At 35.0% G+C, this 143,870-nt stretch overlaps 15 protein-coding genes, 1 non-coding gene and 1 pseudogene across 20 annotated transcripts in view; 7 read left to right on the plus strand and 10 right to left on the minus strand.

Moving 5' to 3' along the window:
- Positions 1 to 5,069: 5,069 nt before the first annotated feature.
- LOC116126049 (pentatricopeptide repeat-containing protein At1g03540) lies at positions 5,070 to 7,413 on the plus strand. Its single transcript, XM_031411747.1, has one exon. It carries the CDS (start codon positions 5,121 to 5,123, stop codon positions 7,005 to 7,007), a length of 1,887 nt encoding a protein of 628 aa, XP_031267607.1. The 5' UTR covers positions 5,070 to 5,120; the 3' UTR covers positions 7,008 to 7,413.
- A 161-nt stretch (positions 7,414 to 7,574) lies between these two features.
- On the minus strand, positions 7,575 to 10,992 carry LOC116126355 (pentatricopeptide repeat-containing protein At1g73710-like). Its single transcript, XM_031412053.1, has one exon. The coding sequence runs from the start codon at positions 10,906 to 10,908 to the stop codon at positions 7,858 to 7,860; it is 3,051 nt and encodes a 1,016-aa protein (XP_031267913.1). The 5' UTR covers positions 10,909 to 10,992; the 3' UTR covers positions 7,575 to 7,857.
- Positions 10,993 to 19,815: 8,823 nt separating this feature from the next.
- Positions 19,816 to 25,477, minus strand: LOC116125762 (secretory carrier-associated membrane protein 1-like). The gene is made up of 12 exons (XM_031411479.1): positions 25,304 to 25,477; positions 23,309 to 23,407; positions 23,114 to 23,182; positions 22,680 to 22,713; positions 22,446 to 22,568; positions 22,129 to 22,191; positions 21,943 to 22,036; positions 21,136 to 21,181; positions 20,979 to 21,046; positions 20,520 to 20,568; positions 20,191 to 20,256; positions 19,816 to 20,108 (listed from the first exon to the last, which is right to left on the minus strand). The coding sequence occupies exons 1-12, from the start codon at positions 25,349 to 25,351 to the stop codon at positions 20,034 to 20,036; spliced, it is 834 nt and encodes a 277-aa protein (XP_031267339.1). The 5' UTR covers positions 25,352 to 25,477; the 3' UTR covers positions 19,816 to 20,033.
- A 688-nt stretch (positions 25,478 to 26,165) lies between these two features.
- On the minus strand, positions 26,166 to 36,228 carry LOC116125551 (protein STRUBBELIG-RECEPTOR FAMILY 3-like). Of its 3 annotated transcripts, XM_031411268.1 has the most exons (17): positions 36,170 to 36,228; positions 35,577 to 35,756; positions 35,140 to 35,269; positions 34,968 to 35,039; positions 34,367 to 34,432; positions 34,190 to 34,261; positions 34,023 to 34,094; positions 33,862 to 33,933; positions 33,720 to 33,785; positions 33,511 to 33,576; positions 32,150 to 32,556; positions 31,628 to 32,052; positions 30,939 to 31,210; positions 30,211 to 30,349; positions 27,246 to 27,382; positions 26,962 to 27,118; positions 26,166 to 26,639 (listed from the first exon to the last, which is right to left on the minus strand). In XM_031411268.1, the coding sequence occupies exons 2-17, from the start codon at positions 35,695 to 35,697 to the stop codon at positions 26,541 to 26,543; spliced, it is 2,373 nt and encodes a 790-aa protein (XP_031267128.1). In that variant the 5' UTR covers positions 35,698 to 35,756; positions 36,170 to 36,228; the 3' UTR covers positions 26,166 to 26,540. The 3 variants fall into 3 exon arrangements, with proteins under 3 accessions (XP_031267128.1, XP_031267115.1, XP_031267120.1); XM_031411255.1 differs by lacking the exons at positions 26,166 to 26,639; positions 26,962 to 27,118; positions 27,246 to 27,382 and adding an exon at positions 29,481 to 29,597; XM_031411260.1 differs by lacking the exons at positions 26,166 to 26,639; positions 26,962 to 27,118; positions 27,246 to 27,382; positions 36,170 to 36,228 and adding exons at positions 29,481 to 29,597; positions 35,933 to 36,022.
- A 2,539-nt stretch (positions 36,229 to 38,767) lies between these two features.
- Positions 38,768 to 41,795, plus strand: LOC116126210 (lipoyl synthase, mitochondrial). 2 transcript variants are annotated; one of them, XM_031411921.1, is made up of 4 exons: positions 38,768 to 39,278; positions 39,514 to 39,725; positions 39,945 to 40,344; positions 41,384 to 41,795. In XM_031411921.1, coding segments are annotated over exons 1-4 (1,038 nt in total). In that variant the 5' UTR covers positions 38,768 to 38,853; the 3' UTR covers positions 41,385 to 41,795. The 2 variants fall into 2 exon arrangements, with proteins under 2 accessions (XP_031267781.1, XP_031267778.1); XM_031411918.1 differs by having other exon boundaries at positions 39,945 to 40,324.
- Positions 41,796 to 43,074: 1,279 nt separating this feature from the next.
- Positions 43,075 to 44,102, plus strand: LOC116126138. The gene has a single exon (XM_031411843.1). It carries the CDS (start codon positions 43,245 to 43,247, stop codon positions 44,040 to 44,042), a length of 798 nt encoding a protein of 265 aa, XP_031267703.1. The 5' UTR covers positions 43,075 to 43,244; the 3' UTR covers positions 44,043 to 44,102.
- A 1,067-nt stretch (positions 44,103 to 45,169) lies between these two features.
- Positions 45,170 to 48,761, minus strand: LOC116126220. The gene is made up of 2 exons (XM_031411928.1): positions 48,462 to 48,761; positions 45,170 to 45,801 (listed from the first exon to the last, which is right to left on the minus strand). Exons 1-2 carry the CDS (start codon positions 48,738 to 48,740, stop codon positions 45,610 to 45,612), a joined length of 471 nt encoding a protein of 156 aa, XP_031267788.1. The 5' UTR covers positions 48,741 to 48,761; the 3' UTR covers positions 45,170 to 45,609.
- A 1,953-nt stretch (positions 48,762 to 50,714) lies between these two features.
- Positions 50,715 to 51,857, minus strand: LOC116126256 (kelch-like protein 8). Its single transcript, XM_031411958.1, has one exon. It carries the CDS (start codon positions 51,837 to 51,839, stop codon positions 50,739 to 50,741), a length of 1,101 nt encoding a protein of 366 aa, XP_031267818.1. The 5' UTR covers positions 51,840 to 51,857; the 3' UTR covers positions 50,715 to 50,738.
- Positions 51,858 to 64,974: 13,117 nt separating this feature from the next.
- On the minus strand, positions 64,975 to 68,538 carry LOC116125915 (indole-3-acetic acid-amido synthetase GH3.10). The gene is made up of 4 exons (XM_031411633.1): positions 67,922 to 68,538; positions 67,394 to 67,495; positions 66,370 to 67,187; positions 64,975 to 65,699 (listed from the first exon to the last, which is right to left on the minus strand). Exons 1-4 carry the CDS (start codon positions 68,272 to 68,274, stop codon positions 65,158 to 65,160), a joined length of 1,815 nt encoding a protein of 604 aa, XP_031267493.1. The 5' UTR covers positions 68,275 to 68,538; the 3' UTR covers positions 64,975 to 65,157.
- A 20,544-nt stretch (positions 68,539 to 89,082) lies between these two features.
- On the minus strand, positions 89,083 to 96,930 carry LOC116124948 (pentatricopeptide repeat-containing protein At1g03560, mitochondrial). Its single transcript, XM_031410701.1, has 2 exons — positions 95,001 to 96,930; positions 89,083 to 89,313 (listed from the first exon to the last, which is right to left on the minus strand). Exons 1-2 carry the CDS (start codon positions 96,928 to 96,930, stop codon positions 89,246 to 89,248), a joined length of 1,998 nt encoding a protein of 665 aa, XP_031266561.1. The 3' UTR covers positions 89,083 to 89,245.
- A 61-nt stretch (positions 96,931 to 96,991) lies between these two features.
- On the plus strand, positions 96,992 to 97,063 carry TRNAQ-CUG. The gene has a single exon. It is a non-coding gene; the product is annotated as a tRNA-Gln (tRNA).
- Positions 97,064 to 97,236: 173 nt separating this feature from the next.
- LOC116125638 lies at positions 97,237 to 100,628 on the plus strand. Its single transcript, XM_031411356.1, has 7 exons — positions 97,237 to 97,734; positions 98,192 to 98,332; positions 98,442 to 98,555; positions 98,642 to 98,815; positions 99,239 to 99,354; positions 99,850 to 99,931; positions 100,304 to 100,628. The coding sequence occupies exons 1-7, from the start codon at positions 97,312 to 97,314 to the stop codon at positions 100,307 to 100,309; spliced, it is 1,056 nt and encodes a 351-aa protein (XP_031267216.1). The 5' UTR covers positions 97,237 to 97,311; the 3' UTR covers positions 100,310 to 100,628.
- Positions 100,629 to 105,562: 4,934 nt separating this feature from the next.
- LOC116126343 (putative cell wall protein) lies at positions 105,563 to 106,214 on the minus strand. The gene has a single exon (XM_031412031.1). The coding sequence runs from the start codon at positions 106,171 to 106,173 to the stop codon at positions 105,766 to 105,768; it is 408 nt and encodes a 135-aa protein (XP_031267891.1). The 5' UTR covers positions 106,174 to 106,214; the 3' UTR covers positions 105,563 to 105,765.
- A 1,015-nt stretch (positions 106,215 to 107,229) lies between these two features.
- Positions 107,230 to 112,407, minus strand: LOC116125423 (probable protein phosphatase 2C 52). Of its 2 annotated transcripts, XM_031411159.1 has the most exons (6): positions 111,546 to 112,407; positions 110,532 to 111,043; positions 110,063 to 110,410; positions 109,860 to 109,977; positions 109,545 to 109,768; positions 107,457 to 107,927 (listed from the first exon to the last, which is right to left on the minus strand). In XM_031411159.1, exons 2-6 carry the CDS (start codon positions 110,790 to 110,792, stop codon positions 107,457 to 107,459), a joined length of 1,422 nt encoding a protein of 473 aa, XP_031267019.1. In that variant the 5' UTR covers positions 110,793 to 111,043; positions 111,546 to 112,407. The 2 variants fall into 2 exon arrangements, with proteins under 2 accessions (XP_031267020.1, XP_031267019.1); XM_031411160.1 differs by lacking the exon at positions 111,546 to 112,407 and having other exon boundaries at positions 107,230 to 107,927; positions 110,532 to 110,792.
- A 6,120-nt stretch (positions 112,408 to 118,527) lies between these two features.
- On the plus strand, positions 118,528 to 119,321 carry LOC116126088 (photosystem II repair protein PSB27-H1, chloroplastic-like). Its single transcript, XM_031411803.1, has one exon. The coding sequence runs from the start codon at positions 118,623 to 118,625 to the stop codon at positions 119,169 to 119,171; it is 549 nt and encodes a 182-aa protein (XP_031267663.1). The 5' UTR covers positions 118,528 to 118,622; the 3' UTR covers positions 119,172 to 119,321.
- Positions 119,322 to 124,085: 4,764 nt separating this feature from the next.
- Positions 124,086 to 131,967, plus strand: LOC116124954 (annotated as a pseudogene).
- Positions 131,968 to 141,231: 9,264 nt separating this feature from the next.
- The window catches only part of LOC116124962, a 3,723-nt gene continuing 1,084 nt past the window's right edge, over positions 141,232 to 143,870 (minus strand). Inside the window, exon 2 of the mRNA XM_031410712.1 lies at positions 141,232 to 141,537. Coding sequence (XP_031266572.1) covers positions 141,232 to 141,537 — 306 coding nt within the window. The remainder of the gene's footprint in view (positions 141,538 to 143,870) is intronic.

Below are 143,870 nucleotides of genomic sequence, written 5' to 3' on the forward strand. Positions count from 1 at the left end.
CATTATCTTGAAAGCTGGCTGGAATAGGATGTTCACAGCGTTTTCGTTGTACACCAACATTCTGTGGACGTCAAAGCGCCCTATTTGGGGTGTGATAATGAGAGCATCATCATGGGGATGATGCAATCAGACTGAGTCTTTTTCGGAGAAGGTGATTTCCTCTTCCCTACGAACCTTTGGTGGTCGCTGCGTCGTGATGAATCAGACTTAGTCTTTTTCGGAGAAGGTGATTTCCTCCTCCCTACGAACCTTTGGTGGTCGCTGCGTCGTGTTCATCACACTGATGGGGTCGTGATGGGCTGCGCGAGCATATCTTTCTTGGGCACCTCGCGAGTTTCCTCCGAGGTGCGGTCCTCCACAGATTATTCCAACACTACATACACCCTTGCGATCATGACGCTTCTTACTCGGTTCCTCTTGATTTTTCTCCCTTATGGAAGCAGAGTCATTAACATACTCTTTGAAATGCCCATGCTTGATAAGATTTTCGATTGCCTGCTTTAGAGCTCGACACTTATCGGTGTGATGCCCATTGTCCCTATGATAACGACATTATTTTTTACTGTTTCTAGATGAGGAAAGACCTTTCATGGGCTCAGGCTCTCGAAGCAGATCGGCCTCTTCTGATTTGTTAAGAATGGTCGAAACAGATGCATTCAAAGGGGTATACTGAGTCTTGTCGCGATCGCGACGAGGAACTGGAGCATAAGACTTCTTGGGCTCGAACTGAGGTTTCTTTCCTTTTCGTTGATCGTCATTAGTCCATCTGCGATCAAGTCTCCTATTTTCCCCCTGACCTGGTGCATTGCCAGAAGTGCTAGGGTCGTGGCGGTGGAGCGCCGCCACGGAGCTCTCAATACAGAGGTATTTCTCCGTAAGGTTGTAAAAGCAAGTGAGGGAAACATCGTCCTCTGATTACAGCTCCTTCCACAGATCTATCTATGGACGAACTCCCGCTATGATAAGAGTCCGAACGGACTCTTTAGGAGTGTAAGCTACTTTATGAAGCTCTATGTGGAACCTATCGATGTAAGATTGGAGGGATTCATTCATCTCTTGCCTTATGCTGTTGAGGTAGCTCAAAGGCATTGAGAACTTCCTGTTCGCTGGGAAATTCCTCAAGAATGTCGAGCTCATCTGATTCCACGAGCTGATTGATCTCGCCGGGAGCGACCTAAACTACCGCTTGGCATGAGATGTAAGAGTTACTGTCAAGCACTGGCATTTTTGCTATATCAGAAACTTAATGAAGTTCCATCAGGTCGTTGAATTCGTATAAATGATCCTGCGGATCAGAATTTCTATTGAACGCCTGCATATCAGGCATTCTGAATCTGGACGGAAGAGGGGCGGCTAACACAGCCGGAGAAAAGGGAGACGCTTCTGCGACCTGCCCTTGCTCATTTTACTGAGCTTTTAGCTAATCTAGAGCTCGCTATAACTCCTCAATCTGAGGCAGCAGAGCCATCTGGGGATTGCTTTCCCCCATGCAGGTTCGACCCTCTTGATTGCGGTTGAGGAAAGTCCAGAGGTTGGATTCCTCTTCGCCTCTGCCGGCATTTTCGACCAATCTTGACACACGCTGGCTAGAGTCGTGTGATGACGATGAATTGTGCGGGGAACTTTCATGACCTCCGCGGTGGTACGAACCGCCCCGCGGAGTGTGGGAACCTCCCACACAATGACTATCGGAATCGTCATACTGGCGGTAATAAGAATCGCCCCGCCTAGCACTTTTGTGGGAGTGCTTGTGCTATGTGGCATGGGACAGCTCGGGATGTGACCTGTCACCGAGCCTTAAAGCCACAGGTATTCTACCCGGGACGTGGTCGGTGTTTGCCTGCCCTTTGGAGTCTTTAGGCCCGCTGTTTGCCACTTTTTTACCTTTCCTTTGACGCGCTGCAATGAGCGCAGCACGGGCTATCGCCTTTTTTCGTGCCTTTATCCGACCCGTTTTAAGCGGTGGCACCGCCTCATTTGATTCGGGTGGTACAGCCCCGTCCAAACCGTCCAACCTTTGGTTAATCGTTTGGAGAGTATTGTTGAACCTCTCTAGGTATATCATGACGGTTGGGTCAAGCTATGAGCTAGAAGGAATATCTCTCATGAGGTTTTGCGGAACTAGGGGGATTTCGAGAGAAGTGTCCCGAAGTGCCCTCTTGCACCTGGGGGACTTCTTCCTCACCATGATCGGGTCGCTCAGATTCGAATTTGAGAGCCATTTGCTGTTGTAGAACCAGTTAGTTAGAGATTCTCCTGATGAAGGACGAATACAAATCAGACCCTCCTAGCGCCAAACTGTTGATGCGTGATTTTGACACCAACTAAACACACGTGTGAAATACTGAGCTGACTCGGAAGACACACGCGAATGGGGGTACGATAATGGATAAAAGATGGGGAACAATGTTTAAAGTTGTTCGGATGCTTTAACAAGCGACTCTTACGTCCACTGATATTGTATTAATGTAGTGAGGTCAGGTTGCATTCAGCGAGCTGACTTACAAGCGATTACAAAGAGAGAATAAGTGTGCTATTACAGAGAGAAATTGGCTAATCCCACAAACGGGAGAGAAGTCCTCTATTTATAGTGGGATGAAATCACGTAATGATCACTAAATTTGTGAATGGGTCAGATTACTGTGCAAATCCTTCCTTGCGCCCCGCTATTCACCTGCTCAAGTGATTTACTCGACTCGCGCAGAGATTTGGACACGTGGATCATCTTCAGCCTTTCACCAGCCTGACGCGCACCTACTGCACTGGCAGGAGCACGCCTCTTGCGTCAGCGCGCGACATGGCTGCACCTGAACAGCACCTGGACTTACCTAAGCTCTGACCACTTGCGCTGACAAGGTTCTGCGTCAGCCCTACTTTTTCAGGCATAACACCTAATAATCTAACATTCCCTGAATCAAACGCACCCTTTAAGTAATATACAAATTTTGTGTTATACCAATTAACTACAAGACACGGATTGTATACCAAATTCTTTTTTCCGTTTTTATTTATGTTTTGATCTAACCATGCACGTCTTTGCCCCACGCTCGTGTACAAACCAAGATTAAATAGATTCGTCCTAAAGTTGATATAAGAAGGATTTCATTTATAGAATTTGAAACAATCATTCAATATAACGAATATAAAAGATCTTTTTACACTAAGTTAATAAATATATATTATTTACTTTTCTCATTTATAGGATAACATTGATTTGTAGTTCTATATCAAAATTACAATGATTTTTTCATCTCACAATTTTAACCATCTAAAATTTATATCTCAATATTTGGAGTCTAATTGGTATGATATTTGATTTAGAAGTACAATATATAAATCACGTTATTATACATAAATTTAAAATACTTAACATTATGTTAATATTCATTATAATTTTTTACTAAAACATAAACAACAATAAGCACTTATTTATACTTCTAGCACGTTTATGATTAATAAACATGCTAAATTATTATATTAATAATAAGAGTAACAACACTCATTAACACTTCTCATAATTTTCTCTCACTAAGCCATATGTCCGTTCATAATTTGTTAATTCACTGGGTCTTACTGTCCAATAATAGGTTCTACCTAATCAAGCAATCACAAACTCTGGGATTAGTAAGAAGGGTTAATGAGAGAGATTAGTGAGGTTAGTATTATTGATATAATAAATATTAATTATGTCACTTTTGTATCAAAGTAGATAGTGATATATAAAATAATTAATATTTTGTGCAATAATTTTTTTTTACTACAGGATATTCGGGTTAGTTTATATATATCTCAATTAATCCTTTATCTTGAATAAAGTTTTCAAAATAGGGTAAGTCCTATCGTCTGTGGTGAAAAATATTACCAACTATTCTTATTATTCGAACGTAAAACCATTTTATACAATATTTTATCATGAAATGGATGCAAAAGTAGACTTTTGTGGGTTTTTTTTTTTTTTTTTTTCATGATTTTCTGATTGGTTTAATGCATGTACACATACATGTCTTATCTCTCAAATCCCAATTATGATTTTCATTATTAATGACGTTGTTAAAGTTTGTTGAGTAAACGGAAAGTTACTAAATGTATGTTAATCATATATACGTCACATAAAAAGAAATGATAAATGTTCATAGCTGAATATAATTTTATGTATATTTTGAATGAAAAATCGTACGAAACAAGAAGGGTGATTTTACATACTAATTGAAAGTCGATGACCTAACTCACATTTTATGATAAACTTTTTATGTGAATATGAATATACATAATACTAAACATACAATGTTATATATAATATTATGTGATAAAAAATAATCTTTTACCACATAATATTGTATGTATAGTATTATTCAATATACATTACTATTTTACAAACATCTTAGAAAATCATGCAAGAAATGTACATAAATAAATAAAATATTTAATTAAAACGTGTTTATTTCATTTGTTTTTCCTATGTGAGATGGCTTAAAATTAATCTCAATCACTTCCTTAAAAAGGATATTAAAAACCCCATAAAAGAATTATAAATTATACAACATTATAAATTTATAAAATAAATCCTATTTAAAATTATAAATTATATAAAATAAAGAATTTATAAATACAATTAAAAGAGGTGAGAGGTTTTTTGAGGGAAAGAGAGAATGGGGTTGGCGCATATTGATTATTTATGGCTAGTGTTAGCTATAAGCCTATAATCCCAAGTTTTATCTCCCAAATAATAATACAATGTTAATTAATTATTTATCTTTATATTTTTTTCATTCAAAATACACAAATTAATTAATGTTATATCATTTCCTATCTAAAAAAATGAGATATAAAGTTATATTATCGAGTATTATTTCAATAAAAAACATATATTATAACGAAACACGATGAAATCAAATGAAATACAAACCGGGTCAATTGAATGAATAACTGTATGAGTATAAATCTGTAAATTTTGAAAACAAAAATAAAACATGACAGCTACACCCAACACCTTACCGCACAGGATTATTAGACGTCTTACACTTAACCGAACGATACATGTACATGGCGGGCAATTGACCACCAAAACCCTAAGGCCGTTACCATTTTCAAAAATTGGTTGCCTTTTTTTCCCATTTTTCATGAGGCTCTTCTTTAAACGCCATTGCACCTCCCTCATTTCTCCCACTCCTAAAATCTATGAAAATCCATCAACCAAATCAGCCCAAATCCTCCATCACTGCAAATCCGGTGCGCTTTTTGATGCGATTAAACTCCTAAACTCAATCGATTCCAACAAAACTTCTCTCAAGAAACCAATCCTTTACGCTTCTATCTTACAAACTTGCATCAAAGTTCTCTCCTTCAATCATGGCCTACAGATCCATGCTTATGTCGTCAAATCCGGTCTTGCAACCGACCGCTTCGTTGGTAATAGCTTGCTTTCTCTGTATTTTAAGTTGGGACCTGATTTTGATGAGACCCAGAAAGTTTTTGACGGGCTGTTTGTTAAAGATGTTATTTCTTGGACTTCAATGATAACAGGGTATATTAAGATAGGTAAACCGAACAATGCGCTTGAATTGTTTTGGGAAATGTTAGGGTTTAATGTTGAGCCAAATGGGTTCACTTTATCGGCTGTGATAAAGGCTTGTTCAGAACTTGGTTTTCTCAGGCTTGGTAAATGCTTTCATGGAGCGGTTATGGTACGTGGGTTTGATTCGAATCATGTGATTTCTAGTGCTTTGATTGATATGTATGGAAGGAATTATGAATCAATGGACGCATTGCAATTGTTTGATGAATTGCTTGAACCGGATATTATTTGTTGGACATCGGTAATTTCGGCTTTTATAAGGAATGATTTGTATGAAGAGGCATTGGGATTCTTTTATTTGATGCGTAGGAAACACGGTTTTCTGTCTGATGGGTATACATTTGGGACAGTGTTGACTGCTTGTGGCAATTTAGGGAGGTTGAAACAAGGTAAAGAAATGCATTCTAAGATTATTACATCGGGTCTCAGTGGAAACGTCGTTGTTGAGAGTAGTCTTGTGGACATGTATGGAAAATGTGGGTTGGTTGACGAGTCTCGACGTGTTTTTGATAAAATGCTGGTGAAAAATTCTGTATCTTGGTCTGCGTTGCTTGGGGGATTTTGTCAAAATGGAAACTTTGAGTCTGTTATTAGGATTTTTAGGGAAATGGAAGTGACTGATCTCTACAGTTTTGGAACTGTTCTTCGTGCTTGTGCTGGTTTGGCAGCTGTGAGATTAGGGAAGGAGGTACACTGTCAGTATGTGAGAAGGGGTGGTTGGAGAGATGTTATTGTAGAATCAGCTTTAGTTGATCTTTATGCAAAATGCGGTTCTATTGATTTTGCATATCAAATTTTTGCACATATGTCAGTTAGAAATTTGATAACTTGGAACTCAATGATTTGTGGGTTTGCTCAGAACGGAAGAGGTGGAGAAGCTCTAGGAATATTTGATGAGATGATTAAGGAGGGGACTGATCCTGATTATATAAGTTTTATTGGTGTTCTTTTTGCTTGTAGTCATACAGGTTTGGTAAATGAAGGGCGAAAGTATTTTTTCTTAATGACTCTGGAATATCGGATTAAACCTGGAATTGAGCATTACAATTGCATGGTTGATCTCCTTGGCCGTGCTGGGTTATTAGAAGAAGCTGAAACTTTGATAGAGAATGCAAATTGTAGAGATAATTCATCTCTTTGGGCAGTGCTTCTTGGTGCTTGCACAACATGTACAGACGCTGCTGCCGCGGAACGCATTGCAAAGAAGATGATGGAACTGGAACCTGACAATCACTTAAGTTATGTTCTTCTAGCTAATGTGTATAGAACAGTGGGCCGATGGAGCGATGCCTTGGAGATAAGGAGGTTAATGAAAAATAGAGGGGTTAAGAAGATGATTGGCAAGAGCTGGATCGAAACTAGCACTAACTTGAATCTTAATATGAATGAGTTGAGTAGCAATGAAAGTGAAAAATTCCAGGTGCACGGGTGACTTTTTGATGGTGAGGAGATTAAAGATTAGGATTAATAGAGGGTTAGAAGATTCCAGGCAAAAGTTGGATTGATACTAAGAGTATCTCAGGTCTTGAGTTGGATGATATGGGTGGCACGTACCCATGGAGAAAGCAATTATTCAGGTTCTAAGATGTCTGATTGTGAATAGGGATAATTGTTAGAATATTAATTTGCTAAGCGTGATTGTGAATGCGAAAGAATGACCGACTGAGCAGTATTAAAAAAAAAAAAAAAAAAAAAGAAAAAGAAAAAAGAACATCATGCAGCTGATAAAGCTGAGATTGGCGTGCAGCGGAGAATGCCGAACTGACTGCACAGGGGAGATATTGGTTATTCAAAGAATCTAACTGCACATGACATGAGGCGGTCGAACTATTTCTGGGTAGCTTAGCGGTTCATTTGAGACTCTTGACTGTATTACTCAAGAGGTCTCGAGTTCGAATCCCTGCGACTACTAATAAGGAATTATCACTGGAGGTTTACCTGACAGTTAACTTCAGGATCTCGGAGGACTAATTGAGGTACGCGCAAGTTAACCTGGGCACTCAGATAAAAGAGAGAGAGAGAGAGAGAGAGAGAGAGAGAGATGAAGCAATCATACTACACAACTACAAGCACCTCAACAGAAGAAGCAAAACTCAGTATTCAACTATGATACAGTGTACAATTTAACACATTGATGTAGCTAAAATAAAATTTTACAATCTTCCATCTGTCGTCTATTATAGCAGTATCATATACAGAGTTCTGGATGCTTGAAGAATGCTGCAGCTATACAGTTCTTCCGCTAATCAGCTAGTCACCTCAAATAGAACAAGTAGTGAATTCTATAGCATTAGAAAACTTTCATCAGATTCCTCTTGAAATTCAGAATCAGAATGTTGCTCAGGCTCTAACGCAGTTCGCATTTCTTTGCTAGCTAGTGCAGCAAGGTCTTGCCTGTTTGCATGTTTATAGGCATCAATCACAGCCTTGAACAAGGATTCGTTGGGTTCCATCTCTCCATATTTTAACTGGCTATGAATCCTCTTCACACCTTCAACCAAGCCAGCTGTTCCATAACAACCTACTAAATTAATACAGGTAACAAGGTCTGGTTCAAGGCCCTCATCCAGCATTTTCATGTACATGTTCAAAGCCCTGTCATTTTGTCCCGAGGACTTATAAGCATATATTGCAACATTGTAGACGAAAGAATCAAGAACCACTTCAGCTTTAATGAAACTTTCACAGGTTTCAAGTGCTAAAGAATGCAAACCCACTACTGAAAATACGGAGGTGATGACAGCTTCTGTAGCATAGGGTTTCCCTTCCTGGCAAGAAGACTCTAGCTGACTTACAGCTTCGATTGGAAATCCTCCCTTCTTCAGTACAGTAAACAATACTTTGAAGGTCCCATTGTCAGGCAAAAGCTTTTTAGCTACCATCTCATGCAATAATTCTCCACACCCACGTAACTGACCATTAGTAGCAAAGCATGCCATCACCTTATTGTAAGAAATAACATCCGTTAATGAATCTGACAGTTTCATCTCCTCTGCAACTTCAATGGCTTCATCAAGCATCCCCATGCTCTTATACAGATACATCATGGCTGCAAATGAGACTCCATCCGCCTGACCCTTTTCTCTTAAATTATTAAAAATAAATTTGGCTTCACTAACCATACCCAGATCTGCATAAAGAGTGATCATACTATTTGATGCCACAATATCTGGACCACCTTCCATATCCTTCATCTTCTCATAGACTTTTTTTGCTTCTTCCAAGCATCCAATCTTGCTGTAAGCCTTGATCAGGGCTGTCAACACTATCTGATTCGCCAACAGTCCACTTTCTCCCATCATGCGGAAATATTTCAGAGCTTCTTCAACATTTCCAGACTCAGCAAACCCATTGATTAAGGAACCATAAACAACTTCATTAGGTTTTACTCCAGCTCTTGCCATTTCTTCAAAGACGTTAACTGCATTAGATATCTGCCCGAGACGAACATAAGATGCAATGATAGAAGAAAAGGTCAAACATTGAGGTTTGAATGATGCCCCTCGCATTTCATCTAAAAGTTCCACTGCTTGATCTACTAGATCACCTGCAGCACACATCTGAACAAGAGAATTATAGGTGCATTCATCAGGCCAAGTTCCATGATTTCTCATGCTCTTGAAAAGAGAAAAAGCTTTATCATAAAGCTTTGCCTTGCCATAAGCTTTAATCATAACATTATACTCAACAACATCCTTCTTCTGACCAGCTATATGTCTCTTACAATAGAACACTGCCTCAGCATCAGCCCAAAGCCCTTTTTCAGCATATATATCTACAATCGCTGCAAGAGTCTTTGATGATAGCCCACCACCCAACTGGCACTTCTTGAAAAGTGCCTTCCCCTGATCAAGCAATCCTTCATCAACATACACCTTTATAATTCCAGGAAGAGAATGTTCATCAATAGGCAGTCCAGATTTCTCCATCTCTTCAATTATGGCTTCCACATCTTGCAGCATGTTCCTCTGACATAAAACATGAAGAACAGCTCTGTGAGTTACAACATCAGGGAAAAGGCCCAACTCCCTGATCTTCCAATAACATTTTAGGGCAGCATCAATATTCCCCGCATCAGCATACAAAGATAAAAAGATATTATATGTCTTTGTATCAGGTGAAATCTGCCTTTCCTCCATCTTACTAAGCAGAGATTCTGCCTCTGATAAATGCCCATGACTTCCACAGGTATAGATCATGGTATTAAAAGTTATTGTATCCACTGCAACCCCAGATTTTAACATTTCAGCAAATATATTAGCTGCATCATTGAGACGTCCTGCCTTCCCATACAAATCAATCAACGTATTATATGTAGACGTTAGTTTTGGCTTCCTAATAGAATTCTCTATGTCCAATGAACCCATGCTCCTTGGAATGGGATTTCGTCCACCTGTCCTGAAAAGTTCAGTCGACAGAAAATGCTTCAAACTAACTGGTGCAGAGGCAGACCCATTTTCAAAATCAACCATTGAGTCCAATTCAAAATCATCCAACTCAACCCGCCCAACACACCAATCCTTATAAAACCTATCTGCCCTATCAAACTCTCCAACATCCTTCAAAGCCTTAACAACAGTGTTCATTGTAATCTCATCAGGAAAAATCCCTCTCAGTCTCATATGCTTTATCCACAACAGCGATTCTTTAGCAAGACCGGATTTAGCATATACATCAACGAGCATTCCATAAGTATTATTGATGGGCAAAACACCATTTTGTGCCATTTCAATCCAACAGAGCCTTAATTCATCCCATTTTTGAGCTCTACCCAGAGCTCTAAGCACAACGTTATAGTGAATTACATTATGTGCATACTCTTTTTGCAACTTGAAAAACTCAAAAACACGAATAACTCTCTCCCAACTGCGCTGTTCTTTAAGAACCACAGTCTGTTCCTTCGGACTCAAATTTTCACAAAATGTATTAAGGGTATTTTCTAGATCATCATTAGACTCTAAAGCCCGTAAAATCGTAGGCAAAACGCCACCATACTTCTTTCTCCTACCATTAACTGAAGAATTTTTAGTGGGCGGGAGTGAAGATTTTGAGTTAGATTGAAGCTTAAACCCGACAGAAACCCTCGATGCTCTTGGGTTCTGCTTCTGGGCGTGTGAATGTTTGATACTTCTTTCAAAGCTTTGGTCTATATTTACCGTAAAGAGCTGCGGTATGTGTTTTGTTTTAGCATTCTTTTGCTTACGGAGATTCCTAAACCCTAGAAAAACCCCAGCTGTGTAAGGAGAGTGAGGAGAATGGAGCTTACTTGGTGAACAGAAATGGTGCTGGAGACTTTCATGACCCAATTCTCTGGAACCGCAACTCTGAAGCATGATTTGACTGCTACGGATTTATGGGAAAAATAGGTTTTCGGGTTCAATAATTTCGAAGCGTGAAGCGAGAGGTTTAGTTGAAGAAGATATTTTTGCAGTTATTATAGTTTCTAATTTTTAATTTACAAAAGTTTTGGGAGCGCTTGCGTTGGGGAAAAGACTAACACAAAATTCGTATTGTTAAATCCTCAAAAGGATCTGACTGAATTTATACATATTTCTCTAAAAAATAAAATATTATACTTATCATGTTTCACTAAAGCTAGAAAAAATTAGTGTTATTCACGATATTATGTGTAAGACCAATTTAATAATACACTTTAACTTCTATATATATATGTGTCCATATAACCTTTTTCTTTTTTTTATATATATATATATTTTCCATAATGATTTAATTATGTTTTGTCATCAACCTTCTCTAGTTAGCCTCAAAGTAAACGAGCAAAGATGTCAAACATGATTTCTTGAGTTTCGAGTCCCTACAAACCGTAATAGGGATGTCTATTGAGGAAATTTACTTGGTCATCAACTTTAGGGTCTCGGTGGATTAGTTGAGGAGCACACAAACTGGCCTGGACACCTCCCATAAAAAAAAAAAAAAAAAAAACATGTTTTACTTATAAAACAAAAAAGTGAAAGAATGTATAGATGAGTTAACGACATGTTCCCACCCAAAAAATGATACCCTTCCACTACCCAAAGCACAATTTTTCTAGTAATTTTAGGTGTGAGAAAAGGAAAAATGTTCTAAAGTCCATTATTAATGAGGGCAGAATGGTTAACAAACATTTGGTCGTCAGAGAAAAAGAAAAGAAAAGAGATGGCGCATATTAGTGGCGTCACTGCTGACGGTTTTTGCCGTTTTTCGACCGATCTTGGTGTTCAAAATCATTTCCGAGACCACCCACAAAATCGCATCACCTCCTCTACAAAACCTGAGCCTCCATTTGCTGTCATCACTCACCATTTCCCACCACCACCCCTATTCGCACGGCTGACTCTTCAAGCCAGATTTATGGTTGATTTTTTTGCCAAAAATCCCCTAGACACCACCATCACACTCCCCACAACCCACACTACAAAATCCTTACCTCCATCATCGTCCCTTGCTCGTTGATTGTCGGTCGTGCACCGCACGACTTTTCAACTTCCAAGCCAATTTTCGGTCGTTTCCGATGTTGAAAATCGTTGCCACCACCAATAGGCTCCTTGGATCTTCCTCTCCAAAAAACCCTAACAATCCTGATCTCATTTGCTCACCCATAGCTGGCGATTGAAACTTCTCTACCCTAGGGTTTTTCGATTTTTTATAGATTAGTTATGTTTGATTCGTTCAGTTTTTGTCTTTGTTGAATTGAAAGATGATTGAGAGATGTTTATTTGTAGTATTTGTGATTTGTTTGTTGACTTTCTGGTCGTCGGCACTCCTTAACGCTAGCAGCAATTGTTGACAACGAAAGAGGCTAAGAGTCTGTTTGGTCGAGTGTAACGCCCCACTTGAGGTACGTAACTAATTTATGTTGCATTGTTTGAATGTTTATTGTTTTGCTCTCAATTGAGTTAGTATGTTGTTATTTTTGGTTGGTTGGCCCTTGGTGGATTTGATGTGTTGGTTTGGTTGAGTGTTTGCCCTAAAATTGGTTAAGACTTGGTGAATTTTGGAAGTACAGTCTTCGTCGGGGCGAGGAATAGTCTTGCCGCGACGACGTAGCCCCTGTATTTCTTCGTCGGGGTAAAGAAAGAAACTTCGCCGCAGCGAAGCTTCGGCTGAAAAGTTGGGTGAAGTTTCTAGAGAATTTTTCATAAGGGCAAAGTGACCATTCTACCCCTAATTAGCAGGAAAAGTGGGGAGTGAAATGCAAGAAAATTTCATGGAGAATGTGTTAGAGTTGGGGGTGTGAGTGCAAGGAATTAAAGGATAAAGTTGGAATTTCTAAGAAAGAGTAAGGGCAAAATGGGAATGCATGTGTAAATTATGAGCTAAAAAGGGATTAAGCTTGGTAAACCCTTCATTTCATCACTTTCACCGCCATTCCCATTCATCATTTCCTCTCAACTTTTCATTAATTCTTTCAAGGATTTTAAAGGGCTTTTTGAGTAGTTTGGGTAGAGAATTAATCTAAAGCATCCTAAGGTAAGGATTCTTGCTTTAGATGTGAAATTTATCTATAGATGTGTTGAAGTCTTATAGCATGTTGTTAAAGTTGTAGAGAAAATGTCATTTACCAAAGGAAAAGAGAAGTGCTAATGGAATCACTCCACCACAAGGTAAGTAAATCCAACCGAAGTTAAAGTTTAAGAAATCTTTGAGTAGAGATTTTCTTTATGCATGCATGTATTATGCTTGTTGAGAATTGAGATGAGATGAGTAGAGAGAACTGAGAAGTATTTTGATGTGTGAAGAGAGAGTGAAGTTGAGTTGAAGTTGGAGAGGTTTTGTGTAAACCTTTTTGGGAGTGTTTTCCTTGACAGGAATTATGGCTATATAAGGGAGTTTTCTCCCATTTTGGATGGTTAAAGGGAAGAGTAGAGTTATAGATAAAGTAGAGTTTTTGCATGCACATGAGTTGTTTAATGAAATGCCTAAGAGAAGTATGACCATGAGTAGTAAACCTTAATTCTTGCAACATTGCATAATGACATTTTATGAGTGCATTAATGAGCATGAAAATAACATATGCATTATTTGTGCATTTGAGAAGTGGCTTGAGAAAGAGTAGAGAATTTTGAGTATAAGCTACTTTAAGAGTAAAGAGAAAGAGAGAATGAGCACTAGAGCACAAAAAGAGAGTAGTGCTAAAGAAGAGAATAGAGTAGGTTGTGCGATGGGGAACCCGTGAGTGATAAGTAGAGGTCACGAAGAGTGGAACACCAGGTTCCAGTCGTGCCTCCGGTAAGATGGGGTCGTGACAATCACGAAGAGTGGAACACCAGGTTCCAGCCGTGCCTCCCATAAGACAGGGCCGTGACATTCAAGAGAGAGAGAGAATATGTACTCACGTGGCCAAGGGTTCCGAATCCATGCATAACTGAGTCTGATCGGTAGAGAATGAGTAAAAGTCACGAAGAGTGGGATAAGTTCCCGACTGTGCCTCCGGTAAGATAGGGCCGTGACAATCAAGTGAGAAAGAATGAGAAAACATGAGAAAGAACAGAGAGAGAAAAGTAGAAGTCACGAAGAGTGAGATGAGTCCTAGCCATGCCTCTGGTAAGATGAGGCTGTGACATCCGAAGACAGAGTTAGTAGAAAAGAAATGTGAGAAGAGAAACAAGCAGAAAAATGTAAGAGTAATGTAAGGAAAGAATTAAGAGATGAGTTACAGGGATAAAGTAGTAGAAGATTTACTTACTGAGCGTTATTTATGCTCACCCCATTGTTCTTTTATGTTTTTACAGGATTTAGGTAAGGACACGATCGGATGGACGTCGGCAAGCGAGGAGCAATAACTACACTGTCCACCACATTTTTGATGACTTATGTACATGATTCTAAATTTGTGTGAAGAATATGTATTAAAAAAAAAAAAAAAAAATTTGGGCCCAACTACTTTTGCTAATATACATGTATTTTATTATATGTATTTCTATAAGTATTTTAGTATAAAGCAATTGTTACATTTTGGTATCAGAGCAAGATTTTGGGATTTGACAGTGTACTATTCTCATCGCCACGATATCTGATAGCCGACTGTGTGAGTTAATTCTTTCCTTACTTTAAGTGTTTCTCGAACTGATCACATGTGGTTGTTTTGTAGATGAGGCATAGTACCCGAAAGTGTAGTAAGGGTGTGATGAATGAGGGAGAACCTTCTAACCCACCAGAATCTACGTCTCTTCTCTTGGATGAAGCTAGAATTCAGGGAATTGTACAACAAGTTATGACAGAAAGCCAAGGGAGAGTTGAAACCCCTGTTCGAGTACCGACCACAAGGCAAGAAAGAGAAGGGCCGATACCTCAGATAGTACAGAACAGAGTTGAGCCAATTTATGATCTCCCATGTCAACATCAACCGTTAGAGTTTAAGGGAACTACAGACCCAGTAGTAGCAGAAGAATGGTTTAGGTCCGTAGAACGTACACCAGCTTTGTTTCCCATGATGGATCGGGAGAAGATCCGGGTATGCGAGTTTCTTATTCCGGGGTGATGCTCGAATTTGGTGGGAATTGATAGAAGATATTCATGATGTTGCAGTAATGACTTGGGAAGAATTCAGAAGAGTGTTCGAAGCTGAGTATAGAACAGAGGACCGAGTTCATGAGAAAGTCCAATAATTTATCAGCTTGCGGCAGGGAGTGAAAGAGTATTCAGTGAAATTTAACTCCCTTGCTAGGTTTGCACTCGGAATAGTTAGCACTCCGAAATTGAGAAGAGACAAGTTTGTTTATGGGTTGAAGCCGGAGATAGCTCGTGATATAATGACGGGTGCTGATCCCCCGCCAACCTATAGTGAGGCCTTGAGGAGAGCAATGAAGACGGAAATATTTAAGAATAAAATTCCCCCAGTAGGTTCCTTGACAGAAGGATCAAGTGAGCCATTCTCCGCCCCGCAGATAGAAAAATTTGAGAGTGGGAAGAGCAAAGAAATGAAGAGTAATAAGAAGAAGTTTCAACCTAGGTAGAATAGAAGAGACTGGAGGAGTAAGCGGCCCCAGAATAAAGGGTTTCCTCCTTGTTTTAAATGTGGGAGGAACCACCTAGGAGAGTGTTTAAGGGACCAAAGGGTGTGTTATAGGTGCCGACAGCTAGGGCACTTGATGAGGGATTGTAAAGCTCCTCTCCCATCAGTAGCACAGAGTTCTAGAGGTACTAATGCTAGAGTGTTTACGGTAGCTCAAGGGGAGGCCGAGGCCAGTCCATCAGCAGTTACTGGTCAGTTATTATTTCATGCAGTTCCTTTATATGCCTTAATTGATTTAGGAGTCACTCATTCTTTTATATCTTATGGTATGATAGAGAGATTAGGTTTGAAACCTAGTAGAGTGAGCCAACGCATTAAGATAGAGTTACCTGATGGAGTTAGTGTTTTGACTCAAGAGATGTTGTTAGGAGAGTCCGTGGTGATCCATGGTCGAGAGTTAGCAGTTGATTTAATAGTGTTTGATATGTTTGACTTTGATGTGATATTGGGCATGAATTTCCTAGGGAGGTATGAAGTAAATGTAAAACCCCTCCCTAGCCGGGTACTTCCTAAGTATCCCTTGGCCATTGAGAACCTAGAAAACGCACGTCTAGGAAAGAAGTTTATTTTAAAATCCTATTTAAAGAATAAACTTGTAGTTTAAAACATATATATAGATATATGTGTTTAATTTTTTTTTTCTTAACTATAATAAGTTCATTGTATAATCAAAAAAATATAATTTCCTTTCTTGGAGTAAATTATGAAATCCATAGTAATACTTACTAGAACATACACACTTTTATAAAATTTACTAGCAATTTGATTTCCTTTATTAATACAACATATTTACTCCATTATAGAACATGGACATAATTACTACATTATGANTCCGACAATCAATCTCTACTCCATACCTTCCTAGGAAATCCATGCCCAATATCACATCAAAGTCAAGCATATCAAACATTATTAAATCAACTGCTAACTCTCGACCATGGATCACCACAGACTCTCCTGACAACATTTCCTAAGTCAAAACACTAACCCCATCGGGTAACTCTATCTTAATGGGTTGGCTCACTCTACTAGGTTTCAAACCTAATCTCTCTATCATACCATAAGATATAAAAGAATGAGTGACTCCTGAATCAATAAAGGCATATAAAGGAACTGCATGAAATAATAACTGACAAGTAACTGCTGATGGACTGGCCTCGGCTTCCCCTTGAGCTACCATAAACACTCTTGCATTAGTACCTCTAGAACTCTATGCTATTGATGGGAGAGGAGCTTTACAATACCTCATCAAGTGCCCTGGCTATCGGCACCTATAACACACCCTCTGGTCCCTTAAAAACTCTCCTGGGTGGTTCCTCCCACATTTAGAATAAGGGGCTGTCCGGGGCCGCTTACTCCTTCAGTCTCTTCTCTTCTGCCTAGGTTGAAACTTCTTCTTATTACTCTTCATTTCTTTGCTCTTCCCACTCTCAAATTTTTCTCTCTGCGGGGCGGAGAATGGCTCACTTGATCCTCCTGTCGAGGAACCTACTGGGGGAATTTTATTCTCAAATATCTCCGCCTTCATTGCTCGCCTCAAGGCCTCACTATAGGTTGGCGGGGGATCAGCACCCGTCATTATATCACGAGCTATCTCCGGCTTCAACCCATAAACAAACTTGTCTCTTCTCAATTCCGGAGTGCTAACTATTCCGAGTGCAAACCTAGCAAGGGAGTTAAATCTCACTGAGTACTCTTTCACTGTACTAGACCCCTGCCGCAAGCTGATAAATTATTGGACATTCTCATGAACTCGGTCCTCTGTTCTATACTTAGCTTCAAACACTCTTCTGAATTCTTCCCAAGTCATTACTGCAACATCATGAGTATCTTCTATCAATTCCTACCAAATTCGGGCATCACCCCGAAATAAGAAACTCGCATACCAGATCTTCTCCCGATCCATCATGGGAAACAAAGCTGTCATACGTTCTATGGACCTAAACCATTCTTTTGCTACTACCGGGTCCGTAGTTCCTTTAAACTCTGACGGTTGATGTTGACATGGGAGACCATAAATCGACTCAACTATGTTCTGTACTATCTGAGGTACCGACCCTTCTCTTTCTTGCCTTGCGGTCGGTACTCGAATAGGGGTTTCAACTCTCCCTTGGCTTTCTGCCATAACTTGTTGTACAATTCCCCGAATTCTAGCTTCATCCAAGGGAGGGGGCGTAGATTCTGGTGGGTTAGAAGGTTCTCCCTCATTCATCACACCCTTACTACGCTTTCGGGTACTACGCCTCATCTACAAAATAACCACATGCGATCAGTTCGAGAAACACTTAAAGTAAGGAAAGAATTAACTCACACAGTCGGCTATCGGACGTCGTGGCGACGAGAATAGTACACTGTCAAATCTCAAAATCTTGCTCTGATACCAAAATGTAACAACTACTTTATACTAAAATACTTATAGAAATACATATAATAAAATACATGTATATTAGCAAAAGTAGTTGGACCCAAATTGTTTTTTTTTTTTTTTTATACATATTCTTTACACAAATTTAGTATCATGTACATAAGTCATAAAAAATGTGGTGGATAGTGTAGCTATTGCTCCTCGCTTGCCGACGTCCATCCGACCGCATCCTCACCTAGATCTTGCAAAAACATAAAAGAACAACGGGATGAGTACAAATAATGCTCAGTAAGTAAATCCTCTACTACTCTATCCCCGTAACTCATTTCTTAATTCTTTCCTTATATTACTCTCACATTTTTCTGTTTGTTTCTCTTCTCACATTTCTTTTCTACTAACTCTCTCTTCGGATGTCACGACCCTATCTTACCGGAGGCACAGCTGGGACTCATCCCATTCTTCATGACTTCTACTTTTCTCTCTCTATTCTTTCTCATGTTTTCTCATTCTTTCTCACTTGATTGTCACGACCCTATCTTACTGGAGGCACGGTCGGGAACTTATCTCACTTTAAGAATAAAGAGAAAGAGAGAATGAGCACTAGAGCACAAAAAAAGAGTAGTGCTAAAGAAGAGAATAGAGTAGGTTGTGCAATGGAGAACCTGTGAGTGATGAGTAGAGGTCACGAAGAGTGGAACACCAGGTTCCAGCCGTGCCTTCTATAAGATGGGGTCATGACAGATTTTAGTATAAACTAGTTGTTACATCGAGCTTATGAAAATTAGCTTATAAGCAGTTAGTGCTTATAAGGTAATTTGAGCTTATTAGTATTTGGAATTTAAGTGGTTACGTATTTGATTAAAGTATTTATAAGTGATTGATAAGTAGTTGATGTGTTTGGTAAAATATGGCTTATAAATACATTTTATTATTAAAATGACTAAAAAGGGTACTACATTATTTTATCAAATAATAAATTATATTAACTCAATTTTTTACTATAATATTATCAAATTAAATAATATAAAAGTAAGGTTATATAATGAAATTTTAAAATTAAATATCATGATGGAATTTGAATATAAAAATATTATATTAAGGTTAACTCATTTTATTATGATGCATTTTTAATATAAAAATAAAATTACGTGATGGAATTTTAAAATTAATAATTATATTTGGTCAAAGTAACTTATAATGAGTGTTTATAACCCAAAAAAGAGAAAGTAGGTTTCTCTAACTTATTATTATTATTTGTTTATAAGTACAAAAAAATGATAAACAAATATATCAACTTAATTTTAGAGTTTATAATAGGAGACAAACACCCCCTAAGAAAGGAAAGAGAAAAGAAATGTTGTATTTTCCATCCAAATGGTATTTTAAAAGTTAGACGAGTATGAATTTGTCAATTAACCATTTTTTGGGTGGAAACATGTCGTTAACTCTGCATAGATAGACGGGAATATCAATTGTGTAATTCAATTTCATGTCTTTTGCATTATGTAATTTTTATGTGTTGATGCTGAGCAGTGCGCACCACACGACACCGGTGCTGCGTCAAGCTAACGGAAAGTCTACAAATGAATATGGCCACGGTTAAGCATGGCGATCTCCACTTGTTCTCCTCCAAGTCTCTCCGCCACGGGCGCTCTCTTTTGTTTGAAACAGCATCAAATCAACCATTTTGCTCATCGCTGTTGTATTTGATTGAAATAAAAATTTATATATTTTTCCAGAACAAAGAAATATTAGAAATGTTTTTTTTTTTTTTTTTTTTTTTAATCGGAACACTTTTGTTAATATTATGCAACAGTAATTTGTGCAGAAAAAATTCTAAAAAAAACTCTAGTAGCCTATTCCAATAATTCAAGCATTATGGATTTCTTACTACATTCGAGGGCAAGCCAAGTTACAGCAGAGCCTAAATAAGCCAGTGGAAAAGTGGGGCATAGAGCCTGCGTCTCGACAGAGAGTTAAACATGCAAAAAGTTATATAGAAATTAAATTTGAAGTAATAAAATCTCTTGGACTAGTCCAGCTTAGTATTATCCGACGAGTAAGGTCCGTGTCCCATCTCATAGAGCTGCCATCATGGCCTCACGCTTTATCTCCGCAGCTTTGCCGCTGCCTCGGAAGTACATGTAGATTTGCTGCAAAATACGATAAAAGAGAGAGATGAGGCTCAAAAGACTAATTAATGTTTAATAAACAAAGCAAGTTGGATTATCAAACCTGAATAACCCAGATACTGATAAGTGATTCAATGGCGAAGAATGCAAAACCAACGAAGTAGAATACCTGCAGTTATGAGCCAACAGTGTCAAGCCTTCTAAACGAGGCCATCACAAACATAAACATCTAACAGATCATTTCCTGCCATTCTTGCGACTGATTATTGGGCCACTTACGCCCTTTTAAGATGAATTAAGCATCATAATCCAAAGTACTTCTGCCGCAACTATGCAACTAAAGTAAGCTTTTAGCAGATGCAATATTCTTGTTATTACAATAAAATCATTAGAGAACTCTAAAATGTCCAGTATAAAACTCAGATGACTTACCCCAACAAACGCATTTTCGCTCAAAACTTCTATTGCAGGCAAAATACCTCTGTCCACAGGATGAAATAATACAAACGTTAGCTGCAGAACTAAAAAGAACTACCCATGCTTATATAAATATCCCTCCCACATTAATGCTCAGAAGGAAATATGAAAAAAAAAAAAAAAAAGGTTCTAAATGACAAAGAAGAGATGGTAAAATAAGGTCAGTTTGAGTATAGGCAGAAGTGAATTTGTCGTATTTCTCTTCATGTTGAACAAGAGGACAAATACAAAGTCTGCCTCATACTTGGGGAAGAATAATTCAACTTAAACTGATAACCTGAACTTCATGCGAAAGGTGTCATATCTTCCTTCCACTGCTGTAACATTTTCCCAAAATGAGGAAGATAGACTACAAAATTGTTGCTGAGTACCAAACTATTTCTCTTATATGCAAAGAAATCAAAGATAACTTACGTAAGAGATTTTCCCCTGAAAATAATTGGAGGAGCTACTGAAGCAAAGACACAAAATGCTATGTGCAACTGCATGGATAAAAGAGGAAATATGCGTAAGCCACTTGCCAGAAACATATTCTATTTGCACTAAAAAGATCTACTGTTTGTAAACTTACACTGTAAAAGATGAAAAACCACCCGAACTTCAGAGCACTATCAGTCCTGTAAAAGCAGTTCGTATGCAGTTATAAAGTGGACCCCATGTTTTAAGAAAAAAGAAATTGGAGTTTCACTAACAGCACTTGAAATATATTTACTTCCAATAATACGAGGTCAAATAAATAACCAAGAAGTGGTTCCGAATACAAATGTGTATCATAATTGGCTTGGCAAGAACCATATTTTACATTATTCTCATGAATTCTTATAGGTAATCCAGGTTTAAAGAACAAATGAGTTCAATATAAGAAAGAATCAAAGTAATTTACATCCAATCACACATTGCACATCAGAATATTGGGCACAGACAGAGAACATCAACACAGTAGCTACCAACAAGCTACAATTTCAACAGTATATAAAATATCTAACTAATTCATCAAAGATCATTTCCTTGGTATAATCGTTCAACATCCCTCATCATTCCCATAAAATGATTACAGGGCATTCTTACCTTAGTTTGTCAAATTTACACACTTCCACAAGATGAAGTCTGGGATTATGATTCATTATCTTCTATTTAAGTTCAAACAACAATGCCCAAGATAAAGGAAAACAATAAATGTGAGATTCAGACCCGTGCAGAATTCCTAAAACCAGCCTTAAAGTTCTTGAAAGCAATAAGAATTTACAAAACTGAAAACATGGAATCACTTGAACTTTCAGCAGCGGTTGTTTTATGGTATAAGCTTCATATGATATCCAATATTCAACAGCTCAGAAAGAAACTGAGATCAACTTTGAAATGAACAAAAGGTAAATACCTCATAGCACGATAAAGAGGGCGATACCACAACACATATGATCCAGGAATCCCCGCTAAGCCGTAGATGATAGCAAGAAACCAAATTGTTATATCTACAAAGAAGAAAGTTAAAGAGAAAATCAGTAGATGATGTTACAGTAACTACAATCTGTACCCAATAATAAAGTAAAAGTTCAGAACCAACCTCCCCCTTTGATCCAGCCTATGGTAACAGCAATAAAATTCCACACAAGACAACCAGCCAAACCTACGTGATGTTAAATTTAAGAACTCGTGTCAGCTTACAGCACATTAAAAGATTTCTCTACATAAGCAAGAAAAAAACACAGCCCAATTTAACAAGAACTTGTATTACAAACCACTGCGGCTGCAAGATCTATCTTATCAACAGAAATCCTCAAACGAAATGACAAATAAAAAGGTACAGCATGAGGAAGCATTACAACCAACCCACAAAATTTATTGAAACTTTTAAAATATTAGGAGTTGAAGTGAACATACCCAAAAATGTCGTGAATGCAACATACAGTGTCTTTTGTAGATGGATTGGTATTTCATTTGCGATATCATGATGGATAAGAGGGAAAAATGGTGGCCAATTTTTCTCTTCTATTACAACTCCAGCTGCCAAAACAAAAAGGAAGAACAATTATCGTAACCTACAAGGCAAGGCCTAACCTCATCTTCATCAAAATATACACACATGCATATGCAAAAACAATAAATATGGTATACCACGTGATATTGCTTCTTCTCGCCGTTTCAGTTCCTGAATAACATCGAAAAGACTTGAAGTGAGTTTGTGTAATGTGCCAAAACAATATAAAGGCAGAAAAGACAACATTCAGTGTCCCAATACAACTAAAGAGAGTGAAATAAGGTTAAATCAACATATTAGAAAAACATTTTGAAAATTCAGTTTTGATTGTGAAAATTTGTCAGACGAGTAGAAATAAAGTCAATGAGTAGCTTAACATTATTCCTCAGTTACAGACAATTATGATTAGAAACACTCTCCAATAATTCTTCGAGAAAACATATGCTCATATGATCCTGAAGGTTAGCGAACAATAAAGTTGTGCAACTGATATCAATCTCTTGCCAAATGATCTTCTGCAGAAGTATTTGGATTTATAAGATGGCCATATTTGAAACAGTACAAAAAATACCTGTTCCATCTTCTTCAGTTCAGCCTCTTTAGCTTGGAGCTCCTTCTCCTTTGCTTTTAGATCCTGGAACTAAACAGAATTTATTTATTTATTATTATTATTATTTTTTTTTTTTTTGTAAAAAAAAATGCTCTAATATCACATTCTGACAGCAAATTGTTAAAAGCAAATCAATATCTTTAATGTGTTTAATACCTTTCCAGAATCAAGAGGAATATCAATTGTCGCACCACGATCATAGGGTTCAGAAGGCAGGGGTGTAAGCCTTGAGTTTGCAGGGGAGACACCAGTCTCCTGGAAATTCAACAAAAATAGAAGTTAGCAAGGAAAGATACTGTACAAGCACATATCTAACATCAGTATATCAAACAAACATCAGCACACAACTAACGATGCATAAAATATCAGGCTATCTAAACTCTAACAATAGACACATTTACAAACTTTTAATGAACTTGCTTCCACAGAACAGTCCAATAAAGAAAACAAGCTAAACAAGCAAATGACGAGATTTTAATATGCACTTGGCTCAGAGAACTGTTCAATAATTCCATCCGTGACTATAATTAGGCAGCCTACCTTCACATCAATTACAGCCTACCTTACATCTAGGGAAATATGTGAAACAAGGGCCATATCTCCACTCTCAAGAAAGATGTCAGCTTGTCCTTCTATTATACCTCTCCTTGAGCTGGTATAAGTTTCCTATCATGTTCTGCATTTATAATCTACAGCTTCTTGTTTATTCATAATGTAATAAATAGAGAACCCAATTCCAAATCTCACGATTGAGTTGCAACCACTATAACTTAATGATAGTTTTGTAACTGAAAAAAATGTTAAAAAAAAAAAAAAATTATAACTTCATGGGATTTATCCTCAGAGCCAAGGAAAACAATATGGTGATAAGAGGAAGAATTACCAATTCGTCCTGAGATAATTTGGTTACTGCATTCATTTCTTTACTGTCAACACTAGCACCACCTCCACTACCAACTTATCATCACGAAACCTTTGACAACCAACACTTGCCTTACCCCCTGACAATTTATTTCCTCATCCTACCACTGCCACCATTGACAGCCCCAAATAAACATAATCCTATTACCATCGTCAACAAGTCAGAAATAGTAACTATCAGTACCATCACAGAACCAGCATATTCATAAGTTTCCAAAAATCCACATGCTACTAGAACAACTAACGGATGACCACAATGGAAATGAATAGTTCCCTAGACTCGCTGTCAACCAATTGTTTGGCATTTCTCAAATGCAATCCTACAATCAAAAAGTAGGAACAAGCTGATGAATTTAAGAATTACAGTTAGATAAAAAGCGCCACCACCATAATTTGATTGCTCTGATCCTTTCCCAGCAGCTGGTTCCTGGCATTATAAACTATAAACATACAAGCTCTTGCAGCTCTATAAACAAATCCTTCAGGTCATAACAATGGTGTGAATAAACAGAGTTAAAGTAGATTACAATTTAGTCATGAAGCATAATAAGCCTCCCCACCATTCAAAATATCAACCGAACGTCTAAACAATGTCCAATAACTGTATACTTTATATAATATATTACTAATTTGGTTTTATTACTTGTGTGTTTCAAATATAGTACAAGTGATTCTTATCAGAGAGCACACAACTAATTAAGTTTTAGTTAACATTGGTACGAAGAATTTTTTTTTTTTTTTTTTTTTTTGGGGGGGAGGGGGACGACGAAGAAATTTTAAAGACAGTCACAATGAAATAAGTAATCAGATGTCTATATTGAAACGGCGCGTTAAAGAAGAAGACAAATATAACAAAAGCAAAAGTTCTCAAGTTCCTAATCCATTTATTACTTAATGTGTAAATGTTTTCTTCCTTTGTAATCAATCTCAAACGCTTATAAAAGGTAAGAATCAGAAAGAACTGTAGATTTTCAACTTCCACGTTATCTGAATCCTAAAACGAAACTTCAAAAATTTTCTTTTGTTTCCGCACTTTTCTCAGCAACCAAACTGATCACCAACATCAACACATCCAAAACAAACGAACACAACTCTAAAACAATGAAACGTCAAATACACGGAACAGATCTAACAATTCATAAAAATAAACATTCAAAACCAAAAAACGAAATCTCCAGAATACACACAATGAGAAGAAATAATTCGAATTACATAATGCAAAAAAGTTACCGCGAAAGGATTGACTCCAACGTCGTAGGAGGTATCGTAGCGACTCATGAGAGCGAATCAGAAGATCCAAGAGTAGACGAAAGTGATAGAAGATCCAAAGAAGCGTTGTAAATGATACAATGCAGGTGAAAAAACGCTTTGATTTGAGCGGTTCGTGTCACAGAGAAGCTGTTCGTTTCGTATGAAAATGGAAAGGAAAAGAGAGAATAGTGTTCGCGCGTAATGCATGGACTGGGTTTTATACCTGCCTGATTTGGAAAAAAATCCAATTATATTATAATAGAGGGTCTATTTTCAAACAAAATTAGATTAACTTAGCTTTTTATTTTATATTTATATGGCATTAAAATTTTGGAATGCATGATTTAAATCTATTACTACTATTAGTCGGTAGATATAAATAAGTTTAAAGTACTAAACCCTTCCCAGTTCAGTTTTTATAACGTTACGAATAAATATCAAATAGAACCCCTATGATTTAGATTTTTCTAGTCCTTGTGATTTCAAAAATATCATCAACACCCTTATAAGGGTACTTGTTTAGTTGTTTTAACTCAAATATCAGTTTATCCTCTGAAATTTGAGACATGATTATTTTAATTTCACCCCTCAAACGTTAATATTAACGTCTCAATCTCATCAATATAACGTAATGCAACAACTTAAAGAGTTTTACAGTAGTTGAAAGGGACACAAAATAGCGCATAACACATGATTCTTCCAATAATAATAATAATCTTATCAAATGTATAAAGCTTATATTAACAATAAAACAAACTGGAAGAACCAAAGAAAAAGGTATGTAAATTATGATACACCAAAACATGAGCATTACAATGGTTTATGATACACCACAAACAAATTTGAACATCAAGAATTGGTAACAAATGATAGTATGAAACAATAGGATCAGTACATCTCTGATCCAATGAAGACACTATACCATAGTTTAATCAACAACTGAATCATCACAAACTAATTGACCTCAATAATCTCACTGTTGGGGTTCACAGATCTGTAGCTAATTTACCTTGTAAACTCCGCTTAGGAGTAAAGGTCAAATGCGTAGGATGTGAACTGTGGATGTGTCAGTATGGGCATCTGTTGTAGCCTCTTTACAGTGATTTTTTCTTCTTTTTTTTTTTCTGGTCCGGATTGTTAATCTGGCAGATCAAAATCTATCCAACTTCACCATGATTCCCAAGCTGAAACCACAAGTTTTGTTTCCTAATTTAGGTCAGTCTCCGATTGATTCATTGCTGCGCCGCTCTCTCCGAATCATTTCTACTAGATCCTGGACAACTTCAGACATTGGGGGCCTGAATTCTGGTTCAGACTGCAAAATACATTTTGATGTCAGGCACAGAGACAGGAGAAAAAAAACAGCTCTTTAATTTTACAAGCTTTTTTCTTCACAGTTCAATAAGTAGCAGTCCTAGTATTATCCTTTCAAAGTTAGAGTTGGTTAAAAGAACAATTGAAAAAAAAAAAAAGAGGCCCCAAAATTTTCAGGCTTCTTGTGCTCAGAGCATTCTCTTTTGACTCTTAACAGAGCCTAACTAACAAGTACAACATTTTCTGGAACCCAAAAACAGGTTCCAACCAAGATAACAGAAGTACTTATTAGCAACCCATAGTTAAGAATGAAAAATACTCACCTGAACACAACGAGAAATAATGTCAGCAAAGTGTGATAATGATTTAGCAGGGTATTCTCCATTAAGAGAAGGATCAACCATCCTAGATAATGCATCAATGTCATGAAGCTGGGGAATTGCCCATCTCACAAGAAATTGCTCCCCTCGATTTCGTGTCCTACAAAACATAGTTAAGAAGACAATCCAGAAACTGATAAGAAACAGGAATTCAATTTAAGACAGTGAACTAATGTCTGAGAAATAATGGCACAAAATCATAGACACAATATGGTTCAATCTCTTACCTGTCATATGATTTCCGGCCTGTTAAGAGTTCTAACATAACTACCCCAAAGCTATAAACATCACTCTGACAAGTATAAATTCCTGACTCGAATTCCGGAGCTCCATAACCATAAGCTGTTAGCAGCTGTCCTGACAACTGAAGTAAAATAGTGTCAGACATGATAGAGCTTAATAGCCAGAAACAATATGAAGAAAAAGAAATTCATTTTGCTCATGAAAATCAATTTTTGTGGTTTCCATCATGGCAAAAAACTGACAACTAACAAAATATCACAAAAATTTATGCAAATAATGCTTGTAAGGCTGATATATCTTGATAATTCTTCGGAATCTCCACAACAAAAGCAAGAAGCCAATTCCCCTAGTATGGAAGAAGCAAAGTGTTGTATCAAAAATATGAGCCATTTATGGTGATAGATAATAAAACCAACAATTTTTTTTCTAAATCCAATTCAGTTTTCAGGAAGTCCTAATCTGGGGCAGATGGCTCTCAATCAAGAAAAAGACATTTGATAAATGGTTGCTTCCTTCCAAAAGTAGAAGAAACCCAAGAAATCATGCACAAAGGTGTAGACAACATGAATATATAGGTCCTCGACATGAGTGCCACAGTAGAGGAACTTGAAACTTAAAATGGATTGAAACTTAAAATGGATTGAAACTTAAAACTCAACATATCTTTTATCATCGAAAAGTGACAAGGAAAGATCAATAGTCAAAAAAGCAAAGTTGAAAGAACAGAAGAAAAATCATACAAAGAAAAGAACCTGACGGCTAGGACATTCAAACCTGTACATTCTTGTTTTATTGAGATTTAAATCAAATTAGAATCTAATCAGATCCAAGGCTTTATTTTTTTAGCAACCTTACTCTACTATCAGTAACAAGTAAGAAATATTTAAATTCCTTCAACAACATACTTCCTAAATAAGCTACTAAAGCTTAAATATAAATTCTCCATCGTTCTGTCTTACCTGACTGACAGCACCCGATGAAATCAGAGGAGCCAAACCACAATCAGAGACACGCACAGAAAGATCATCATCGAGCAGAACGTTGAGTGACTTGAAATTTCGGTGTACAATAGGCGGCTGACAAATCTCATGCAAATACCTGATCAAATAAAACATTTGAAGGAGATCACCAATTGAAAGGGTGCATACTTCAATAACAACGTAAATATAAAACAAGAATAAAGCCCACCTATCATACAGTAGAAGTAGAAGAATAATAGAAGAAGATAGAAAGGTAGATAGCGCAGATAGATAAAAACAACCGTTTTAATTATTTCAATTCATTTGATATTATCTGCCCAAACACATTTAACTCTATTTATAGAGAGACCTAATCTACTCACATATATACAAGTCTCCGTCAAATAAATAAGATAAATCTTACCAAATAAGATAACTAAAACTAAGTAAAATAATGTTATCAAATAATAAAACAAAATAACAATAATAATAATAATTTCCTAATTAAAATATTTCCTAAAATATTGAAAGAATTAAGACCCTTTGGTTTACAGAATGTCACTTTTCATTCTATCTTTAATAAACTTTTGCTATAGTTTGAAACTGAAATGTTAGTGAAATTCCCGTTTGAACTGACCAAGAAGTTGAAATCTAAGAAATGAACCCATTCAAGCTGTAAAGTTAACAAGTAGGTGCAGAAACTGCCAGCTTAAAGTTTTCTGACTCACTCTAATGCTCTAGCAGCTCCAAGTGCCATCCTAATGCGGGAGTTCCAAGAAATATTTCTTTTTACTTCATCATCTGAGTGTAGCAGATCCTGCAGTGTCCCATTACTGCAATACTCATAGATCAGAAGCCTTTGTCCATGCTCTGCACAGTAACCCTTGAGCTCGACAACATTAGCATGTCGGATTCGGTCAATGTCGTTTACCAATTCAAGAAATTCGTCATCCTTCTGCTGACTTGAGGCCCTCTTGTCCAGTTTCTTTACCGCAAGTAACTGAAGTAGCATCCAAAAAGATCACACATTAGACAAAAGCCATTCTATTTGTATATAACATAGAATAACATGCTCAAAATGATAAAAGAGAAACCATATGAAAGAGAAGCAGGTATATAAGATTGAAAAAAATTCAAGCTGCTACCTACAAACTCAAATCACAACTTTCAGTTGAGGATTTGTTGGTAGTAAAANAAACAATATGAAGAAAAAGAAATTCATTTTGCTCATGAAAATCAATTTTTGTGGTTTCCATCATGGCAAAAAACTGACAACTAACAAAATATCACAAAAATTTATGCAAATAATGCTTGTAAGGCTGATATATCTTGATAATTCTTCGGAATCTCCACAACAAAAGCAAGAAGCCAATTCCCCTAGTATGGAAGAAGCAAAGTGTTGTATCAAAAATATGAGCCATTTATGGTGATAGATAATAAAACCAACAATTTTTTTTCTAAATCCAATTCAGTTTTCAGGAAGTCCTAATCTGGGGCAGATGGCTCTCAATCAAGAAAAAGACATTTGATAAATGGTTGCTTCCTTCCAAAAGTAGAAGAAACCCAAGAAATCATGCACAAAGGTGTAGACAACATGAATATATAGGTCCTCGACATGAGTGCCACAGTAGAGGAACTTGAAACTTAAAATGGATTGAAACTTAAAATGGATTGAAACTTAAAACTCAACATATCTTTTATCATCGAAAAGTGACAAGGAAAGATCAATAGTCAAAAAAGCAAAGTTGAAAGAACAGAAGAAAAATCATACAAAGAAAAGAACCTGACGGCTAGGACATTCAAACCTGTACATTCTTGTTTTATTGAGATTTAAATCAAATTAGAATCTAATCAGATCCAAGGCTTTATTTTTTTAGCAACCTTACTCTACTATCAGTAACAAGTAAGAAATATTTAAATTCCTTCAACAACATACTTCCTAAATAAGCTACTAAAGCTTAAATATAAATTCTCCATCGTTCTGTCTTACCTGACTGACAGCACCCGATGAAATCAGAGGAGCCAAACCACAATCAGAGACACGCACAGAAAGATCATCATCGAGCAGAACGTTGAGTGACTTGAAATTTCGGTGTACAATAGGCGGCTGACAAATCTCATGCAAATACCTGATCAAATAAAACATTTGAAGGAGATCACCAATTGAAAGGGTGCATACTTCAATAACAACGTAAATATAAAACAAGAATAAAGCCCACCTATCATACAGTAGAAGTAGAAGAATAATAGAAGAAGATAGAAAGGTAGATAGCGCAGATAGATAAAAACAACCGTTTTAATTATTTCAATTCATTTGATATTATCTGCCCAAACACATTTAACTCTATTTATAGAGAGACCTAATCTACTCACATATATACAAGTCTCCGTCAAATAAATAAGATAAATCTTACCAAATAAGATAACTAAAACTAAGTAAAATAATGTTATCAAATAATAAAACAAAATAACAATAATAATAATAATTTCCTAATTAAAATATTTCCTAAAATATTGAAAGAATTAAGACCCTTTGGTTTACAGAATGTCACTTTTCATTCTATCTTTAATAAACTTTTGCTATAGTTTGAAACTGAAATGTTAGTGAAATTCCCGTTTGAACTGACCAAGAAGTTGAAATCTAAGAAATGAACCCATTCAAGCTGTAAAGTTAACAAGTAGGTGCAGAAACTGCCAGCTTAAAGTTTTCTGACTCACTCTAATGCTCTAGCAGCTCCAAGTGCCATCCTAATGCGGGAGTTCCAAGAAATATTTCTTTTTACTTCATCATCTGAGTGTAGCAGATCCTGCAGTGTCCCATTACTGCAATACTCATAGATCAGAAGCCTTTGTCCATGCTCTGCACAGTAACCCTTGAGCTCGACAACATTAGCATGTCGGATTCGGTCAATGTCGTTTACCAATTCAAGAAATTCGTCATCCTTCTGCTGACTTGAGGCCCTCTTGTCCAGTTTCTTTACCGCAAGTAACTGAAGTAGCATCCAAAAAGATCACACATTAGACAAAAGCCATTCTATTTGTATATAACATAGAATAACATGCTCAAAATGATAAAAGAGAAACCATATGAAAGAGAAGCAGGTATATAAGATTGAAAAAAATTCAAGCTGCTACCTACAAACTCAAATCACAACTTTCAGTTGAGGATTTGTTGGTAGTAAAATGTGAAAACTGAACACAAAATTTCATATTTTTTGTGATATGAATTAAAAGATCTGCAAAAAGACTAGTGATAGCAATCCAGAGAAAGAATAGAACAAAACTGATGAAGAAAAAGTTGATATCACAAATAGTTTTCAAGGTAATGAGAGCCCAGGGTAGATTAAACAAACAATACACACAAAGAACATTGTAAAAATTAACTAATATTCAATTGAAAATCGTACCTTTCCATCAGGAAGCTGTGCCCTATAAACACTCCCCAGCATGCCAGAACCAATAAGGTTTTCTGGAGAAAAACTGTTAGTACATTGCTGAAGCGATGCGATGGTAAATGATCTAGCAATAGTGGAAAGATTCGCTGTTTTTGTGGAAGCTTTTGTCGTAGTTACTTCAGCAGGAACAATTGGTTTTGCAATGACCTTCTCAACAACAGGTGGTGGAGGAGGAGGTGGAGGGGGAGGTGGTGGAGGAGGAGGAGGAGGAGGAGGAGCCATAAACCTCATGTCTATCTCATAATCATCCTGTTTTGGTATTGATCCCAGCCTTCGGCCATCTCTTTCTTGTTCATTCTGTGACTTTGCAATTGCTCCCATTCTTCCCATCTCTAATCGATGATCGTCCTTCGGCTTCACAACTGCTTCCTTTGGAGCTGTTCACAAAATTTTCCACTCAACAAATTAAAACATGACATTGCAACAAATAATTTATATTAAACTGAATATCAGACTAAAAGCCAATTTATTTGCCTTTCTCCATTTGATTGGTGGGTTGTGCCAGTGGCTGGTTATCCCTTGGCTCTTCTCTATTGCCTCTATATACACCTACTTGTGCTTGATGCCGCTTGAAAATCTCCTCCCTTCTTCTGCTACACTTTGGCATTAAAAGCAAAAATGCTAATGCCAAAATTATAAACAACATCACTCCTGCAATTGATATCCAAACAACCCTTTTAGTCGTTAAAAATTTTTTCCCTCCAGATTTTGATTCTTCTGAAGAAGATGGCCCGTCAGCCTGTTTTCCAGGTGTGTGTTGAGAAGGTGGTGACCCAGAGACTGGTGGTGTCCCCAAAAGTGGTGGTGCTGGTGGTGGTGTTACTGCAGATGTTGGTGGAGGTAGTGGAGCAACAGTAGAATTAAATGAGTTCCCATCTTTTCTGCACAGTGTATCTCAATGTCAGAAAAGAAAGCATAAACCATATAGTAATACTGAAAGTTTTTAAACTACACAAAATTTTGCCACCTATTCCATTAATAATGTATGACATAATTCACCAAATCCATATTATGAAAACATAACATACTACATATCTTTAAAACTTTACACTCAAAAACATTAACGGTGTTAATTGTTATCTACATAATTCATAAACTCAAACAATTGTAACCCAAATATAGAACAACACAAACATCTATGCTATGCTATATTAAGTAATCACTTGACCCAAAGCTTAAACTGACAAGGGCACAGTCGCACAGACAATAGTATTAAGCTCTAAAATGGCTGTTTCAGAAACCAGATTAGGGCACATATCAACATTGCAGCAGTAAGTACCCATAAATTATCCCAACCAGCAAGTTATAATGAAATGAATTCTAATATCAACATCACTATTTACTTGCATGAATGCTGGTCTACCAAGAGTACATCAGTTCACGGTTTATATATCTCATCATTGTCATTTCCACGAGGTCATGAAGTACAAATACCTTTATAGAACTACGTGATTCAATAGACCACCTTCACAACTAAAATTAATTGTTTTTCAGATTACAGGAAGAAATCAAAGTAAAATGGGATAGAAGAACATTCATTTTCTAGATCCATTTTTGCTTACATGTTCTGAATCATGTGGCCAGTTTGAGAAACAGGCGATTGCATTTAGTTATAGTAACTGTGGTGCCTCAAATAAATATATCTACTGTCAACATTTTACCAATAATTACTAATTTGATGACCTTTAAGGGAGCTTTTAATGTTACTTGAAGAAATCAGCAACACACACGTTCCATGAGTTTGGCAACATCATTAAAATTACTTTTTTCTTCATTGGACATCATATTTAACAGCATAAGTCGCATACACAAACCAAAACACTTATGACTCTCACCTGAAATTTGGGATCTGCAACAACTTATCAGGTATGGGCCCAGAGAATAGGTTATTCTCAACATTCCTGTGGAAAAGGGGGGCAAATATAAGTTGGAAAACATCCAAAAAATTCTCAATACCCTAGAATATTGCTCTTGAGATTGTAAACAACTATATAAATTAGCAATTTATCCGAACAATCAGATGAGACAAGGTTGAGAAGAGTACAAATCTCTCAATGGAAGATCTTGTAAGACATCAAGGGTGCCAGACAGCTGATTGTTCTGCAAACGTCTGCCAACTGAGATATTAGCTATGACGATTAAGATATAATAGGTAGAATACAAATAAATTCGTCAAAGAGACTCACAGAGTTGTCAGTTGTGACAAATTTTCCAGAGACTGAGGCAGTTGCCCACTCAAATTGTTACTAGATAAATCTCTGCATAAACATAAGTGGCACCATCAACCACATATAGCATGCAAATTATAAACTGCAAGCAAAAAATTTGTCAATTTCAATGAACCTACAGATTGATCAATCCTGTCAGGGCTTCAAAGGAATCTGGTATTTCTCCACTTAAAAGATTACTGTTCAGAGACCTGAAAGGAATAAGGAGATGAGGATTAGGAAAAAATTAAAAACTGAAAGAATTTCCCACTGAGCATCAAAACAATAATATAGTAGGAAAAATTACATGTCTGTCAGTATAGTCAAAGATGCAAGAGAAGTCGGTATGCTACCAGAGAACTGATTAGCTGAAAGAAAACTGACAAAAAGGTAAAGACTATTATAACTTTTGCATAAGAAGGTGAAAAGAGCAGGTTGAACAGATATGGTAAAACATTCTATTCCAAAGTTGGGAATAACATACAAGTTTTGCATGGTAACAGGCAAATTGGACGGGATACTGCCCCCAATATGGTTGTTGCTTAAATCTCTGAAAAAAAAAAAAAATGAAACAATAATTAGGGACAATATCTTCATATATATCAACAGAAACATTATCATACATTTCAAGTGCAATATATTATTATCCAATACAACCCCAAAACAAAAACACCTACCACCACTGTACCTCACATTGAGTTGGTCAGTCGTGGAAAAATCCAAATCAAACCATCAAAATTTTCAGAAAAGTAAATGAAAGGTATACTTCACCCAGCCAACTAGTTCACCAGAATTCTAACTATCTAATCAAGAAAATAAATTAACTAACTTCAAAGTCTAAAGTCAAGCAAATTCTTGACTTCCCTAAAATGTCCTATATCTAAACCAATATAATTGTACCATTTCACTTGCCTCTTGCCGCAGACAACTGCCAGAATACATGCCAAAGTTATCCTTTTGCCTTAAAAAATTCTCCTTAAAATAAACATCCTAACGGACCCAAAAATGTCACTGAAAGAATGACTGGACTCTTTTACCTTTAGCAGTGGTGGTGGGAACAAAAACACACAAACAATCCCACTTACATTGCTTTGATGGAAGCAAAGGCATTCAAGTTATTGCCCAGTTCTCCTCCTAAATTAGCACCATTAAGAACTCTATAAGATCAAAAAGAGGAAAAAACAAAATGTAAGAGATGAATGTTTACATCGCCAAGAGATATTTAAAATGCAAAGAGTACAGTAGAGGTTGCCATACATCTTCATTATATCTGAAGCATTACAAGTAACACCTTGCCAACTTTCACCGCATGGGTCTCCCCCAGTTGCAACCCACCCGGGAAGTTGAGGGGAACCCAGTGCAACGTATAAGTTATTAATCGCTGCAACTGATTCAATCAAACCAATGCAAACAAATTAGATTCCAAACTCCATTTAGTATACGATAATCCTCAAAACAACTGTAAATAACCAAACACAGATCATTCAAATATACATTTAAGGCTTAAGATTCCAGCACAAGTCAAATGAGAAAGGAAACAGTGAGATATAAACCTGCGCACAATTGAGTTGACGTTTTGAGTTCAAAACAGCATAAAAATTAAAGAGAAAAAACATCAAGACTACAATGTCATGTCATCTTCTTAGCACAAAACAGAGAAAAGAAAAAGCTGAAAAGCCAAAAACCATGCTTACCATCACCGGGATTAGTAAGAGCATCCGAAATTCCAGCTGCCCAGATCAGCATAAACCCCACAAAAGCCTCTACATAGATCTTCGAATTCATACACTCTATTTTAGATCTCTCCATCCCCATTGATCACAAAATTTCCTGTTCTACAACATTAGCTGAATCTACACTCTCCAATCTGAAAACTAAACCCAACAAAAGCTCATAATCAGTGATCTATACTTGTAATGATATTATAAATTCACAACAGTTCAAGCTCAAGCCACTTCCGAGACACAAAAAATAAAAACAAAAGAAAAAGAAAAGTTTTACCAAAACACAAAGATGTTCAAATAGCAAAAAAATAAAAAAATGGACTTACGAAGAAGAAGTAGAAGAAATGCTAAGCGTAATTGAAGTAAATAAACACAAGAAGAAGGAGAAAAGTAAAAGACTTTTAGAGAGTGAGGATTTAAAATGAAAAATAAGAAAAACTTAAGAGGCTAAGATCAATGAATTATGCCAAAGAAGAGATATAGACGTAAGCCAAATATAATTACATCAGAATGCATAAAAAAATATTCATAATATTGAAGAATTAAAAGAAAAGAAAGTAAACCTGCTGCGGAAAGAACTGGAAATAAAATAAAAGAAGAGAAAAAGGCTACGAAAATGTAGAGAGAGGGAGATGAACTAATGGAACTATTTTCTTTCTGCTTTCTATCTTCCTTTCCACTGTTTTTCTCTCTCTCCTCTCTTCTCTTTTAGTTACAATGAAAGAGTGCGTGCAAGTCATACATATCTTCTTCCTATTTATCACATTGTGTCCACGCGCTGTGAGCTTCAGTGAACTCCATCCTTTTCACTTGGTGGTTTGAGTGCGCGTGGGGGTGGATGGTGTTGAAAGGCAGAAAAGAAATAAACGGTGGTAATTGTCAAAGCCGCCAGTTTCCGAACACAGAGAGTTCACGTGCTTTGCCGAATGATTGGCATGGGCTTTCTGTATTAATTTTGCTTCATATGTTATTTCCTTATAATCAAATTTTTAAAATCTCCGTTTAACATTTACTGATTTGGGCCAACAGACAAAAAAGAGGGAGGAGCCCATTGGGCCAAATGACCGTTACAGGGAATTGTCATTATGTAGGTGGTGGATGATAAAATTCCAAGTCAGAAAAGCCACTTTTTTTACTAAAGCAAATTTCTTTTATCCCTTTCAACGGACAAAAAGAAAGTCTTAAAATATCTTATAATAAAATAGTGGGCTTTGAAAGGTAATTGCTCTTTAATCTTTTTTCTATAGCTGTCATTCATCAATCCTTGTCCCACCGACCAAATTACTCTAAACCCCTCTTCTTCTTCTTCTTCTTTTTTTAATTTATTAATAGTAAAGTATAAAGTTATTATGATTCTGATTAAGAATCTTCCGTTTTTTTTTTTTAATATTAGGTTATTGTAAACATAGATGAATTTGCATTATTGTTTTGAAAATTTTGAGATTATAAGTAGTGAAATCAAAGAGAGGTGGAGAAGAGGAAAATAGTGATAATCACTGGTCTGAATGTCACAGAAAATCAAGTTTAGATTGACGTTATGACAACAATTGACATGAAAAAATAAATGTAGGGGAATAGATGATGGTTGGCCACATCTTATATGGGTTTAGCCATTAATAAATAAGATAGATATATGGTTAAGTCACTCTCGACTGTCGTTTAAATATTTGATATTAATATCTCAGTATATAATAATTAGTTATGATTTCGTATTTTTCTCAAGCTGTCACACAATGTTTCTTTCCTTCTTGCTAGGGTCCCATCCTTGTTTTGTTGCTCCAGGAAAAGACAAATGAAACTTCCAATCATAGACTGCCACGTATGCATCACTTACTGTGCTTGTCGAATAAAGGTATTATGTCCTGGAATTTTGATGTGGTAAGTATATAGTCATTGGGTATAATTGTGATTTTGAAGAGTAGAGACGGATGATCATGCCCTCTCATCATTTGAAATTCCCACTGGGGTTGTGACAGTTGAGATAACATTAATCCATTCCTATATATATATATATAAACCCACCCTCTTTAGTCCACGGTGATAAACTTAGTTTGATTGCACATACAATATTTTGATGAGACAAAATACTAAGTCACTCTTCACTAAAATAATTTAATCCATTCCTATACATACAAGAATCAATAAATAAATGCTATAGACGTAGTTAAAGTCACTCTCACTAAAATAATTTAATACGAATATCTTAGAGCATGGCTACTACTTATCCATTCATATTTTTTTATATGACGTGACACAACAAATTGTATCTTTCCTGTTGCTCCTTTTTTGGTTTGGGCTGCTCGAGAAAAGGGATAATGAAGTGTCCAATCATGGAGTGCCACGTGTTTATGTTTATTGAATTGATTTAAATCCTTTTCATTTTACTGTATTCGCTTTCCCTCCAATAAAATATTCAGCTTTCTTACTAATCTTTAATCTCTGTCACTTATAAAGCATATGTGATAGCAACTGACTTTATTCTTTTAATTTTTAACTTAATCTCTACGAATCCATTAAAAATAACCTATTTTTTATGGTTTTAACTATATATTATACAATTGTTTTTATCGCTATCGCATTGCCTCCATTTTGATGACACAAATGGTAATGATATTCTGATTAAAATTTCATCCATGCTGAATGTGAAGTCTAAGTTTTCCTCATGGAAGCATACTATTTTGTGATAACAACTTTAGGGATTTTTTTTTTACGAAAATCTAAATGTTTTCATTCATTTAATTATGAAAAGTTGACTAATTGATCCCTATCACTTGACTTTAAAACAAGGAAAAAGAAAAAGAATGGTTTAAGTGATTGCAACGTGATACAACATTTACATGATCCACCCACCTCATCCTCTTCTTGCTCGCCTTTTTTCTTAATTCTGTAAAATGCTATGAATGTCAAGTCCTCAAGATTGACAAATTAAAAACGATAAACCCAGCAGGCCCCAAAAAGTTGCATAACAAACTTCCCCATGTCATGGCCCATGCCCTTGAATTATCCTGCCAGGCCCAAGAAGCCCCTTCATCATCTTCAAATCCAATGAGGACCCTAAATCGCAGAATCTGACAAACTCACCATCACCAACCGAAACAACCGTAACAACCCCATTTTCATCTTTGGCTTTCTGTTTTTACGCCAGATTTTTTATTTTTTATTTTTTCTCCTGGTTTAGATTACATACTTGAGATTTGGGTTTCTCTCTGTGTTATCCTCCCCTAAGATAACGTTAGAGAGAGAAACCATGAAATCTCGCTTTACCACAACTGTATTTCGCGCCCTCAACACTACAAGGGCATTTTCGTCTTCCACCCCCACTCCAAACCCATCTTCTTCTCAATTCCCTCAAACCCTTGCGGGCCTACGGGCTCGCCTGGCCTCCGAGTCACCGTCCCTCTCCAATTTTGTCGATCTTCAATCTAACAATTCGTACTCCGTGGAAGTTGGAACGAAGAAGAAGCCTTTGCCCAAGCCCAAATGGATGAAAGAATCGATTCCTGGAGGCGATAAGTATGTTCAGATCAAGAAAAAGTTGAGGGACTTGAAGCTTCATACCGTCTGTGAAGAGGCCAAGTGTCCTAATTTGGGTGAATGCTGGTCTGGCGGTGAAACTGGGACAGCAACGGCCACGATTATGATCTTGGGTGATACTTGTACTCGCGGTTGCAGGTGATTATCTTTTCTGTTTTTAACAATGTGAAATGAAATGGACTAGAATCTAGAAATTGGCAGCTTGGTTTGATTTAGTCCATTTGTTTTTGTGGGATATTGTGATTGTTTAATTGAGAAATTTTTATGGCTGTGTGTTTGGTTTGTTGTATGAGTATGTATTGAATGGTGTTTGTGTTTCAGTGTACTGGGGTTTTGTATTAATGTTGATTAATTCGATTGTTTGAAATTTCAGGTTCTGCAATGTGAAGACATCACGAACACCTCCTCCACCTGATCCGAATGAACCAACCAATGTGGCTGAGGCAATTGCATCATGGGGTTTGGATTATGTGGTGATAACCAGTGTTGATCGAGATGATTTGCCTGATCAAGGAAGCGGTCATTTTGCTCAGACGGTGTTGAAATTGAAGGAATTGAAGCCAAATATGCTTATAGAAGCGTTGGGTATGAACTGTTGTATCTTCTACTACATGAGTTTCTCTATCTGTGCTTATGGATTTAACAAGTTCACACATATATCTGGTGGGGTTAAGGAGGGCTGCTTGTGATATGAGTTGATATAGAATAAGGACTCTTTACGGTAATTTGGATGTATAGATTTCTGAGCGTGGCTTAGTTCATTCGTTTTTTATTAATGTTGCCTGTGTTGTATTGATGGTGTAGTTCCTGATTTTCGTGGAAACCGTGGATTTGTGGAGGAAGTTGCAAAGTCAGGGTTGGATGTCTTTGCACACAATATTGAGACGGTTGAAGAGCTTCAAAGTGCTGTGAGGGATCACCGTGCCAATTTTAAGCAATCTTTGGATGTTCTAATGATGGCCAAAGAATGTGCTCCTGCTGGAACACTCACCAAGACCTCAGTAATGCTAGGCTGTGGGGAAACACCTGATCAAGTTGTAAGTACTATGGAAAAGGTGAGAGCAGCAGGTGTTGATGTGATGACATTTGGTCAATATATGAGGCCATCAAAGCGTCATATGCCAGTATCTGAATATATTACTCCTGAGGCCTTTGAGAAGTATCGAGTACTTGGCATGGATATGGTATGTGTTACCTTTCTATAGTAATTAGTTTTGTTCTGGTGGTTGCCTCTTTCTTTTGACCTTGATTTATTAGTTGCTCATTGAATCATAAGCATGATTTGTATCCTTATGCTTCACACGCTAATGAATAATGACTATTTGACTCGCATAGCACGATATGTTCTCCAAGTTTGATTGGTGTGTTACATTTGCTTATATGATACTATCGTTCTTGGTATATGTTATTAATCCTCTTAGATGTAATGATGCCTAGAGACCTAGTCATAATAGATTCGAAATCCGTAAGGTTTTATGAAAGGTTACAGCTAGAAAGAAAGTTAATAAAGCTTTCTATAGAAGATGAAATGAAGACTACACTACAACAAAGGTGAAAAGAAGAAATGAAAGAATCAAACAATAAGTATACCTTGCATAAGAAAACGTGAAATGTTACTTCAGCCAACTTTTACTCTCACGAACTCTTCCTTATCTGATCCAGTGTCTTCTAAAGTCAAAGACCGTATAACTAGAGAATGTGACACCCAGCTCATATGAGGCATGACTAGAGGTTCCGCCTTATGTTTCAGATCTGAAGGATTCATCTCGTTGACTGCACTAGTGTATTCCCATTTTTGACTATTGTATTCAAATGGTCTCTCTCAATCCACTTATGGTAATATCACACCATAGCTGAAGCAGTAGATTTTTCAGTTTCTTTCCCATGCCGATGATACTCTGGAACAGGGTACTCTATGGATCCTGCTGTATGTTTACTCTGTTGCCTGTAATTTTTTTTTTTTTTTAAATAACAAATTCATGAAATGTCTTCACTTTGTATTGATCTTGTGTGTCTTTATTATCTATTGATAAACAGATAACAATTTAAAACTTGTCAAGATCATTATGCCTCTGGTAATGACTATATGTCTAACAGTATTGTACCAACTCCTGTAAATACTTGTATTAATTATTACTTTTTAATCATGTGACATGTGGCAATTAACGCTGCTTTCTACATTTCTTTATGTTTAAGTGTTCAACCTGTATTGGTTGTAACATTTCTTTACTTTTGTGGAACAGGGATTTCGTTATGTGGCATCTGGTCCCATGGTGAGGTCATCGTACAAGGCGGGTGAATTCTACATCAAATCTATGATAGAATCTGATCGCGCTGCATCTTTGTCATAGGTGCCTATGTGATACTTCCATTTTTTTTTTCCCTATACAAAACATGAAACCATCAAACTGTTTATTGTTCGAATGGTAATTCCCCTGGCATAAGACCAGTGAGCTTTAGGACAAGTCTATAGCAACTGGATTATGGATGAAATTGATCGGTTGTGACCCCCCAAAAAAAAATTAAAAAAAAAATCCTGTTTGGCTTGTACATAGGTTGCATGAGCTTGATTGGCCACCAGTCATGTTGTTTAATTTTAATAATGTTCTGGCTCTGAATCCGATTTGTTGTAATTATTGGAATTTCTTTTTGGTTGCCTTTTTCCTGGTTTTTTCTCCTTCGCTTTTAGATAATTGGGTGATCATGTTCAAGGTGTGAGAGTCACTGTCAATATTATACTCACAAACTTTTTTCATTTAACTTTCTCTTACAAAAGCGATGTATCAACTCGTAACTGATTAGTTTATAATAGGTTTCGTCTCACTAAATGCGAGTTAATCAATTGCATGTTATCATAGTCCTGGTCAATTCGCATTTGATCAGACACTCATTGTTTGCTTCTGCGATTTCAGTTTTGTGGTAAGTAATTAGCTGCCTTTTAATAGTTTTAGAATTTTTTCTCAAGGTGTAGCTCAGTATACAAAATCTGGTTCAATTGATGCTCGAGCAATCCTTCTCTCATCCACCCGGAGTCTCTGGTTACGGTTTACGGGAGGCTTCTATTTTGGGTTGCATGCGGCGAGCATTTGAAACCGTAGATGTTAGGTGGTAACACAGACCACTCTGGTTTCCGGTGGTATAAAAATTGGATGAATGCCATACTGGAAACCCGAGAGCAAGGGCAGGATGGTTGATCTTCCCTCTACTCTTTTTGTTTGGCTAAATTAAAATAAGCACAAACTCAGGCTCAAACATGCTGTAGGCAGTAGGTTGCCCATGCTTTTTTAACCCAACTGTAGAGTTTTTACCCCCTCAAGTTTGAGTAGATTCAAAAGTTGAGCAGACAATTTATAGTTGGAAGGTCCAATGCTGCTAACCTATTACTAGCAAAAGCTTGACAATCGGACCCCATGGAATACCGGAAACAAGATACCCTTGACCATGGAGTAATCGTTTTCTAATGTGGAAAAGATGTCTAATGCTTAAATATATGTCTTAAGATGTTGGGTCTGGTAAAGGCCTTTCACCGTTGTTTTATTCTTAAGTTGGGTCTAATTTGAGGGCTTGAGGCTCCCATCCCACTCTGGAAAGTAGAAACCTCACTATGTTGATCATAGCTTCCAATATCTTCCGTACTGTTCATATCCAAATAATCAATCAATACACCTTGTTGTCTTTAAGATCCCCTTTTGATTCCCCTAAACATAATTACATCCAATCTGTCCTAATAGTTGCCCCTCCATCTCTAATTATTTCCCAAAAAGTTCTCAACAACCGACTGCAGTAACTCAATCTCTTCTACAAAGTCCGTATCACAAAGCCGAAAGCCCACACCAAACCATTTTATTGGGATGCTACAAGTATAATGCACACTCCCTCTTCCTCTTAGACAAATAAAAGATCATCAAAATCTCCGCCCATCTCACTCCACTCCTCACTCCTCACTCTCCCACTTCCGCCAAAACCATCCTCAACACTACTTGTCAATTCCTTCCAAACTCCGAACTGTTCACCATCTACATTTTGTAGCCGTTGCAATTAAAAATATTCAAACTCAAACTAATGCCACACTCTCACAGCCATCACTAACATTATTCCTACGAAATGGGTTGCTGTATTAGCTCCAACAAGACAAAAAATTCACCGAATCACCACCATTTTCCATCAAAAACTACTCATTCCGACAAAACCCATGTGAACAACAGACCTCCTCCTCCTTGTCTTGAAGAAGAAACTGTAAAAGAAGTTGTTCTTTCTGAAACTCGCTTGCCCAAACCACAATCTCCATCTCCGAAAGAGACTGAAGCTGACACCCTCCACCACATACACATACCCGTAATTCACGAACACCACACGGAAGCCAAAGATTTGATTTTGATCAACAAACACCACGAAGAAATAGAAATTTCTCAAGCGTCTCAAGTGTCTGAAATATACAGCGTCACCGAGAGCTTCTCAAGTGCTACTACTGCAACAACGACAACTATAACAGAGAAAAGAGAAGATGAAGCAATCAGCAAGCCCACCACTCGCAGATCTCCAGCTAAGGTACCGAGAAGGCGTCCTTACACGGGAGAAATCTCACGTGGAGTGAAACCTCCGGCGGATAGAGCGGGGGTGTCAAAGTCAGCTCAAGGGAGGACAATGCCACGTAATGTGAGGTCTACAGGAGAGAGGGGTTCTTCTGTTAGGAGGTCGAGGTCCCCGGAGACTAGGACGGTGGCGGGAGTCGGAAGGAGTGCGGGGAAGGTGGGTGGCGGAGGCAGTGACAGGTTAAGAGAAGAGAAGGAAGTTAAAAAAGAGGTAAACGACGGCGTTTTGGAGAAGAATAATAACATGGTGGAGTCAAACGAGTCCCTTGACAATCCTCATGTTTCGTTGGAATGCTTTATCTTTCTGTGAATTTTAATTTGTATTGGGAAACAAAAACGTCTTAAAAGTAGTTTTCTTGATTTGGTTGTGAGGAGTGGTATTTGTAAATTACAATGTAAAGTAGTAGTAACTGATTAATCTTATGTCGAGTTTTCAAATATTTCTCTTCTTGTATAATTGGTGATGGGATGTTGAAATGTTATTGAGATTGTAAACTTGTATAGGGATGTGTAAATGAAATGGTGGTCTGGGAATGGAGGAGCATCTTCGCTTTCTCCGTTTCATTGGGATAAGGAGTAAGAGGACAGAGACTTCTTTCTTTTGTCCTCCCTTGATTAATTTAATTGTAATTTTCAAGGGGACATATACTGTTCATAAATCATGCCATTGCTTGCAGTTTATGACATCGACAAGGGACACAATATCTCTCTTTACAAAACTATTTGGAAAATGTCAAGGACTATTTGCAACTAAAATAATGTTTTACATACATTATTAAAGTTTATTAATTTTCAATAAAGTCTTTTTTTTTAAATTTCAAAATTGTAATTATGTAAAAATATGAAATGAAAAACTGATTTTGAAAACTTTTGCACCAATGTATTTAAAAATGGCGTTTGAATTTTGAAAGTACCTTTCCTGGTGCCTCCCCTATTAAATAAAAAGTACTCCCTTTTTTCATCCATATTCGAAGAATCTTACATTTTTTTTTTTGTTTATTGGAGTATCAGAACCGGTTTACGTACACCCTAATTAATCCTTAAGATCCATTGAACACTCTACATGTTTAATATTCCAAGGTAAGTTACAAATATGATAGATGACCCCAAATTCAAACCCAAAAAATCAATGAAAGGAACAAACTTTATTGAGCGTCAAACTGACCCTTAAGGTTATGCTACATGCATTTCGCCCGAGAGTAATTTCACGCCACAAAGGCAAAAACCTCTTGTTATACATAAAAGAAGCTAATTAAATAACACATATTCTGATATTTACTCCTCGTATGCATATTAAATAGGGATATTAAATAATATCTTTCTTATATATATTTATCAAAATGGAAATAACATTCAGATTCTTTTTTTTTTTTTTAAATCAATCACTAAGACTCTAAGAGAGCCTGAGGCTGCTCGTATACACACATGCCAATGCCATAATCATCAAATAGAAATATACATATATATGATGAATTGAACATAAATTCAGGCTCTGTTCTATGATACTCATATGCCTTCTAACCTATTTTTACTAGTGACATTCAGTATACTAAATGAAGTGAATCGGAAAAATACCTTATGAAAAACTTGGGGGGTTGGCTCGCAATCTAGATACAACCTTTTGGTTTTTGAAGTAGGGGTACAAAATAATCTGAAGAAAACACATTTATCTACAGTGTTTTCTCAAACTTTTTTTTTTTGAATCCAATCTCAAAAATCAAAAGTTAGTTTAAAAATCTGAAAACCATAAAAGTAAAGTTTTTTGTTCTCCATGTAAGATTGTATCCGGAATCCAATTTGTATCCCAAATCTTCAAACTGTTACATAATCATTGGAAACTATTTTGGGATTGCTAACCAAACACCCCCATTTTTTTTTTAATTATTTTCAACTAGAGTTGGGTTTAAGGTAGTGATTGAGGTTGAGGCAGAATTGAGGCAGTTGTTATGGTGATTGAGAGGTGGTAAGATGCGCTCCGGAGGACAAGGCGGTGGAGCTGGATGTGCAATGAAGGTAGGAATTTGCTCACCAGGCATCAACACCGATACCCCTTTAGCATACACTGTCATCTGAATAATTAAGCACAAATGCAAAAGATATTATGTTGCAGTTTAAAGAAGACATCTATAGCAACATTTCATATAAAGTAACCCAGAAGTCATGGTGCTCATCACTTAGCTAAACAACACTAGTCAAAGATTGTTACCTGACATTGACATTATTCTGCATTCACATGAAAAATGAAATCAATGGATCTTTTTTCATAATTTTCTAACTAATGAAGTATCCCACAAGTTATTGTGCAACATATTTTATTGTGAGACAAAAGGACAAATTTAAAAACCTTAGAAGGGGGAAACTCTAAACAAAGATAGTTTATGCATGTGATTTCATTATTTTAATTGGCATAGCTTCCACACAGAGAAGACAAAAGGTTAACCTTATGATCATTCTTAAATTACAAGCATGGGACATGAAGGAGTGGAGGTAACCTTACCGACCATTAGAATATTGCAGTACAATAATACCACTGTCTGTAGATCTGGTAACTCTTTCCAGAAATCAAGGGTGTAAATCTTCACGCTTAAGTTATGGAGGGAATTGGTAACATGGAATGGTGAATGAAGCCCACTGAATTTACGTTAGTATACTAAACATATTCCAAACTCTACACCACTCAAAACTAGATATTAATATCAGTTTGATAAAGTTATTTGACCTTACATAGCATTTAGCAACACTTCAATCCTGATTGAGGTTTGTTGGCAAACAATTTAGGCATGAAAACCATTCTCTCAAGACATGCTTGCAGGAATTTAATGGCGTGGGACAAAGTTTGGGATGGCACGAAAAGGAGATCGTCAACGCCACTTATTAATATAAGATGATTTTAACAAAAATCACATGGATGTCTCCATGGTTTTCTCACCATTAATAACAACAATTCCTCTGAAGGATGCTCTGCTCACATTGGTTTCGAGCATTTCATAAAGAATTTCATTTGCAAAGAAAGTTTGACAAAACTTCTACTTTGGCTTCTTATGACATTACAAGAGACAAAACCCACATGCTGGTGACATTTGCAGGTCCCATTAGCCCTAAAACTATGTTTGACAGCAGGCACTTCATCTAACTCATGTCTTCGCTAACGTGTTATAAATATAACCATAAAAAACCAGCACGGGGAAACTACTTCAATACACAATTAATATCTACAAAACTGTTGCTTCTGTGCAGAAACATGTGGAAACAGGAAGAAATTATACTTGAGACTTTCACAAACAAAATTTTCAGTTCAAACAGGACATACAAATTAATGCCATGAATTTAATAAAGACATAAAGTTGTGGGTAAGTAGATTTTACAAGCATTTGGTACAATATGAACAAATCCTTATATTATTAAACAAATGAACAAGACAAGGCATATTAAAATTTTATGAAGATTGTTCTTATAAGTTTCCATTAAGTAAATAAATATGCGTTGGGATGATAAAAGATTGTTCTTCCAAGATCATAATATTCAAACAAGGTTGCGTTAGAGCGCCGTTGTAATATAATATTAAAGGATAATGATTAAAAATTACATAATGCATTCCACTATAGAAACCACAAAAACCATCTAGCAATTTAATCCCTGTTAGTGTTATCTTTCCATGATTAATCCACAATCACAATCCACAGATTATACTGGCCCCTAGTAATCATGCCTCTAAATTTAGACCACTAGCAGAGATATGAATTTGGATATGGTAGGGAGACAAAAACAAAATAAAAATGGAAAAAAAAGTTAATTAAAAACACGAAATATCAATTTGATTAATTAAGTTGAACAGTATAATTCGTGTTAATTTGAGAGGAAAATGAAAGTGATATATGAATGGTTGTAGAAGTCTGATATGAAACAACACTGGAGACAGCCAACATGGGCAGTCCATCAAGCCTATCAATTAGATATTGTGAATACATTTAATATATGGGTCCCTACTATCACTCTTTCTGTCTAATGCTATCTGTTTGCTTTTTTAATCTTTTGGGCAAAAAAAAAAAAAAAAAAAAAAAAAAAAAAAAAAAAAAAAAAGAAAGAAAGAAAGGAAGAAAAAAATGTGAAAAGAGAGGAACAAGTACACAAATCTGTGGCTAGAAAAAACAAAAATGAAAAAGAGGGAATTGAGGCATCAATTATGGAACATAAAATTTGGACCATTAATAACCACTTGGGATTAACTGTGAAATGAAATATAATAATAATGGCTGAGTGTGTATGAATATTTATTGTTAAAATGAAGTAGATGGAATAGCTGAGGATTAGGATTAATTGAAAAGGGATAAAGTGGTGGTGTTGTTTTCAAGCTAAATAATACACAAAGGTATTATGTTATTGTACTATCAGCTGCAAGGCATGGGATATAACATTCATAAGCAGTCCAGTGCTATATTTATATAGTAATGCAATTTGCATAATAAATTAATCAAACTGCATGAATTAGCTATAATTATGCACACAAGGAAAGCATAGTATAGGAACAGTCACAATCACAATCACATTACAGGACTACTCATTGCATCTCCAGGTAATAGACCAATTTCAAAAAGAAAATTCAGTAGAAAGAGAGAGTGAAAAGGAAAGAAAATCGGTGCCTTTTAGTGTTAGTTATAATTAGAATTTATAAGAACAACAAAAAAGTTAATTAAGCTTGCCATTGAGTTATGAGATTTAGAGAGCATACTTTGGGAGAAGGGTAATTAAGCTTGCTATTGAACACCATCTGAGCCTCGAGATCAGTATGAGAGTTGGAACCAGAAGGCAATGATCTCGGCCGAAGAAACCTCTCAAATATAGCCATAACAAGGAACATTGATATGAGAATAGCAGTGGCTACGAACCCAAAAGACACTGCATTCACCGAGTTATCAAAATGCCTCCAATGCTCTTCCCTCTCCATATTCAATGGAGCCACTGTTGGTGGCGGTACCATCACCCAGCTGCTATGATCTTCACCACCCATTAAACCCTTTACTTAAAACAACACAACACAACACAACACAACTCTTTAATTCTCTCATTACCCACTACACAAACTAATACGAAGCAGTAGAAAGATTACAAAACAACACATGCATTGTTGCAGTGAGAGGTTTCCCAAACTATACAAGCTAAATTAGTTGAAATAGAGGCTTTTTAAAAAGGTTTATGTTTATGTTGTTAGTAAAGGTGGTGCTTTCTTTGGTGTTGAGGAAGAGAAAGATGAACGTGCGTGTGTTTCTGAGAGAGAGAGAGAGAGAGAGAGAAATGGTTGGAGGTTGAGGTTGAAAAGGGAGGTTTTAGTATGATAAGTTGTTATATATAATTAGAGACGAGATTGAACAAGTTAGCTAGATATGTGGTTTAACTTTTTTTCTCGTTTTGACCATTCGGAATCCAGTAATTTCTGGAAGTGAATTATTATGCCTTCTTACTCTTCGCTTTGGTCTTTACTCTTAAACTGCCTCCATTACTGTTAACTCTGAAAGACTTGTTTCTTTATGTATGTAGGGACTCTAAATTCAACGTTGAATTTCATATTAACAACAGTTCCGTCTTTAAAGTTTATATTACACAAACAACAAACACAAGTTTAAAAAAATACAATACACCCTCAATACTTATTTAACCTGACCAAAAACAATCTTAATTCATTAATTGCATAATTAAGCTCATTTGGGAGAGACTGGTAGATGGTCCCCTCCACATCATGCTCATGGTATCAACTATCACGTGTGTCCCGTGCGACAGATCCCTATGTTGTGGTCCCCACGGGGACCACTTAGCCACGTTTCAACGTAATGAGGAGCTTTAATTTAATCGACGTACTGCACCGGAACTGGGCTATCAAGTTATAGTGCAACACCGGAGGTTTGAGATCAGGGATGGGGGCCAATCACCACCGTCCTTTGAAAGCATCTGTAAACGTTAAAAGATGATGATTAATAAAAGGGTAAAAACAAAAAAAAAAGGAAGAAAAAAGTATGGTACTGAAATAGAGTGGTGGGACCGGGCCGCAGGGGGCCCGTGCCAGTTTTGGACTCACGTGAAAGACTTTCTCTCTTTGCTATGATATTATGCACTGATGCTATGCACATCTTTCTCTCCTTTTGATGCTATGCTAACACGAGTTGTAGGCTGGGCTCTGCCACAATGGACCCACTTTCTTTTTTTATTTTTGGAAAATTTCTGGAACTGGGCCCTGTTCATGGGTCGGGTTGTAGATAGACAAGGTTAATTTTTTTTTTTTTTTTTTTTTAAGGTAACAAGTATATCCGAATAATTTATCGTATACTTTAACTAATTTTCAGCGTTTATTAGATATTTTATAAATTTAAATGACTAAAAAAATTATAATATTATTATGGTAGATGACCTAAAGTTTAAACTTACAAACCAAAAAAAAAAACAAACCTTTTTGACAATCAAACAAATCCCTTAAGGTTGACAAGTTTAAATTTTAAAATGATTAATTAACTTGAATGTTAGTTTTCACTCTTTTTTGAGAAGATATTTAATTTATTATTGGGTTTCTCATGTGCTCAAATATTACTTATTCTTCAATTAAAGATGTTACTTAAAGAATTGAGGAACAACAATATTCATTAATGTTTCGTATTCAAGTATGACAAAATCAGGGAAGAACAATTAGATAAGCAATATATTTTTTAAATTATATTCCAATTTATTTTGTGTCATAAATTATATATTTATTTGAGATTAAAAAAAAAAAAAAAAAAACAGTAATAATCTTCTTGATTTGATCTTCCTTCAAATTAGAAAGATATTACAAGAAAAAAAATTATGTGATAAAGGGAAATATGATTAAAAGAAAGTTAGGACCATAGGTTGAAGATGAGTTTTACATTGTTAATGATCCTAACTTCACTATTATTCCATACTGTCTCTATATAGTACAACAATTCTATAACAATTAACTAGTATATATGAATATGATAAAGATTTTTCCTTGATGCTGTGTCTACATCTGCGGCTGCCTAAGGGCACAACAGTGACTGCAAAGCTCTTTCTCTCCTTCCTCTTCTATTGGTTCCAAGCTATTCCACCCACCGCCATTTGCTGATGTGTCAAACACATGAACGTCACACTTCGACCTCGATATCTCCCCCGGCATCCTGTAACCTGCCAAGAAATATAACTGTGACCCAATTGGAGCCATCGTCAGGTATTGCCTTTTGATTGGTGGCCAATTTGCAACTGATGTTGATATTGGAGACGACAGTGTTTCTAAATGTGACCCATCTACCTCGTTCCATATATTAAGTTCCCCATCAAATGCTTCGATGTGTCCTTTCCATACCTTTAAACAATCACCTGAGCTGAAAAGTTTATCATCAACGGCCACAATTTGATTCGGTGGGACGTCTAATTGCCACATCCCTCTTATCAAATCCCACTTCGCATTTTCAAAGTCGTACACCTCGGCAGAGCTCCGCTCCATGATTCCCCATGGTACAACTTCACCATCGGAGTCTCTCTTCTCAGCAAACCCACCTACCACGTGGATTTTCCCCTGCCACGTCACTGCCACACATTTGTATCTCAACGTGTTCATGTTCGGCAAAAGTTTCCATTCATCAAGGGCTGGGTCGTAAACCTCAGCAGACGAAGTTCCACGTGCGCTTGACAGCTTTGACTGTCCTCCTGCCACGTAGATTTTGTTATCACACACGGTGCAAGCAAAGTCAAACCTGGGGACACGTAGCGGAGCACATTTGGACCAAACATCCATAACTAAGTCGTAACGTAGAACCCGTTGTAGCACTTCAACATTAACCTCAAAGATTTCATCAGGTTCATGGCCTGGAAATTTCTGACAGAGCCTGCCCCCGATAATGTAAATGAAATGACCAATGGAGACCATGGAAAAACTCTTTAAAACCTGGTTCTCAATAAGGCCAGGGATGGTGGTGACACGATGCCATGCATTGTTTGATGGGTCGTAACATTCAATCCAGTTGGAGATTTTTGCTGTGCAAAAGGAGGCGTAAATTCGATAAAAAGTTTCGGAAGAAGGTAGAGGGGAGGAAGGAGAAGGGAGCTGGGGTGAAAGGGATCCCATGGAGCTTTAGTGTGGTTTGTGTGTGAAGGTGAGGGAATTGTTTAGTGTGAAGGGGAGATGGAGATATAGGAGAAGGTGGGTGGAGATCACTAGAGAAATCTAATTTGTCATGGACGAGAAGGTAGGTGAGAAGAGGGTGGTAAATTTCTGGGTTTCGGGCGGAGCTGATGATATCTAAGATTTTCTTGTTGAAATGTTTGGTTTATATGATCGATGCTTACATTGTCCATTCTTTGGTTAGGACTCAGGGTTGGGGAATACAAGGGACATAAATATCAATAGAATCAAACTTGGAACTTCAAATCAAAATATATTATAATATTAAAAATACTACGGACACGGGCATTTTTGCACCGAAATGTTATACCGGCCTATGTGTCCCTCAATTCACACCAACAAACCAGACATGTTTTACGTTATTTTTATTTTTTTTCTAGTGAACGGTCGTTTACTTACATGGACTCCCGTCCATATTATATGGACGGGGGTCCATTTACTACAGACGGGCGTCCCTATTTAAAGGACGTCCATCCATGAATAAAAAATGCTTATAAAAATTACGGACAGTCGTTCATAGGTTATGGACGGCTGTCCCTAAATATTGGACGAGCGTTCATATTTTAATGGACGCCCGTCCATTAACAATTCTTTTTGAAACATTAAAAAAATTTAGGGACAATCGTTCATTAATTAGGGACAACCGTTCATCAATTATGGACGGCCGTCCCTTAATTTTGGACGGGCGCCTACAAATAAGGGATGTCTGTCCATTATGTTTGGACGGGCGTCTGTAAGGAATGGACGCCTGTCCTTATCCTGGTTTGAAAAACAAAATAAAAAATTTGGACGCCCGTCTTTGGATGGGCGTCCCTAAGGAATGGACGCCTGTCCCTTATTGTGTGTTTTAAAAAACAAAGTAAAAAATTTGGACGGCCGTCCATAAATTGTGGAAGGCCGTCCATTAAGTGTGGACGGGCGTCCGTAAGTAATGGACGCCGGTCCATTATTGTGGTTTTAAAAAAACAAAATAAAAAACTTGGACGGCCGTCCCTTAAGTGTGGACCGGCATCTGTAAGTAATGCACGCCCGTCCATTATGTATGGAGCCGTCTGTAAGTTACAGACGGTCGTCCATAATATAATGAAATTTTTTTTAATAAGATTTGTTTTTTTATTTGCGAATAACATTAGCTTCTCCGATATGCTTCTCAAAAAACCAGCGGCAAAATTCTTCGACCGAAAGAAAACTTCATTTTATACCTATTGCCGCCTTCTGTTTCATCGTTGCCGTCTGTTCTTTGCGTCTGCATTCCTCAGCCATTTCTTCCTCAACAGCCGTATTTTCCTCATTTTCCAGCTACCGTGACAAGAACGAAAGCTATAAACTTTTCATCAAACAATTTTTTACAGTGGAAAGGGAGATAAGAAGATCAAAATTTGTCCAAATTAGAAGGATTTGTTGAGGTTGTTAACCGATTTTTATTTAACTTATGTATTTATTTAGTTTTGTATTATATTTTGGATTGAATATTTGTTACAATAGAAAAAAATTGATAGAGAAAATTTGTTGGTGATTGTTATGAATCAGATTTGTGAACGCGAATACTAGTATTGGTTTTGCATTAAATTACAGAATATGGAAGAGTCCAATTTGCCTCATTTCAATGATGTTGAGGTAAATTGTGCTCGAAACCTTAATTTTTTCGTTAACATGATTTTAAATTTATTGTATCGTTTTGTTTCTTTTGATGTGTTGTATTAGTACATTCTAATTTTGTCTATTATAAAACAATTAAATGATCAAGAAAATGAACGTGATGAATTAGAAGATATGGGATGTGCAGAGGAAGAAGTAGAGCCTCATATTGGAATGGTGTTTGATTCAGTTGATAGTCTGGTAAAGTATTACAAACGGTATGGTAACAAAATGGGATTTGAAGCAATGATACGTACGTCAAAGAAAGGCGAAGATTGAGAGATGAGATATGTGACATTGGCATGTTTTTGTTTTGGGAAGGAGAGATGTAAGTCCAGAAATACCTTGAAAAAACAACATGTTGCCAAAACAGATTGTAAGAGTCGGATTAGTGCAGCTTTGAATGGTGAATGCAAATGGAAAATTAAATCAGTTGTACTTGAACATAACCATGATCTTACAAGTCCGACAAAAAGAAGATATTTCAAGGTTAATCGAACGATACAACCTTATGTGAAAAGGCGACTTGAAGTTAATGATATAGTTGGGATTAGACCGTGTAAAAATTTTCAGTCATGTTTAGTTGAGGCAAGAGGTGTAGAGAATTTGACGTTTCTACAAAAAGATTGTAGGAACTACATTGAAAAAGTGAGAAAGCTATGACTTGGAGTTGGAGATGCTTCGGCAGTACTTGAGTATTTTAGGAAAATACAAAAGGAGAATTCAAATTTCTGGTACATGATTGATGTAGATGAAGAGAGTCGATTACAAAATGCGTTATGAGTTGATGCTAGATGTAGGGCTACATATAAAGGATTCGGTGATGTTATCACCTTCGACACAACGTATCTAACGAACAAGTATGATATGTCATTTGTTGCTTTTGTGGGGGTTGATCATCATGGACATTCGATGTTGTTAGGTTGTGGGTTAATTTCTCATGAGGACACTGAGACATTTGTATGGCTATTTCGTTCTTGGCTTGAATGCATGGATGTTGCTCCCAATGGAATTATCACTGATCAAGATAAGGCCTTGCAAAATGCAATTGAGATTGTTTTCCCTGGTACAAGACATAGGTGGTGTTTATGGCATATAATGAAGAAACTGCATGAAAAGTTAAGAGGGTATAAGGAATATGAAACTATAAAGTTTAAGTTGCAAAATGTTGTGTATGATTCCTTTACGCGTGAAGAGTTTGAAGAGCAGTGGAACTAATTTGTTGATGTGCACAACCTTCACTAGAATGCATGGTTATGTGGATTGTACAAAGAAAGAGTACGATGAGTGCCTGCATTTCTTAAAGATACTTTCTGGGTAGGTATGTCTACTACCTAACGTAGTGAAAGTATGCATGCATTTTTTGATGGGTATGTAAACGAGGAGTATCAAGTTTTGGAAGATGTTTGGTTTGGAGATAGTAGTAGTCGTGTTTCGTATGCGGTATACTTTGAAGAAAGTTCATGTGATATTCGTTGTACTTGTCATTTGTTTGAGTTCAGGGGGATTTTATGCAAACATGCCATCATGGTGTTGATTCATAAAAGGGTTTCACACGTTTCGGAAAAGTATATTTTACGGCGTTGGAGGAAAAATGTGAACAGATGTTATACAAAAATTAAGGCCAGTTATAATGGGTGGAGCACCAACATTGCAGGACAACGTTTTGATAAGTTGTCTAATTTAATGCTAACAGTAGCTGATATGACATCAAACAATGAGGAAAATTATAATATGATGACGGAGTTTATGATTGAGATGAGGAAAAAGTTGGAGCAAAAGGAAAGTGAGGGAGGGCTTGGTACAAAAGTGAACATCTCTTCCACAACCGGTGTGACTAGTCAAGATGGGGACAGTCCTCCGAAAGAGGGGACTAGTCTAATTATTAGTCCATAGGCAGCTCGTAGCAAAGGTCGTCCTCCATGTAGAAGAAAGCAATCGAAGGTTGAAGAAATTGTACGTAGGGTTAAAAAGAAAAAAAATACAAAACAAAGAATTGGTATGAGTTATACATTATTTGAGTATTTTTTTTTAAACATTATTTACTTATTTGAAGTTTAGAATAATATCGACTTGATTATTAATGTGTTATGATACTTTTTAGGAAAAGGATCATCGGTACAGTGACAAAAGGAACAGTTTCTTTCATGTACTTCTGTGGTCGATGTGGAAACTCAGGTGTTGTCGAACGGTGTTGTTACTACCCAGGTATGTGTTTGTATCTTGTATAATTGTAATTGCCTTAAGTTTTCTATAACGTGTGCTAAATTGTGGTTGTTGAACAATGACAGATGTCCACTGGTCCGGTTCCAAATCTCGCAGGACAAAGTAATTTCTATACTGGACAGGAGTTTGTAAATGATGAACATGTCTCGTTGGGAGATGTTTGATATTTTTCCAGGTTGAAGCATATAGAATTGTATTTGGTAGAAATTTTTCATGCTTTGGTTAATTTCTGCCGAATGCAATTGAGTTGTATGCTTATTCAGTTGTTTTATTTTTAGTATTTTCATCATTGGTTGTGTAGGGTAGTTAATTCAATATAATGACGTTAATGTAACTTATTATGAATGTTTTCAGTATATATTATCGTCACATTGCAGACTCCGATTGTACATGAAATTTGGATATGCATTTCATTTGAGATTTGAATTTTGATGTCTTTCAGTATGTCTAGTATTACATATACATATGCATTCAAAAGAGTTGTTCACATATATATAAACAAAAGACAAATCTATTTATAAACAAAAGACAATATTTATTAAGAACATCTGCTGAAATCAATCTATTTATAAACAAAAGGCAAAAATAATCTTCATACATAAAGCTAAGTATTTGAAGTACACATAATCATAATTAACATTCATAGTGCGTTCCCCAAGAATGTTGACAAGGAGGCTGTTGAAAAAATCTTTATCATGGTGCAGGGGGTGGAGGTTGACTAGAGGAGGAGGAGGCTGTTGAGAAGTTCTTCATCATGCTGAAAATCTCTGTCATGTGTTCCCCAATGATGTCAATTATTTCTTCTATTCTTGATGCAAAAGTGTTGAAATCACTTTGCAATTGATCATGTTGTTCTTGCATTTGCCTCTCAATACGTGAAAAACACTCCTCTTGAAACTTTTCCATCCGCTCAAATCCGTTTTCTATTTCCTGTAAAGTATGAGAAGGCATATCTTCTACATTCTCAGATGATCCAGGTTCAGTACTCGTTCTTCTTCTTTTGCGCACATAGACTTGTCCTTCATTTACCCCTTCTGGAACACTGACACCTTCCTGAACCGTTGCATCTCCCTCTATTTCATCCCTAATCACAAACCATTGTCCTGCCATATTCTTTTTAATCAAACCCATTTTATTCAATGTCACATCCCCCAACACATTATTTGTAGAAAACTTAATTTTATTTGTTGCATCATCAGGGGTGATCTCAATATTCAACTTCTCACATATTAACGTAACAAGCACCCCCAATATATTTCTCATTTTTCTGCTTGAATCTCTCCCAACTTCTTAATCAATAACTTCGCTGAATTAATTTGCCTCCTTGCCACTGCTGCTTCCATGAACATTAAATCCTTAACTGTCACATTTCCATTTGTCTCTTTCCTACTATTAAATGTGAAAGTCGGGTATCTGTGAAATACTCTCATAGCAGGATTCTTTAGCTTTGTAGATTGACACCTATGTGGATGGTAAGTCCCTATCCCGAAAACATCAATATAAGCTTGCTTGGAATCCCAGGTTCTAGATACGTTTTCTAAACCTTCAAAATCAAATCCTATCCAGGTTGCTAAATCTTGTGGTGTTACTACAAAGTTCTGATTCTTTAATCTAAAAAACATTGTATACACCGAAAACTCATCACTATCTATCTCCAAAACTTCCAAACTTTCAAAAAACTCATATATCAAATGCTTATATCCATCATATCTCATACTGATCAAACGGTCCTATTTCAAATTATTAATCCAACCATTGATTTCATCACCTAAACCTAAACTTGTTAGAAGTATTAAATCCAAACTTCTTCCAAGGAAAACATCTCTTTTCGACAAGTCCTCGTATTGTTTTTTATGTCACAAGTCTTGAAATTGAATTGCAGATGACGATGTGCTTTCATGAGGAATAGTTGTATTTTTTGCTCTCACTATTTTCTGCTTTCTTCTAAAACCTGTATACATAAAAAAGTCGTCATCATAATCTGCCAAAGACAAAGAGCACCCCTTTTATTCAGTGATGTTTCTATGGTAGCATATGTTTTTCGTAAGTTCACAGAGTCAATCACTCTTAACATATACACTTTGAGATAAGAACTCAATTTATACAGCATAGAAATGACTGTGTGAGGTCTGTGCATAGTTGACACTAGAAGTAGTTTTGACAGTCAAAATGACCTACATTTTTCAGTGAACAAACTGTTTTGAGCTTAACTCTTGCCTCATGTGATCATCAGAGTCAAGGCATCAATAGTTACAAAGGATGTCACAACAATGAAGATGGATCTCTCAATGCAGTAAACTGTGGACATATGAAATTATTATAGTTGTAATGTTGGCAAACTGTACCAGTTGATCTTATGACATTCTGAAAATGAAAACATGAAATACTCATGCATTGTGGACAAGCCTAAATATCGTTTCCAAGCAAAAAACCAAAAAACCAAAAAACCAAAAAGAAAAAAGAAAAGAAAATATTAACATACAAGTTACAGTTTGTTCCCTATCAACCAAAAAAAAAAAAAAAAATGCGACAACTAAATAAAATTGTGAATGGTTTCCAGGATTTACTACCCTTAAACATTGAGTCCAAAACCATAAGCTTATGTCATCGTATCCCTTTGTGAAACAGATGCCACATGATTTATTGCAAAAACTTTGGGATTCTTGGATTACCTTATTGGCTCTCCTTCCCTTTGGAAAGGGTTTACTCTGTGTGAGTGTTTTCATTTTTAAAAATTGACATCATGTGCTCAACCAGATAAATCAAATGAATACTTCTATTTATCAATCACACAAACCAGTCAAGGGATTCTAAATGTCTGCTCAACCAGATAAATCAAATGAATAAATGAAATCTATATAAACTACATTAAGTGATATTGTCTAAAATAATAAAATGGCCATAGTAAATGAATCTCAGTCTCTACTCCGATAGTATGTAAAAAGTAATAAATCTCTCCAATTAGATAATTAATCATTTAAACCTAATACTGAATACATAAGAGTTAATGCAAATTGAGCTTGTCCAAAGTAATACGATTTTATATATCATATTCACATACTAAATGCCATTGGAAAAGTATTACAATTGTTTTGTGCATATCTATTGCATTATAATTTTTTTTTTTTTCATTGTAAGGAAAGGTCCATATATTGCCTTGAACATTGGACGACCAATTCAAATGATGCCAAGACAATACAAGCACACTCTCTTGTCCCAAATCTATTACTTCCAACGGAGGTTTCAAAATAACTCCTTTTGATAGCAGTGAATGCACATAAAATACAATGTGAAATCTAATAAACTATTGATTCATTGTGTAATGAATTAATCTAAAACTAACGAGCCAAACCAGATAAAAAAACTTATTAACCTAAACACTAAAACTAATTACTTTATTTTGACTAATACTATCTATAGCACAATAAACTTAAAACTATTTTTTCTTTCCCTCTTCGTCTCTATAACAATGTGCATTTAAAATAAACTAGATTTGAAGTATTAACAATGGCAGAACACTTCTATTTATCAATCACACAAACCAGTCCCACCAAATTGACTGGATTTCTCTTTATCATCTCAACTCTATTCAACACAAATGTAGAATCCAACACATTCATCCAACAAAAAAAAAAAAAAAAAAATTGAAAAACAAAAGTGTCTACTTACCAATGGCAGATGAGGAAGATGAAGAACAAGCGCAGAAGAGGAAGACGAAGAACAACAGCGCGAAGACGAAGAACAACAGCGCGAAGACGAAGAACAAGCAATAACGCAGATGAAAGACGAAGAAGATGCTAATGGCTATGTGTTTTAATTTAGAAACTTCCCCAAAATGTTTTAACCTAATACATGTACACTTTTTTTTTAAATTTTAATTAAAGTACGGATGGGCGTCTGTAAGTAATGGACATCCGTCCTTTACATAAAGGGCGGCCGTCCAATCCTTATGGACGGCTGTCCATACATAATGGACGAGCGTCCATTCCTTACGGACGCCCGTCCACACTTAAAGGATGGCCGTCCACAATTTATGGACGGTCGTCCAAAGTTTTTCTTTAGTTTTGTAAAACCAAAATAATGGACGGGTGTCAAATGGACACCCGTCAAAAGTAAGGGACGGCTATCCACAATTTGTGGACGGGTGTCCCTAAAGTTTTTTTTTTTAATTTTCATATTTTGGTTAAGGACGACCGTCCCTAAATGTTTTTTAATTTTTTAAAAAGAATTGTTAACGCCCGTCCAATATTTAGGGACGTCCCTAATTTTGATAAAAAAAATTTATTCCATTTTACTTATAGACGGGCGTCCTTTAAATAGGGACGTCCGTCCGTAGTAACTAGACCCCCGTCCATAAAATATGGATGGGAGTTCATGTAAGTGAACGGCAGTCCATATTTGATGGACGGTCATTCACTAGAAAAATATTTAATAACGCATCTGGATTACTGGTGTGAGTCAGGGGACACGTAGGCCGGTACACGTTTTCGGTGCAAAAATGCTGGTGTCCGTAGCGTTGTTGTTATAATATATGCATGAGCAAACGACATATTCCTTCCCAATGTTTAAAATTTTAAGTTGATACTCTTTGTTGCATTTATTTCAATTATCACCCTTAAAGTAATGTTTTTATTTTATTTTTTTATTTTAACAGATTTCCAACTTTTCACTGTAACACAGCGCACGTTAACATTCACTCGCGCTTTCTTTGGTAAAAGATAAACTCATTTTAGCAAAAAAGCGGCTTATGTTAGTAGCGTCTAAGCCGATAGTTTTTACTTTTTTTGACCGATTCCAAAGTCCAAAATTATTTTCGAGACCATCGTTGTACCCCCTATAATCTCTTCTACAAAACTCATACCTTCACTTGTCAACCCCACTCACCATTTTTTACTATCTCCAACAGTTACTAACGATGTTAGTTTAAGGTTATAAATTTGGAATAAATACAATTAAAGGTATCAACTTGAGATTTTGCTAAATCTCAGATGAAAATATGTCATTTACTTTATATGCATAATGGTAATGTTTCTATACGTACATATACTAATAATTACCTTAGAACATCTCCAAATGACTATTTATATGATTCAAACTCTTTATTATAAAAATTATATCCATAAAAACAAGAGTTCAACATACTCTTTATCTTTAAAATATAAATTAGAGAGTGAGAGTTTGACTCTCCACATTTAGAGAGTCAAATTTCATTCTCTATCTTAATTTTAATTAATAAACTACAAATTCTTATGTATTTTATTTATTAATTCTCTCTCTCATTAAGTCTCTTTCTTAAAAATAAAGAATATATTCATTAAATTTAAAGAATCTATTAGATTTGAATAAAAAATATGTTAATGAAGATATTTTTTATTTATATAAAATTATTTTTAAAATAAAAAGTATCATTGAAAATGCTTTTAGGGTTAGCGATATGAAAAATTAATTATGATAGACCCACTTATTAGACTAACCTACCGGCTGAATGTGCCACGTGTGGATCCTATCAAATCAGAAAATGAAAGACACTGTAATTGATTGAATGAAGCAGGGCCCATGGGCCACTGTCTACCCAGGAAACCAACTACAAAGAAAAGAGGGAATAGTTTGTTAAAAACTGTAGCCCGTTGGGTTTTACAGTGAAGAAAATGCATTCTCAGGAACACTTTCTCCATCAAAATTTATTGTACTGCAAGCAATTATTGGTGCTGTAAATGCTCACATTGACAGAAGGTGGTAAGAAAGAATTGACAGTAGCACTACAGTAGACAATAATGAAGTAAATGATATCCGAGATGACCATGAGCTAGACTAAGTTTGTACAATGTACAGGCAGCACAAAATTTTAAAGGTAAGGTAGGTGTTATTTTTGTTAATTTTTAAATTTTATGTTTAATTTAATTTTTTTTTAATATTATTTTAAAAATTATCAGAATAATGAATCAAACGGATCCATTATATTTATAATTTTTTTATACAACTTTTTCATACAACTTTAATGTGGTAGTTTATGATTGGTCAACTTGTAATAAATCCCATTTACCTAAATACAAGCTGACCAACCATGAACTACCACATTAGAGTTGTATAAAAAAATTATATTAAAAAATTGTAAAGGTAGCTTTATTGAATTTTAATGGGTCAATCACCATTGGGTGGTATGATAAAAAAGTAAAAAAAGATTTTATAAGTTTTTGAGTGTAAGTCCTTTTAAATATTAATAGGGGTGATCATTGAAACTTTTATCCAATATATAATTTTAAGACCCTGACGAATTAGTTAAGATACAGATAAACTGGAGACCCCCAATGACTTAGAAATCTAATTTAAAATTTGGCATCACGCCAATCTTAACTATCAACTTTACACAAAATCCTGAAACACGTATAACTTTAGACATGAGATCGATGACTGACAGAGAATAAGGGTATGCTGATTATGTTGAAAATAAGCTTTAGACAGAAATAAATCACAGGATTCGGAAATGTAGGGGGGCAGTAGTGCTAAAAAGCTTAATAATTTAGAGAATGACATAATAAAATATTCGACATTACAATAGAAAGAATGAGTATTTTGAAATATAAAAGGGCAGAGTCCAAGAGTTCTTTACGAACTTCGAACTTTGCTTGTAACTCTTTAAAGAAACTAATTTTCACTCATATTCAGTTACATATAAAAATCAATGGTTGTTGCAAGTGTCTCATCTCACTTCTCCAAAAGCTATAGAACAAAAGGGCTTCCATTATTGGTTTCTGATTCGGTTTTTATTTCATCAGAGATTGCTTCCACCGTTTTGGAAGGGGACAAATTATATTTCAAATCTTTTGTATCATTAATTTTGTTTGAACACATTCAATTGATTATTTGTCTAAGGCAAGCCAGATTGTAGAGTCGGTGAACTTTCAAATCATAGAAGAATTGAAAGAAAACAAAAGAAGAAGAATATCGGGCGCAGCTGTTTCACAAATGCCTTTTCAGCCATTTCCCAAGAGTCATGGACAGCGAGATAAACAGGGCAGAAAAGAAAAGATGATATATTTTTGTTGGTCTCATGGGCCCTCTTCATCAATATTACAATTTTCTAATCATTTTACGTCAAATATTACTACATTAACATTTCACTTCACATCAGGATATTTAACATTTTCACTCTAAATCACTAAACTTGGTGTCTTCCCCGTGAGTGTACTATTACAAGTACTTACTAGTTAAATGCATTTTCTTTTGTTCTTCTTTGTCTTGGCTTGCTGCCAGCTAATTAATACAAGATCGTCGGCTTTATCGAAATCCTCCAATTGCATAGTGTTGAATGGTGACTATTTTCTGCAAACTTTACCAGTGTCAAGATATTTAGACCATACTTCACTTTTCAAGTATTTGAGACAACAATGTTCAATTGTATTGTATTTGTCCGGCAGTCGCTCTGTGGACCCTGATGTCAGCTGCTTCTCCAACTAATTTTTCTTCAAACAAATTATTGTAGTTGTTCTCTACTACTCTCACAGTATGGTGTAAATTCAAATAGTGATATTTATAGTTCGAGAACTATACATCTTTTATGGTAACATTTCTCATTCTAATTATATTTGTAAAACTAATGTTGGGAAAATCAGTGGAAGGGAGCCATATTCTACAGCACAAAGGTACTTTAAAATGTATATGTACTATGAGCAATGCTAGTTTTACAAAAATACATACAAATGTGGCATATAAAGATAAATACATTCTTGATTTTTATAATTTCTCTTTCTCTCTCTTTTTTCATTTTTTCTTTGTTTTTTTCTTCTGAATAATGTCACTTTATAATCCTTTTTGTATGGGTCTTTGTAAGGATAATATTTTTCATTACACTATATATGGTTGGTGATAGAATTGATGTACGTGACATGTCTTCTATCCGTTCCGTTCAATATATTTTGACTCCCTGGCAGACTATTTGTTTGCCCTTGAATAGACCAAAATCACAGCCATGTCATGACTTTAATTACTCCATTTGCAGAATGTAAAATAAAGTTTGAATGTTCTAATTTCTTAGTAAAAACTGGAAATGAATGGCTGAAATGTAGGTTAGAAAGTCATTAATTCCCTGGCAAAGGCACCTTGGGAATAAATGATCCTAGCTGTTTGACACTCAATTCACAATTTGATATTCACGTGGTTGAAATGTAGTAAATTACTCGGTTTTGGTGAAAAGATAAGCTGTTAGCCTAATTAATGTGGGCAGTGTTCGTATCTGAGATGATGATGCAGAACATGGCGACTTTGTTGTCTTTTCTAATAATTTTGGTCGTTCTTGAGAAACTGAGTACGGTGGAACCTGTCAATCACATGAGCCTGCAACCTGTATAGTACGTTCAGAAGCATCTTTTGGGGAAAAAAAAAAAGAAATGTGTAGGCAGAGATGGCGATGCACAGTCAAAATTTTCATTCAAGTTTCTGGCCATACGCCTACAAAATCTGATATGCCCATGACTCTTGAATAATAAACATTTAACTCTGGATTCCAATAATCAATTCGTGCCCATATCTTAGCAATACATTTAGCTCCAGGATGAATTGTCCATTTCAATCGAAATTGATAGCTTGACAGCTTGACCTCATGCCCCTTAATTTCCATGCATTAACTAAACTGTCCAATGATAATGCAGGAAGCAAGGATCAGAACAGAAGGTGTAACATATACCAAAGCAAGCACGTGTAATTAATAATACCACTAAGCCAGCACGATACTCATTAAAAGATCAAATTTTAAATCAAGAAAAACCCCATCCCAATATCAGATTCTAAAGGTAAAAGTCCAAGAGTTAAAAAACCATCATTTTCACGGCACCTTATTATGATCTTTTCAAACCTTGTTTCCATCACAAAGCCCAACGACCGATCAATGTGTATTTTTTTTGTTTCCTTTTCTTGTGATACCTCTCTCCATCTTATCTTTATTAGTATAGATGTCCAACTCCAATCCAGGACGTTGGTCCTTCAATATGGAGTGAACTTATAAAAAGAGAGATTTTTGATACCTCTCGCAATCATGTTGTCTGAAGGATACATATATTATTATATAGTAATAAAGAGATGTTGCCACTTGCCAATGCCAGAGCCTGCCTTCACTGGATGGCTTCTGTCTTTAAAAATGTGTATATGAATATGACACCATGCATGTTCTTTAAGCCAGTGACACTGACATCAGTAATTTTAACGTTACAATGCAATATTCTGACTCCTGTGCCAGAATCGGAAAAAAGATTTTATTTTTATTTTTGAAGGTATACACAAACACTTTTGTTATACTGCTTGTTTCCATCTGGAAACTGTTCATAAAACTTCTGATTGATTACACTGTCACTGAAGTTTCTCAGAAGTAACCTATAACAAGCATATCAATCAACTGTTGTATTCATTTTCGACTATATGCTGTGCTATGAAACCTCTTAATTGCCCAATCATTGAGAATTCTCAAAAGGGCTTGGTTGCGGGTGCACCTTGGGGTCTTGAATTGGCTGAGTGCAGCTCCATTTCCTATGAAATGATCCAAAATCTTCTTGAAAGTTCCCCTCTTCACAATACAAAGCTCTAAAGGTCCAATTGAATTGGTTCTTCTGGAGACAACATAACCATGATCAACAAAGGAAGCATCCATGTGGCAGCAACATTCTTGAAGAACCCTCTCCTCCACTTCTCCCTTAATTTCCCAGTAAATTATGTAGTGTCCTGGTTGACTTACCACATTGGCATGGCTCGTAAAATCCACTAGCTCAGCTCCAGTCTTGCTCAGTAGCTGTGACCCTTTTTCTACCACTAATTGAAGATCCTTTTCAGTGTTCTTGTCAATATTTATAGACAATATTAGCTTTCTCCTGCATATGAAGTTCAATTTTGGGGTCCCTTTATGAAAACCAGCCACTTCTACCACATCTCCTAGCCTGTACCTGTAAAGCCCTGAAGAAATAACCCCTCAAAAGTGAGTGTGTTTATTCTAGAGAATTCATATTCCACTAATTAAGAATCCCCAAAAAAATAAAAAATAAATATCTGACTTGTAATTCTTGTGACCACACAAATCTTGTTATAATGAGCAGTAAGCAAGGACTAAGATATGTTGGATTGTTTTTTACGCAGAGTCTTGATCTGGCTCTCTAGCTCTAGCTAACTATCCAAAATTGTACGAGTGGATGCTCAATCATGAAATCGGGTTAGATTGATTCAGGATATATATATATATATATATCTAGGTATGCCAATCCTTGACAATCAACATATACATATGTCAAATCGTTGCTTGGCATATCGCTGCGAATATATGGAAATGAGGCACATGACATGCATGTATGTATACTCCACTGCTTTTTAAAGAAGATAGTTTTATGTCTGTACATATATAATCAGCCATGGCTAGAAACAACTATTCTATCTGATCTTACAGTTTGATATCTAAGAATATGACAAACATGTAAAGTTTAATATATGAGATATTGAGAGGATTAGTCTCTAATTGAATTTCCTTTCTCATAACAACTAGCTATCAGCGGCTTGGCTTATAGTTGAAATTCAAACAATGGATAAAAGATGTAGAACCGTGAATTTTACTTTGAATAGAAACAAAACATACCTGTAAATGTAGTGAGAACAATCTCGTACTCCTGTCCAACCTTGACTTGAGAGAGTGGCACTGGTTCATCTTCTATGAAGTCATCGGTAGTTGGACAGCAATCTTTCCGTCGATAAATTGGTATAAACTCGAAGTAAGAAAAAGTGGGTATTACTGCAAAAGTAACATTCTCGGGATCCAAAAAAGGATCCACATTCACCCCTATCCAACTCTCAGTTGATCCATAATCAGCACTCACTAGGGGCAAATCCGCGGCGTAGTGCCTTAACTTTTTCAAATAGAGTTGCATTGAACCTGTCATTATAGAGTAGACATACTTAGCATTTGGCCACAGCTTAGGAATTAGACCAAACCAGTCTAGGCTTTGTAACTTGTTGCAGTTCCTTTCAATTTGGGAAGCCAAGTATGGTTTTGGAGAAATGATTTCTAAAACAGCTTTTCGCATTTTTGATAGAGTGATTCTTGAGTTAAGTTTTCCTTCTCTAATGTCATCGCAAATGTCTTTCCAGAAGTCTTCAAATGCTGTAAAAGCTTGAACTACGCTATAAGCAAAAGTGGAGGCTATGAACTCAACTTCATCACTGAAGAAGAGACCAAGGAGGAGATGACAATAAGTGGATTGCTTGTAGTCTCCACCAGAAATGACTTCTTCTGGACTGCATGTGAAGGACTTTGTCTTCTCTTGTTTGATTTTGAACTCTTCACTTGCATAGTAGTGTGTTGTGGCGGTTCCTGCTGTTAACCCTCCTTTAGTCTTGAACTGTTTGCTACTGTAAATTAACTCTAGGATCCTCCCTCCTTCCCTAATTGGATAAACCCTATAAGGCCACCATGCAAAAGAAAGAAAAAGAAACCCATCAAATAACTACTAAAACAAATTCCAAGAAAAGATAAAAAGAGAAGCAACTTTGTTAGACCAATCTGATAAAGGTCTATGGAAAAGACAAAGATATCATATATAGAAGAACATTACTTAATACTCCAAGTAAGTTTAAGATAATTGAGAAAAGAGAAGAGATCAAACCTTGATCTATAAGCTGCTGCCAACCTGAAAATCTCAAGAGTGGTCTGGGAGCTATGGCAAGTAAAAGGAACGTACTTCTGTCTTCCTTCTGTGGTTCCGGAGCTATACAAAGGAAAAGAAAAGAAGAAGTTCATCAAGAAGAACATAAAATCATCCAGAAAAAGGGGAAAGTAAATCTGAAAAACGTGCTTTACATTGGGAATCAAAAGCCAGTTGGGTTTCTTTGAAATTAACATAAAAAAGCTGCTACAAGTAGTGCTATAACAAGCTTTTATCACTTGGGTTACCACAAAGGTTCTCTTGCTCCAAATGTAATCCAGTCTTCTAGCAAGAGGAACTTTGAGGTAGCCCATGAGATCTGAAAGAAGAAAGCTGGTAGATGAAAAACAACCATCCGTAACTATGAAGCCCATAGCTGATATTCTCCATTCTGATTCTTTAACTCACATGATAATTCTAAAAGATGACTTTTATCATAAATATCAAAGCAAGCAAAATAATAATAAAATAAAGCAGTGCCCCACCCACCTTAACGAGAGAGTCGCTATAGGTTGTTTGGTGAGTAGAGGAGCTGTGTCCCCATCTGCAATTCTCTGGATATAAGGATCCAAATCTGCATGGGAGGCAAGAGGTACCAAAGAGGTGTAAAGAGATTCCAATGCACATGCATCCATCTCCTGAATTTTGATGTCTCCGAACCATTTCTTGAGATATTCAACATCATAGTTCTGATGAAGAATCCGGCGAAGTGTCTCTCTCTGAACAAATCCGGCGTTCTCTGATACGTTGTCGAACCAAGCGATAATGTCAAACTCATACTCACGATGATGCTTTCCAATTCCATTTCCATTGCTCTTATTACTAACCGCTCCAGGTTCCATTAAGATGGTGATGGCGGGGGTGGTGATGCTGTAGTATCAATTAAAACGATAAATGGATAACATTAATAACTGGGGGTTTCTTTATAGTGTGTTGTTGTTAGTTAGTAACTGGGTTGTCTCTCCTCTACTCTCTACTTTGCAGAGCTATGAGGAACAAAAAAACTGGGAAGAGAAGTAAGGAGCCCACATATTAAAATATCCTTCATTTGGTCATGGTTATTTATCTTGGGGTCTTATCCCTTATTGAAATTAAAGCTCTAACAAACCTTCTAATATTACTGAAGCTCCATCGATCGCAGAATTGTCTGATGGTTTATAGACCACAAGACACTATGTTTCTTTTGTAGTGAGAGAGAGAGATTCTTCTTGAAAAGATATGGAGAAGAATTTGCCAGAACTCCCGAAACCCCACCATCTTGGACAGCTTGGCACAATGCTATTTTTCCCTCCAATTTATGAGCCACCATTTGAAAGTAATTAATAAATATTTAGGACTTTTTTCTCTCAATTCTATTTGGTTGCTGTTCTTTTGCTGCAACTTGTAAACTGTAATCAAGTATTTGACACATACTATGCCCTCAAGTCATTTTCTTGTTAATTTCATGATCATATTGATTTCTACGGCAGCAAATTATTTGGTTTTTGAAACAAAGTCGCTCAAATTTATTGTACCCTCTAGAGGAGCTATATATGACTGATATTGTCATATTTTTTCTTCTTGATTAAATGTAATTAATTTACTATCTAATATTTATAAACAATCTTCTATTGATCCAACATGTTAATAGTCTCACTTTCTGTACTTATTAACAGTTTTCATTCATTGTTACTAGTGTATTTTCTTTCTATCATTCATATCTAATTGATATTGCAAAGAAATCCTAAATTTTAATTATACCAGTATATATGTTCATAAATTAATATTGTTTCCATTGTTATATGTTTCTTTCGTGACCATAAGAAGTGGCTGGTTCAATAATCTACTTCCATTTCTGACAAAATAAAACTATGAGTTAAAAATGTTTAACTTCCTCCTTCAAACTGTCTAGTATTCTTTGCCCTATATAAATAATTTAAGTGGTAGGACAGATGTATATCTAAAACTGCTTTCTTGAACTCATCGTTTAGATTCTTTCGATTCCAAGTTAATGTAATCAATAAGTTTCATTTACTCCGTACAAGTGTGGTGGTCGTATTCCTCTCCCAATCTATTCTACTTTCCTTGTCTTATTTTTTGTTTTGATAAAATATAATAAGCACTCCTGCTACAATTAACAGATTTCAAGATAAATGGGTGTACAAGGGGTGGGCGGGTCTAGGTATCCGCCCAAATCCTATGAAACCGGAACTAAAACCAAAACCGGCCAGTTTTGGTTCTTAATGCCTAGAACTGGAACCTCAAACTAAAACACATGCTCTGGTTTCGGTTTCGGTTTCGAGTACTTAGAAAAATTCAATACATCCCTACTATTCAAAAAAATTGACAAATATACCCTGTGAAAGTTACAAAGAAACCCAAACTATTTACAGAAATTACAAATACACCCTATCGTATGTTTACAAAAATTACAATTTTTATCTACTCCCCCTGTTCTTCTTCAAACCCTAACACTAAATTGTTTATCTACTCCTCCTTTTCTTCTTCAAAGCCTAACACTAATTTTTTTTTTTTTTTTTTTAAATTTCAAAATGGCTCCGAGAGGGAGCAGATAAGAGAAGGTAAAGAGAAATTTTCAACAATTTGATTCAAATTATGACGGTGGCCTTAACAGAGAAGAAATGGCTAATCTAGTATTGGTTGTAAAAAGGGATGGGTGTTTGCCCTGGCCCCATGGGGATCCGGCTCGACCCGGCCTGAATGGGGCGGGGAATCCTAGAAAATGTCAGGGATGGGATTGGGGATGGTCCCCTAAAAAATCCCCGACCCTAGGGATAGGCTGGGGGAGGGGATTGTGCAATCCCTGCCTTAGCCCGACCTATCAATCCCACCCCTGTGGAGACCCACCCTGCCCTGCATATTGTTCTTTTATTGAGAATTTTATGTTTTTTTTTTTTTCCTTTACGGGATTTTATATAAAGTTAGAGTTTAAATCATGGTTTTAATCAAGTAATATATCTAAATTTATGATATTTAATTTTATAATACTTTCTAATAGTTGTATTAAATTTATAGAAAAAATAATTTATTAATAATACATGCCCCAAAAATAAATTTGATTAAATTATTATAATTTACAAAACTAATATAAGAATATACACGATTGCTTAACACTTACAAATGACACAAATACAACTATCCTTTTAATTAATTAATTGATCAATTAATTATGATGTTAAACTTAATCAATGTTGGGAACTTGAGATAATAGGATTTGTCATCTCACTAATGGACTAATTTTATTACTTGTAGTGGAGATAGTGCTTTATAATTAATTAATCAATTTATCTAGTAAATTATGTTAAGATTGAATATAGTTATATTAATTCTATGAAAAATTAATTAATTAACTAAGCCTAAACATGCATACAATTGAATAATTAATCAATTTAATTACCTTGTAAATTATGTTAATATTGAACATAATTATATTAATTTTATGAAAAATTAATTAATTAACAGGGCTAACTAAGCCTAAGCCTCTATACAATTGAATAATTAATCAATTTACTTAGTAAATTATGTTAAGATTAGATATAATTATATTAATTCTATGAAAAATTAATTAATTAAACCTAAATTTGCATACAATTGATTTATAGTAAGAAATTTGGTAGAATATACCAAACGAGTTAGGAAGTTATAATAATAATTTTGTAGAATATGGTAGAGCTATACAAATATTTGATTTCACTCCCAATCTCAGCATTTGAAAAATTAAATACCCTGAATTTGGCACATTGTGTCTAAGATTGTATTCAAATTCTAGAGCTATATAATTTGTGTGACATTTAAATTTTAACATTGTGTATTTATTAAATTAAATTTTCACAATTAAAATAATTTAAGATTATTGTCCTAGGAACATGGCAAAAATCGGGGATAAAATCCCCGATGGGAGGGGGGGGGGGAGGGGGGATAGGATTTCCCCGCGAAGCCCAGTTCATCGGGGCGGGCACAGGACAAGGATGGGAGTGACTCCATCCCCACGAGCTGGGGACGATCATGAGAGTTGTTCTCAACCTCAAGAACGGGCTGGGGACGGTCATGGGAGCAGAGATCGGGGACGGGGACGGGGCCGAGGGAGGGGATTGTGCAATCCCTGCTGTTAGCATGTGATCGGGTTTGCGCAAAGGAAAAACACAATTTCAAAACAAATAAAAACCGATCAATGCTTAATCCCAAATCTGGGTACAGATTATAGTGTTTATAAATTTTGCATTACAACAATATAATTGTAGACGTAAAAATCTACCTGTACGGAAGGGGGGTCTGATCCCGTGAAGTCAAGGCCACTAGCGATCTGCTGCACCTGCACACGTAGAGAAACACACGTGAAGCGAACGGAAAACACCGGGGTGGTGTTTGCCGTAGGCACTCCGACGCTCAAGTCAGTAAGGCTGAAAGGGGCTAATATAGTGAGGGCTAAGGAATAAGAGATTACCGGAAGTCTAGTCGGGGACTGTGACTACGGCGAATCAGTGAAACTCTCGAGTGAAGAGTCTCGGGTGTGAAGGTGTAATGTTGATGTCCTGTGTGAGAGGGCTGGCCTCGGTTTATATAGTGATCGTATGGTCTCCCAATCTTGGTAGAAGTAGGAGTCCTAGTACGACTCTGATGCAAACCCTAGAAGAATTAGGGTTGCAGTAAGCTGTCTTACCAGTTTCCGTATAGGAAGGTGATTCTGATTAGGAGAGTAACTCCGAATATGAAAGTGATCAGGAATAGGAAGGTATTCTGAGGGGGTTGTGGGCTTTGGATTTGTCCATGGACCTAGGACATGGGCCAGGTTTGAGAGGCTTGTGCCCGCTCAGTTTGGGCCGGTTTGTTCCTCATGTAAAGAGGAGTACGGCTTGGGCCTTTACAGGATTGGGCTTGGTCCTCCTTCGCTAATGGTCCTTTTTCCCTATTTGGGCCAAGGACGATTTTTGGCCCTAACAATAATAAATCTATACAAGGATTCAAAATGCTTACACACGTTTTGAGGCTCCTTCGAATATCTCTGATTACGTTCACGAATACTGTTCACTGGGTACTATTCACTGAAACTGTTCACCGGATACTGTTCACCGACAATGTTCACATGATTCTTCGCTAATCGATCTAAATAAGGATCGCACTCATGGAAATCTACATGAAGACAATCCGTAGAACCCTTGATTATTTTGCTAGAATAATCAAGGGCTTCAAGAATCAATGTTTTTGAGTCAAGAAGAGAAAGAATTTTTTTCTCTTCAATCAATGAGTGGGCGTGAGAGAGAAAGAGTGAAAGGGTGGCTAGGGTTTTTAATTATTGAAATGAATGAATGAATGATCAATCTATTATTTTAATTTAAGTTGCATTTATATAGTGCAACCATAAAAACCCTATTCCAGTAAGGAATAGTCATGGGCACTAACCCTAATTCACCCTTGCAACCAAACACACCCTTTTATGGTATTTTAATTAATTAATTAATTATTATTATAATTAAAATCAATTAATATATAATAATATATTAACATTTAATTAATAATAATAATTCATTTAAATATATGCATAGATATATTTAAATATAATCTCACTAATTTAATTTTAATATTAAAATTAAATACATGCAATAACCTCAATAAATTTAATTGCACTGTGAGATTACCAAAATACCATTTCGTCCTCAAAGACGAAAATACCCTTCTCACAAATTGATTCTTAAATTATCTTCTAAGTGTGTGACCCGTAGGCTCCTCATCATATCGGCAGTGTGTAGTATCGCGATTAACATCAATCAATCGTCTCACTACACATAGACCAAGTTTGGCCCCTAACAAGGCATCATGGCCACCCGATAGATTTGGATTCAGCGAAACTACAACCTGTCAACGGTATGGTTACCGTGTAATCAAATTCTTTCATCATCTGTTATCTCATTGAGACTAAGGTACATAAATAGTGTCAACCTCAGATATCCTCGACATGTTTGTATTCAGTTAATGGACCAATGACCAGAATAATAAATTGGATTGAGCATCAACTCAATCCCACTATAGCCACAAATTTAGTGTCATTGCCATTTACTGAATTACCTAGTGAGATAACTTCTCCCATACCCAGGAGTGATGAATCCTTTGTCAATCCACCATAGTCTCGATACACTTCTCAATGTAGTCAATCACTACCGTATTGATAGCTTTGAATAGAACTATGTTAGACTAGTGTCAAACTGCACCAATTGGTGCACAAGGCGCTCCGGTGATCTCAAGTCTAAGGTTCACATGCACCACCATCCGTTAGATGATTTATTTCATAGACACTAGGGTTACCATCCATATAGAATCCTCTGGTGGGTCTGTCTAGTGAACTTGCCTCTAGCAAGAACCCATGCGTTGCACCAAGTTGTCGGCTTGTCGGCAAACAACCTTGACAAGTGAGATCAGTCATTGTCTTTCGACAGGGTCGTTGAACGCTATGATAGCCTTACCGTATTATCTGTGTCCTTGGTCAGAATAATACTAGGGCTACGGACGTTTCTAGAATGACCACCATATGTGATCATAGGGTTCTCACTATCAAGATTTGAAACACTTGATACCCTCGTCACGGTTCTACCATCCTAAAGACATATATCATTACATATAACTATGATTTACACAATATAGAAGAATATGTCTTTTATTGATAAATAAAAATTTATTATAGAGTCAATTTTACAATAATAGATTAGCTCTAGGGCACCTACTCTAACACCTACCCTAGCCCGACCTGTCAATCCCACCCCCGTGGAGATCCACCCTGCCCCGCATGCATATTGTTCTTTTATTGAGAATTTTATGTTTTTTTTCCTTTACAAGATTTTATATAAAGTTAGAGTTTAAATCATGATTTTAATTAAGTAATGTATCTAAATTTATGATATTTACTTTTATAATACTTTCTAATATTTGTATTAAATTTATAGAAAAAATAATTTATTAATAATACATGCCTCAAAAATAAATTTGATTAAATTATTACAATTTACAAAACTAATATAAGAATATACACAATTGCTTAACACTTACAAATGACACAAATACAATTATCCTTTTAATTAATTAATTGATCAATTAATTATAATGTTAAACTTAATCAATGTTGGGAACTTGGGATAATAGGATTTGTCCCTTTCACTAATAGACTAATTTTATTACTTGTAGTGGAGATAGTGATTTATAATTAATTAATCAATTTATCTAGTAAATTATGTTAAGATTGAATATAGTTATATTAATTCTATGAAAAATTAATTAATTAACTAAGCCTAAACATGCATACAATTGAATAATTAATCAATTTACCTTGTAAATTATGTTAATATTGAACATAATTATATTAATTTTATGAAAAATTAATTAATTAACAGGGCAAACTAAGTCTAAGCCTCTATACAATTGAATAATTAATCAATTTACTTAGTAAATTATGTTAAGATTAGATATAATTTTATTAATTCTATGAAAAATTAATTAATTAAACCTAAATTGGCATAAAATTGATTTATAGTAAGAAATTCCGTAGAATATACCAAAAGAGTTAGGAAGTTACAATAATAATTTTCTAGAATATGGTAGAGCTATACAAATATTTGATTTCACTCCCAATCTTAGCATTTGAAAAATTAAATACCCTGATTTTGGCACATTATGTCAAAGATTGTATTCAAATTCTAGAGCTATATAATTTGTGTGACATTTAAATTTTAACATTGTGTATTGTGTTTGTGTATTTATTAAATTAAATTTTCACAATTAAAATAATTACAATAATTTAAGATTACTGTCTAGGAACATGTGGAAAATTTTGATCCCTACGGGACAAAAATTTGGGGATAAAATCCCGTCATTTGTGTAATTGCAGTGTTTTGTTTCAAGTGGTGTCATTTTGGTCACTGTTTATCTTTACTAAAGTTCAGTTTAGCTCAGCTCTCTAACTTTACTCTTTAACATTACTAAAAGTTCAGAGCAGCTCTCTTTCTCTTAATATAAAAGAGAAGCTAAACACCTGTACGCGAATTAATTTTCAATTTACCAGATTTGGAGTTTTCTTCAAAGTTTTCTTTACTCTTTCTTTCTTCTTTCTTGAAACTTTTATAAAGGAAGGGGGGGAGGTTCCCCCACGAAGCCTCGTTCATTGGGACGGGCACGGGACGAGGATGGGAGTGACTCCATCCTCACGAGCTAGGGACGATCATGAGAGTTGTTCTCGACCTCAGGAATAGGCTGGGGATGATCATGAGAGTTGTTCTTGACCTCAGGAACGGGCCGGGGACAGTCATCGGAGTAGAGATCGGGGACAGGGAATGGGGTCCCTGGCATCGACCCATCTCGTGCCCATCCTTAGCTGTAAACCCTAAAGTCAAATTCAATGATGAACAAATCAACGCCATCCTAGACGAAGTGTTTTGTACTTATGGAAAGTTCATTGACAGTGAAAAAGGCTTAACCTTTGATGGTCTATTACGCACCTACAATGATGGTGTTAGTGATGTGGACCAAGACTTTGATGCGTCGAGTTTATTTGATTTGCTTTTTGCTAGTCAATTCAAGATGGAATCGCTCTTGAGAAGTCCACATAAAGGCAGGGAGGCTAATCCACAAGCAATGAAGTTTGCTAGAATCCTTGCGTGTAAGAAGAGAGAACACACAATTGAGAGAAAGAAAAATTCTCTCTTAAAAGCTAATAGGCGGGTAGGGTAATTGCTTGGGAGAAAATAATGAACTTATTATCATTTAATTCTCCCATTCCTTTTCTTATAACGTGGGGAATAAAATATTCTCATTAAGAACATGAATATTTCTATTTCTTATTTTGGAATGAGATATTTCTCAATTAAATATACCTTCCTATTTTGCAATAGGATATTTCCCAATTAAATATTTATTTATCCATATATTTAATTAATGGGATATTTAAATATTAGATATATTTATTCCATATATTTAATCCATATAAATATTAATGTTTTATATTAATATTAATATTAATATAATCACAACTTTGCTAAATGGACTTCAATATAAATATTGAATGTTTGTAACGACCTTCAGCGAATTTAATCGCATAGTAAAATCACCAAAATACCTTTTTCGTTCAAAAGACGAAATCACCCTTCATTTTCATTCTCAATAAAATTGCCTTTAATATGTGTGACTCATAGGCTCTTTATTATATTGGCAATAACTGGTTTTATAATTAAGCATCAACTAATTAGTATTCTGTATACCAATCAAGATTGACCTTTAGCAAAGGCATCATGGTTACCTAAAAATAAAGATTCAACAAAGTAGTTACCTTTCAACAGTATGGTTACCGTGCAATTTCAATCCTTTTATCATCATTTATCTCATCAAGGTTTGAAGTACATAAGTAGTATCAACTTCAATGAATGTACCTTGATATGTTTATATTCGGTTGTCGAATCAATGACCATATAAATTGGATTTGAGTATCGATTCAATTCCACTATGGCCACAGATTTTGCGGTCGTAGTTCCTAACCAAATATCTCAACGAGATAATTTCTCCTGTAACCAGAAGTGGTGAATCCTTTGTTGATCCACCATAGTCATAGTGTACTTCTCGATGTAATCAACAACTACTGTATTGATAACCCTAAATAGGATTACGTTAGACTAGTGTCAAATTACACCAATAATTACACATGACACTCTGATGATCTCAAGTTGAGGGATCACATGCACCACCATCCGTTGAAGGATATATTCCACAGACATTGGCGTTACTATCTTGTGTGTAATCCTCTGATGGGTCAGTCTAGTGAACTTGTCATTAACAAACACTCATGCGTCATACCAGATTGTCACCTAACAACCTTGACATGTGAGAACTGTCATTACCTTTTGGTAAGGTTGTTCAATGCTATGATAGTCTTACCATATAATATGTGTCTTTGGTCAGATTAATACTGGGGCCACAGACAGTTTTAGAATGACTACTATATGTGATCATATGGTCCTCACAATTAAGATTTAAAATACTTAATTCCCTCAATTCGCAAATCCTAATATATACGAATATATAAATGAATGCTATGATATAGAAGTTATGCCTTTATTGATATTCAATGATATTATTACAAATGTCCTAATATTATTGGCTCTGGTTCACCTTTCCTAACAGAAGTGAAGAATGAAGCAAGCAAATTCCATTTTTCCCCCCAATTCGCAAATCCTAATTTCTTATTCAATAACCATAATTACTTAATAGCCCCATTGTTTTCTGAAATATCATTTAACTCCTAATTCTTAAAGTGGTTCCCACCCGATACTCGGATCCCGATTTTGATTTCAGTTCCCAGGTTGGTTTCGGTTCCTACCACTGGTGGAATCGACACCAGAATCACACAATCCTAGTTCTATCTAATAGGAACCAAAACCGACCTTGTGTGGGTTGGTTCCAGATAGGAACCGGAATCGGCACCTGGGGTACCCATCGGTTTCGATTTTACCCTAAATTTCTGCACAACCCTTGGTGATATGTGTAGATCAATTAAATTTATATTTTCTTTTAATTTATGTTTATTTTTTAGTTTTTGAATTGGGAAAATTAATAGACTCACATGAGTTATTTTGTTATCTATACTAAGACAATAGAAACATTAAGTTATGTCCTACCCATATTGTGCATATATCATGCTACTTTTGTGGTGCTATAAAAACCTATAATATTTGATATATATCACATTCAATTGTATAATTTTATATCACATCAATCCACTACCTACGCCTTTACTATTGCCTAACTATAAAAAAAAAAAAAAATAATGATAATATTTAAGATAATTATTGTGAAAAAGTAACATCATTCAATCTTAATAGTATGTATAAACAAAATGCATCCTAAGCTAATTTTTTTTTTTTCATTTAATAATATATATTCAGGTAGAGTAACAAATAAATAATTAAAAAGATGTAAACAAGAAAAATTAAATTAAGTGTGATCAAATTTACAACCATAACAGAATAACAATATAAAATTTCTAAAAAAATTAAAAAAACTCAAACCTGAAATTCTTATTCTTGCAGCTCTTATCTTCTTGAGAAATCAACTAAAACCACAATAACAGTTTTATAATTTAGAGATCAATTTTGAATGTGTACAGGATACTAGAAACATGAAACATAAAAGTGGATTTAATGTAGTATTTGTAACTTGTAAGTGAAATATTGAGAAAGTTTGGAGGTTTGTAGGTTTTAGATAAAGGAAAGAGACAAAAAGGAAATAAATTGAATTAAGGTTTACGATGGAGGAGGAAAATTGATCAGTAATAATAACACAAAGGTTTATGCTTAATACATATTATATATGTATACAGCACAAATATGATGTTAAATTAGGTTGATGGATAAGTGCATATAAAAGACTTAATAAGATTTTGTATATTTTGTTTGTATAATATATAATATATAATATGAATATAATTAATTTTACAAATTTTTATGTACAAAGTGATATGGTATACCTTTTTTTATTGTTACATCATTTATGTATATTTAATGAATAAAACTTTTATATATATTCATTTACTTTTCGACATATCAGTTTGTATAGAACGTTGTATATATAGTATTATTAATGTAATATTATTTCGTTTCTTTTGGAATAGACAAATTGATGTCCACACATAATTGATGTTGTGTAGCTATATTTTATCATTTTGGTGTCCAAAATTATTTGGACCTTTGCTAGCATGAAAATAAAAATAAATACAAAAAAGCAAGGGCTTACCAAAATCGACATCTCTGTTTAGTTGTTTTCCCCCCTCTCAAGTCCCCAAATAGTTTGACCCTTCCCCTGCCACATAAAAGCTGGTTATGGAACTGTGTCGTTCATGCTTGGAGCGGCATGTCTGGGGAAAGGAACGAGTGTTTCATATAATGGAATGGGTGTTCCGTGTTTGAGAATATGGGGTGCAAATGTCAGTTTCTACAATATTAAACCAGGGTCCTAATTGAAAGGATTCAAAACTTTTGGACTGTATGAAGTGACAACAAATTTGAGGGACATCTTGTAAATGAAATGTTGAGGTGTTAGGGGGTACTATGAGATTATGTAAAAATTTAGGGGGCATATTGAAAATTTTCAAGTCAACCCTGTCAAGTGAAACCGATGGGAAGAAGAAAAGAAAGGAGAGAAAGAAGAAAGAAGAAAGAAGAAAGAAGAAAGAAGAAGAGGAAATAAGGGAGAGAGAGAGAGAGAATCTAGAGGGATTAGCATTTTGGGTTTAGCTTAATTCAACTCTTAATCTTTTTGCTTTAGGGTTCTAAGTTATTTCCCTAATTTTGGCTCAATAGGAGGAGAAGAAGGAAATTCTTAGAGGGATTCTACATAATTGTGATTTGAGCTTCAAAGTTGCGAGTGGGAAAAACCTAAACACTAACTTTATCATAGCAAGAGTTATCTTATTGTTGCTTTCAATTTCTTTACAATTATGTTTAAAATATAAAGTATGTTATTGATTAACTATTTTGTTAAAAGCTTGAAATTTGTTGATTTGCATAAATGGATTGAGTTTGATGCTTTTAGCAAAATGTTTGATAGAGGATGAAAATGGGTTGAGATTGTTAGTTTTGAGCATATGCTTATAAAACTTGCATTTTTACCCATATACTTCATGAGATATTATGATGCTATCATAATTTTCGAAATGGAGAAAGGCATGGATTTTATGCAAAAAGTATATGTTTTATGAGAAAGATGTTATAAAGTTAGAAGTGATTTTTAAACCACCTTGTGAAGTACCCATCCCCCACAGATACAGTTTACAGATTCAGGTTATGGCTGTGCACATGCGTATGACAGATTTCAATACTTTGCCTGAGCGATGAGCTTCCCCGCCAGTTGCAGATTCAATGGATCTGCCTACGCGATGGTAGATCTTACCAAGTATGACAAATTTTCTCTTGCTCTATCCGTGTGTGGGACACCCATCAGGTATGGTAATTTTCCCCTAGGTACTAGTAGAGGTGAGAGTTTTCGATACCAATACTTAGTTGTAATATCATACCAGCTTTCAGATTGAGAATATCAGAATTAGTTTTCAGTTCCTGAGTGGTAAAATAGTAAATAATTATTTATATAAGTTTATAAGAGATAAACTTAGATTTTAGCAACATGATACACGGAAACTTGTTTTAGAAAGACAAGAATATTTGATAGCATACTTCAAGATTTTCATAAAGGTGTTTTCACAAAATCAATAGGTAGATCGTGCTAAACAGTGATCCCACTCAAGGATGAGCCCACATGTCATCATCTCATCATATGTGCAACATAAAATATTTTGTTTCCGCTGCAAGACTTGTGTTTTACTTATAGAACCCTCTCATGTTTTGTTGTAAGATATGGAAACCTGATACCATATGTTTTCTTCGGATTTGTAAAAGACATGCTTATGTATATTTTTACGATGGAAAGGATTTTGATGTTCTATTTAGATAATGGCCTTCTCAGTTTTTCTCAGATATTCACATGACATGTCTCGGTCACTCGACTCTTATGAGTGTGTCCAAAGTTTATAGGATAAGGAAGATTGGAACCGGTTATGTCATTATCTTTCTCTTCCAATCAAGTCTATGGCGGGGCATAGAGGACCACAGTATTTCTGGTTGTCATTCCATGGTATTAGCTTCACCTGTATATAATAATTCATGAGCTTTAATTAATGGATAATATATGCATTTAGCCTCACAATTAATATCTTATTTATATATGGAATAGGATAAACTTCATAAGATTAATAAAATTATTGGAGATTTATATATTTATGAACAGGGAAGAATTTAGATGTAATTATTATTATCCCAAATTGTGAATTACCAATCTATGTCTGCGCTTCTACTTGCATGAAAGATTTCGATTTTGAAGTTTTCACAAGGAAGAAGACGATCAATATAAAAGATACGATATAAATTATAAGAGATAGAAACATATTATTATGACCATTAAACAGGACATATCAGCATCAATCTCGTCAATTTGACATGTAATTTACCAACTAGTATATCATATCATGTTTGGCTTAAAAAGTGATTTTTCAAATCTATTCTATTATTGATTGCTCGACTTACTTACCAGCAGATTCATAAACATAGCACACCAAAAAAAAACCCTTTTTCTTTTTTTGTTTTGGGCGGGCGGCCGGCCCCCGAGGGGGAACTTGGAGGGGTGGGACCTGCCTGCTTCCTTTTGTCCTATTTTCAGGGTCAGGTCTATATGACGGCTGGGCTACGGAGTTTAACGGCAGAAAAAGAATCAAAGCACGAGCATAATTTCCATTCCATGTACGTAGTTCCTGCCACTTGCCCTAATCTTCAACTATCTACCTGTATAACATTATATAGATAACGAGTAGTATTCTGTACTTGGTTATCTCATCCCAAATTTGTGAATGAAAATTGTTACGCCTGAAAGGTCATGTTTATGTCAGCCTAATAAATATCTTTTTATACTAGCGTCAAATCCATATCTCTCAAAATATTCTTATCAACCTTATCTCTTTCAAGAAATGAATGGATGGGGGCAATTTGTAAAACACTCATTATTTGAGTGCAAAGGTATAAAATTGGCACTCTTCTTCCGAGAGGAGGGTGGATATATGAGAGCTAACATAGTTTGAGCTCAATTCTTTCTCTCTATAAACACTGTATTTCTTCATCTTTATATGCCTTATGGGCAATCTCATAAAAATAGTCAGAGATCAATAAATAACAATAGATGTAGGAGTCGCTTGTTGAGCATCCGAACCACTATAAAAACCTCTCTTATCAGCCTATTATTTAGTTTTCTGCAACATAAATAATCTCAGCTCATATTCAAATCTCATGGATCCATCACGTGTGATTCCTAAGTCCACTTAGCGCTTCTCATGTGCGAGTCGTTGGCGTCCAAAATCAAGCGTCAACAGTTTGGTGGCCCATGCAGGTCCAATTTTCAAACCTGTGTCCAAGTTCCTTGATGGTGTGCTCATATCTCAAACCTGCGTTAGAATTCTCACTTGCGTGGCCAGATCGCAGATCACACGCGTTAGAATTCTCCAATCACATGGCCATATCGCAGATCGCAAGCGTCAGGATTCTCCAATCGCGTGGCCAGATCGCATATCGATGCGTCAGAGTTCTCTGATCGCGTGGCAGATCGCAGATCGCACGCCCAGGTCGTCTGATCCCGGCTTTATATGTTCATCTTTAGCTTCAAATCGCGTGTTCAGATCGGATCACATGCTGAGACGTGATCTCTTGTGCTCTTAGATCGAGCTCGTTATGACCTTTGAGGTCGAGCTCGTTATGCTTTGAGGTCGAGGTCGTTTTGCTCCGATTGAGCTCGTTTTGCTCAAGTTGAGCTCGTTTTGCTCAGATTGAGTTCGTTATGATCATATTGAGTTCGTTTAGCTCAAATTGAGCTCGTTTTGCTCTCAAGTGAGCTCGTTGCTCTCCAGTTGAGCTCGTTTTGCTCAGATTGAGCCGTTTACTCTCAAGTTGAGCTTGTTTTGCTCAGATTGAGTTCGTTATGATCTCAGATTGAGTTCGTTTAGCTCAAATTGAGCTCGTTTGCTCTCAAATTGAGCTCGTTTTGCTCTCAAATTGAGCTCGTTTTGGTCTCAAATTTCAGGTGAAGCTCCTAACAGATCGCGATCGCTCCTAACTTAGCACTCAATCGCGCCAAGAGTTCGAGCTCTTCAGTTCGAGACTGCAGCCATTCGATCAAAGACCTTAGTTTCTGAAGCGCGATTACGCACTCCAAAAACTAGGAGTTCTGTTATACTCAAAAGTCCGCGTTATATCAGCCCAATAAATGTCTTTTTGTAGTAGCTGCCAAGCCCATATCTTCTCAAATATATTCTTACCAACCCTATCTCCTTTCAAGAAATGAATAGAGAGAGCCTTCCATGTGTCAAAGTAACTTGCAAAACATCATTACATTGAGTGTAAAGGTGTATAAATTGGCATTCTCTTCCCGAAGAGGGGGGTTGAGCATATGAGAGCTAACCATAGATAAGAGCTCAATATCTCTCTGTAAACACTGTATTTCTTCATCTGTATGCCTTATGGGCAATATCATATAAATAGTCAGAGATCATAAAATAACAGTGGATGTAGGAGTCGCTTGTGAGCATCCGAAACCACTATAAAAACCTCTCTTACAGCCTATTATTTATGTTTTCTGCAACATATATAATCTCAGCTCATATTCAAATCTCATGGATCCATCACGTGTGATTCCTACGTCCGCTTAAGCCTTCTCACATGCGAGTCGTTGGCATCCAAACTCAAGCGTCAACAAAATATTACAGTGAAAATTACCAGTAGCAATCTCAATATGAGATCAAATGGATTATGTTTTGATAATTCTTTGGAATATAATAGAGTATGGACAATTTCCACGGCGGTAATTTTGTTTAAAAAAAAGATGTTATACTTTTTTTTTTATTATATATTATTTTTTGTCTAATTTCGCCGAGCTAAATTATGAAGAAATGTTGTGTATTGGAGATAGATGTTGTGCTCATGTATAATCTTGATACTGTCACTTTCCTGCATCTGCATAAATCTCTGTGGTCTTATTTATACATTCATACACTTGAGTACATGCAGATAATGAAATAAATAATGTTATTCATCAACGTTCAAATTTATTCATGTTTTCTGAATTCCTATAATAAGATTTATTGTTTGATCTTTAAGGATCATGCATAAGATCTCTCTGCGTTACGAGCAAACAAATCAGCAACTGCCGTATCCCAAAAGATTATGTTGGGTCTTCCATTTTGCAAATTGTTAGACTTGAGAGTGTGATCAATCTAATCGATGTCTACTTTTTTATATTTCTTGTCACAAGTATGTCATTAATTTTATATCCGTGGAACATAACAATTGCAATATTTAAAACAGTATAAATGAAAATAACTTTACCGTTTTCAACTAATTGAGATATGTACAAATAAAATAAAAAAAATAAAGTGATTTACATGTTGGTATCAGACAATCTTGTAGAGTTTGGATTTCCAACTTTCCAGATTCTTTAGGTCTAAAAGCAACACGGGGTTTGGTTTGGTGATAGCCATTCAAATGATTGTAATATCTTAGAAATTGCGAAGAAACGTCTATGCAGCATCTAAAATAGCTAATAATATTCTGCAACATGAAACTCATTTATAATCAAAGCGAGCTGGTTCTGATTATATTCTAAGGAACTGCAAGCTCAGCCAAAAATGGCAACTCCTATAATGGACAAGATTTGTGGGCATATGCTGGCATTTCATCGTGTTACTTAATGGTTTATTTGTCGGAAGAAAGAATGGCTTCAAATAGCTAGTAAAAGGTATTCTTCTCCGGGAATTAAATGATCCATTTTGGAAGCTGCAAATAATTTTTGCTTTTTTGTTAAGAAACATAAATGCCTGAACCAATTGTGGAAAGTTGGTGAGAAATAGGAATGGTTCCTAGTTTAATGGACAATTATCTGTGAACAAGTTAATGTCAAATGTACAAGTTTTACTGCTGATCTCGACAAATGAGCAGTTTCTAGTTTGATGGTCACTAACAGCTCATGTTATCATGTGCATAAAAAAACTCGACTTCCTATGCTTCATCGAAGCATTGCTTATGTTATACCGTGTAATTTTGTATAAAAAGTCTATACTGTATATTTGGATTAGTCAATTATTCCCAGGCTTTCTTGTTTTTGGAACGATCAGTCGTCTATCAGTTGTTTAGGGGCTGGCCGGCCCCCTAAACAATTTCATGAACATGGTTTTTTTGAAGGCCCGTCTATTCGCTTGAAATCGCTCCAAAACTGCTGAATTCAGTCACCATGAATAAACTATTGAGCGAAGATAAAGGCGCAGCCCACATCTTAAATCTTCCTGGACCGGAAAATGAACCACTGAAAAAGAAAGCAGCAGTGCAATTGGCACTGGGATTGCCACATAACCGACAAATTTGGCCCAATGTGAACTACTCAACCGAATAGCAGGTCGTTATTGCAGTAGGACCAATTAATGACTACCAGTTATATTAAGCAGATTAATTACCACTGCAAATAGCTGCAAAATACAAATTTATCACTTATCAGCAAATTATGCAATGTGCAGCTAGGTTGGAGCTGAATTGATCCCTTAATGCTACAGTGACTTACAAGGAGCCACTAGAACTTATGGCCGTTAACTTCAGGTCCGAGAGACTAGTGAGTATTCGCAAGCTAAGCAGAACACCACGGTACCACAAAAAAAAAAAAGACATTGCAGCGGACTTGTGTGTGTGTATGAGTATGTAGGTACCTTTCTTCGGTAAAACAAACGATGTGGCTTTGAATGCCTGCAAATAATATATTCATTACCAAAATCAGCAAGATAAGGAGAGAGTTCTATGGTATGATTGCTGACAAGTTAACATACCAACAACCAATGGAAGGTAACTTGAATAATAATCTGCAGTCACAAATGAAAAAAGAAAGACCAAGTCAATACTGAAAATAGCACTGCAATGTAATAACATCTGCTACTCAAAACTAAGAGAGCTCCTACGGCAAATTTTCAATGAGGTTGCTGACAAAAGACATTTTAACAAATGCAGGATTTGTCAATAAGCAGTTTGCTGCTTCAACACTCCTTTGATCATACATTGGAAGGGGCTGATTGACAATGTAATTGACAAGCTACAAGACAAACATCTAGTGGTACATGCCTGATGACGAAATAGGGACATTTCCAGTCTTCTTATCAGGGAAGGTATATATCACATACCTCATTAAAATTCTAGAGGATAACTAGTTATATCTTGGCTTCAAAAGATAAACCCTGTGAGCAACAAAACAACAGCACTAATGTGGGTCAAGAACAAATCAGCCCCACCTGGGCTGTGGAGCAAAAAATCCTGAAAACTAAGGTTATCATTCATCTTTGCTTTAGAAAACAAATCCCTCTAGCGGGGGACATTTCTCATCATAGAAGTCTTGGATTTACAAAAACACTAACCGCCATCTCGCCGTGCAAGTTTAAGATAACCTTGAAAAGGCAATTTTCTATTCCGTCGATGACGAATACATAAGGGGATTAGTGACATAGTCTGAGATTGGGCCATTACCTGTATGGGCCATCACTCTCTAAGAACCAACGGGTTTCATTTATTTTTCTGTTTGTGCAGCTTCAGTATCAACCCCTCTACTATACGGTCTTACACTTGTGCCCTGCCGTCCTAACTAGTCTAAAAACACAGAATTTCTTTCGCTTCTTGTTCATTTTAACAATTAAAAACATTAAATTTTTATCCACCTTATTAACCTTGCACAACATTATGAGCAGCATCCTGCTTCTGATCCTTGTGTTCTATCAAATTATCTATCGTCCATGTTATGCTACTGCATACTGTTTATTTGAGACGTCTCTTATCCACTATACACAACTGAAATCCATAATTAAGAAGCTTTCCCTAGATACAGAATTTTTGTTGTGTTGGTACAAACAGTACACTGCAATATAATCATTCCAGATTAATCTTAAATATAACTGAAGTGCATCCACTACTAGGTATTTTAATACTTCAATCGGGCATAATTCAAGTGAAGAGGAAAGGAAAAGAATGTATTGAATAACAAAACTACACATTTAGATAAAGCATTATAGAGCAAATGTTGCATATAAGACTACCCAAAAACATGCAGTATGCATATTAAAGTAACAACCAAAACTGTATAAGAATGCTGCAAGTGTTCAAAATTACTAGGGGTGAGCGGTTCCGAGTACCCTGCATTTTTTGGGGAATCGGAAATGGAACCGCATGGTACATGTTCCCAAAAAAAGGAACGGAACGGAACCGCATAGTGCAGTTCTTAAATTCAAGGAACCGGAACCTAAAATGAGGTTGTCCTTTCCGGGTACCCTATAAAAACTAATCACCCCCCTATTAGTTTAAAAAATAACAAAAACCTTAAAAGTTTACACAATACACCCCTAACAAATTTGATTACTCATTATTTGTGTCAATGTGACAATAAATCCTTAATCTCTAGGCAACACTGAATTAATCAATTCATCACAATTCACGTAAAATTCCTTAATCAAAACCAAAACACAAACAATTAATTAAATTAATTGGACAATCATTCTAAAATCTATAATTTAATATTATAATTAATTAAATTTCTACATTTATAAGTATTGTACTAATGTTTATAATGGAATATTATTTAAATTAATTAAGTAATCATACTATAAATCTATAATGTAATGTTATAATTAATTAAATTTTTAATCATTTAATTAAGTAATGTACTAATGTAGTAAATTACTAATATTTATAATGTAATGTTATAAATTTATAATTAATTAAGTAATCATTTAACTATGTAATGTTATAATTAATTAAGTGATTATAATATAATGTAATATTATTATCAATTAAGTAATTATTTAATTATAATGTAATGTTTTAATTAATTAAATTTCTAATAATTGAATTAAGTATTGTGTTAATGTAATATATTACTAATGTTATAATATAATGTCATAATTAATTAAGTAATCATTTCATTATGTAATGTTATAATTAATTATGTGATCATATATACTAGAATGTAATATTATAATGAATTAAATAATCATGCTACAGATCTTTAATATAATATTATAATTAATTAAATTTTTAATTATTTAATTAAGTGTTGTATTAATGTTTATAATGGAATGTTATATTAATTAAGTAATCATTTAACTAGTAATGTATTATATTTATCAATTTATTTTATATAATTAATTAATTACTAATTTATTAAGATATACTTAAAATAAATATTATATTATTATTCAATCAAATATACTATTTTATTCAAAAATAATTCTTTTAATGATATTAAAATACATTTAATTGTTCTTAATTCCAACTATACACTTAACTAATCAAAACTTTAATATTAATGTATTATAATATATCAAAATTTTTTATATGGTGTAGTTTATATGTAATAAGTATAATTATATATTTATTTAATTAGGTTATTGTAAAAATTTAACTTCTTCCATTTTAATTTTTCTTTATGTAAAATTACAATAGACTCCCTAATCTTCACAAATATTTCATTTCAGTCCAGGTTCCAAAACATGGTACTCGCTGCAGGTTCTTTTTTCCAGGTTCCGATTCCGATTCCGATTCCTCCAATGTAGGAACCAGAATTGGAACTGCACAGTGTCGGTTCTAAAAAAAAGGAACTGGAACCTACCCACACAGTGTCGGTTCCGGGTAGGTTCCAGTTCCGATTCCGATTCTACCCGCAAGTTCCAATTCTACCTGCTACCCGTGCTCAGCCCTAAAAATTACAGTTCAAGAGTACCTTGTGAAATATTTCCCACCGCTAATAGTTTCACATACATACTCAAAGTTTGTGTAAGACTTATGGAAACACACTTACTTGTCTGTATTAAATACCACATTTGCAATTCACCAGGATGTGTGCTGTTGAAATGGTCGTACAGAATCATATAATTTACTCATTATTCAAAGAAGACGAACCATGCCTGGTGCACTGGCTCAAAGATCAACATGGACCACATAGCCCCAAGTTCCCAAGAAGCAGAGAGAGAACTTAATCAGACATTTTTGAAGTCAAATGAAAACTGACTGAGCTTACTAAGATTTCAGGCCAATCATATCAAAGCTTCTCCAAGTACTAAGGTGAACTGGAGAGTCACATAATCTCTGAAAGTTTACATTATGTGCAACCATCTTTAATATATAGCTTGTGGCTATTGCCCACAGTTACGCAGCCCTAAATCTAGCTTAACAATCAACTTTCAACAAGAACGCGGAATTTCACTCGTTTTTTAATGCTTCCCATCCTATCATATCCAATACCAACCCAGATACAGAATATTTTGTTGACTGGTCACAAACAGTACCACTGCAAATATTAATCATTCCAGATTAATCTATAAATATAACTGAAGTATGATCATACTAGGTATTTTAATACTTCAATGCGCATAAATTCAAGTGAAGAGGAAAGGAAAAGAATGTATTGAATTAACAAAACTACAACATTTAGATAAAGCATTATAGAGCAATGTTGCATATAAGACTACCCAAAAACATGCAGTATGCAATATTAAAGTAACAACCAAAACTGTATAAGAATGCTGCAAGTGTTCAAAATTACTAGGGGTGAGCGGTTTCGGTACCCTGCTTTTTGGGGGAATCGAACTGGAACCGCATGGTACATGTTCCCAAAAAAGGAACGGAACGGAACCGCATAGTGCAGTTCTTAAATTCAAGGAAACGGAACCTAAAATGAGGTTCTGGTTCCTTTCCCGGGTACCCTATAAAAACTAATTACCCCCTATTAGTTTAAAAAATAACAAAAAACCTTAAAAGTTTACAAATACACCCCTAAAAAAATTTGATACTCATTCATTTGTGTCCAAGTGGACATAAATCCTTAATCTCTAAGCAACACTTGAATTAATCAATTCATCACAATTCACAGTAAAATTCTTAATCAAAACCAAAACACAAACATTAATTAAATTAATTGGACAATCATTCTATAAACTATAATTTAAATTATAATTAATAAATTCTAATCATTAATTAGTATTGTATAATGTTTATAATGGAATTATAATTAATGAAGATCTTAGAAATTGCGAAGAACCGTCTATGCAGCATCTAAAATAGCTAATAATATTCTGCAACATGAAACTCATTTTATATCTCAAAGCGAGCTGGTTCTGATTATATTCTAAGGAACTTGCAAGCTCAGCCAAAAATGGCACCATTCCTATAATGGACAAGATTTGTGAGCATATAGCTGTCATTTCATCGTGTTACTTAATGGTTTATTTGTCGGTTTGAAGAGACCTTGAAGAAAGAATGGCTTCAAATAGCTAGTAAAAGGTATTCCTTCTCCGGGAATTAAATGATCCATTTTGGAAGCTGCAAATAATTTTTGCTTTTTTTGCTTAAGAAACATAAATGCCTGAACCAATTGTGGAAAGTTGGTGAGAAATAGGAATGCTTCCTCAGTTTAATGGACAATTTTATCTGTGAACAAGTTAATGTCAAATGTACAAGTTTTACTGCTGATCTCGACAAATGAGCAGTTTCTAGTTTGAATGGTCACTATACAGCTCATGTTTATCATGTGCCGAAATTAAAAAACTCGACTTCCTATGCTTCATCGAAGCATTGCTTTATGTTATACCGTGTAATTTTGTATAAAAAGTCTATACTGTATATTTGCGATTAGTCAATTATTCCCAGGCTTTCTTGTTTTTGGAACGATCAGTCGTTCTATCAGTTGTTTAGTGGCTGGCCCTGGCCCCATAAACAATTTCATGAACATGGTTTTGTTGAAGGCCCGTCTATTCGCTTGAAATCGCTGCCAAAACTGCTGAATTCAGTCATCCATGAATAATGACTATTGAGCGAAGATAAAGGCGCAGCCCCACATCTTAAATCTTCCTTGGACCGGAAAATGAACCACTGAAAAAGAAAGCAGCAGTGCAATTGGCACTGGAATTGCCCACTATAACCCGACAAATTTTGGCCCAATGTGAACTACTCAACCGAATAGCAGCGTCTTTATTGCAGTAGGACCACTTTAATGACTACCAGTTATATTAAGCAGATTAATTACCACTGCAAATTAGCTGCAAAATACATTAATTTATCACTTATCAGCAAATTATGCAATGTGCAGCTAGGTTGGAGCTGAATTGATCCCTTAATGCTACAGTGACATTACAATGGAGCCACTAGAAACTTACCTGGCCGTTAACTTCAGGTCCCGAGAGACTAGTTGAGATATTCGCAAGCTAAGCGAAACACCACCGGATACCCAAAAAAAAAAAAAAAAAATACATTGCAGCGGACTTGTTTGTTGTGTATGACTTGTATGTAGGTACCTTTCTTCCTGGTAAAACAAACGATGTGGCTTTGACTGCCTGCAAATAATATATTCATTACCAAAATTACAGCAAGATAAGGAGAGAGTTCTATGGTATGATTGATCATGACAAGTTAACACTACCAACAAGCCAATGGAAGGTAACTTGAATAAATATATCTGCAGTCACAAATGAAAAAAGAAAGACCAAGTCAATACTGAAAATAGCATCTGCAATGTAATAACATCTGCTATCTCAACTAAGAGCTACGAAACTAAGAGAGCTCCTACGGCAAATTTTCAATGAGGTTGCTGACAAACGACATATTTAACAAATGCAGGATTTGTCAATAAGACAGTTTGCTCGCTTCAACACTCCTTTGATCATACATTGGAAGGGGCTGATTGACAAGTGTAATTGACAAGCTACAAGACAAACATCTAGTGGTACATGCCTGATGACGAAATAGGGACATTTCCAGGTCTTCTTATCAGGGAAGTTATATATCACATACCTCATTAAAATTCTAGAGGATAACTAGTTATATCTTGGCTTCAAAAGATAAACCCTGTGAGCAACAAAACAACAGCACTAATTGTGGTCAAGAACAAATCAGCCCCACCTGGGCTGTGGAGCAAAACATCCTGAAAACTAAGGTTATCATTCACTCTTTTGCTTTAGAAAAACAAATCCCTCATAGCGGGGGACTATTTCTCCATCATAGAAGTCTTGGATTTACAAAAACACTAACCGCCATCTCGCTGTGCAAGTTTAAGATAACCTTGAAAAGGCAATTTTCTATTCCGTCGACTGACGAATACATAAGGGGATGTAGTGACATAGTCTGAGATTGGGCCATTACCTGTATGGGCCATCACTCTCTAAGAACCCAACGGGTTTTCATTTATTTTTCTGTTTTGTGCAGCTTCAGTATCAAAACCGCTCTACTACGGTCTTTACACATGTGCGGTGCCATGCCGTCCTAACTAGTCTAAAACAACAGAAATTTCTTTCTTGCTTCTTGTTCATTTTATAACAATTAAAAACATTTAAATTTTATATCCACCTTATTAACCTTGCACAACATTATGAGCAGCATATTCCTGCGTTTCTGATCCTTGTGTTCTATCAAATTATCTATCGTCCATCATGTTATGCTACTGCATACTGTTTATTTGAGACGTCTCTTATCCACTATACACAACTGAAATCCATAATTTAAGAAGCTTTCCCTAGATACAGAATATTTTTGTTGACTTGGTCACAAACAGTATCCACTGCAAATATCTAATCATTCCAGATTAATCTATAAATATAACTGAAGTATGCATCCACTACTAGGTATTTTAATACTTCAATGGCGCATAAATTCAAGTGAAGAGGAAAGGAAAAGAATGTATTGAATTAACAAAACTACAACATTTAGATAAAGCATTATAGAGCAAATGTTGCATATAAGACTACCCAAAAACATGCAGTATGCAATATTAAAGTAACAACCAAAACTGTATAAGAATGCTGCAAGTGTTCAAAATTACTAGGGGTGAGCGGTTCTGAGTACCCTGCATTTTTCGAGGGAATCGGAATTGGAACTGCATGGTACATGTTCCCAAAAAAAGGAACCGGAACCGGAACTGCATAGTGCAAGTTCTTAAATTCAAGGAACCGGAACCTAAAATGTAGGTTCTGATTCCTTTCCCGGGTACCCTATAAAAAACTAATCACCCCCCTATTAGTTTAAAAAATAACAAAAAAACCTTAAAAGTTTACAAATACACCCCTAACAAATTTTGATTACTCATTCATTTGTGTCCAATGTGACACATAAATCCTCTAATCTCTAGGCAACACTTGAATTTAATCAATTCATCACAATTCACGTAAAATTCCTTAATCAAAACCAAAACACAAACAATTAATTAAATTAATTGGACAATCATTCTATAAATCTATAATTTAATATTATAATTAATTAAAGTTCTAATCATTTAATTAAGTATTGTATTAATGTTTATAATGGAATATTATAATTAATAAATCTATAATGTAATGTTATAATTAATTAAATTTTTAATCATTTAATTAAGTAATGTACTAATGTAGTAAATTATAATATTTATAATATAATGTTATAAATTTATAATTAATTAAGTAATCATTTAACTATGTAATGTTATAATTAATTAAGTGATTATAATATAATGTAATATTATTATCAATTAAGTAATTATTTAATTATAATGTAATGTTTTAATTAATTAAATTTCTAATAATTTAATTAAGTATTGTGTTAATGTAATATATTACTAATGTTTATAATATAATGTCATAATTAATTAAGTAATCATTTCATTATGTAATATTATAATTAATTATGTGATCATATTAGAATGTAATATTATAATGAATTAAATAATCATGCTACAGATCTTTAATATAATATTATAATTAATTAAATTTTTAACTGTTTAATTAAGTGTTGTATTAATGTTTATAATGGAATGTTATATTAATTAAGTAATCATTTAACTAGTAATGTATTATATTTTTCAATTTATTTTATATAATTAATTAATTACTAATTTATTAAGATATACTTAAAATAAATATTATATTATTATTCAATTAAATATACTATTTTATTCAAAAATAATTCTTGTAATGATATTAAAATACATTTAATTGGTCTTAATTCCAATTATATACTTAATTAATCAAAACTTTAATATTAATATATTATAATATATTAAAGCTTTTTATATGGTGTAGTTTATATGTAATAATTATAATTATATATTTATTTAATTAGGTTATTGTAAAAATTTAACTTCTTTCATTTTAATTTTCTTTATGTAAAATTACAATAAACTCCCTAATCTTCACAGATATTTATATCAACCCAGGTTCCAAAACATGGTACCCGCTGCAAGTTCTTTTTTCCAGGCTCTGGTTTCAATTCCTCCAAATGTAGAAACCAGAATTGGAATTGCACAGTGTCGGTTCCAAAAAAAAGGAACTGGAACCTACCCACACAGTGTCGGTTCCAGGTAGGTTCTAGTTCCGATTCCGATTCTACCCGCAAGTTTCGATTCTACCCACTACCCCCGTGCTCAGCCCTAAAAATTACAGCTCAAGAGTACCTTGTGAAATATTTCCCACCGCTAATAGTTTCACATACATACTCAAAGTTTCTGTAAGACTTATGGAAACACACTTGTCTGTATTAAATACCACATTTGCAATTCACTAGGATGTGTGCTGTTGAAATGGTCGTACAGAATCATATAATTTACTCATTATTCAAAGAAGACGAACCATGGCTGGTGCACTGGCTCAAAGATCAACATGGACCACATAGCCCCAAGTTCCCAAGAAGCAGAGAGAGAACTTAATCAGACATTTCTGAAGTCAAATGACAACTGACTGAGCTTACTAAGATTTCAGGCCAATCATATCAAAGCTTCTCCAAGTACTAAGGTGAACTGGAGAGTCACATAATCTCTGAAAGTTTACATTATGTGCAACCATCTTTAATATATAGCTTGTGGCTATTGCCCACAGTTACGCAGCCCTAAATCTAGCTTAACAATCAACTTTCAACAAGAACGCGGAATTTCACTCGTTTTTTAATGCTTCCCATCCTATCATATCCAATACCAATCTTACTATGCATCAACTTCATTGCCAAATCTGCATTGCCTGATTTTCTTAAAGCATTTATTAGAAGTGTACGAATTCTTCCTGGTATTTCTCTACCCCGGTCAACAATCCCATCAGCCAACTTACAAGCCTCCTTGATACGACCTGCTTTGCACAAAGCATTGATCATATCTTCAAAAGCTGTTTCAGGAATGACACCCATTGGAGCCAGATCATCCAAAATCCTACAAGCCCTGGATACCTTGCCTGACAGACAAAGCCCGATAGAGAGAGCCCTAAAAGAAGCTGCAGTTGGTGTGATACCCTTATCGATCATAATATCCCACAGCTTTATTGCCTCCTCATTTCTATGCTCCCTGAACAACCCACTGATGATTATTGTATATGTATAAACTGTCTGATCACATCCTTCATCTTCCATTCTCTTGAAAACTGCTAAAGCCTCATCAATCTTTCCACACTTGGCAAGGGCATCAATAAGAGCATTGTAGCAATATGAATCCCGTGTGCATCCCTTCTCAACCATCTCTTCGAAGAATTCCTCAGCTTTATCCACTCTCCCGGCCTTCCCCAGACCATCAATGAGATTAGAATAAAACATGGCATTAACCGCTATACCATTAACTCTACAGAACTCAAAATACTCCATGGCCTCCTCCAATCGCCCACTCTTACACAAACCACTAACAATAACTCCATAGGTAACCTGATCTGGCTCAAGCCCCTTGTTTTTCATCCTCTCAAAGAGATTTATTGCCTCATTCATACTACTATGTTTCGCATATGAATCTATCAAAGCTGTATAAATTGCCACATTTGGCTCACAACCCTTTTTAATCATACTCTCCAAAACAGTATATCCTTCCATACATTTCCCTTCTTTACAAAGCCCTCCAATCACTAAACTATATGCGTGAGGGGGAATTTCAATTGCCTTTTCTTCCATTTCATGATATAAACACAAACAAGAATCAAAATCTCCCTCCGAATAACACAATTGCATTAAAGTCATATAAGTAATCTTATCTGGCTCCACATTTCTTACCTCCATGTCCCTAAACATCTCCATTGCTTTCCGAGTTTTTCCCACCTTACAATACCCTTTAATCATTGTATTACAAGTCACAATATCAGGTCTAATTTTCCCATTCTCCATAACCTCAAAAACCCGCTCAGCAGATTCAATAAACATCGAATTCACTAACCCATTCACCAAAAAATTATACGTATACAAACTTGGCTCAATACCATTCTCTTTCATTCTTCTCCACACCCACAATAGTTCCTCAACCATCCCCAGCCCCCCAAAGCTCTTAATCAAAGAATTTGCACCCGAAACAGTCATTAAAAATCCCTTTTGCCTCAAGTCATTAAACACTAATCTAACTCTGTCCAAGTCGCTGGATAAAGATAAACAATCAATCAAAGAAACGTAAGTTTCAAGCCTATGAGCATACTTCTTCTGCTTACTAGCCCAAGCAAAGAACCTAAAAGCAACATCAGGTTTTTTCCTAAGATCATTAATTCTTAAAACAAATGACACGAAGTTTGGTGACAACTTAATCAAGAACTTCTGACAAAAAGAATCCAAATTTGCTTCCATATCCATAGAACCATCTAAAAGATTGAGGATTTGGCTTACCCAAGGAGATGGGTTTAAGTTTCCAGGACTTGAGAGTAAGTCAGAAACATCATTGAATGGCTCTATCCATTCTGGAGGAGGAAGAGAGTTGGTGAAGACCCGTCTGGGATTTGAGGTGAAACTTGGTATGGGACAAATTTTGGGGAGTTTTTGTAGTAATCCACCATTGTTGTGTGGACTGAAAGGAAGTAACTTGCGTTGAGATTGGAGAAGGGTTGCAGAGAAATGTCTCGGCAGCGCTCTCTTCATCAGGGTTTTTGGGCACTGTGAACTGGGCAGTGTCATTTTGTAGATGAAGAAATAAAATTTTGTTAAATATTATTAATTTGAGAAATCGAAACAATAAGGTCCCATGGTCTAGTGGTCAGGACATTGGACTCTGAATCCAGTAACCCGAGTTCAAATCTCGGTGGGACCTTTTTTAGCTAATTTATTTTTATTTATTATCTATTATGTAATTAAATAGTTTATCTAACGCCCACGATAGTATTTTCAACTGCAAAGTAACGTGGCTGATTTTGAACTACATAGCTTAAGTGAGAACTGAAAGCACTCATTATCGCATCAACTGTCTGTTCAAAAATCAAAACCAATAAGGTATCTTTCTTACATAATTACATTACATAAACACGCAACACTCTTCTTCTAGAGCTTTAAACAAAAGACATGGCAACTCTTAATAGCATCGCCACCCATAAACTCTCTCCATTCACCATCCGAAAACCCACAGAAAACAACTTTTATCCGATTCTATTCTCTATCAATACCTGCACACTCCCACAAAAACTTAACGCATCAAAGAATTCAACCCTCTTATTTTCAAAGGCAAGAAGAAGATGGGTGATTTGCTCAGTCACAGAGGACAAGGAAGTGGTTCCAGTCAGGAATAAGCAATTCAGCGACAAAGATAACAGATTGGTTAATGGGTCTGAAAATTTTGAGCCTGTTTCTTCCGGGGAGAAAGAAGAAGAAGAAGAAGTTGATGTTAATGATAGGTTGATTGGTAAAGCAGTTAATGCTACTATTGTTCTTGGTGCTGGTACTTATGCAGTCACTAAGTTGTTGACAATTGATCACGATTACTGGCATGTGAGTCATCTTATTTCTTTGCTTTTGTTTAGTGGATTGGTGTTTGATAATTTGAGGATTTTTTTTCGTTGCTTGCAATTGACTAATATTCTTGTTGTGACTTTTGAGATGGGTATTTGTTTTTGCAAAATTCGAGGTTTTACAGCTTTATTTTTGCTGTTCTATCTCATAGGGTCAGATAATCTTTGAGGTTTTTTGAATTTGATTTTTCGAGAATTCAAGCTGATTGATTAATTACTAGCCAAACAGGAAGACTTACTCCAAAAAGAAGGCTCTAATTTGATAATTTTCTTTTAACTGTTAAGATATTTACGGGACTGTATTAGATTAGAAGAATGGAACACAGATTAATAATTGGATCAAAATTGATTTGCATTAACAGAACAGAACTTGTTACTTTAGTTATTTTATGTTGGTCTTCAGGATTCAGCATTTTCCTATCTTTGAAATTTCCCAGGGATGGACGCTTTATGAAGTTTTAAGGTATGCACCTGAACACAATTGGGTTGCATATGAAGAAGCTCTCAAAGCAAACCCTGTTTTAGCAAAAATGGCAATAAGTGGAATTGTCTACTCCATTGGAGATTGGATTGCACAAGTGAGTCTTTCATGTAATAGTTTTTTTTCCCTTTTTACATATTGGTTTTTGTTGGCAATGAATTTTTTATTTTTTTTGTTGATTTTTTATTTTTTCCTACTAAATGCAGTGTTATGAAGGGAAACCGCTTTTTGACTTTGACCTGAAACGCATGTTCAGATCAGGCCTTGTCGGGTTTACTCTTCATGGATCCCTATCTCATTATTATTACCAATTTTGTGAGGTGATAATTTTCGGTTCATGTTTTCAGGATTTTGTTTAGTATATTGATTTATATGGATGGCTGAAATTGTTTACTTCGTTATGCAGGCTCTTATTCCATTTGAAGATTGGTGGGTCGTGCCTGCCAAAGTTGCCTTTGACCAAACAGTATGGGCGGCAGTCTGGAATAGTATCTATTTTGTGTTTTTAGGTTTCTTGCGTTTGGAATCCCCAACCAATATTCTTAGTGAACTGAAGGCAACATTTTGGCCCTTGCTGACTGTAAGTTCTTATAGTTTTTTCTATATGTGTTTTGCATGTTAGAAATTGCTTCCTACCAACATGTTCACATGTTTTTAGTGTAGTTAGTAAAACTAGAGATGGTGATGTTTGAAAAGGAACTAGTGGATCTGCTGGATTAATATTTTATTATTTTATAAGCATGTTCACAAGCTTATAGATATAGCATTATCAGTATTTCAAATTGAAATTTTCAAATATGATTGACCATGTGTTCTAGTAATACGTGGTTGCCTTGGCTTGGGGGAGTTTGCAGGTTTGAGTTTTCTATTATAACAGGACCTTAAATGATGTGTTCTAGGAATTGTTGGTTATATTTTTGAGCTCTTTTAGTATAGCCTTGATTATTGTGATGATCTGAATAGTGGTTGAAGCTGTGATTATTCAATTTTCTGTGCTCAACAGGCAGGATGGAAACTTTGGCCATTTGCCCACGTAATTACCTACAGTGTAATCCCTGTGGAGCAAAGGCTTCTTTGGGTTGACTGTGTGGAGCTCATCTGGGTAACCATACTCTCAACGTAAGTAGCTAACATTTCGTTTGTCTAGAAATTTAAACTGAGAGCATCTGGATAAATGCTTAATTCTTTGATTAGTAGATGTACAGTCTTATGAGCATTCATCTAGGTTTTAAGTTCTGATTGTATGTTCAATCATTTATTTTCTATCTTCATCTGACTTGTTTACATTTTTTAGCAGCCAAATACATTGACACTAAAGATAAAATTGCTGAAAAATAAGAAGAATCCTGTTTGGTCTTCTCATGTTCATCTGTTTTTTGCTTTATTTTATGTAGGGATAGCTATCTGTGTTTACTTTTTCTTTATACTGCCACGTAATATGGATTTCTCCCATCTGAAATTTGTGCTTGCTAGTTATCTGGTACAATCATTTTCATGCTTAGTTGCTGCATTGATTGTCATATGATACTGGATATCATCTGTGTCATTTATGTAATAAATATGTTGCTTTTCTTTCTTCTTCTCTAACAATGAGAAATTGTTTTACTTTTGAAGTTACTCAAATGAGAAATCAGAAGCCCGAATATCAGAGTCAGCATCAGAAGTAGACTCCAATTCTTCATCAGGCAGTCTTGAGGTATAACACAACTATCCTCTCACTCTATGCCTGTTTGGGAATTGTATTGTGGATATTCAATGTCTTTTGAAAATCCAATTATATCTGTGAACATAACACAACATACTGGTAGTGCCTTCGCCATAGTTTGTGTCTCATAAAGGACCCTTATAGGGGCCTTTTAAACAATGCAGAAGTTAATATCTGCAGCCGAGCTCATATTTGGTGCTACTTATATGGGCCTTCTAAATGATGAAAACGTTAATATTTGCAACCGAGCTCATATTTGGCGCCAGAGTTTGAATACCCCAGCAGACCCCTTTGTCCCAAAGACCATGTAATGAACTACATAACATGCTAATGTTCTTCTAATTTTGTGGTGTGTTTTCTCAGGAATAAATTATATGGGTTCATGTCTCGTTGAGAAGGATGTTCGAATAGCCGTAAAACGTAAAGAATCTCGTTGGGAAGATCTACATGTACAGAGTGTATTCATCCCTTTCTGTAATATCAAAGCGTGTCACTGGAGGTATTCACATGGACGGAATCTTAAAATTATTGTTCAGAGTTCAGACTGCGCTTGAATTTACACAGTTGTATTATTTTTGTATCAAATCATGCAAATAAATATTGTACAAATTAACAAAATTTTCTGCACCCCCGAATGGTTAACTAAGTGCATCAAATCTAATCGGAAGATGGAAAATATTTTTTTTAACCATAACCTTCAAATTTATACTTAAAAGTGATATTCAATTAAATAATATCTCGTAATCTTTTTTTATTTTTTTATCATCGAGGGTGTTTGTGTGTATCTCAACTGATTTATTGGGTCTTAGAATTATCGGTTAGATAAAAGTTTTAATAATCATTCTTCTTGGAGGGGGGGTGCGGGTTTCGAAATCAAGAGTTTATGGAATCTATTTTTGTTTTTTTACCATAGATCACTTAACTTTGGTTTATAAAGTGACTCTCATAATCTCAATAGATAGTATCGGTGGATACTGATGTAATGCAAAGTGATAGATGATTGGTTACAAAAAAATAAATTTTAATAAACACTAAATAAATATAGATTAATAATGTATCAATAAAAGAATAATTATTTCAGATCCTTTTTAATATTAAAAAATATGATGGATTTAAGTAGACAGTATTGGCCAAATTTTAATGTCAAATAAAGATTAGTAAAAAACAAAAAATGTTTCCGGTGTTTATATTGTTACCGTTTGGAAGGGGGCGTCGCGTGACCTAATCACAATTTCTACAAAACGCGCGCGGGACAGAAACGAACAGAAAGAGTTGTTAACGGTAAGCAGTCACAGATCAGATCCCCAAATCCCCCTAGATCCATAAAATGGTTACACTTCAACCACTTGATGAACCTAAAGACAACAAATCTAAGACCAACTACGTAAAGAGGAATCATGGCTCCACCAAATTCTTCGTTTTCGTCGATTATCTTTTTCTTTGCATTTTTCTTGGATTCCTTTGTTTCATCCTTCTCAAGTTTCTCGGTTTCTATTGATTATTTGCTATGCAAGCTCCTTTAAACCAGGTAATTTTTTATGGCCACCTCTTTTTTTAATGATTGAATGTTTGGTTATGTATTTACTATTCCTTTATCTGATTTGGGTAGTTTTGAACTTTTGATACGATTGATTCATGGGTTTAGTTGTTTGTTTGTTTCGTGTTTCTGGCTCGATCATTTTTCTTGTTTTGGTTTGTGATATATATATATATATATATATATATATATAGAGAGAGAGAGAGAGAGAGAGAGAGAGAGAGAAACCAATGTTTAATTTTTACGTTGGATCACAAATTGCTTTTTTGTTTTAGCCCAGCATTTTATTTTTTTTATTTTTTTGAAATTCCACCGCTTTTCTTGTTCAACAATCCTATGGCATCTTCCTTTAATGTGTTGTTTTAAAACGGTTGAGAGTCGCGGACATCAAGTTGTTCAAAAGATGAATGCTATCAAGTTGGACTATTTAGTGTACTGTGTGTTATTTGACAAGGAGGTGGACAGACAGAGGATTAAGAGTTCTGAATAAAATACAGTTTTGGTCTTCCGGGTTCATTTAGATCTCAATTCGTGACTTCAGATTTCAATTCATTCAGTTTGATTCTTCTAATGTTATAATGGGTTCAATTTAATCTAATTGGAATTATTGTTTTGTGTCTGATGAGATGTGATTGTTGATATAAAGATAAATTTTCTGTTGAGAGCAATGTTTCTGCTATTGCGGTAATTTTTTGTACATAGCATTTTGTGACCACACTTCCTTCACAGTCCTTTGGTTAGTCTCTGCTCCTTGGGGTGCTTTCTACAACCAAAAGGATGCCAAGATTTACAAGTAATTTGTGATTATGCCACCTCTGGTTTGGCAATTTTGCGCCCCTCTTTGGAGCTAAACATTGTGTTGGAAGTCCAAATAGGATGTGGGAGATGAATGAAATGTAGGATTGCTTTCTTCTTCGTGTAACTTTGATCGTAATTACTGTTGCAGAAGTGTGGTCATCAATTGAAGTGTTGGGACACAGAGATATAGGATGTGGAGTGATTTGATTGATGTAGCCATTCATCATGCATGCCTAGATGATGACCACATCTTGTAAAAATTGCCATCTTAGAAAAAAATAATGCAGCATTAGCCACATAAGTTGTTGATCACCAATCTAGTTTTTAATAAATTAAATTAATCACAAATCTTAAATGACCAACATGGACCAGACGAAACGTTGAGGATCAAACTAAGACACGGGAAACCTGAAGAACCCAAACTATGTTTATGCAAGAGGAAAATCCTTTTGCGCTATTAATATAACTGGTTCTTGGGTGTTAATAACTTTGATGATTTGTGGCTTAATCTTGTTCTGGTGATTTGATTGTGGTCAAGGATGGTTGGGATACAATTGTCAGCAATCAGTTCAAGTTATTGTGGTGATGGGATAGCCATCAACATAAAATTAAGTTACTATCTGTACTCTTTTCAGATGGAAAATAATGTTTATCAACATCAAAAATATAGGATTTCAATCATTTTACAACTTATATGCTCCTTAATTGCATGGAAAAATGGAAAAAGAAAGTGACCTAATTTATTGTTTCTTAAAGAAGGAGTAATGATTTTAGAATCTTGGTTGGCTGGACTAATTGTTAAGTTAGGAGTTAGAATGTGATAGATCTGTGGTTGGTGGGTTTTTTTATGAGGCTCATTATGGTATACATTCATTTTTTATAAAGCCACCTGTGCATCATGTCAAGGTCGTAATTTTAATCACTTGTTACATATGTTGATAGGTTTCATTCCTTTTTAATAAAGTTGCCTGTTAATATACCTGTATTATTATTTTCCCACTTTTTGCCAAAAATTAGATTATTTTTTGTGGTTCCTTCACTTGTAAATGAGTGCCACGATTGAGTGCGTAAACCTCCAATGATCTGATCTATTTGTTGTGGGACAATGAATTAATTGCGAACTTTCCTTGATACATGAAGAATTTTTGGTGCGTTTTTTAAACATAAATAAATATTTCTTTCAAGTAATCAGAATTGGGAGCATTGTCCTCAAAAATATATGATGCTAACTTCTTATGAACTCTGTTTTTTTTTTTTTTTCCTTGGGTCCTGACTGAGATAAAGGTTTCTGTATATTTTGACAATCCTACATGCATACTAAGAATTAGTGGGTTGATGGTATTATGCAAGAATTATGATAACAGATGTCAATCAATTTATGTGCTAAATTTATATTCATTAACTTGTTTTCCTTTTATTTCTCTTTTGTTTCTATGTCACTTTTTGTTACTTTGCTTAATTGGAACCATTTTACCTAATCGAAGCCATTTCTCTTTTCTGCAGGATACAATATAATTAAATGTCTAGGCATGTATATCAGGAGTTAAAGTTCTAAGGCATCTCAGGTTTTGGCATCATCAGATTCAGATTGTGTAACTTAAATTTAGAATATTTATCTTGACATTACAGAAACCATGTGAACAAAATTTGTGATATAAATATTTTTTTTCTGATCTTTTTTCTTTCTTTCTTCACTATGTTACAACCCATATGCATTAGCTTGGAATTTTGAAGCTTATCTCTGTAACATTCTGTCGTTGTCAACATGAAATATTTTCTTTATTTCAGTATCATTTTTTCTGGCCTTGATCAGTTGAAGAGTAAAATATCATTCAGAGAAATGAAATACGTGTGAAATTTAATACTGCCTGCTAAGATTGGCCCTAAGAAATAAGTGAAAAATAGCATTTCAATATCTCGGAGGAGACTTCATTGAAATTAGTTGATTAGGATTAGAGTTGTCTTATGGTATCAGTTGTTTCATACTGCTATTTTGTTTTTGGTGATTTTGAGATCTTGTTTTTATTTTGTTTATTGAGGATTTTTCTGCTGTCAGTATTAGTAAGAGGACCTGTAATAAAGTTGAGGAAAAACGCTGTATTTATTATTTGGATAAAGGCCATTTTCTTGTTTTCTCAGTTCATACTCCCTTTTTATCATAAAAGGAAAAGAGCAAAGAAAATTGGAGATGGTTTTATTGTCATTCAGTCAATGGTTACGAAAATGAAGAAATAGTTGCAAGTGGTGGAAGACATTGATGCCCTGAATAGCATATTTTTAACTATAAAATTGAATATACGCCTTTATGGTTGTTGGGATATAAATATTATAGTCACTTGCAAGTCTTAAACTCTCATTAAATTATGAATTATATTATACAACAAAGATGATTGCTTTTAAATCAGATCCAACGTACGTTTCGACAAATCCATATTAATTGTAAGTTGTCTATTTCAAATGCCTGGTTAGGTAGGGTATGTCAAATCTTATTATCATGTCTTAATATTAGGGAGCATAATGGCAATATTTATCAAAAATATGTTGGACACTATCTTATGTTAAAGTTTCAATTGACATTTGTGTACTAATCCCATAACAGTAAATGTTGATAACATTGAATTTTCTGTTATTTTTTAAGTGAAATTTTCGGCAACAAAAGTGTATTTTCAATCAGCAATTCAGATTATTTTGTAGGGTATGAGACAGTTGGAGTGCATCCAAGGAATTGAATGGTTTAAATTACTTAAGATTATAGGACTGTACAATTCTCATTTAGTCAAGATTTTCTCTTGCATGGTGCTCGGTTCGGTTCAAGTTGAATCGCCTTTTTTTTCATATAAAGCGTGCTTTGAGTAGAAAGTATAATACTGGCTTTAATAAATGAGGACTTCGGCAGTTGGCTTCATGAATGATTTATCTTGGTTAGTGCCCTCACTAAACTTCCAAATTTTAGTTGTGATCAAAACCGCTTTAGATTACTTTTGAAACCCCATTTTCATGGAATGAGGATCCAAAGGCTTATTTCTTCGCAATCTGAGGTTGAAACTGTTGAAATGTGCTTTAAAGTGGATTGGTTGCATGTGTTTCCATCCTTTAAAAGAAAGCAATGTCTACATAATGGTAAGAGTAAAGATGATAGAGCCGGGAACCGTACGTCGAACTCACTGCAGTGCTATGAATAAACTATTTTGTGTTAAACGCAAGTTCAAAATGAACCATAGTTTCCTTTTTATGAGAGCACTCTGCAACAAAAGCCAACCTGCAGTAAAGACATTCTTACTGTAGACTATAAAAAACATGCTCTCATTAATTGCAGAACAGTCATGGAGTTCATTACAATGGCTAGGTTCAACTCCCAAATCCAGTCGCTTATTCTACTCGTAACAAAACAACAACACATTACATCAACTAGCATGCACACAGCTTATTTAAATTCACAGGCTCCAAACAGAGCCATTAATTGAAAGAACAACTTGCTAGATTAACAAACTCAAGGACGAGCAGCTGTTGGAACACCACCGCCGTTACCAGTTCCAGGAGTTGGGACCTCATAACCAGGATTCGGAACAAAAGTGTCATCACCACCTGGAATATGACTCCCAGTGCCAGTCCCGGTGCCGGTGCCGGTTCCGGTTCCAGTTCCAGTTCCAGTCCCAATCCCAGTTCCACTTCCACTGGAACCTGTTACTCCACCTACAGTGTGGCCAGTAAATGCTGGTGGCACCAGAATCCTACCTATCCCTGGAATGACCACACTGTTGTCAGACTTAAGGAACCACTCAGGTTGTTTCATCTCACCATTATTATTCTTGCTTGTTTTTGGGTTGCCCCTACTAGCTAGTACTTGTCCAGCTACTGCAAGCAGTATGGTGAGGATGATAAAGTTTTTGTAAGACATTGTTCGTTGGAGAAGAATAAGTAGCCTGCTAGGTTTGGAGTTTGAGTTGAGATGGAGAGTGTGCAAGGGTAAGAGGTGTTCTTATAGTCGAGAATATTGTGAGTTAGGTGAAGATTTGGCGGTGAGTAAAGAGACATTTTCTCTTGCTTAACCTGCCTTCACCAACATTGGCAACCGCTAATAATGTGATTTATGAGCCTCCATATTTCTGTCTGCCATTGTCATGTGTAACTTGTAGAAAATTTTCCTTTCGCGAACTTGGCTCTCCCATTTTCTGCTTGTTTTTGTACATACTACACTGCTACCTACATCAACTATATATTCCTATCCTATGGCCCCAGTGACCCATCATTCTATTATCTTTTTCATTGTAATTTAAATAAATAATGTTTTAAAAAACACTTTAGATAGTTGAAATATATTCTATTTATATTTTAATTGTTTATTTAAATAAGAAACTAACTTTTTTTTTTTAAGTTAGAAAAACGTATCTGGTGATTTTTAGAGAAACACCTCAGAATTTTTTTATTAAGAGTCTCAGACTCACTTTAGCAGCCATGTCAAAAATACTGGATCTTACTTATCCGAACTCTAATATATGTATAAATTATTCTCAGGATTCTCTTCACTTGGGTCAACCCATTTAAAAATTTGCTCGTGCTTAAGCCAGATAATGTCAACTAATTAATCAGCTAATGCTGATCTGCGGTTTCTATCAGAAGGAGGTTGAGTGGTTGACCCTTTGAGCCCGCAGATTGAAAATTAAGCAAACGAATTATCAAAATGTACATAACTTTGACTTGATGAGATGTGATGTTTGCCGGTAACAGGATAAGTATGCCAGTGACGTAGTTAGTTTGAAAATCACCTACATTGTCAAATCAGGTTCTTGTGGATAAAAGAATGTCTTTTAATTATTCAGACAAAGAATGATTTACTGTGCGTCAAGTATCAACCCATCCATCCAGTTTTACATTAATGATTGAAATTTCAACTTCCCTCTTTAATGAGGCTTATTGTGATTATATCTTAAAGCAACCAGACAGGAAATCTTGATAGAGACTGGAACAATATTAATACAATTATACCGATCAGTACAATTCCTGCACAAAACCATCCCACTAATTCTGTGCAATATAACAATAACAAAATGCCCAGAGGAAACTGCACAAACCCTTTTCGGCAGAGTGCCAATCCAAAGTATTTCTCGAATTAACGAGGCTCAAAAGCAAGATATTACAAGGAAAGCAGGGTTCCATTCATTTCTACAATGATCTCAAAATTTAAGGGTTCGGCCTTTCCTCCAAAAATCTTGGAAGTTGTACTAGAGAGTTCACCCGTGTAACACCTTCCAAACCTGACCAATTCTGATCTTCAGCAGCTACTGTTTCTCCATTCCCTTCATCCTCGACTGATACTTTTCCATAAGTATCACTTTCATCTGATGATCGAACGGTGAAATTTCTTTGCAAAGATGGCTCAGACTTCTGGCCATCATCTGATTCAATTGCATTACCAGAGTGATTGCTTTGAAGGGTTGCAGATGAAAAGCCTTGTTCATCATAATCAGATTCAGAGTCCATTTTCCCATCTAAATATAAACAAACCACCGCACAGTCATCCATCTTTGAAGTTGGATATTTGAGTTTCCATTCACGCGCAGCTGCATCCACTAGGATCCTAGCTCCAGACGCCCGGGTTGGTGCAGAGGATACAATCTCAACAACCTCCTCGTTGCTCAAGACATCCCAAACCTGTAACAACAACACAGTTAAATTATGAGGAAAAACTGAATTATCTTATGGTAAATCTATGTTGTAAGGGAAATTCCTCTTGTAAGGAAATGCTTAGCTTTCAAGACAAGAAACAATAATCATCAACAAGGTTATCAAAGTCTCCCAATCACATAGTTAAATTTTCTGTAATTTCGAATGACTTTTATTGAAGTTCCTGACTTGTCCATTATATGAAATTGGCACTCTCTGATAAAATCTAAAATGTGAAATATGATGACTTTATATTAAACCTTATTACCTCTTCCATGTGCAGTCATAAAACTGTATTTGCAAGTGATGGAATTTATTAAGTTTATGTGCCAGCTCGAGTTGATCATTAAACTTTTTTAAATGAAGAATCCAAACAAATATTAACTAAAAAGATAAAGAAGAAAAAGCTGATCTGTAAGACAATATACAATTATCTGTAAAATTTACTAGAAACTGGGTTTATTATCAATTAATGACTCTTGCTGTTAACAGTAGTCGTATAAATGAACACTCAATGAAGAGTTACCTATTTCTCATGTACTAACTGTAATTTGAATTCTTACCGGTAAACCCACAAGGAAGAGTCTTACAAGTTACAACCCATATAGTCAATCTTGTCAATGAAAATGTAAGCTCAAGCCCACTCAATATAAAATACCCAAATTAAAGCGTCTCTCCCTACCAGTAAGTTGTATAGCACTGCGTGCACACCTTCCTATATTCCAACCCATTTAGGTCAATACTAAGACAAATAAACATACTTATTATGCCTAAGAAAGAGAAATATGGGAGCCTCTGCTTTTTCCATGTCTTCTACTTTTGAGGCCTAGCAGAAAGCCTGAATATTGAGGGAACCCACAAATTCGTTCATCGAAATATGTTACAGAAACATACTTTAAATCTGCAAGAACTGAGATAAATATCTCAACCAGAATATTTCTTATTGGTCTACTCAGATAATCACAGGAAAATGAACTGGTCTATTGTGTTTCCAAATAAAAATTCATAGATAACATGTGGAAAATTACCAGTACTGCAGCTAAAAACCCAAAAAAGGGCATATCAATATACTTCTAAAATTGACTGTCTTCAATTAGTTAAGGAGATGGCTCCAAACTTTTTCAAGATTATTGACATGTGACAAAGGTAAAAAATGCAAGAATACTACAGAATCTCCAGCTTGCACTTTAAAGAACAATAGCTTAGAAACGCACAAGTAACATCAGATTTGCAATTTGAATTTAGAATTACTCAAGTATGAAGAAATTTGTAAATAAAATTTTGTTTTCGAACCATTGATACAATCCCTCTACCATATCTATCCCTTCTGTTATTTCAGCTTCACACTTTAACTTAACACCATTGTTTTTGCCCATAAGTCAGACTGTTGGGTCTATAAACACAACATAGAGGGCCATCCACCAAATTATAAAGTTCTGAATAGACAATCTAGTCACTTATTTGATTGCCTTCTAGCAACAGTCAGCTTTAAACATGCCCACCAAAAAGTTAATACAACCAATTATTAATTCCAGAAAGTAGAAAGAAATTTGCAATTAAAATTCAACAATCAAGAAGTTAATAAATCAGAGGTGAAAAACTTACCCCATCTGAAGCAAGCACAATAAACTGATCTCTATCTGTAAGTGTCCGGTGAGAAAATTCAGGTATTGAAATCACCCCATACTCCTTCAAACAAAAATCACCAAATGCTCGAGCCATTGCTAGACCAGGAGCATCATCAAAGGGCAACCAAACTCTGGATACTTCAGGCTCATCTTGCAATGCAAACACTCTACCTTTACATCGTTTAATCCTCTCAGCTTCCCCTATGACAATTTACATTTATAGCAGTAAGATACCAAGATTCATGCAAACAAGCAGATGGCCAAAGAAATTTTCTAAAGGTGCAAGACATACTTGGCAAATCAGGTTTTAGATCAACAGTCAACTGAATCGCTACCATAGAATCATTGTTGTCCTTAGATCCCATAATCGCCCGTGAATCCCCAATATATCCCATGAAAAGATTGGCCCCCTTGAAATCACAAAATAAAAATAAACAATAAGAAGAAATCTAAACAAACTGAATATGAAGAGTAAATGGGCACTTCATGCCATACCTGTTTCACTATTGTAATAGCAGTGCTACCACTACAAAAGCAATCCAAATTAGGATGGGACTTCAGTTCTTTATCCATGGACTTGTATGACTTCAGAAATGCTTCTTTCCATAACGAGTTCAATTTATCCTCAGGTGAGCCATCCTTCTCAGTATCTCCAGTATCTGCTTTCTTTATATTCGCTTTGAAACATGCTTTACCTGAAGCATTCTGCCTTGACTGAGAAGATAGCAAGAATGATAGTAATTTTATTGGCAAAGCATCCCTCACTTTGCGAGCAACAAGATGCCCATGAGGACCATGGCCATCAAAGACACCACAGAAAGTCACATCTTCCAACATGAAATCCTACAGCAATTCAAAGTGTGACTAGAAATTAGTCTCCGAAAACACACACACACACACACACACACACAAAAAAAAAAAAAAAAAGAGCTACATCTAATGAAGAAAGAAGAATAGCGCTTACTTCCCACACAATCATGGCATCCTGGTTGACTCCCTTGCGACCCTGCTGTGTAAATATGCAAGAGGTTCGGCTTTTTCCATTCATAAAAACCCTGTTGGGTATTGAAGATAAATTATGCATAGTAACAAGATGCTCTGAGAATGTTCTCTTAGTTCTCTTTTGGCCACAAAATCCCATTCCCAAACATGCAGGGGAAACTGTCTCTCCATTGCTTCTGCTACTACAATTACTCTGGCTACTAGTCGAAACACAACCCCCCATTTTCTTAGCTCCAGAAAAAAGACATCAATTGCAATTAAGGGACAGGGTTCTTCTTTATGCCAGAACAGATCTCACATGAAATTCTGTAATTGCTGGAATGGTCAACCAAGCAAATGACTGTCCGCTCTAAAAAGATTCCCAGACATCAGACCACAAGGAACTTTACACCCTCAATATAGAAAATTGGAGATCTTTTTAATCTTGGTCAAACATAATCCATTGGAGTTTACGTGGATCGATAACAAAACCAGCTGAACAAAACAAGAAGAAGCTAGTTGATTGAATTGTTTATAATATAATGTCTTAGAACACAGAAATGACTGCATATAAAGAAAACTCAACAGGTGGAACACAATGTATTTAAAAATATTCCATGTGACCTTGGAATAGAATATGCTTAAAAGGCTGTCCTGATTGTTTGTCTTTGAACAGATTCACATTGATCCAAATCAAATGGCGAGATTACAAGTAATTTAATCGAAAAACTATAATTAAATAACAGAATAATCAGGAGCATGTAAATCAAGGACAAACCAGAACACAAGAAATTTGTCCTATTAAAATATAAATGCAAGGATAACCATGAAATTTCCATGTCTTTAAAATTCAAACAAAACCCATCTACATGTTCAACATAGAAAGCAAACCAATGCCTACCACACACACACACACACACAAATGAAAAAATGACAAACACAACGTGGAGAAAAGAAAATGAGAATCAGAATATCGAGAGAAATATAGCATTTTTACCTTCTCGGATTACGGTCACAAGAAAGACAAATCCACAAGGAGATTAAACCAAAGTGTCAAAGACAAGTACTTTTTAGCACAGTATACAAAGGCATAACCTCACATAACCCTAATCTAACACCACAATTCTATGTTCAGTCTCAGAGGCTCAAAAAAATACTAACAAAATTTTAAAGAGAGAGTGAGAGAGAGAAAAGTAAAAGTAAACCCAGTTATACTAAGAATGTGAGTACTAAAAGAAAGATGATCAGGGGCCAAACAAGAGGAAAGAAACCGTGTTGAGAGTTTGATTTCCCACTTGAGAGAATAGGTAAAAGCAAAAACGGAAAGCAGAAAAAGACGAAAGAAAGGTATGATTTTGTCAAAGCAAAATCAAATAAAACACCAAAGTAAAGATAACAACAAGAGATCAAGTAAACATTACGTAATAATCCATCAAACTTCAAATTTTAAAACATAATAATAATAATTTTATCTCACTGAGCTGAGTTTACTGAAACCTGTTGTTACAACAATTCCGCTTAAAAGTAAAAACTTTAAGAAATCAAATTAAAAAAATAATAATAAAAAATAAAAAATAAAAACAGGGGTGTCTGTGTCTTTTGTTTTGTTGCTTTATGTTGTACTTAGGAAATTCAGAGGAAGCACTCACATAGAAGACAAAGCTAAGCAGCTAAAAAATGAAGAAAGAAGAAAATAGCAGTAATGGGAGTACCTTGGAGGTGGGTAAATAAGATAAAGTTGTGCTGGGACTCTGATGAGACTGAGAAGAAAAGAAAAAAATGAAAGATAAAAAGGAGAAGAGATATTATTAGCGAAAGATGGAGATGGGATGGGTTCATGGCATTAATTGCAAAAGCAGAAGTGCAAGCAAAATGGAGCAAATGAGAGAAAGAGAGAGAGTCAGCAAAGTTAAAAAAAAAGTTAAAATTAAACTAAAATAGAGATAAAGATAGAGCATTGGCCGGCAGTTACTGTGAAGCCCCCGCCCCGCCCCGCCCCGCCCCGCCCATAATCATTATACAAACCAATTCACTTCTCTTTACTTACACCTCTACGCTCTCCATCTTGGCGCGTCGTCAAATTTTGTTTTCATTTTACTATTTAAGTAAAATAAATCAAAATTTAAAAAGTCCAGGGGTCTTTTTGAAGTTTTTCATTGTAGCGGTTTGGATGGTAATAGACTATCGTAACGATTTTTAAAACACCTAATTTATATTTGGGAGTTTATTTTTCAACAGTTCTAATAATTTTTTGAAATGATAAATTTATATATATATTCATAAAAATATCTCAACTCTAGTCAGTACTTTAAGATAAGAGTTCTTTATTTATTTTCTACTTATTAGTATTTTATAACTTCAAATGTGATAAAGTCTTCTTATACTTCTTCGTCATTCATTACAGCATCAGGAATGATTAAAAAATTGAAACTCCACTTCTCTAAGAAAACATCTAGAAATGAGATTTTAATAATTTTTTTTTTATGATTGCTTAAAATTATTTTATATTTAATATGTTTGAAGGCGTGCATAATATGGTTAAATTTTTTTTATATATATAATTGAGATAGCTTTATAGTGGATAGGGTATTTGTGGAATAAAATTTTAAAACCAACTAAAACACTTCGATTTGAGGTGTTTTATAAACCCTTCAAAAATATATTATATTGGTTCTAGGGTTTTTTAAGCCAATCAAAACTAGTACATAAAAAATCTGATAAGTAATAGTTTTAAAACATCTTAAAATCAGTTTAATTAAAAATCCCTCAAAATTATTGGAAAAAAAAAATCTCAAAGCAGACCCTAAGATAATTGATATTATCTTATTATCTTGTGATTTCAAAATAAATTAAATTTTGAAGAAATGAGTGTTGGTTTAGGGGCGTTGTTTGATTAGATACTAGAGTAAAACATTTACTCACCCAAGATTTGGCGAATCAGTTTCACCGCAGTTTCATTCCCACCCACTTTAAAACTCTGATAAACTAAATTCTGCTTTGATCATGTTTGACTAGTCAAATACCCTTTTTTTTAATCGCTTAGGGGCATTTGGTTAGAGGGTATCTGACATTAATGGGACAAGTAATCTTATATTGTCTAGTTGTCAAATAATATAAGATATCGATAATCTTTAAATACTAATAGTAGTTATTATTAATAATATTGAAGGTAATTTGATTACCTTTATTATCTTAGGTATTCTAATATTACTATAGTTATTTTTTTTTGTTACAATTTTATCCCTTATTAATAAAAATTTTGGACAATAATACCCCTATTTTAAAAGAAATTTACATTAATATCTTATTTCAATTTTACCCTTATTTAATTAAAATTTTAGACAATAATGCCCTTATATTTAAAACAATTTACAGACCACCACTGCCACCCAACCACCACCGTCGACAGTGGGCCAACCACCACGGACCGCCACAGGAAAGTTGCCGGAGTCCCTAAAAAAGAACGAGATTCTGTGGGAGGCTTCGGTGTGGCCGTTTCCGGCCATATTAATGGCCGAAGACGGCCATACTAGGCCAGATCTATTCTGGCCATTTCCGACCAAATCGATGGGCCAGATTTGGGCGAGATCTGGCCGCTAACGGCCAAATCTCATCCAGATCTGGCCGATAATGGCCGTTTTCGGTGATCAATATGGCCAGAAATGACCATATTAAAGCCTCTTGGTCACGGTGAGCTACTTTCAGAGACTTCTGGCGGTGGTTTGCTGTGGCAGCAAGAGGTGGGGGTGATTTCATCATAAATTAAAGTTTTATATAAGCGGGGTGTTTTAGCTAAATCTGAAATATTGGGGGTTAAAAGAAATTATTCAAAAATTAATAATAAAAATAATATTATATTAATATTTAAAAAAGGGACAATTTACTAATTTAAAGAACATACCCACCAATTTATTCCCCATAACCAAACATATGAATATAACATACCCACCAACTAACTAAACACATTTTCCTAAATATTCCTAGTAATCTATATTTCCAGTAATCCAATATTTTTAATAATCTAACATTTCTGAACCAAACGCCCCCTTAGAGCATTTCCAAAGGTGTATTAATAGGAGTCAACCTCTTTCTTACGAAGAGTTTATTCATAGAAATATATTTTTTATTCTTTAAATATAAATTAAAGAGTGAGTTTGACTCTCCATATTTAGAAAGTAAAATTTCACTCTCTATCATAATTTTAAATAATAAATTACAAGTTTTTATATATTTTATTTATGATTTATCTCTCTTATTAAGTTTTATTCTTGAAAAAATATATTCTCTCTCGTAAAATTTAAAGAGTCTATTAGATTTGAATAAAAATTTTGGTTTTTATATTTAAAAATCAATGAAGATGCTCTTTATTTATATGAAATATGCTCTTTAAAATAAAGAGCATCATTGGAGATGCTCTTACTATAACAATGAGTAAATTAATAAATTACTTTCTAACTCTTAAATTAATAGAATTAGCAAAGTAACCGTCTTTATTTCAAATTTATTTCAATAACACCTTCTTCTTTAACCTTTCTCTTCTCTGTAACAACCAAATCTAGTCATCGTGATATTCTCTGCCTCTTTCTCTCTCTCTTCTTCTCCACCTTTATTTATTTATTTATTTATTTATTTTATAACCAAGGTGTTCGGGTCAGTTTAAGTGTACCTCGACTAATCCTTAGAGGAGACTAGCTCAACAACCTATCACCACGCTATAGACCCCCTTTAAATCTTAGGAGCCAGGAGGATTCGAACCTAAGACTATGCACCTTAACCATAGATCCCAACGTTTGTCCTGAGCTACCCAAGGATGGGTTCTCTCCACCTCTTTCTCTCTTTCTCCTTATCTCATCTCTACCTTTTTCTCTCTTCTCTTTCTTCTTTCCTCTTCTCTGTGGCGATGTTAGTGGTGGTGGTTATGGTGGCAATGGTGGAGAGGAAGGGTTGGGTTGTGAGAAAATTTTGAGATTTTTCTAATTTTGGGGAGCAAGAGAAATTAGGGTTTACTATTTCTTGGATAAAAAGGCCTAAATACCCTTTTAACTGTTAAATTTAAAATTAGGTGGGAAATTACAATTTATGAAGCCGAGGGTGGGAACATCAAACCTTGGGTGGGTAATACTAAATGTCTTTTACTCTATTAGAAGTGGCGGAACAAAAAAACAGATCGAAAAAAAAAAAAAGGGAAGATGGGCCACGTGACGTCCTCATATTTATTAAATTGTTTCACTTTCACATTCACCCGTCTCTTCTATTGGTGTGGTCACAGTCAACAGTTTGGTCCAAGTCCTCCCCTTACTTTATTATTATAAGTTGGAGGGAAAGGTGCCGGGCCTTCCCTATGTCCCCACGACTCCCATCTATTTAATTCGAATCAACAACCCTCACGTATTATCAATTCAAACTCAGTTTTGATGGGTGGTTAATTGTTTTAACAAGGTGCCAATGATTATAAAGTGATTTAGATTATTATAGCCATGCATGTGGAGTTAGTCTTAATTAAGATAAAGTTAAACAACCATTACCTCAAATAGTTGTACTCAATTATTAAGATGAGCTAGCAATAAACATTCTGGTTGAACGTTGCCATCAAATTCAAAACTCTCATCTCGATATCATTCTAAACCAACTACGTTTGAGTTGAAATGTTAACTAAATGCAACTACCAACCCTAACTAGCAGACTCAGTAAACATGCAGCGTAGAGAAAGTGGTAGAAGAAATTATTAATTTCATGCCCATGCCAGTGTTGAACTTAATTTATTTCATCACAAGCCATCCGTTTCTCTGAAGCTATATTTGTACGACTGTAGTTGAAACTTTCATTTTTAAGCCAAAACTTTTGTGATATTGAAGATGGTTGAAGCAGTTTCTGGGAAATTTCATATCAACTTGAAGTTTTTAAATTTAATATCACAGCTCAAAAGTTACTGCAAATTTAATCTTGAAGATTTTAATTTGGATTTTATCAAAATTTGAAAGATTTAGCTCCTCATTCTTTCCAAATGAGTAAACAGTAGACAATGAAGATATCCATTGATAGACAACACAACCAACTTTTTTTTTTTTTTTTTATCTCCCTTCTTCTTCAATGGTGATTGGTACAACTTTTTCCATGCCTTTACTATAATGCTCTCTATCTTTACAACAAATAGTCTAAAATGTAGGCCCTTTTTTTTTTTATGCTGCTTTTTATATTAATGGAGCACATCACATACTTTCTTCTTCAACATCCTCCTCATTTTCCCTTTTTCTATTATGAGAATGATTATGGAGACAATTGCGTTTCATAATTGCATACTATTAAATTTTACATTTACTCTACATAAATTCTCATTATTTATAAAATGAAGTAAACTTTTATATATATAATCATTTAATAGATATAATATTTGAAGCTTGTGAATAGCGATGATTTTGAAATGATATTTAGCTTAGTGAAAGCATATTCTTTAGATTTAGGTAAGGGTAAAAAGAGAAAAAAGGAATAAAATTGACATATTATAGTCAAAAATAGAATAATAGAAATCGCATTTTATGATGAAAGAGTACGAAACATCATGATTAGAGACACGATAAACTTTAAACCTATCTTCTTTATGAAGAAAGTATTAATTTGTCATCCAATATTTTAAGGATTGATAGCATATGTTATGTTATTATTGGTAGGGTCATGCAGGTAAGATCGATTATAGATTCTTAAAGGTTTCATTGGGCCCAATTTCCATATCTTGTCCAACTACTTTTAAAGTGAAACTTGCTTCTACCCATAATTTATATAAGCAACATAAGATGTGTTTTCTATACATAATGATTCTTGAAAGCATGAGATTGGTAGGGCTAATACTTAATTATAGGGTATCGCATTTTGAAAAGTATTTATAAATTCTTCTAACTACTTTATATGAAAAGGTTTTTCTCATTTGTCTACAAAAATATTTTATTTATCCATGTGATATTAATAATATGTTAGGAATATAATGGCAAATTTGCAATGAGCATGTCAAAATCTTTCAAGTAAGCCCAACTCATTCTTCATAAATATTCCAGAGTTTATTCTTACATCTTTTAAGCCCACCCTTTATCTTCAGGCCCAAAAAGAGTATCTTCTCAAAGTAGTACATTTCCAAATCCAAATTTTATAATTTCATCACTGCCATACTTTTAACATAAATCCTAGTTCCTAACAAAATCCCACCACATCCAGGTTTAGGTCGATAACTCGGTTTCCAAGTTGGGCTTTCCTAAGTTTACTCAAATGACTAGTTGTTGTGCGGTTAATTCATCTTACATGGATTCATGTTATGTGTCTCAATAATACACCGACAGTAGGTCGTTTGTCACTTTATTAGATCAAAAATTATTTCATTTATAAGTATCAACTTGTGTTATCAATACTGTATGTCACTTCATATTAGGATTATTTCATGTGCAAGTCCACTAAGACAACGTGAACAATATATAAACGAGTCTCTCACCCTAATGAAGGGATTTTTGAACAATCTATTTTCTTGCTATATAAAATGCCTTATCTGTACTTAGAATTGAACTGTCTGCTACTTGAAAAATTACATAATAAAAGTAATAAAATAATAATAGACGTAAGATTTGTACCTTAAATTCGAATTATTTTAAAAATTCTTTGTCCTTTGTGTTTATTTATCATTTTAGCATCAATCCATGATTAAAGCACTAATTTTAGATTTTATTCTGAGATTTATGTGTTTCTCGATTAGTGTGAAAAATGGCATCAACACTAGTGAAAACAATTTTAATTAGGAATAATATTAATAATGACATATTATAGCAATTAATTACATTAACATAAATTACCAATATTCAGAATTTATCATAAACTCTTTACAGGCCTAACAACATAAGTTCGAGGGAGGGACACATGCAGATCTATATCTAACATATAATTGGATCTTCTCTCATCCATAAAACAAAAATAAGATAAGGTGATAAGCCCACGCCCACGTGTCACAAAACCCAGTCCTCTTCTCCTTTCTCTCTACTCAAAACAGACCACTTGCCATCCTCAACTCTCTCTTTCCAACATAACCAAATTAACCATGGCTTCACCAACAATCCTAACACCCTCCTCCAAGCCCCAAACTCTCCCCTCAATCAAGCCCAGATCCTCCACCACCGCCATTGCCACTCCCACTCCCACTCCCACTCCATCGCCACAACCACCTCATTTAAAACAACAACCACCACTAAGACGACACTTCTTGACCCTATCTGCCAGCGGCATACTCTCTCCTTTGTTTCTATCTCCTCTTACCCCAGCCTTTGCTTCTTCTGATGAAGAGTATGTGAAAGACACAGAAGATGTTATAACCAAAGTTAGAACTACAATCACCATGGATAAGAACGACCCAAATGTGGCAACTGCAGTTGCTGACTTAAGAGATGCTTCAAATTTTTGGGTGGCGAAGTATAGAAGAGAGAAAGCTTTACTTGGAAGAGCTTCGTTTCGTGATATTTACTCTGCATTGAATGCTGTTTCAGGGCATTACATTAGTTTCGGACCCGCTGCTCCAATTCCTGCTAAGAGAAAGGCCAGGATTCTTGAAGAGATGGACACTGCAGAGAAGGCCCTATTAAGGGGTAGATAGAGAGACACGGATTCAGAAAGCTTCTTATCAAGGGAATTTTTCTTTCATCTTTTTTAAATTTTAACTATTTTGACAGTATTATGTCAAATTGAGGTTCAGTTTGTAAATGATGAGAAATCTGCAATTTAAATGGTGGATATTCTTATGTTAATCGTCGTGATAAAATCTCTATATATTTTAATGTGATTTTTCTTCTGGAAAAACTGTAGTATGGTGAGTTATTCAATATATGAATTGATCGCCAATGTTGACTAGTTAAATTCAGACTTTGTAAGTTGTAACTGTTTGCTCCACTGTTTTATCGATCCAATGCTCCTTGAAATTTCAAGAAAATAATCACTTCTTCTCCTAAGGTTGGATGGCAAACTCTTTTAACTATTAAGGTTAATTATAGTTTATACTTAGAGAGTCTTATGTTCTATTCACATAAGAGATACTTACTATATTTTGGAATACAATAAGCAAGATTTTTAATTTTTGTTTTTTTTATTCATATAGAATAAGCAAGATTTAATGAGAAGATTAAGTTTTATTAAGAATTGAGAAAACAAAGATAGAGTACATCACCAATAATTCTAATTAGGAAATAATCAAACAATTAATTGTACTTTGTACTTGGAGTTATAGAAACAAAATAAACAGTGACCTAGATCAATAAAGCCGATCACTCATCGAATTTTAAAATTAAACAAGGATAATATATAATATACTTGATCAAACTAGCTTATAGCAGAGTGCTTATAAGCAAAAAAAAAAAAAAAAAGTACCTCCCCCAACTTATTTTTTTGGCTTATAAGCTAAAAAAATTATAAACAAACAGGTCAGCTTAATTTTAGAGCTTATAAACTTTTGACCACTTATAAGCTTAACAACATCCCCTAGATTCTAGAGGATTAAAACATTACTCACCCCAAGATTTGGCGAATCAGTTTCACCGCAGTTTTCATTCCCACCCACTTAAAAAACTCTGATAACTAAATTTTGCTTTGATCATGTTTGACTAGGCATACCTTTTTTCTTAACATTTCCAAGGTATATTAATACAGTCAACCTCTTTCTTAGTTAGAGTTTATTCATAGAAATAGAAATAGGCTCTTTTTTCTTTACGAATAAATTAAAGAGTGAGTTTAACTTTCATATTTAAAAGTAAAATTTCACTCTCTATCATAATTTTAAATAATATTATAAGTTTTTATATATTTTATTTATGATTTATCTCTCTTATAAGTTTATTTTTGAAAAAACATATTCCTCTCCTAAAATTTAAAGAATCTATTAGATTTGAATAAAAATTTTTTTTTTATATTTAAAAGTTAATAAGATGCTCTTTATTGATATAAAATAGTTCTTTAAAATAAAGAGCATCATTGAGATGCCCTTACTATAACAACATAATAAATAATAAATTACTTTCTAACTCTTAAATTAATAGAATTAGCAAAGTACCGTCTTTATTTCAAATTTATTTCATAACACCTTCTTCTTTAACCTTTCTCTTCTCTGTCAGCAACCAAATCTAGTCATCGTGATATTCTCCGCCTCTTTCTCTCTCTCTCCTTCTCCACCTTTAGTTATTTATTTCTTTTTATAATTCAAGATGTCCGAGTCATTTTAAGTGTACCTCGACTACCTTAGAGGAGACCAGCGCAACAACCTATCACCACCGCCACAGACCCCATTTAAATCTTAGGAGCCAGGGAGATTCAAACCTAAGACCGTGCACCTTAACCATAGATCCCAACGTTTGTCCTTCACTTGACTACCCAAGGATGGGTTCTCTCCACCTCTTTCTCTTCTCTCCTTATCTCTCTCTACCTTTTTCTCTCTTCTCTTTCTCCTTTCCTCTTTCCATGGCGATGTTTGTGGTGGTGGTTATGGTGGCGATGGTGGAGAGGAGGGTTGGGTTGTGAGAATTTTGAGATTTTTCTAATTTGGGGGAGTGAGAGAAATTAGGGTTTACTATTTTTTTGGATAAAAGACCTAAATACCCTTTTAACTGTTAAATTTAAAATTAGGTGGGAAATTGCAATTTATGAAGCCGAGGTGGGAAACGTTGATTCATCAACACTTGGTGGGTAAATGTCTTTTACTCTATTAGAAGTGGCGGAACAAAACAACAGATCGAAGAAAAAAAAAGGCCGAACGACTTGTGCATACCCAAAGTTTGTCATAACGACAAGTTGATACCCAAAAGTTTTTGAAACGACAATAGGTACCTTCCGTCATGTTCGGTTAATGATTTCTGTTTATAATAGTGAAAAGACTAAAATGCCCCTAGAATTTTGAATTTTAGTTTTTTATAAATTTAAAAATTTCTAAAAAACCCCCTAGGTTTACAAATTTAACTAAATACCCCCAATATAAAAATTTTTGTAAAATAACAAAAACACCCCCCCACCTGCAGTGTCAGATTCCGGCCACCACCCGCCGGAATCTGGCCGGAAAGTTGCGTTACGACACAGACCCGTCGATCTGTGTCGTAACGTGCCGATATTTTCTTTTCCGGCCAGATCTGCCACATATCTGCCGGAAAAGGCCAGATCTGGCCGTTGAAGCAGCAACCAGATCTGGCATTTTCTGGCCAGATCCGTGGCTGATCTGGCCGGAAAAGGCCAGATCTACGGCCAGATCTAGCCGTCGACGCCGCAAATTCAGTTTTGCGGCGTCGACGGCCAGATCTAGCCGTAGATCTGGCCTTTTCCGGCCACACAGCCACGAATCTGGCCGGAAAAAGCCAGATCGCCGCGTTACGACACAGATCCGAATGGTCTATGTCGTGATGCAGCTTTCCGTCCAGATTCCGGCGTCGTGGCCGGAACTGGCACTGCAGGTGGCGGGGTGTTTTTGTTATTTTATAAAAATTTAATATTTGGGTTATTTAGTTAAATTTGTAACCTAGGGTTTTTTTAGAAATTTTTAAATTTATAAAAACTAAAATTTAAACTTTTAAGGGCATTTTAGTCTTTTCACTATATAAACAGAAATCATTAACGGAATATGACGGAAGGTATCTATTTGTCGTTTTAAAACATTTTAGATACCATTGTCGTTACGATAAACTTTGGGTATGTTAAGTCGTTCTCCAAAAAAAAAAAAAAAAAAAGGGAAAGATGGGCCACGTGACGTCCTCATATTTATTAAATTGTTTCACTTTCACATTAACCCTGTCTCTTCTATTGTGTGGTCACACGTCAACAGTTTGGTCCAAGTCCTCCCCTTACTTTATATTATATTGAGTTGGAGGGAAAGGTGCTGGGCCTTCCCCAGTCCAACTCCCGCTACCCTCTATTAATTCGAATCAACAACCCTCACGTATTATCAATTCAAACTCAGTTTTGACGGACGAGATGGTTGTAACAAGGTGCCAATGATTATAAAGTATTTAGATTATTTAGCCATGCATGTGAGTTCGTCTTAATTAAGATAAAGTTAAACACCATTACCTAAATAGTTGTACTCAATTATTAAGATGAGCTAGCATAACATTCTGGTTGAACGTTGCCATCAAATTCAAAACTCTCTCTCGACATCATTCTAAACCAACTACTTTTGAGTTGAAATGTTAACTAAATGCAACTACCAACCCTAACCAGCAGACTCGTAACATGCAGCGTAGAGAAAGTGGTAGAAAAATTATTAATTTCATGCCCATGCCAGTGTTGAACTTAATTTATTTCATCACAAGCCATCCGTTTCTCTGAAGCTATATTTGTACGACTGTATTTGAAACTTTCATTTTTAAGCCAAAACTTTGTGATATTGAAGATGGTGGAGCAGTTTCTGGGAAATTTCATAACAACTTGAAGTTTTTAAATTTAATATCACAGCTCAAAAGTTACTGCAAATTTATCTTGAAGATTTAATTTGTTTTATCAAAATTTGAAAGATTAAGCTCCTCATTCTTTCCAAATGAGTAAACAAGACAATGAAGATATCCATTGATAGACAACACAACCAACTTTTTTTTTTTTTTTTTTTATCTCCCTTCTTCTTCAATGGTGATTGGTACAACTTTTTCCATGCCTTTACTATAATGCTCTCTATCTTTACAACAAATAGTCTAAAATGTAGCCCCCTTTTTTTTTTTTTTTATGCTGCTTTTATATTAATGGAGCACATCACATACTTTCTCTTTCAACATCCTCCTCATTTTCCCTTTTTCTATTATGAGAATGATTATGGAGACAATTGCGTTTCATAATTGCATAATTTAAATTTTACATTTACCTACTCATAATCTCATTATTTATAAATGAAGTAAACTTTATATATATAATCATTTAATAGATATTATTTGAAGCTTGTGAATAGCGATGATTTTGAAATGATATTTAGCTTAGTGAAAGCATATTCTTTAATTTAGTGTAAGGGTAAAAAAGAAAAAAGGAATAAAATTGACATATTATAGTCAAAAATAGAATAATAGAAATCGCATTTTATGATGAAAGAGTACGAAACATCATGATTAGAGACACGATAAACTTTAAACCTATCTTCTTTATGAAGAAAGTATTAATTTGTCATCCAATATTTTAAGGATTGATAGCATGTTATGTTATTATTGTAGGGTCATGCAGAAGATCGATTATATAGGTTTATTGGGCCCAATTTCCATATCTTGTCCAACTACTTTTAAAGTGAAACTTGCTTCTACCCATATTTATAATCAACATAAATGTGTGGTGTCTGTGTCTTTTGTTTTGTTGCTTTATGTTGTACTTAGGAAATTCAGAGGAAGCACTCACATAGAAGACAAAGCTAAGCAGCTAAAAAATGAAGAAAGAAGAAAATAGCAGTAATGGGAGTACCTTGGAGGTGGGTAAATAAGATAAAGTTGTGCTGGGACTGTGATGAGACTGAGAAGAGAAGAAAAAAATGAAAGATAAAAAGGAGAAGAGATATTATTAGCGAAAGATGGAGATGGGATGGGCTCATGGCATTAATTGCAAAAGCAGAAGTGCAAGCAAAATGGAGAAAATGAGAGAAAGAGAAAGTGAGTCAGCAAAGTTAAAATTAAACTAAAATAGAGATAAAGGTAGAGCATTGGCCGGCAGTTACTGTGAAGCCCCCGCCCCGCCCCGCCCCGCCCATAATCATTATACAAACCAATTCACTTCTCTTAACTTACACCTCTACGCTCTCCATCTTGGCGCGTTGTCAAATTTTGTTTTCATTTTACTTTTTAACTAAAATAATTCAAAATTTAAAAACTCCAGGGTCTTTTTGGAGTTTTTCATTGTAGCGGTTTTGAGGTAACAAACGATCGTAGCTGTTTTTAAAACGCTCGATTTATATTTGAGAGTTTATTGTTCGGTAGTCCTGATAATTTTTTAAAATAATAAATTTATATATATGTTCATAAAAATATCTCAACTCTAACTAGTACTTTAAAGTAAAAGTTTTTTATTTATTTTCTACTTATTAGTATTTTATAACTTCAAATGTGATAAAGTCCGTTTATACTTCTTCGTCATTCATTACAGCATCAGGAATGATTGAAAAATTATAACTCTACTTCTCCAAGAAAACCTCTAGAAATGAGATTTTAATAATTTTTTTTTATGATTGCTTAAAATTATTTTATATTTAATATGGTTGAAGGCGTGCATAATATGGTTAAATTTTTATTTTATATATAATTGGGATAGTTTTATAGTGGATAGGGTATTTATGGAATAAAATTTTAAAACCAACTGAAACACTTCAATTTGGGGTGTTTTATAAACCCCTCAAAAATATACTATATTGGTTCTAGGGTTTTTTAAGCCAATCAAAATCAGTGCATAAAAAATCTGACAAATAATAGTTTTAAAACACCTTAAAATCAGCCTAATTAAAAACCTCTTAAAATCGTTAAAAAAAACAAATCTCAAAGCAGACCCTAAGATAATTGATATTATCTTATTATCTTGTGATTTCAAAATAAATTAAATTTTGAAGAAATGAGTGTTGGTTTAGGGGCGTTGTTTGATTAAGGGGGTGTTTCTCTGAACTTATGAAAATTAGCTTATAAGCAACAAGTACTTATAAGCTAATTTTAGCTTATAAGCATTTGAAATTTTGAAATTTTAAGCAATTACGTGTTTGGTTAAAGTACTTATAAGAGGGGGTGTTTGTCTAAGCTTATAAGCTGGTCAAACTTGCTTATGAGCTGGTCAAACTTGCTTATAAGCTCTAAAATTAAACTGACCTGTTTGTTTATAATTTTTTTGAGCTTATAAGTTAAGCTTATAAGCTAAAAAAAATAGGTTGGGGGAGAGGTACCTTCTTTTTTTTGGCTTATAAACACTTTGCTTATAAGCTAGTTTGACCAAGTATATTACCACATTATCCTTGTTTAATTTTAAAATTTCATAGTATGCCTTTATTTAATGTAGTACATTTTTTAGTAATTTTATAATAAAATGTATAGTACACATTTTACCAAACACGTCAATTACTTATCAGTCATTTATAAGTACTTTAACCAAACACGTAATTGCTTAAAATTTTAAATGCTTATAAGTTAATTTTAGCTTATAAGCAATTGTTGCTTATAAGCTAATTTTCATAAGCTCAGACAAACACCCCCTTATAAGTGACTGATAAGTAGTTGACGTGTTTGGTAAAATGTGACTTATAAGTACGTTTTATTATAAAATGACTAAAAAAGGTACTACATTTAAACAAAGGTATACTATAGAATTTTAAAATTAAACAAGGATAAATGTATATACTTGATCAAACTAGCTTATAAGCAGGTGCGTATAAGACAAAAAAAAAAAAAAAAAAAATTACCTTCCCCCAACTATTTTTTTTGGCTTATAAGCTAAAAAAATTATAAACAACCAGGATCAGCTTGATATTTTAGAGCTTATACAACAAGTTTGACCAACTTTAAGCTTAGACAACCTCCCCTCAGATTATAGAGGGTTAAAAATTTACTCACCCAAGATTTGGCGATCATTTTCACCGCAAGTTTATTCCCACCTCACTTAAACTCTGCATAAACCATTTTGCTGTTTTGATACATTTGACTCAGCAGATACCTTTTTCTTAACATTCCAAAGGTATATTAATTACAAGTCAAACTCGTTCTTTATTAGGTTATTCATAGAACTAGACAATAGCGCTCTTATTATCTTTAAGAATAAATTAAAAAAGAGTGAGTTTAACTTTCATATTTAAAATAAAATTTTCACTCCGTCTCTAATCATAATTTAAAATCTAAATTATATAAGCTTTTATATATTTTATTTAGATTTAATCCTCTCTTCTTCAAGTTTTATTTTGAAAAACCATATTCTCTCTCCTAATTTAAATGAATCTATTAGATTTGCATAACAAATTTATTTTTTTCTATTTAAAAGAATTATAAAGTATGCTCTTTATTGATATAAAATATGTTCTTTAAAATAAAGAGCATCATGTGGAGAGCCCGCCAGTACTATACACCCAAGAGGTAATTAATAACTACTTTCTAACTCTAAATTAATAGAATTAGCAAGTAACGGCTTTATTCAAGTTATTTCAATAACACCTTCTTCTTTAACCTTCTCTTCTGCAGCAACCAAATCTAGTCATAGTGATATTGTCCGCCCCTCTTTCTCTCTCTCATTCGCCACTTTAGTTATTTATTTTTTTTATATCAAGATGTCAGAGTCAGTTTAAGTGTACTCGATAATCCTTAGAGGCGACAGCGCAAAAACTTTTCACCACGCCACAGACCCCATTTAAATCTTAGGAGCCAGGCGGATTCAAACCTAAGACATGCACCTTAACCATAGATCCAAACGTTTGTCCTTCCAATTGAGCTACCCAAAGGATGGGTTTCTCCCACCAGTCTTCTCTCTCTCATTTCGCATCTCTACCTTTTTCTTCTTCGCTTTCTCCTTTCACTTTCTTCTCCATGAGCGATGTTGGTGGGTGGTGGGTATGGTGGCGAGGTGAGAGGAAGGGTTGGGTGTGAGAGAAATTTGAGATTTTTTCTAATTTGGGGGAGTGAGAGAATAGGGTTACTATTTTTGGATAAAAGCCCTAAATTACCCTTTTACCTGTTAAATTTCAAAATAGGTGGGAACTTGCAATTTATGAAGCCGAGGGGGGGAAACGTTGATCCTCAAACTTGGGTGGTAAATGTCTTTTACTCTATTAGAAGTGCGGAACAAAAAAACAGACGAAGAAAAAAAAAAGGACGAACGACTGTGCATACCAACGTTGCAGAAATGTGACTAATGTTGTTTGGTTATACCAAAAGGTTTTGATATAACGACAAATAGGTACTTCAGTCATTTTCGGTTAATGATTTCTGTTTATTAATAGTGAAAAGAATAAATGCCCGGAGTTGAATTTGAGTTTTTTTATAAATTTAAAAATTTCTAAAAAACCCTAGTTACAAATTTAACATAAATACCCAACATATATAAAATTTGTGTAAATAACAAACACACCCCGCCACAATGCAGTGTCAGATTCCGGCCACCACCGACGGGAATTGGCTGGGAAAAGAAGTTGCGTTAAGACACAGACCCGTGGATCGTGTCGTAAGGCGATATTTTCTTTCCGGCCAGATCTGCCACATATTCTGGCCGGAACAAGCCAGATCTGTGGACCGTTGACTTTCCTCCAGCAGCAACAAGATCTGATTTTCTGGCCAGATCGTGGTGATCGGGCCAGGAAAAGGCCAGATATACGGCCAGATCTAGCCGCGCGAAGCCCCGCAAATTCAGTTTTGCGGCGTCGACGGCCGATCTGTCTAGACGGGATCGGGCCTTTGCCGGGCAGATCAGCCGGATTGGCCGGGGAGAAAAAGCCAGAATTCGCGCGTTACGGACACAGATCCGAATGGTCTATGTCGTGATGCCGCTTTCCGGCAGATTACGGCGTCGTGCGAAGGCAATGCAGGTGGCGGGGGTGTGTGTTTTGTTATTTTATTAAAAATTTATATATTGGTTATTTAGTTAAGTTGTAAACATAGGGGTTTTAGAATTTTTAAATTTAATAAAAAACTAAAATAACTTTTAAGGGATTTTAGTCTTTCACTGATTAATAAACAGAAATATTAACGGAATTAGGACGGAGGTATCTATGCGTTTTTACAAATTTTAGATACAATTTGTCGTTACGTAAACTTGGCGGTATGTGTAAGTCGTTCTCCAAAAAAAAAAAAAAAAAAAAAAAAAGGGAAAGATGGGCACGGGACGTCTCTATTTATTAAAGTTCACTTTCACATTAACCTTCTCTTCTATTGGGGTGTGGTCACAGTCAAAAGTTTGGTCAAGGGCCTCCCCTTACTTTACTTATGATATAGGTTGGAGGTTGGAGGAAAGGTGCTGGGCCTTACCCAGTCACAAAATCCGCTATCCATCATTTAATTAGAATCAACACCCTCACGCTATTACAATTCAAACTCGTTTTGACGGACGAGATGGGTGGACAAGGTGCCAATGATTATAAAGTGATTAGATATTATAGCCATGATGTGAGCTTAGTCTAATTAGATAAAGTTACAAACCATACCTTAAATAGTTGGTATCTCAATTATTAAGATGAGCTAGCAATAACAGTTCTGTTTCGTGGACGTGCCATCAACTTCAAAAAATCTCATCTCGGACATCATTCTAAAACCAACTACGTTTGAGTTGAAATGTTAAAATGCACACTACCAACCCTTAACCAGAGACTCAGTAAACATGCAGCCGTAGAGAAAGTGGTAGAAGAAAAGTATTAATTTGCATGCCATGCCAGCGAGTTTGACTAATTATTTCATCCCACAAGCCATCCGTTTCTCGCGCTCTATTGTAAGACTGTAGTTGAAACTTTCATTTTTAAGCCAAAAACTGTGTGATATTGAAGGATGGTGAGCAGTTTCGGGAAATTTCATAACAATGAAGTTTTAAATTAATATCACCAAAAAGCTCAAAAGTTACTGCAAATTTACTCTGAAGATTCTAATTGGGATTTTATCAAAATTGAAAGCATTAGCTCCTCATTCTTTCCAAATGAGTAAAACAAGTCGACAATGAAGATATCCAGGGATAGACAACACAACACTTTTTTTTTTTTTTTTATCTCCCTTTCCTGCAATGGTGATTGGTACAAACTTTTTCCATGCCTTTAATATAATGCTCTCTATCTTTACAACAAAATAGTCTAAAATGTAGGCCCCTTTTTTTTTTTTTTATGCTGCTTTTTATATTAATGGAGCACATAACATACTTTCTCTCAACACCTCCTCATTGGTCCCTTTTCTATTATGAGAGATTATGGAGACAAGCGCGTTCATAATTGCATTACTATGTAAATTGTACATTTACTCTAATAAATTATCATTATTATTAAAAAGAATGTAAAATTTTATGATATAACATTTATAGCTATACTATTTGAGCTTGTGACTTAGCGAGGATTTTGGAAATTTATGTAGCTTAGTGGAAGCTATCTTTATATTTAGGTAGGGTAAAAAAATGAAAAAGAAAAAGGAATTAAAATTGCACATATTCTAGTCAAATAGAATAATAGAAATCGCATTTTATGATGGAAAGAGTACGAAACATCATGATAGAGAACCACGATAAACTTAAACCTATCTTCTTTTTTGGGAAGAAGTATATTAATTTGTCCATCCAATATTTAAGGATTGATGCATATGTTATGTTATTATTGGTAGGTCTGAGGTAAGTAGATTATAGTTCTTAAAGGTTTCATGGGCCCAATTCATATCTTGTCCAACTACTTTTAAAGTGAAACTGCTTCTTACCCATATTTATATAAGGCAACAGATGTGTTTCTTACTAATGATTCTTGAGTGAGATTGGTAGGGCTAATACCTTAATTATAGGGTATCGCATTTGAAAAGTATTTATAAATCTTCTAACTATTTATTATGAAAAGGTTTTGCGTCACTTGTCTACAAAAATATTTTATTTACAGTGATATTAATAATATGTTCGAATATAATGCAAATTTGCAATGAGAATTCAAATTTTCAAGGAAGACCAAAATCATTCTTCATAAATTTCAGAGTTTATGACATCTTTTAAGCCACACTGTATCTTCAGGCCAAAAGAGTCTCTTCTAAAGTAGTACATTTCCAAATCGCCAAAGTTTATAATTTCATAACGGCCATACTTTTAATAAATCCTAGTTCCTAACAAATACCACCAATCCAGGCTAGGTCGATAACTCGGTTTCCAGTTGGGCTGTCCTAAGTTTACTCACATGACTAGTGTTTGTGCGGTTAATTCATCTTACAGGGATTCATGTTAGTGTCTCACTGGATCACCAAACACTAGATCGTTGTGAAATTTATTAGATCAGAGTATTTCATTTGTAAGTTATCAATTTTGTGTTATCAAATACTGCATGTCATTTCCTAGTAGAGTATCATGTGCAAGTCCACAAGACAACGTGACAATATAATAACGAGTCTCTTCACCCTATGAAGGATTTTTGAACATCTATTTTCTTGCTATATAAATTGCCTTACTGTACTTAGAATTGAACTGTCGTACTTGAAAAAATTACATAAATAAAAGTATAAAAACTAATAGACGTATAGATTTGTACCTTAAATTCGAATTATTTACAAAATCTTGTCCTTTGTGTTTATTGATCATTTAGCATCAAATCATGATTTTAAAGCACTAATTTTAAGATTTTATTCTGAGTCTTATGTGTTTCGATTAGTGTTGACAAAGGCATCAACACGAGTGAAAACAATTTAATTAGGAATTAATAGTAAGAAGGAATATTATAGCAATAATTAACATTAACATAAATACCAATATTCAGAAGTATTCATAAAAACTCTTACAGACCTTAACAACATTAAAGTTCGAGGGAGGGGACACATGCAGATCTATATATAACATATAATTGGATTCTTCTCTATCCATGAAAACAAAAAAAGATAAGAGGATAAGCCACGCCCATAGTGTCACAAAACCCAGTTATCTTTCCTTCTCTTCCTCCAAACACAGACACTTGCCATCCTAACTTCTCGTTCCAAAATAACCAAATTAACCATGGATTCAAACAACATCATAACCCCTCCCAAGCCCCAACTCTCCCCTCAATCAAGCCCAGATCCTCCACCACCGCCATTGGCCACTGCCAATCCCCACTCCATCGCCACAACGACCTCATTTAAAACACACCAAACTAAGACGACACTTCTTGCACCCTATTTGCAGCGCCATACGCCTCCTTTGTTTCTATCTCTCCTACCCCAGCCTTTGCTTCTCTGATGAAGAGTATGTGAAAGACACAAAGGATGTTATAAACCAAGTTAGAACTACAATCACCATGGATAAGAACGACCCAAATGTGGCAACTGCAGTTGCTGACTTAAGAGATGCTTCAAATTTTGGGGGCTAAGTATAGAAGAGAGAAGCTTACTTGGAAGAGCTTCGTTTCGTGATATTTACTCTGCATTGAATGCTGTTTCAGGGCATTACATTAGTTTCGGACCCGCTGCTCCAATTCCTGCTAAGAGAAAGGCCAGGATTCTTGAAGAGATGGACACTGCAGAGAAGGCCCTATTAAGGGGTAGATAGAGAGACACGGATTCAGAAAGCTTCTTATCAAGGGAATTTTTCTTTCATCTTTTTTAAATTTTAACTATTTTGACAGTATTATGTCAAATTGAGGTTCAGTTTGTAAATGATGAGAAATCTGCAATTTAAATGGTGGATATTCTTATGTTAATCGTCATGATAAAATCTCTATATATTTTAATGTGATTTTTCTTCTGGAAAAACTGTAGTATGGTGAGTTATTCAATATATGAATTGATCGCCAATGTTGACTAGTTAAATTCAGACTTTGTAATTTGTAACTGTTTGCTCCACTGTTTTATCGATCCAATGCTCCTTGAAATTTCAAGAAAATAATCACTTCTTCTCCTAAGGTTGGATGGCAAACTCTTTTAACTATTAAGGTTAATTATAGTTTATACTTAGAGAGTCTTATGTTCTATTAACATAAGAGATACTTATCATATTTTGGAATACAATAAGCAAGATTTTTAATTTTTGTTCTTTTCATTCATATAGAATAAGCAAGATTTAATGAGAAGATTAAGTTTTATTAAGAATTGAGAAAACAAAGATAGAGTACATCACCAATAATTCTAATTAGGAAATAATCAAACAATTAATTGTACTTGGAGTTATAGAAACAAAATAAACAGTGACCTAGATCAATAAAGCCGATCACTACTTCAATTTAACACCTAATTGGAAAGAAACAAATGCATCGATTGCTGCATATTCAATTTGTTCTTCACTCAGTTTCACCCTGTCCCATTTACTTAAAAAAAGTGTTTGGTTAGAGAATGTTGTATTATTGGGAATGTTATATTAATAGAAAGATAAATTATTTTGAAGATTACTGAAAATGTCTAGGGAAATGTGGTTGGTTGGTTGGAATAAATTGATAAGTATGTTATATTAATATGTTTGGTTGAAAGAAATAAATTGGTGAGTATGTTATATAATTTACTAAATTGTTCTCTTTTTTAAATATTAATATAATATTATTTTTATTATTATTTTCTGAATAATTTCTTTTAACCTCCTACATTTCATATTTAACAAAAACACCTTAACAACAAAAAAGTTTAAAACTTAACAAAAACACCCCCACCCACCCCAAGCCATTACGAATGGTGACGAAGGTGGAGATCTAGCCATGAAACTACGACTATTTCACGACCAGATCTATGGCCATAGATCTGGCTGTGAAAGGCCAGATCTGGCTGTTTCCGGTCATGAATCATAGATCCATGGGCAGAAATAGTCTTATCGGCGCATGGCCAACTAGATATGGCCAATCGTGCGTCATTCCGTTGCTGATAACGGCCACCGGTGATGGTTTTCAATGACTAGCGGTGGTGGCCAAATCTAGTCACCACCTTTGGGTAATTTTTTTAAATTTCATGGGTATTTATGTCCTAAAAACTTTGTATATAAGGATAAAATAGTTAATTGGTATTTTTGTAAATAGTTTTTAAAACAAGGGCATTATTATCCTGAAATTTTATTAATAAGGTATAAAATTGTAAAAAAAATAAGGTTACCAAATAATCTTAAAATACTTAATAAAATGGAGGTAATCTATATTAACAACAGTAACTATTATTAGTATTGAAAGATTTTTGAAATCTTATATTACTTGACAACCCAACATAGTAATCTAGGGGCATTTGGTTGGGGGGTATTGGAGATTACTGAGGTTAAGTCATGTTAGTGTATATTAGTGTATGCCCTAGAAACCATTCGTGTTATCGGTTTCAAAGCATTTTGTCTTGTATCTGTATATATCATAAATAATGGAAGAAAGAGTTCTTCAATTCATATATATAAATTGCTTCCTTTATTCAGTCATGCATTTAAAATAAAGTATATATATAAATTGTCCAGATGATTCATTTAATCGGTAAATGAATTATCGAAAAGGGTTCCCTACAGAAGCAATATAATTTGGGCAACTATATTGCACAGTAGGCATATCGTATGTTTTTGAAAGATATCATGAGTTGATATAAGTACGGTTGACGATTATAGTCATGTCACTGGGGCATTGGTATGGATTAACGGTTGGTGAACTGTTTTTCGAACGTGACCGAATAACGACAAATCACTTGGAAAAGCATGTAGTCAATGATTTATNAAAGTAACCGTCTTTATTTCAAATTTATTTCAATAACACCTTCTTCTTTAACCTTTCTCTTCTCTGCAGCAACCAAATCTAGTCATCGTGATATTCTCCGCCTCTTTCTCTCTCTCTCCTTCTCCACCTTTAGTTATTTATTTCTTTTATAATCAAGATGTCCGAGTCAGTTTAAGTGTACCTCGACTAATCCTTAGAGGAGACCAGCGCAACAACCTATCACCACGCCACAGACCCCATTTAAATCTTAGGAGCCAGGGAGATTCAAACCTAAGACCGTGCACCTTAACCATAGATCCCAACGTTTGTCCTTCCACTTGAGCTACCCAAGGATGGGTTCTCTCCACCTCTTTCTCTCTCTCCTTATCTCATCTCTACCTTTTTCTCTCTTCTCTTTCTCCTTTCCTCTTCTCCATGGCGATGTTGGTGGTGGTGGTTATGGTGGCGATGGTGGAGAGGAAGGGTTGGGTTGTGAGAAAATTTTGAGATTTTTCTAATTTGGGGGAGTGAGAGAAATTAGGGTTTACTATTTTTTGGATAAAAGACCTAAATACCCTTTTAACTGTTAAATTTAAAATTAGGTGGGAAATTGCAATTTATGAAGCCGAGGGTGGGAAACGTTGATTCATCAAACCTTGGGTGGGTAAATGTCTTTTACTCTATTAGAAGTGGCGGAACAAAACAACAGATCGAAGAAAAAAAAAAGGCCGAACGACTTGTGCATACCCAAAGTTTGTCATAACGACAAGTTGATACCCAAAAGGTTTTGAAACGACAAATAGGTACCTTCCGTCATGTTCTGTTAATGATTTCTGTTTATTAATAGTGAAAAGACTAAAATGCCCCTAGAAGTTTGAATTTTAGTTTTTTATAAATTTAAAAATTTCTAAAAAACCCCCTAGGTTTACAAATTTAACTAAATACCCCAATATATAAAATTTTTGTAAAATAACAAAAACACCCCCGCCACCNAATCTCTGGCCAGAGTCTATTATTAGTCATACAAAAGTAAGTTTGTGATGACAAGTTCCGGACATATTGATCGACAATTCGGTAGAAGATCGAGTTTAGGATTTTGACGTTCCATGAATCCATACTCGATTAGGATATCTCAATGGAGGGACTTTACCTGCATGGTACGTATGATCTGAAATGGGTTCGATGAAGTATTTCTTCATCGTGGTTTAGGGACTATGGCACATTGCTAGATGTTTACCATAGTCGTTGGGCCTCCGGACAGGTTTCCGGATTCATCCAGAACCGGCTCACGGCTAATCCACGGTGGACCTACATGGTCACACCAATAGCCTTGGGAAGTTAGAGAATGATGAGAGAGAGAAATGATTATCCGAAGAGGGCTAGCACCTTCCGAGGGTAATAACGGGATTTCTATGGTAATAGTTACATAGAAAATAATTTGTGACATTTTAAGGGTTAAAATGGTCAAGCAATAATTAATTATATTTAATTATTATATCTTAAAGTGTTAAGATTAATGAGATGAACAAAAATAACATTTTAATAGTTAAAGGGCAAAAGGGTAAATTTATGGGTTGTTAATGTAAACTAGTTTAGTTTACATGGGCCCTTGAATAATATTGATTATTCAAAGGGTAGCATAATAAATTCGTGGGGTCACTTTATAAAATAAGATTTTATTGGGTTTGGAAGTGAAAAATAAATAATTGCAAAATTGTCCAAGTATATATAAATGCAAAAGGTTGCATTTTTGTTCATAACACACATTGTTCACTCAAAGCAAAACTAAAACTCTCTCTAAAAGCCACGACCACTCTCTAAACCTCTCAAGGTGGTGTTAAAGTGTGGAGGTCTTATCTTTTTGGGGCTAATCTTCATCAATCCAAAGCAAAGGAGAATGTATAATCTCATTTCCATGCTTTGTCTAAAAACCGGTTTTTGAATCCATGCTTTCATGCTTTCATTCTCCATCTCCACCACTCTTCATGCATGCTGAGTCTTACAAGTCATCTTATATTACTTGATTACCATGTTTGGTTGTCAAGTAATATAAGATACCGGTAATCTTCAAATACCAATAGTGGTTACTATTGGTAATATTGGAGGTAATTTGATTACCTCCATTTTTTTAGGTATTCTAAGATTATTAAAGTTATCTTTTTTTGTTACAATTCTATCCCTTATTAATAAAATTTTAGGACAATAATGCCTTTATTTTTAAATTTATTTACATGAATATGGCTTTTACTATTTCACCAAAATTAATTAACTTTTTGGACAAATTTACCCTTGAATTCAAAACAAATTGCAGCCCACCCAAGCCACCACCCCTACCCACTTACCGCCAACAACCACCACCGCAGTCAGCCGCAGCCGCAGCCGCCGCCGGAACGGTGCACAGAAGGCCGAAAATGGCCGTCGTGTGCCAATATAGCCAAATCTAGTCGTTGACGGCCAGATCTAATCTGGCCGTCAAAGGCCAGATCTGTCAAGTTTGGCCATTTCTGGCCAGATCTTTGGCCGGAAATGGCCATATGACGCACGGAGGCCATTTCCTGTCTTCCATGAGCCGTTAGGTTGCCGAATGCCGGGGGCCTGCGATGGTTGCCGGCAGTCGGCAGTGGCTGGGTTGGTGGGGGTGCTCTGTTGATTTTTCAAACTTTTATTATGAGGTCGTTTTTGCTAAGTTTTTAAATGTAGGGGGGTTATATAATCCAAATAATAATCAATATTAGAAAATAATATAATAATAATATTTAATTAGAGGACAATTCAGTAATTTAAATAACATACCCGCCAATTTATTTCTCCCAACCAAACATATTAATATAACATATCCACCAATTAACCAAACACATTTTTCTAAAGATTCCCAGTAATCTTCAAGGTAATCTATCTTTCCAGTAATCCAACATTCCTAGTAATCCAATATTTCTTAAACTAAACGCCCCCTCTAAGTAATGTAAGATAACATTACCTCAATAATCTTATATATCCTCAAACCAAACACACCCAAAGTGATAGATTTACACTTGTCCAATTCAACATTAAGGTATTTTAAGGCTGAAGTCCTTAACCTTAATCTTCTCAACTCTTCATTGGTTCATCCTGGTACTTTGTTGCAACCAAGCCATCTCTGAAAGATCTCCAACTTTTGCCACATTCAATTCACAATCCTCAAAAAGCTTTTTGGCATCAGTTCCAACCACTTTTCCCACAAAAGTAAACTTATTGTTCCCCAGAAAATTTACAAGAGATCGAGGCATCGCATCTCTATGACAGAGCTGAAAGATTAGGCATCTCTGACCTACACAAAGTTGTAGGATTGCCACTTTTTGATGCTTATCAGTCTTGGTGGTTAGACTTAGACACCATTCCGTGTCGAGACCAACCATAAGTTTCTGAAGTTTGAAACGATAAATGCGTATCCAATGATCAACATCTACGGCACTATAAGTTACAATGGTGTGGATGATATGATCATAAAATCTAATCTTCCAAATACGAGGAATTGGACTAAAGTTTTCTAACGACGTAGTGTTTGCCAACAAGAGAAGAAAAGATGATGTGAGAAAATAATCGGCCCCTTCAAATTTTTTATACTATATTTATAAGTGCTTAAAACTATAATTTTTTATTTCCTTTTTAATAAGAAAATCGAGAATTACGCTCCAAGTTAGTTTAGGTTTTATAAATAATGTCACATTTAAAGAGTTTTTTATATAATATTGCTCGCTTTTTGCTTAAGATAAATCATAAAAAAATCGTGGGCTTAACCAATTTATTTCCTTTACAACTAGGCCGAATAAGTCCAACTCATAAGAAGCCATATTTGGTTCGCTCGACCCATGAGTGATATAAAAACAATAGGCCGAGTCCCTTGTACATAAAAATCATCACTTGTTGGACCAGATCAAACTAATGCGAATGTCCAGGCCTGACTGTACATAGTCACCATTGCTATTATTAACATCCAAACTTATAAAACGCGAGAAAAAATAATATTTGCTCTAAGAGGAAACTGTGGTTTGATAATACAAGTTGAAGCATTCAAGGGTATTCGGAGTGTGAACATGCCTCTTTGAATAAGCCAAACCAAAATTGTCAACAAAACTTGTGTCATTCTGATATATGATGTGTTGTAGACTATTTCCTAAATAAAAAAGTTGGCCAATAAGACACAGATCCTCATTTGCAAATACCCAAAAAGTCTCTCCTTATCGAAAACAAGTCCAGATTATAAATTTGAGCTTGTGGGTATTCCATCTTCTCCCTGAAATTATGCCAGGAATTATTCAAAGAAAAGTTACTAACTCTACCTTGTTTGCCCATTCTCAAAACAGATAACGCCTAATGACTTGACCGGACTCGGATATACTTGATTGACTTTAATACATAATTAACTTTGCGTTATTTTCTTGAGTCCTGGACGGCTATTATAAGTACATATATTGGTAGTATACAAATTGAATATAACAATTAAGAGGATGAAAATGAAATGGTGATTGCTTTTGAAATTAAACGAGGATTGGTACATAAAACGCTGACCAAATGTGTATTATCATCTGAGTAATTAGGAATCATTTCATTCAGTTGCTCTCAAGTTAAGTAAAAGAAGAGATGTCGTAGGACCCAATTTTTAACTTTGATTTTGACCTATCGAATTACTATTTTGTGGATTTTAACTATTAAATTCTGAATGAGTTTTCAAAGGTATTGAAATCCTGGTGCCTACTGCCTAGCTTGCTGACCAAGAACCCTAATTGTCTCACGATTGATTTTAGTATTAAATAAACAAAAATAACATCTTTCAATAAACATTTTAATAACTTGAGTTTCATTTAACCTCCATCTTAAAATTTCACCTTTTTTCATATAATACTTTTTAATATCGTAGAATTTTCTCATATAAAACTTTGTCATATAGTTGTCTTTCACATGTCTTTGATAATTAAATTGTAAAGATTTTTGTATTCTTAATTATGAGTAGATTAGAGTATATACTAACACGGTTGAATAATAAACAACCACAAAAAAATTTTAATGATTTAGAAAATTGATTTCCTCTTAAATTGCTTACAATTTTAAGTTAAATCGCGTTATTTCTTAATGTTAAAGTGAAGATAAATCCCTTTGATGTAGTTAGCGGAATATGTTGACTACAAAAGGTGTAGTTGATAAAGCTAAGATTGATTTTTAACCACTCAGCCTTCAAATGTATTTTCACGTTAACCCTTTTTTCAAGCATAATTAAATATTTTATATTATATTAATGAGATAAATTTATTTAGTTAAAACTTGCATAGTAATTGAGGCAACCCTATACTACGAAGTGTAACCATTAAAAATGTTGACTTTGTCATGAAAGTCAACCGTATGGATCACTAATCAATGAGTCCATTGGCATTAGTAAAATAAGAAATTTAGTATACTTAAAAAATGTGTTTGATTAGAGAATGTTGTATTATTGGCAATGTTATATTAATAGAAATATAAATTATTTTGAAGATTACTAGAAATATCTAGGGAAATGTGTTTGGTTGGTTAGAATAAATTGATAAGTATATTATATTAATATGTTTGGTTAAAAGAAATAAATTGGTGAGTATGTTATATAATTTACTAAATTGTTCTCTTTTTTAAATATTAATATAATATTATTTTTATTATTATTTTCTGAATAATTTTTTTTAACCTCCTACATTTCATATTTAATAAAAACATCTTAGCAACAAAAAAGTTTAAAACTTAACAAAAACACTCTCACCCACCCCAAGCCATTACAAATGGTGACGAAGGTGGAGATCTAGCCATGAAACGACGGCTGTTTCACGACCAGATCTATGACCATAGATCAAGCTGTGAAAGGCCAAATCTGGCTGTTTCCGGTCATGGATCATAGATCCATGGCCAGAAATAGTCTTATCGGCGCATGGATAACTAGATATGGCCAATCGTGCGTCATTCCGTTGCCGACAGCGGCCACCGGTGATGGTTTTCAACGACTAGTGGTGGTGGCCAGATCTAGTCACCACCCTTGGGTAATTTTTTTAAATTTCATGGGTATTTATGTCCTAAAAACTTTGTATATAAGGATAAAATAGTTAATTGGTATTTTTGTAAATTGTTTTTAAAACGAGGGCATTATTATCCTAAAATTTTATTAATAAGGGATAAAATTATAACAAAAATAAAGTTACCAAATAATCTTAAAATACTTAATAAAATGGATGTAATCTATATTAACAACAGTAACTATTATTAGTATTGAAAGATTTTCAAAATCTTATATTATTTGACAACCCAACATAGTAATCTGGGGGCATTTGGTTAGAGGGTATCTGACATTAATGGGGGTAAGTGATCTTATATTACTTGATTACTATGTTTGGTTGTCAAGTAATATAAGATACCGGTAATCTTCAAATACCAATAGTGGTTACTATTGGTAATATTGGAGGTAATCTGATTACCTCCATTTTTTTAGGTATTCTAAGATTATTAGGGTTATATTTTTTTGTTACAATTCTGTCCCTTATTAATAAAATTTTAGGACAATAATGCCCTTATTTTTAAATTTATTTACATGAATATGACTTTTACTATTTCACCAAAATTAATTAACTTTTTGGACAAAATTATCTTTGAATTCAAAACAAATTGTAGCCCACCCAAGCCACCACCCCCACCCATTTGCCGTCGCCTGCCACCAACAACCACCACCGCAGTCAGCCGCGGCCGCCGCCAGAATGGCTCACGGAAGGCCGAAAATGGCCGTCGTGCACCAATATAGCCAGATCTAGCCGTTGACGGCCAGATCTGTCAAGTTTGGCCATTTCTGGCCAGATCTTTGGCCGGAAATGGCCATATGACGCACGGAGGCCATTTCCTGCCTTCCATGCGCCGTTAGGTTGCCGAATGCTAGGGGCCTACGATGGTTGCTGGCGGCCGGCAGTGGCTGGGTTGGTGGGGGTGCTTTGTTGATTTTTCAAACTTTTATTATGGGGTTATTTTTGCTAAGTTTTTAAATGTAAGGGGGTTATATAATCTAAATAATAATCAATATTAGAAAATAATATAATAATAATATTTAATTAGAGGACAATTCAGTAATTTAAATAATATACCTGTCAATTTATTTCTCCCAACCAAATATATTAATATAACATACCCACCAATTAACCAAACACATTTTCCTAAAGATTCCCAGTAATCTTCAAGGTAATCTATCTTTCCAGTAATCCAACATTCCTAGTAATCCAATATTTCTTGAACCAAACGCCCCCTCTAAGTAATGTAAGATGACATTACCTCAATAATCTTATATAACCTCAAACCAAACACACCCAAAGTGATAGATTTACACTTGTCCAATTCAACATTAAGGTATTTTAAGGCTGAAGTCCTTAACCTTAATCTTCTCAACTCTTCATTGGTTCATCCTGGTACTTTGTTGCAACCAAGCCATCTCTGAAAGATCTCCAACTTTTGCCACATTCAATTCACAATCCTCAAAAAGCTTTTTGGCATCAGTTCCAACCACTTTTCCCACAGAAGTAAACTTATTGTTCCCCAGAAAATTTACAAGAGATCGAGGCATCGCATCTCTATGACAGAGCTGAAAGATTAGGCATCTCTGACCTACACAAAGTTGTAGGATTGCCACTTTTTGATGCTTATCAGTCTTGGTGGTTAGACTTAGACACCATTCCGTGTCGAGACCAACCATAAGTTTCTGAAGTTTGAAACGATAAATGCGTATCCAATGATCAACATCTACGGCACTATAAGTTACAATGGTGTGGATGATATGATCATAAAATCTAATCTTCCAAATACGAGGAATTGGACTAAAGTTTTCTAACGACGTAGTGTTTGCCAACAAGAGAAGAAAAGATGATGTGAGAAAATAATCGGCCCCTTCAAATTTTTTATACTATATTTATAAGTGCTTAAAACTATAATTTTTTATTTCCTTTTTAATAAGAAAATCGAGAATTACGCTCCAAGTTAGTTTAGGTTTTATAAATAATGTCACATTTAAAGAGTTTTTTATATAATATTGCTCGCTTTTTGCTTAAGATAAATCATAAAAAAATCGTGGGCTTAACCAATTTATTTCCTTTACAACTAGGCCGAATAAGTCCAACTCATAAGAAGCCATATTTGGTTCGCTCGACCCATGAGTGATATAAAAACAATAGGCCGAGTCCCTTGTACATAAAAATCATCACTTGTTGGACCAGATCAAACTAATGCGAATGTCCAGGCCTGACTGTACATAGTCACCATTGCTATTATTAACATCCAAACTTATAAAACGCGAGAAAAAATAATATTTGCTCTAAGAGGAAACTGTGGTTTGATAATACAAGTTGAAGCATTCAAGGGTATTCGGAGTGTGAACATGCCTCTTTGAATAAGCCAAACCAAAATTGTCAACAAAACTTGTGTCATTCTGATATATGATGTGTTGTAGACTATTTCCTAAATAAAAAAGTTGGCCAATAAGACACAGATCCTCATTTGCAAATACCCAAAAAGTCTCTCCTTATCGAAAACAAGTCCAGATTATAAATTTGAGCTTGTGGGTATTCCATCTTCTCCCTGAAATTATGCCAGGAATTATTCAAAGAAAAGTTACTAACTCTACCTTGTTTGCCCATTCTCAAAACAGATAACGCCTAATGACTTGACCGGACTCGGATATACTTGATTGACTTTAATACATAATTAACTTTGCGTTATTTTCTTGAGTCCTGGACGGCTATTATAAGTACATATATTGGTAGTATACAAATTGAATATAACAATTAAGAGGATGAAAATGAAATGGTGATTGCTTTTGAAATTAAACGAGGATTGGTACATAAAACGCTGACCAAATGTGTATTATCATCTGAGTAATTAGGAATCATTTCATTCAGTTGCTCTCAAGTTAAGTAAAAGAAGAGATGTCGTAGGACCCAATTTTTAACTTTGATTTTGACCTATCGAATTACTATTTTGTGGATTTTAACTATTAAATTCTGAATGAGTTTTCAAAGGTATTGAAATCCTGGTGCCTACTGCCTAGCTTGCTGACCAAGAACCCTAATTGTCTCACGATTGATTTTAGTATTAAATAAACAAAAATAACATCTTTCAATAAACATTTTAATAACTTGAGTTTCATTTAACCTCCATCTTAAAATTTCACCTTTTTTCATATAATACTTTTTAATATCGTAGAATTTTCTCATATAAAACTTTGTCATATAGTTGTCTTTCACATGTCTTTGATAATTAAATTGTAAAGATTTTTGTATTCTTAATTATGAGTAGATTAGAGTATATACTAACACGGTTGAATAATAAACAACCACAAAAAAATTTTAATGATTTAGAAAATTGATTTCCTCTTAAATTGCTTACAATTTTAAGTTAAATCGCGTTATTTCTTAATGTTAAAGTGAAGATAAATCCCTTTGATGTAGTTAGCGGAATATGTTGACTACAAAAGGTGTAGTTGATAAAGCTAAGATTGATTTTTAACCACTCAGCCTTCAAATGTATTTTCACGTTAACCCTTTTTTCAAGCATAATTAAATATTTTATATTATATTAATGAGATAAATTTATTTAGTTAAAACTTGCATAGTAATTGAGGCAACCCTATACTACGAAGTGTAACCATTAAAAATGTTGACTTTGTCATGAAAGTCAACCGTATGGATCACTAATCAATGAGTCCATTGGCATTAGTAAAATAAGAAATTTAGTGGAAAAGAAAGAAAATGCAAATTTCAAGTGGAGAGTCTACTAATGCTTTTATCAAGGTTGCTTAGGTAATTAGTAATGATTAGCAATTTAAAGAAACCAATAAATTAATATATTTGTGAGAATGTTCGTATCTAAATCGTGATTGCTGATAAATAATAGATTGTAATAGTAATTTAGATAATCAAATCTAATTAATGTTTCCGTAGTATGTACAAAAATAAAATAAAATTTATACTATGATATAAAAAATTACTACTGAACATAACATTTATGTATTTAGTTGGATTGACGCCTCAAACATGTTTT

This window comes from Pistacia vera, unplaced genomic scaffold (genome assembly GCF_008641045.1).
Source record: "Pistacia vera cultivar Batoury unplaced genomic scaffold, PisVer_v2 Contig104, whole genome shotgun sequence".
NCBI classification, from domain to species: Eukaryota; Viridiplantae; Streptophyta; class Magnoliopsida; order Sapindales; family Anacardiaceae; genus Pistacia; species Pistacia vera.

Bases quoted from the DNA above. Each gene is read 5' to 3' on its own strand.
- LOC116126049 (XM_031411747.1), top strand. From the start codon at position 5,121: ATGAGGCTCTTCTTTAAACGCCATTGCACCTCCCTCATTTCTCCCACT.
- LOC116126355 (XM_031412053.1), bottom strand. From the start codon at position 10,908: ATGCTTCAGAGTTGCGGTTCCAGAGAATTGGGTCATGAAAGTCTCCAG.
- LOC116125762 (XM_031411479.1), bottom strand. From the start codon at position 25,351: ATGAGTCGCTACGATACCTCCTACGACGTTGGAGTCAATCCTTTCGCG. The intron at 22,714-23,113 runs GTATTTTTTGTA...GATGTTATTCAG, and splicing joins AACTGAAGAAGATGGAACAG to GAACTGAAACGGCGAGAAGA. The intron at 22,037-22,128 runs GTTGGTTCTGAA...TCTTCTTTGTAG, and splicing joins AGGCTGGATCAAAGGGGGAG to ATATAACAATTTGGTTTCTT.
- LOC116125551 (XM_031411268.1), bottom strand. From the start codon at position 35,697: ATGGGGATGGAGAGATCTAAAATAGAGTGTATGAATTCGAAGATCTAT. The intron at 35,270-35,576 runs GTAAGCATGGTT...TGATTGAATCAG, and splicing joins TCTTACTAATCCCGGTGATG to TTGCAGCGATTAATAACTTA. The intron at 27,383-30,210 runs GTAAGACAGAAC...ATTTTACTTCAG, and splicing joins CATCGGGTGCTGTCAGTCAG to TTGTCAGGACAGCTGCTAAC.
- LOC116126210 (XM_031411918.1), top strand. From the start codon at position 38,854: ATGAAATCTCGCTTTACCACAACTGTATTTCGCGCCCTCAACACTACA. The intron at 39,279-39,513 runs GTGATTATCTTT...TTGAAATTTCAG, and splicing joins ACTTGTACTCGCGGTTGCAG to GTTCTGCAATGTGAAGACAT. The intron at 40,325-41,383 runs GTATGTGTTACC...TTTGTGGAACAG, and splicing joins GAGTACTTGGCATGGATATG to GGATTTCGTTATGTGGCATC.
- LOC116126138 (XM_031411843.1), top strand. From the start codon at position 43,245: ATGGGTTGCTGTATTAGCTCCAACAAGACAAAAAATTCACCGAATCAC.
- LOC116126220 (XM_031411928.1), bottom strand. From the start codon at position 48,740: ATGGGTGGTGAAGATCATAGCAGCTGGGTGATGGTACCGCCACCAACA. The intron at 45,802-48,461 runs GTATGCTCTCTA...TTAATTATTCAG, and splicing joins TTAATTACCCTTCTCCCAAA to ATGACAGTGTATGCTAAAGG.
- LOC116126256 (XM_031411958.1), bottom strand. From the start codon at position 51,839: ATGGGATCCCTTTCACCCCAGCTCCCTTCTCCTTCCTCCCCTCTACCT.
- LOC116125915 (XM_031411633.1), bottom strand. From the start codon at position 68,274: ATGGAACCTGGAGCGGTTAGTAATAAGAGCAATGGAAATGGAATTGGA. The intron at 67,496-67,921 runs GTGGGTGGGGCA...TCCTTTGTATAG, and splicing joins ATAGCGACTCTCTCGTTAAG to CTCCGGAACCACAGAAGGAA. The intron at 67,188-67,393 runs GTTTGATCTCTT...GTGGCCTTATAG, and splicing joins GCAGCAGCTTATAGATCAAG to GGTTTATCCAATTAGGGAAG.
- LOC116124948 (XM_031410701.1), bottom strand. From the start codon at position 96,930: ATGACACTGCCCAGTTCACAGTGCCCAAAAACCCTGATGAAGAGAGCG. The intron at 89,314-95,000 runs GTATTGGATATG...GTATCTGGGTTG, and splicing joins GTTGATGCATAGTAAGATTG to GTATTGGATATGATAGGATG.
- LOC116125638 (XM_031411356.1), top strand. From the start codon at position 97,312: ATGGCAACTCTTAATAGCATCGCCACCCATAAACTCTCTCCATTCACC. The intron at 97,735-98,191 runs GTGAGTCATCTT...GAAATTTCCCAG, and splicing joins TTGATCACGATTACTGGCAT to GGATGGACGCTTTATGAAGT. The intron at 98,556-98,641 runs GTGATAATTTTC...TTCGTTATGCAG, and splicing joins ATTATTACCAATTTTGTGAG to GCTCTTATTCCATTTGAAGA.
- LOC116126343 (XM_031412031.1), bottom strand. From the start codon at position 106,173: ATGTCTTACAAAAACTTTATCATCCTCACCATACTGCTTGCAGTAGCT.
- LOC116125423 (XM_031411160.1), bottom strand. From the start codon at position 110,792: ATGGGGGGTTGTGTTTCGACTAGTAGCCAGAGTAATTGTAGTAGCAGA. The intron at 109,978-110,062 runs GTATGGCATGAA...TGTGATTTCAAG, and splicing joins CTATTACAATAGTGAAACAG to GGGGCCAATCTTTTCATGGG. The intron at 109,769-109,859 runs GTATGTCTTGCA...AAATTGTCATAG, and splicing joins TCTAAAACCTGATTTGCCAA to GGGAAGCTGAGAGGATTAAA.
- LOC116126088 (XM_031411803.1), top strand. From the start codon at position 118,623: ATGGCTTCACCAACAATCCTAACACCCTCCTCCAAGCCCCAAACTCTC.